The sequence below is a fragment of the Haliotis rufescens genome, unplaced genomic scaffold (assembly GCF_023055435.1).
Source record: "Haliotis rufescens isolate VD_foot unplaced genomic scaffold, xgHalRufe1.0.p SCAF_2, whole genome shotgun sequence".
Taxonomy (NCBI): Eukaryota; Metazoa; Mollusca; class Gastropoda; order Lepetellida; family Haliotidae; genus Haliotis; species Haliotis rufescens.
The window spans coordinates 32,291,249-32,416,431 of NW_025963890.1; the positions used below are offsets into that span (position 1 = coordinate 32,291,249).

The window sequence follows — 125,183 nt, forward strand, 5'->3', positions numbered from 1 at the left end:
TACACACCTCCATCCACCCATACAACCCTCCATCCACCTACACACCTCCATCCACCCACACCCACACCTCCATCCACCCACACACACCTCCATCCACCTACACATCCCTCCATCCACCTACACACCTCCATCCACCCACACAACCCTCCATCCACCTACACACCTCCATCCACCCACACCAACACCTCCATCCACCAACACACACCTCAATCCACCCACACCCACACCTCAATCCACACACACACACCTCCATCCACCTACACACACACCTCCATTCACACACACACACCTCCATCCACCCACACAACCCTCCATCCATCCACACAACCCTCCATCGACCTCCACATCTCCATCCACCTACACCCAAACCTCCATCCACACACACACACCTCCATCCACCCACACACACACCTCCATCCACACACACACACCTCAATCCACCTACACACCTCCATCCACCTACACCCACACAGCCCTCCATCCACCTACACACCTCCATCCACCTACACCCACACAACCCTCCATCCAACTACACACCTCCATCCACCTACACAGCTCCATCCACCCACACCCACACAAACCTCCATCCACCTACACACCTCCATCCACCTACACCCACACAACCCTCCATCCAACTACACACCTCCATCCACCTACACAACCCTCAATCCACCCACACAACCCTCCATCCAACTACACACCTCCATCCACCTACACAACCCTCAATCCACCCACACAACCCTCCATCCACCTACACACCTCCATGAACCTACACCCACACAACCCTCCATCCACCTGCACACCTCCATCCACCTACACACCTCCATCCACCCACACCCACACAAACCTACATCCACCTACACACCTCCATCCACCCACACCCACACAAACCTCCATCCACCTGCACACCTCCATCCACCTACACAGCTCCATCCACCCACACCCACACAAACCTCCATCCACCTACACACCTCCATCCACACACATCCACACAACCCTCCATCCACCTACACAACCCTCCATCCACCCACACCCAAACAACCCTCCATCCACCAGCACCCACACAACCCTCCATCCAACTACACATCCCTCCATCCACCTACACACCTCCATCCACCTACACCCACACAACCCTCCATCCACCTACACAACCCTCCATCCAACTACACACCTCCATCCACCCACACCCACACAACCCTCCATCCACCTACACACCTCCATCCACCTACACCCACACAACCCTCCATCCACCTACACAACCCTCCATCAAACTACACACCTCCATCCACCCACACCCACACAACCCTCCATCCACCTACACACCTCCATGAACCTACACCCACACAACCCTCCATCCACCTGCACACCTCCATCCACCTACACACCTCCATCCACCAACACCCACACAAACCTCCATCCACCTACACACCTCCATCCACCCACACCCACACAAACCTCCATCCACCTGCACACCTCCATCCACCTACACAGCTCCATCCACCTACACCCACACAACCCTCCATCCAACTACACACCTCCATCCACCTACACAACCCTCAATCCACCCACACAACCCTCCATCCACCTACACACCTCGATGAACCTACACCCACACAACCCTCCATCCACCTGCACACCTCCATCCACCTACACAGCTCCAACCACCCACACCCACACAAACCTCCATCCACCTACACACCTCCATCCACACACATCCACACAACCCTCCATCCACCTACACAACCCTCCATCCACCCACACCCAAACAACCCTCCATCCACCAGCACCCACACAACCCTCCATCCAACTACACATCCCTCCATCCACCTACACACCTCCATCCACCTACACCCACACAACCCTCCATCCACCTACACAACCCTTCATCCAACTACACACCTCCATCCACCCACACCCACACAACCCTCCATCCACCTACACACCTCCATCCACCTACACCCACACAACCCTCCATCCACCTACACAACCCTCCATCCAACTACATACCTCCATCCACCCACACCCACACAACCCTCCATCCACCTACACACCTCCATCCACCTACACCCAGACAAACCTCCATGCACCTACACACCTCCATCCACACCACACAACCCTCCATCCACCTTCACACCTCCATCCACACCCACCCAGACAACCCTCCATCCACCTACACACCTCCATCCACCTACACCCAGACAACCCTCCATCCACCTACACATCCCTCCATCCACCTACACACCTCAATCCACCCACACCCACACAACCCTCCATCAACCTACACCCACACAACCCTCCATCCAACTACACATCCCTCCATCCACCTACACACCTCCATCCACCTACACCCACACAACCCTCCATCCACCTACACAACCCTCCATCCACCTAAACACCTCCATCCACCCACACCACACAACCCTCCATCCACCTACACACCTCCATCCACACCCACCCACACAACCCTCCATCCACCTACACACCTCCATCAACCTACACCCAGACAAACCTCCATCCACCTACACACCTCCATCCATCCACACCACCCTCCATCCACCTAAACATCCCTCCATCCACCTACACAGCTCCATCCACCCACACCCACACAACCCTCCATCCACCCCCACAACCCTCCATCCACTTACACATCTCTCCATCCACCTACACAGCTCAATCCACCCACACCCACACAACCCTCCATCCACCTACACATCACTCCATCCACCCACACACCTCGATCCACCTACACCCACACAACCCTCCATCCACTAACACCCACACAACCCTCCATCCACCTACACAACCCTCCATCCACCTACACACCTCCATCCACACACATCCACACAACCTTCCATCCACCTACACAACCCTCCATCCACCCACACCCACACAACCCTCCATCCACCAGCACCCACACAACCCTCCATCCAACCACACCTCAATCCACCTACACAACCCTCCATCCACCTACACACCTCCATCCACCCACACAACCCTCCATCCACCTACACACCTCCATCCACCCATACAACCCTCCATCCACCTACACACCTCCATCCACCCACACCCACACCTCCATCCACCCACACACACCTCCATCCACCTACACATCCCTCCATCCACCTACACACCTCCATCCACCCACACAACCCTCCATCCACCTACACACCTCCATCCACCCACACCAACACCTCCATCCACCAACACACACCTCAATCCACCCACACCCACACCTCAATCCACACACACACACCTCCATCCACCTACACACACACCTCCATTCACACACACACACCTCCATCCACCCACACAACCCTCCATCCATCCACACAACCCTCCATCGACCTCCACATCTCCATCCACCTACACCCAAACCTCCATCCACACACACACACCTCCATCCACCCACACACACACCTCCATCCACACACACACACCTCAATCCACCTACACACCTCCATCCACCTACACCCACACAGCCCTCCATCCACCTACACACCTCCATCCACCTACACCCACACAACCCTCCATCCAACTACACACCTCCATCCACCTACACAGCTCCATCCACCCACACCCACACAAACCTCCATCCACCTACACACCTCCATCCACCTACACCCACACAACCCTCCATCCAACTACACACCTCCATCCACCTACACAACCCTCAATCCACCCACACAACCCTCCATCCAACTACACACCTCCATCCACCTACACAACCCTCAATCCACCCACACAACCCTCCATCCACCTACACACCTCCATGAACCTACACCCACACAACCCTCCATCCACCTGCACACCTCCATCCACCTACACACCTCCATCCACCCACACCCACACAAACCTACATCCACCTACACACCTCCATCCACCCACACCCACACAAACCTCCATCCACCTGCACACCTCCATCCACCTACACAGCTCCATCCACCCACACCCACACAAACCTCCATCCACCTACACACCTCCATCCACACACATCCACACAACCCTCCATCCACCTACACAACCCTCCATCCACCCACACCCAAACAACCCTCCATCCACCAGCACCCACACAACCCTCCATCCAACTACACATCCCTCCATCCACCTACACACCTCCATCCACCTACACCCACACAACCCTCCATCCACCTACACAACCCTCCATCCAACTACACACCTCCATCCACCCACACCCACACAACCCTCCATCCACCTACACACCTCCATCCACCTACACCCACACAACCCTCCATCCACCTACACAACCCTCCATCAAACTACACACCTCCATCCACCCACACCCACACAACCCTCCATCCACCTACACACCTCCATGAACCTACACCCACACAACCCTCCATCCACCTGCACACCTCCATCCACCTACACACCTCCATCCACCAACACCCACACAAACCTCCATCCACCTACACACCTCCATCCACCCACACCCACACAAACCTCCATCCACCTGCACACCTCCATCCACCTACACAGCTCCATCCACCCACACCCACACAAACCTCCATCCACCTACACACCTCCATCCACACACATCCACACAACCCTCCATCCACCTACACAACCCTCCATCCACCCACACCCAAACAACCCTCCATCCGCCAGCACCCACACAACCCTCCATCCAACTACACATCCCTCCATCCACCTACACACCTCCATCCACCTACACCCACACAACCCTCCATCCACCTACACAACCCTCCATCCAACTACACACCTCCATCCACCCACACCCACACAACCCTCCATCCACCTACACACCTCCATCCACCTACACCCACACAACCCTCCATCCACCTACACAACCCTCCATCAAACTACACACCTCCATCCACCCACACCCACACAACCCTCCATCCACCTACACACCTCCATCCACCTACACCCAGACAAACCTCCATGCACCTACACACCTCCATCCACACCACACAACCCTCCATCCACCTACACACCTCCATACACACCCACCCACACAACCCTCCATCCACCTACACACCTCCATCCACACCCACCCACACAACCCTCCATCCACCTACACACCTCCATCCACCTACACCCAGACAACCCTCCATCCACCTACACACCTCAATCCACCCACACCCACACAACCCTCCATCCACCTACACACCTCCATCCACCTACACCCACACAACCCTCCATCCACCTACACAACCCTCCATCAAACTACACACCTCCATCCACCCACACCCACACAACCCTCCATCCATCTACACACCTCCATCCACCTACACCCAGACAAACCTCCATGCACCTACACACCTCCATCCACACCACACAAACCTCCATCCACCTACACACCTCCATCCACACCACACAACCCTCCATCCACCTACACACCTCCATCCACACCCACCCACAAAACACTCCATCCACCTACACACCTCCATCCACCTACACCCAGACAAACCCTCCATCCACCTACACACCTCCATCCACCCACACAACCCTCCATCCACCTACACATCCCTCCATCCACCTACACACCTCCATCCACCTACACAGCTCCATCCACCCACACCCACACAACCCTCCATCCACCTACACAACCCTCGATCCACCTACACACCTCCATCCACACCCACCCACACAACCCTCCATCCACCTACACACCTCCATCCACCTACACCCAGACAAACCTCCATCCACCTACACACCTCCATCCACCCACACAACCCTCCATCCACCTACACATCCCTCCATCCACCTACACAGCTCCATCCACCTACACAGCTCCATCCACCTACACCCACAAAACCCTCCATCCACCTACACACCTCCATCCACCCACACAACCCTCCATCCACCTACACATCCCTCCATCCACCTACACAGCTCCATCCACCTACACACCTCCATCCACCCACACAACCCTCCATCCACCTACACATCCCTCCATCCACCTACACAGCTCCATCCACCTACACACCTCCATCCACCAACACAACCCTCCATCCACCTACACACCTCCATCCACCTACACAGCTCCTTCCACCTACACAGCTCCATCCACCTACACCCACACAACCCTCCATCCACCTACACAGCTCCATCCACCTACACACCTCCATCCACCTACACCCACACAACCCTCCATCCACTTACACATCCCTCCATCCACCTACACAGCTCCATCCACCCACACCCACACAACCCTCCATCCATCCTCACATCCCTCCATCCACCAACACAGCTCAATCCACCCACACCCACACAACCCTCCATCCACCTACACATCCCTCCATCCACCTACACAGCTCCATCCACCCACACCCACACAACCCTCCATCCACCTACACATCCCTCCATCCACCTACACACCTCCATCCACCTACACCCACACAACCCTCCAACCACTAACACCCACACAACCCTCCATCCAACTACACACCTCCATCCACCTACACAACCCTCCATCCACCTACACAACCCTCCATCCACCTACACACCTCCATCCACACACACCCACACAACCCTCCATCCACACACACACCTCCATCCACTTACACCCACACAACCCTCCATCCACCTACACACCTCCATCCACCCACACCCACACACACCTCCATCTACCCACACAACCCTCCATCCACCCACACCGACACAACCCTTAATCCACACACACAACCCTCCATCCACCTACACATCCCTCCATCAACCTACACACCTCCATCCACCTACACATCCCTCCATCAACCTACACACCTCTATCCACCCACGCCCACACAACCCTCCATCCACCTACACATCCCTCCATCCACCTACACACTTCAATCCACCCACACCCACACAACCCTCCATCAACCTACACCCACACAACCCTCCATCCAACTACACATCCCTCCATCCACCTACACACCTCCATCCACCTACACCCACACAACCCTCCATCCACCTACACAACCCTCCATCCAGCTAAACACCTCCATCCACCCACACCACACAACCCTCCATCCACCTACACACCTCCATCCACACCCGCCCACACAACCCTCCATCCACCTACACACCTCCATCCACCTACACCCAGACAAACCTCCATCCACCTACACACCTCCATCCACCCACACAACCCTCCATCCACCTACACATCCCTCCATCCACCTACACAGCTCAATCCACCCACACCCACACAACCCTCCATCCACCTACACATCCCTCCATCCACCTACACACCTCCATCCACCTACACCCACACAACCCTCCATCCACTAACACCCACACAACCCCCCATCCACCTACACACCTCCATCCACCTACACCCACACAACCCTCCATCCACTAACACCCACACAACCCTCCATCCAACTACACACCTCCATCCACCTACACAACCCTCCATCCACCTACACAACCCTCCATCCACCTACACACCTCCATCCACCCACACAACCCTCCATCCACCTACACACCTCCATTCACCCATACAACCCTCCATCCACCTACACACCTCCATCCACCCACACCCACACCTCCATCCACCCACACACACCTCCATCCACCTACACACCTCCATCCACCCACACAACCCTCCATCCATCTACACACCTCCATCCACCCACACCCACACCTCCATCCACCAACACACACCTCAATCCACCCACACCCACACCTCAATCCACACACCCACACCTCCATCCACCTACACACACACCTCCATTCACACACACACACCTCCATCCACCCACACAACCCTCCATCCACCCACACAACCCTCCATCCACCTCCACATCTCCATCCACCCACACCCAAACCTCCGTCCACACACATACACCTCCATCCACCCACACATACACCTCCATCCACACACACACACCTCAATCCACCTACACACCTCCATCCACCCACACACACACACACACGTCCATCTACCCACACAACCCTCCATCCACCCACACCAACACAACCCTCAATCCACACACACAACCCTCCATCCACCTACACATCCCTCCACCAACCTACACACCTCCATCCACCTACACATCCCTCCATCAACCTACACACCTCTATCCACCTACACCCAGACAAACCTCCATGCACCTACACACCTCCATCCACACCACACCACCCTCCATCCACCTACACATCACTCCATCCACACCCACCCACACAACCCTCCATCCACCTACACACCTCCATCCACCTACACCCAGACAACCCTCCATCCACCTACACATCCCTCCATCCACCTACACACCTCAATCCACCCACACCCACACAACCCTCCATCAACCTACACCCACACAACCCTCCATCCAACTACACATCCCTCCATCCACCTACACACCTCCATCCATCTACACCCACACAACCCTCCATCCACCTACACAACCCTCCATCCACCTAAACACCTCCATCCACCCACACCACACAACCCTCCATCCACCTACACACCTCCATCCACACCCACCCACACAACCCTCCATCCACCTACACAACCCTCCATCCACCTACACACCTCCATCCACCTACACACACACCTCCATTCACACAGACAACCCTCCATCCACCCACACAACCCTCCATCCACCTCCATATCTCCATCCACCCACACCCAAACCTCCATCCACACACACACACCTCCATCCATCCACACACACACCTCCATCAACACACACACACCTCAATCCACCTACACACCTCCATCCACCTACACCCACACAGCCCTCCATCCACCTACACACCTCCATCCACGTACACCCACACAACCCTCGATCCAACTACACAGCTCCATCCACCTACACAGCTCCATCCACCCACACCCACACAAACCTCCATCCACCTACACACCTCCATCCACCTACACCCACACAACCCTCCATCCAACTACACACCTCCATCCACCTACACAACCCTCCATCCACCTACACAGCTCCATCCACCCACACCCACACAACCCTCCATCCACCCACACAACCCTCCATCCACCTACAAATCCCTCCATCCACCTACACAGCTCAATCCACCCACACCCACACAACCCACCATCCACCTACACATCCCTCCATCCATCTACACACCTCCATCCACCTACACCCACACAACCCTCCATCCACTAACACCCACACAACCCTCCATCCACCTACACATCCCTCCATCCACCTACACACCTCCATCCACCTACACCCACACAACCCTCCATCCACTAACACCCACACAACCCTCCATCCAACTACACACCTCCATCCACCTACACAACCCTCCATCCACCTACACAACCCTCCATCCACCTACACACCTCCATCCACACACATCCACACAACCCTCCATCCACCTACACAACCCTCCATCCACCCACACCCACAGAACCCTCCATCCACCAGTACCCACACAACCCTCCATCCAACTACACAACCCTCCATCCACCCACTACACACCTCCATCCACCCACACCCACACACACCTCCATCCACGCACACACACCCTTCCATCCACCCACACAAACCTCCATCCACCCACACCCACACAACCCTCCATCCACCTACACACACACCTCCATCCACCCCCACACATCTCCATCCACTCACACACACACCTCAATACACCCACACCCACACACATACACACACCTCCATCCACTCAAACACCTCCATCCACCCATACACCTACATTCACCCATCCACTCACACACCGACACACACACACACACACACACACACACCTCCATCCACACACACACACACACACACACACACACACACACACACACACACACACACACACACACACACACACACACACACACACACACCTCCATCCACTCACACACACACCTCATCTACACACGCCTCCATCCACCCACCCACCCACCCCTCCATCCACTGACACCTCATCCACCCACACACACACACACACACACACACACACACACACACACACACCTCCATCCACTCACACACACACCTCATCTACACACGCCTCCATCCACCCACCCACCCACCCCTCCATCCACTGACACCTCATCCACCCACACACACACATCCATCCACTCACACACACCTCATCAACACACACACACGCACGCACACCACCATCCACCCATGCACCCCTCATCCACAGACACACACAGACACCTCCACCCACTCACATACATCTACACACACACGCACACACACATACACACCTCCATCCAACCACACACACCTCCATCCACCCATACACCTACATTCACCCACACACCCCTCCATCCACCCACACATACCTCCATCCACTCACACACACCTCCATCCACTCACACACCCCTCATCCACACATACACACCACCATCCACACACACACACCTCCATCCATCCATACACATACATTCACCCACACACCCCTCCATCCACTCACAGACACCTCCATCAATTCCAGACATGGGTACAATGTGTGAAGCCCATTTCTGGTGTCCCCCGCCGTGATATTGCTAAAAGCGACGTAAAACCATACTCACTCACTCACTCACTCACACCTCAATCCACTCACACACCCCTCATCCACACACACCCTTCCATCCACACCCACACACCCTTCCATTCACACACACACCTCCATCCACACCTGTACACATCCTTCCTTCCACTTACACATCCCTCATCCACACACACCTCCATCCACCCCCACACATCTCCATCCACTCACACACACACCTCCATACACCCACACCCACACACATACACACACCTCCATCCACTCAAACACCTCCATCCACCCATACACCTACATTCACCCATCCACTCACCCATCCACTCACACACCGACACACACACCGACACACACACACACACACACACACACACACACACACACACACACACACACACACACACACACACACACACACACACACACACACACACACACACACACACACACACACCTCATCTACACACACCCAAACACACGCCTCCATCCACCCACCCACCCACCCCTCCATCCACTGACACCTCATCCACCCACACACACACATCCATCCACTCACACACACCTCATCAACACACACACACGCACGCACACCACCATCCACCCATGCACCCCTCATCCACACACACACACAGACACCTCCACCCACTCACATACATCTACACACACACGCACACACACATACACACCTCCATCCAACCACACACACCTCCATCCACCCATACACCTACATTCACCCACACACCCCTCCATCCACCCACACATACCTCCATCCACTCACACACACCTCCATCCACTCACACACCCCTCATCCACACACACCCTTCCATCCACACACACACACCCTTCCATCCACTCACACACCCCTCATCCACACATACCTCCATCCACACCCACACACCCTTCCATCCACACACACACCTCCATCCACACCCGTACACACCCTTCCATCCACTTACACATCCCTCATCCACACACACCTCCATCCACACCCGTACACACCCTTCCATCCACTCACACACCCCTCATCCACACATACCTCCATCCACACCCACACACCCTTCCATCCACACCACACACCTCCATCCACACCCGTACACACCCTTCCATCCACTTACACATCCCTCATCCACACACACCTCCATCCACCCACACACATCTCCATCCACACACACACACAACCTTCCATCCACTCACACACCCCTCATCCACACATACCTCCATCCACACCCACACACCCTTCCATCCACACACACACCTCCATCCACACCCGTACACACCCTTCCATCCACTTACACATCCCTCATCCACACACACCTCCATCCACCCACACACATCTCCATCCACACACCTCCATTCACCCCCACACGCCTCCATCCACTCACCTCCATCCACCCACACACACCTCCATCCACCCCCACACACCTCCATCCACTCACACACCTCTATCCTCTCTCACACCTCCATCCACTCACACACCTCCATCCACTCACACACCTCCATCCACTCTCACACCTCCATCCACTCACACACCTCCATCCACTCTCACACCTCCATCCACTCTCACACCTCCATCCACACACACACACCTCCATCCACACACAAACACCTCCATCCACACACACACACACACCTCCATTCACCCCCACACACCTCCATCCATCCACACTCACCTCCATCCACTCACACATCCTTCCATCCACTCACACACCTCCATCCACTCACTCACACACACACACACACGCACGCACGGAGGCACGCGTGCATAAAACCCCATGTACTCCGAGTGATCCTGCTACAACATTTAAACATATTAAAGTACTTAAATGACTGACGAAGTCTTAACTTTTCAGATATATCGTCGGATGATAGGTATTCGGACATCATACGTTTTCGGACGGCCATAGTTTTATCGCCGCGACTACTCCAGGGGTTGTTGCACCACACAAACATTGTAAATACTGGAGAGAAAAGATGATGGACAATTACATTGTTCCAAAGGGCGTACCAAAATCTGAATATAAAGTACAAGTTAAAAAGTACGGTGGCCCATAAGGGATATATGGAGTCTGTTTTTCAATATTTTGATGTTTCACTTACTTTTATCGTAACCTTTTGCAAATTAACACAATTTGTCATACAAATATGTGATAAATCATGTATAAAAACAACCGAAAACATGGAAAATGTACTTTCAAGTAGCTATTGAGTCGCTGAAATGTGAAGCGAAAATGTCAAAACTAGAATGGAAATGTCAAAAACCAAAAAGAAAATGTCAAAAACTAAAATGAAAATGTCAAAAACAAAAGCGAAAATGTCAAAAACGAAGTGAAAATACAGAAAACCATTTCCACCGCGGCGATAATATTTCCACTGCGGTGGAAATAGTTTTCTGTGGTTTCATTTTAGTTTTTGACATTTTCGCTTTTGTTTTTGACATTTTCGTTTTGGTTTTTGACATTTTAGTTTCACTTTTTAGCGATTCAATATCTTCTTTACACATGATATATCACATATTTGTAAGACAAATCGTGTTAATTTGCAAAAGGTAACGACAAAAGTAAGTGAAATATCAAAATATGGAAAAACAGACTCCATATATATGTCCCTTATGGGCCACCGTAAAAAAGTGAATTTCATTCTCAGTGCTATTACTTTTACTTAAATTTTAAAATGAGGGAGGGGTCACGAGTTACCAGTCCCTAAGGCCATCTCTCGGCACAAAGCAGTCAATAAACATCACCCACAACTACACGGTGTATTTAGGCCTATATCCATTCTATGGTGGTAAAAGTAAACCGGACATCGCACTAGATGAATAACCGAGGATGTGGACTACTGAACCAAGGATTTCGTCTGCACTAAAATGCCTAGCTGTCATATGAGCACTGGCCTCGTCGCATCACGTGTCAGAGAAGGGATGTTTCAGTTGGTCCGACTAATAGGCCTTATATCATGCTTGTAACGTAACTCCATCATGACGCAAACAAGTATAGGCCCGAGTCGTGCTTATTTTGCTAGGGAATATGCCTAATCCGTTTTGTCCACCCATAGAACAGCGATAAAAACTAACAGTTTTAGTCGACTAGTCCTTACAATGATAACATATAGTAAAACCCTTGAAACAGGCAAATTTCTACTAGTCCTCAGGATAGGCATACAGGACTAATGCCAATTTCTAACGCTGTAGTCCGCCCGGAGAGCGGAAGGTCCAGGGTTCGATCCCGGGCCGCGTCATACAAAAAGACGTTAAAAGATTGTACTTGTTGTTACCCTGTCTGGCGCTCGGCATTAGGGGCTAAAACAAGGACTGGTCGGCTCGGAGTCAGTATACTGTGTCTGAGTGGGGTATTCATGTTAAACTGCGGCATGGTATCTCAGTGAGCTAGCACTATCAATCGGCATCAGTCCGGACTAGTACAAGCAGCCACACACACACATACACGTGCATGCACGTCGCTATATAAGTGCAATAATCTTGGACGCGACGTAAACCCAATTTCACCTCACCTCACATCTAACGCTGTAAAGTGTTATTACGTAAATGGGGGATAATAGGCATATATAAGCTAATTCGGGTAATATCCAATATACTTGTATGACGTAATAAATCCCATATTCAGCTATAATCCTTCGTAATTCCTAACCGGGTTTTTTTCATTAACGGATAATAATAACCAGCTGCGACCAGCATCGGATTTTACATTCTCGTTTGACCTCAATCGTCCTTGACCTCGACACACACCTCCACACGGAATTGTGGGATTGATGTAAAGGTGACTGGATGTTTATGTGGCGTATTGTTATGTGGTCATAGTTGGATGCTGTAAAACAAAATGTGGATTCCTTTTACTGGCTGTGGATAACGCGAGAGTTATTCACAGCCAGACGAAGCTCATACCAACACGCCCCTAGATGACCAGTGATGATTTGGATTAACGACAGTGTAAGTAGGTCACGTTTGTGGTTTGCAAAATATCATATGGGTTTCTGTGAACTTCGAATTTCTTCTCTTGTGTTGTCATATGGACTATGGTTTGTTCACATTCCATTGCTTTTAATTTGAAGTAAATTTAAAAAAACGTTGAAAAACATAATTCCTCAATGACATCATTTCATAACTGAAAGCCCACCTGACAAATTGTGACTGTCGTAGCATAAGTCCAGGTTTAGACTGTCTTTGAACTTATAGGCGCCTAGCCTACTTTCTAGATTGCATTTTCCCCGGGCGCAACTTATGGCTCTAATTAGCTATGGCTTACACTTCATGAGTCTTGCCTGCCACTTTGACCCTTAGGGTCAGGGTAGGCTACACTAACTCTATCCTGCGACGATGAATTTCAAGCACCCCCAATGGTTATTCGGGTTAGGTATCCCCCCTTTCAGATGAAACACCTTCATGACCCTAAGGGGGTCAATCAAACAATCTTTATGATCCATAGGGTTAGCTGTGAATAAGGGTATGGCCAGCTGTTTTAACTGTTTCTATGCAGTTTTCTGACATCAGTTGTTGCACAGTGGAAGGCGACGACGTTCAAGTGTCTACCATTCGTCTTTTCTACTCCACTGGAAATTATACGATTAATGGGGAACTAAACATGATTCTCTTTCTATGACATGTGGGGAACTAAACGTGATTCCCTTTATATATGACATGTGGGGAACTAAACGTGATTCCCTTTATATGACATGTGGGGGACTAAACGTGATTCTCTTTATATGACATGTGGGGAACTAAACGTGATTCTCTTTTTATGAGATGTGGGGAACTAAACATGATTCCCTTTATATGACATGTGGGGGACTAAACGTGATTCCCTTTATATGACATGTGGGGAACTAAACGTGATTCCCTTTATATGACATGTGGGGAACTAAACGTGATTCTCTTTATATGACATGTGGGGAACTTAACGTGATTCCCTTTATATGACATGTGGGGAACTAAACGTGATTCCCTTTATATGACATGTGGGGGACTAAACGTGATTCCCTTTATATGACATGTGGGGAACTAAACGTGATTCTCTTTATATGACGTGTGGGGGACTAAACGTGATTCTCTTTATATGACGTGTGGGGAACTAAACGTGACTCTCTTCTTCATGAAAAATAAAGAAACTATGCAAGGTCCATGACCACGAATGCAGGAATGAATAATTGACTATAGGAGCAAGTACAAACTTTACGTTTCTAAAGGCCACGAATATTGTCCCATCTAGTTTATACCAAGACCACGAATATTGGTCCAACGATAACTAGTTCCTATAAAGACCACGAATATTGGTCAGCGACCGTAAAGTATGTCTTTCTCCAACGAACGAAAAGCCTGCACTGACGATTGCAATGCATCACGTGTCAGCATTCATTTTCTGCACGTGAAACGAATGTCACGATCTGATTTCCGCGAAGCATGTGGCGGAAAAGCCTGCACTGACGATTGCAATGCATCACTTGTCAGCATTCATTTTCTGCAAGTGAAACGAATGTCACGATCTGATTTCCGGGAAGCATTTGGCGTTTGTGCAAAATGTTCATGTTACATGAACCGAAACAATGTTTGTTTTGTTTTTATTATTTTTTCTCCACAACAACAGTAGTTTCATTAAAATATACATGTGCAAAAGTGAGAAATAATTTTAATTTTGTCAAAATGTCATTTCAACCTGTGTAGGATATTAACCCCCTGGATGCCACAGGGACATATATGTCCCTCCTCTACAACCCTCACTTTGAAGTCGAAAGAAATTCAAAATACACCACCCACACAAATACAGTTCACAGTTTTGAAAAAGGTGGGAAATTCCCTGTTCTATGATATCATCCACTGGCATTTTAGGCCAAGCGAAAGTACTGAAAATGACCTCTGAAAATTAGGTACCTCGTAAATATCGCCATTTTTTACACATGACTAAATCACCACTCACAGCCTTATTTACAGCATGTTTTGAGATCTAAATTTCGGATATTTACTCAGAGAAATGAATTCTTAAAAAAGCATATTAGTGATCAGGCGTATCTGTCTTTTATGAAATCACCAATGATCATTCCAAAACGTCTCCGATAACCCTAGAATCGTTTAGAATGTTTTGGAAAATACACAAACACGAACACCGAAGTGAACTTTCCGCCATATTGGATAGTGTTTACAGAATAACATTTCAGGTACACCGGTTATGAGACGCCTGTAACATCACATATATTTCAAACTTATCTGTGATACACACATCCTTGAATTCCTCATACATCTTAGAATCAAATGACCAATGGTTTTTGTCACCAATACAAAGTGGCTGGATGAAATCAAGCAAAATAAGTTAGGTGTGAAAACCAACGCTGTGCTCGAAAAACTGCACTTGTTTGAAATGTAAACAAAGCAAAATACAGTGTAGCATTTTCTCCTATTATGAACTATCCATTGGTCTATTTGTTCAAGATATTGGCTCAACATTTTCAGAATATGCATGGGAAGAGAATCGTAGGAAGAATTAGGGAATTTAAAATAGATACATTGCAATGATTTGATATTTTCAACAGAAATTGTCAAAGTTACCGTCCTGTGTGACGCCATGACTGACGCAAAATCACGCACAACGACAACAGTATTTATCAGAATTTCTGACTATTTCAGTTTGTTTCAATGAGAATTATAACAACAAATAACAATACATAGATTGTCGATGGTTTTTGATTACTTACATGTCACATTTATGTATATACGATCCCTGAATCAACGAAAGTTCCCTCGTAAAATCCCGCGTACTGTTGACAGTGAACACACCATTTTGTAAAAGTCGGTCACCGGTAGTGATGTCATACATCAACATTGTTGTACATATTTAGTAATTTCTTCGAGGTGAAGGTCCTTGAATGAGAGTGCACACAATCATTGTACCATGCTGTTTACAGTTTCAGTTATGATGTAGATTTTGCATATATTTTATACATTTTTTCACACAATTAATTTCACTTTGGATATTTGTCAATGTTCAATGTACATAAGAATTGATAGCTTTTTAGTGTCGAATACGATATTTCTATCCTTTGGACAAGTGTTACAAGATGAAGTGTAAATGTAACTGCAGCACATACATATTTCTTGGGATGTGTAATAGTCAATATTAAAAGTTCATTTAACCAATGTCCATGAATAGCCATTTCATTTTTATTTTATAACTAAAACTGAATATATTACAAAATGGATAATATTTTTCGTTAAAATATATTCACACATTTCTGAAAGAATTGTCTTGGTCTTTGAATTGTTTTTTATGTCGTTTGATACACAGAACAGTGGTATCTAATGATTCGCCAGATGCGTGTTAGTCACGAACAATTTACGAATTATTCCTCTCGTTTTGCATTATATAATCAATGGTTTTTTTCAATATTGTGATCACAGGATATTAAACTGTTTCAACTGTTTACTTTATTTCTCCAGGAATTGTAAAATGTATAAAAATAAAATCTATGCAAGGTACCCCGTTGGTTCAGCCTTATACGATTATCCTGATAATTCTATACCAATAGAGCTTTCTTCGCATCTTTTATTGTATAATTCCGAGACGAGATGAAGAGAAATAATAACATAGTAATGAACAAATATATGTCCAATATTGAATATAATTTTGGTTATTTTGAAATATTCTTTTGGTTATTTCATTACGTACATTGATGCCAAACAGGTACGTGTCTTGTCCAATTAAGATACACGATAAACTATCAAATTGTTTACATATTCAAGACATTATTTACTTGGTTTCTGAAAGCAGTCATTTTATGTTGTGTCGAAAAAGCGTCAAATTCCGTTTTACACATCGAGATTTTCCATACCATAAAGAAAATTAGGGGAGATATATATTAATCAAAATACCAGTGTCGTCTTTCTCCAACGTTATCAAAGACATAAAACCAGCCAGGGTTTATTTTATAACTAAACGTAAACAGTTTCTTTATCAATATTTCTGTTGGAATAGTTTGGTTCCTCGTGAACAAAACACCACGAAAATATATTATCCTTACCCACAGCTAATTCTCACCAAGTGACCTGAGTTACAATAAATTAGTGCTAAGCATAGCGGAGTTATGCCCCCTTGTCTTTGTACGTGTGTAACCTCTCTGTCGCCTTTTGACGCCATAGAGAAAAATCAGTTTTCGTCATTTACGGCGAGCTATTTTTGGCATTGAATGTATGTCATTATACATACGCATATAACTCAATTTGGTATGTAGTTATGTTGTTCTGATATTAGGCAGTATTTTGTTCGCTCACAGTTTACGTAAAGATTCTAAATAAATAAAAACGTCGCACAGTACTTTTATCGGTGTACGATAAAAAGCGGAGAATTTTACTGTTTTTCAACACAGAATAAATTCTCGGACAACACTTAGAAGTGTCTTTTTTTTAAACCGGTTTAATAATTGCAGTTAAATTTACACCGTCCAATAGGAAATTTGATATTCCCCACCTCTGCGTAATTTTATAGCCAGAGATAGATCCAATTCTCGCTCAAACCTTCACTTTTCCGATATCAAGAAAATGTGCGTCAGAAAGAAAACGGCATCCAGAGGGTTAAGTAAACCAATTGCAACTCAAATGTACATTCTTCCTCTGCTGCATTGCACGTGTATTGGTGGCCATTCGGTCAAAAAATACAAAGTTGAAATAAGGGACAAAAGTGTACTAAATGTTACTTATTAAGGTCAACATACAAAATAAACAGATGATGGTTAAAAAATAAGTAGTTGAAGTAAAGGTCAAAAGTATGCAATATAATAGTCAAATGTTACGAAACGAATCAAATTACAAGGATATGAGCACCCCTGGTCAGCAGAAATAGAAGAAGTGCAATAGACAGGCAAAGACACTAATTTATTTACGATGGTTTTATTACAGACAAGAATTACTGTTGTACTTCAATTTACATTTACAAAGTTTCTTTTCTTTTCCAAATTTCTATTATTATCCCGATCACTAAATGACTACTCTGTCTAACGATGTTGCCTATCCTAATCCTAATGCCAAACTGAATTACAATGACATGGTTGTCGACACGTGGCACACATGCATGCTTTTTTCATGCTTTTTAGATCTATTTCCGCGAAGTAAAGCAGTGTGTGCGCGAACTGCTTACACACAGGAACGACCTGTTCGGAAACATGGCATACTCACATCTGTGATGACAATTTCCTTATGTCCATATTTCCCCTCCTTGATAGAACGGAGTCTATCAACACAAAATAGTAACCAACTTTCCAGAATCGAAATAATATCCTCGATCACATCCACAAACGTATCGAAAAGTTCAACAAATAATGCACGGAATACATCCAATGTCACAATATATCCATTTTTATGAAACAGTATTCACATTTTTAGTTCACAGTACACCACCACAATATGTGCATATTACACACTCTTTTGGTCAAGGTTGTGTCACAAAATTGAATATCTCACATTGGATAGTTTCTCATGTTAAATCCATCAATTTCACACATTTTCATCTTTCGAATGTCACAATAGAATCCATAGAATCCTGTATTGTCTTGTTCAGTGACATCTGGTACTTTAGCAGCTAATGCTGTCCGTTTCAAGAGGGCACACATTCGTCACTGGTCTAGTAAGTACAGATTGACCAATCTGTATGTCAACCACTCTGGTGTAACCATCTTTCCCTGGATGAGTCTTGATAACTTTTCCCATGGGCCAATGTCCACGTGGAGTGTTTGGCGATATTACCAAAACGATGTCATTCACGTTGATGTCCGGTTGGTGAGTGAGCCACTTCCTTCTTCGGTTGAGGCTGGGTATCCACTCCTTCATCCATCGGCTCCAGAAGTGTCGTATTAGATCCTGTATCCGTCTCCAGCGTTTCCTTGGGTTAAAGGGTGTTGTATCCACTGATTCTGGAGCAAAAGAACCTCCAACCTGTCCATGGAGGAAGTGGTTCGGTGTCAGGGGTACATCATCCTGAGGATGTGACGTCTGATAGGTGAGTGGACGTGAATTGATCAAGGCTTCTGCTCCAATAAACGCTGTCATGAGCTCTTCATCATTTACGTCACTTTGACCTAATATAGCAGAGATAGCTTTCTTGGCTGCCTTGATCATGGTCTCGAACACACCTCCGAAATGGGGCGCACAGGGAGGATTAAACTTCCACTTGGTACCACGATTCGCTAATGTTCGTTTAACAGCATCATTGTCCAGACATGAGACCAGTTCTTTGAGCTCCTTTTTTGCTGCAACAAAGTTTGTCCCATTATCACACACAATGTCCTCTGGAAGTCCTCTGCGACTGGCCATGCGATAAAAGGCATTAAGAAATGAATTTGTGTCCATTCCATGTGCGATCTCAAGATGCACAGCTCTTGAAGCTAGACACGTGAAGAGGCAAAGATAGCGCTTCTGCCTTGCTTTTCCTCTCGCCTGTACTGTAAAGAAGGGTCCAGCAAAGTCAAGTCCAGCCTGTGTGAAAGCACGTAGAGAAGGTGTTAGTCTCATTTCTGGGAGAGGAGCCATGATCTGGTGCGCCACTTTTGCTTTCTGTTTTCGACATTGTGAACATACCCGCTCGCATTCTCGAATTTCCTCTCTACCAGAGAGGATCCAAAACTTCGCTGAGAGTGCCGCTAATGTCTGATTAGTTCCGGTAACATGCTGTCCTTCCTCATGATAAGATTTCACAATCAATCTTGTGATCCAGTTTCTGCGTGGCAAGATGATTGGAAACCTTGACTCTGGAGATAGATGCTCAGCATAAGCCAATCGTCCATCAGATCTCATCACTCCAGATTCATCCAACTTCGGTTGTAATCCCAAGAGTTTACTGTTGGTTGGCAATGGTTTTCTCTTCTCAAGGCAGGAGTATTCAGCTGGAAATTCTTCTCTCTGCATTTGTGCTATGATTTTGAACTGTGCAGTTTCAATTTCTTCTGCTGTTAGTTCCCCGGAGATCCTTTGATGATTTTGTGCAACACAGTTGTTCAAGAATCTGTATACCCAAGCTTGGATTCTTGCCAGTCTTTTCCAATCTGAGTATCTTGTAGCTTTTAGTCTCCATTCATCACATGATGATTTGTTCACTACCATTGTAATGATCTTGTTTTCTTTCAGAGTTTCATTTTCTAGCTTACATGTCTTTTTACTTTCTATTTCAGATAGTCTTTGGGGCCATTCACCTTCATCTCTAGTCAAGAAAGGGGGTCCTGACCACCAACTTTGATTATCAATCAACTTTGATGCAGCTATTCCTCTGGTCAACATATCTGCTGGATTTTTAGCAGTTGGTACATACCGCCATTGATATGGATTCGTAATCTCTTGAATTTCACTGACTCTGTTTGCAACAAAGGGTTTGAATGTTCGGCTATGGTTCTTTATCCATGACAACACATTTGAACTGTCTGTCCAAAATGTTACAATATCTATTGACACTTCCAATGCCTTTGTTATTGCAACAGATAATCTGAGTCCAGTAACAGCTGCCATTAATTCCATGCGTGGAATGCTAATGGCTTTCAGTGGTGCTACTCGTCCTTTTGCAGCAATTATGACACTCGAGATTTCATCATTCTGGTAAGCATTCACAGCATACACTACAGCACCATATGCATCCTCAGATGCATCTACAAAGCTGTGGAGTGTAGTTTCTTTGACCTCGTGACCACAGCGCAAACATCTTGGTACCTGGATAAGTGCAAGATCTTCCAGTTCCATGAACCACTGACATGCTTTCCTTTTCAGATTATTGTCTAGTTCTTCATCCCAATCTAACCCTGCTGTCCACATTTCTTGCAAAATGATCTTTGCCCTCACAGTAAAGGGTGCAAGAAATCCTAAAGGATCAAATAGCTTTGCTATTTGACGAAGAAAGATTCTTTTAGATATCGTGGAGTTCATTTCAGGTATGTGGGAAGTGAAAGTAAAGACATCTCTTTCAGCTATCCACATGAGACCGAGCGTCTTTGCTGAAGGTAAGTAGCTACTGTTCAACTGAACTTCTGACAATCTGTCTTCAACAGGTATCTGATTGAGTACTTGGTGGGAATTTGAAAGCCACTTTCTAGGGCGCATCCCAGCTCTACTCCAAAGATCTACCAACTGTCTATACAACTCAATAGCTGTATTGTCATCCTCCACAGAGTCCATGCTATCGTCCATATATGTTGCTTTTTGCACAGTTTCTGCTGCTAATGGGAGATCACCCTGATGCTTCTTGGCATTTTCCTGACTTACAAACTGTGCTAAGAAAGGAGATGCATTCACCCCAAATACCACTCGACTAAACTCATACTCTGTGGGTTGCTCATCTCGTTTCATGGACCTCCATAAGAATCTGTGATAGGGCCGATCATCGGGAGAGATTTTGACCTGTAGGTACATCTCGGCAATATCACTCATCAGTGCTACTGGGTTGCGTCTAAATCGTAACAATACATCAAAAAGTTCCCTCTGCAGTTTGGGACCTTGGTGGATAACTTCATTCAAAGAAATACCCTTGTATTTGGCTGAGGCATCAAATACAATTCTCACTTTTGTTGTGAGACGATCCAAACGTACAACCGGGAAATGAGGCAAATACCACTTTCCTGTATTTGTCATTTCTTCAGTAGGTACTTTCCTGATATATCCGTTTGTGTGATACTGTGAAATGACAGTATCATATGCAGCAGCTATAGTCTCATCCTTTTCTAATTTCTTCTCTGTACTCTCAAGACGACTTAGAGCCATCTGATAGTTATCTGATGGTAAGGCATGTACCTCTTTCTTCCATGGTATGCCTATTTGATAGTGACCATCCTCATACGTCAAGGCATCTTTCACCCTGTTGTATACATTCTTGTCTTCAGGGCTTATGTTTTCAGTCTCTTTAGACTGGAATTTCTCAACTTCCCAAAACCTATGCAACAACATATTCAAATCTTGATCATCAGCATTTGAATGAGAGGAGAATGTACTAGAAAAGTGAGTCTGATTATCAGAGCCTGTCCCTGCAATGTTCCCTATACAAGTCCAGCCAAGGGGCGTTAACCGTGCAAGAGGTTCACCTGGATTCCCACGTACCTCTGAGTAGGAATAGTGAAGTTCTGAATTATCCATGCCTATCAGGACATCGACAATAGGAGGGGATGCAATTTTAGAAAAGTCTATATCTTGCAGATGTGTCCATAGTTTGCCATATTTCTGCCAGTCAACAACCTGCAAATCACCTGTAACCTTAGTTGTTGTGAAAGCAGAAATATTAACATCAACCTCACCACCTTTACTTTCCAGTCCAAATTCTACTGGCATTGTTTCAAATGTGGCTTTCTCATCATTCAACACATTCACAGTGACTTGTTTAGTTTTACCTTGCAGTCCTAGCTCTGCAGCAACGTCTGCATTAATATAGGACCTTGTGCTGGCGTCATCTAGCAAAGCATTAACAGTAACTCTGCGATTCCCATGTTTGAGGATTACTGGCACTGTTCTAAGCCCAATGAATGAAGATTTTGAAGCAACGTTCGATGCCATGTTAGTTGCATGTGATCGTTCTGCTTGTTCTTTTGAACTATTGTCTGTATGTTCTATTTTGTTTAATGGAACTGAAGCTTTTTCAACATCAGCAGTTGAATCAACCCTATCCCTATCCACATGTAGCAGCCTGTTATGGTTGCTTCTGCATCCATTCATGCCACATAATCTTGTTCGCCAACAGTGTTTACCACGATGGTTGCTTCCTAAGCAACGAAAGCAAAGATTTAACTCCTTTGCTTTGTTCCATCTGTCCTGCACTTTTAAAGCTGTGAACTTTCTACAATTCCAAACATCATGTGGCTCTTTGCATACTATGCACAAACTCTTTACTCCAGCATAATGCCCACCAGGTTTCTGGTTACTGTCATGCCCAAGGAATGTACGAGGAGTTCTTTTATGTTCAGATTTTAATGACTTATCACAGACACCATGAATGGTTTCAGCTGCAATTGTTTGAAATTCTGCTTCTTGGAGCACCCATTCTCTCAGAGTTTCAACTGACTCTTGTCTTTGTCTATCAAATACCCAACGTTGATACTCTGTAACCATGGCTTCAGTCATCTTTTTTAGCAACTTCATATAAAGAAGACCATTTCCTAATTCTTCTACTCTGTCAGATTCACGGAGGTTAACTACAGCAACATCCAGCATGTCAGCAAATCTATCTAAATCTTTTGCATGACCTGGGCAAATGGGTTTGAAATTGTCTAACTCTTCAAGATGTAAAGCAATCTGGCGCCTCATGCCACCAAACTTCCTCTCTAATCTCTCAAGAGCTACTTGATAAGCAACTGCATTATGCCCCAAATCCCTAATCACTCTAAGAGCTTCACCTGCTAAATACTGCCGCAATTGCAATAGCTTGTATTCTGGTGTTGCTGGTGAGTTATCAATACATGCAATGAATGCTGCCTTCCAGCTCTGATAAGACCTGACATCACCTGCAAACACTGGAATAGAAACTCTCTGCAGCTACTTCCACATGTCATGTCCAATCGCGCTTTTGTCTGGTTTATTCGAAAGAGAACTGGGTTCAACATGTGACCTACCAACCGTGAACATGTCCTTTGGTTGACCTAATTCATGTTCACTTCTTACAAAAGTCTTTATGGACTCATTCTGAGCCTGTTCAACGTCCTTCCCTTTTTCTCCGGGACATTCTTGTTTCTGACTTTTACCGTGTTCTTGTTTCTGGTTGAACAACATTGACATCCCTGTTCGTAAACTTAGTACAGAGCTAGCATCTGATCTACAGTCTAAGTACTGTTGAGCATGTTGCTGTGCACTTTCAGTCTCATCTTCAAGTCTAGTTATTTCAATGCTAAGTTTTTTAGAATTTGCTACATCATTGTTTTTGGAGTATTCTTCAGACAACATCAGCATTACTTCCATTGCTTGTTCTTGGACAATGCACAACTGATCCATCTGATCTCGAACAGACCTTCGAGTTGGGACATCCTTACCTTCTGTCATATTGTAGAGTTTATTTTTCGCCTTCGTAAATGCAGTCTTTGCACTGGCTTTTTGTTTTTTGAGTTTTAACAAAACCTCTTCCACAGCTGGCTTTGACTCATTACTTTTACCAAAGTCCGACATTATAGTTTCAGATTTTAACATAAGCACAGTGTCTGAGGTTGCTTTTTGAGGTTCAGCCATTTTCTTCCTTACACTATTCCTGTTTGGTAGTATGAACCTAAGTCTTATAAACACATTTGTTTCTAACAACTAACTCACCTGTCTCGCACTGGAACTATTCCTGCATCCAAACTAATCTAACTTGCACCAATAACACCATGATCCACTAACAGGCAGTAACCATGAGTAACAACGAATTAACCACGCTCTGCTACCATTTTTGGTCAGCAGAAATAGAAGAAGTGCAATAGACAGGCAAAGACACTAATTTATTTACGATGGTTTTATTACAGACAAGAATTACTGTTGTACTTCAATTTACATTTACAAAGTTTCTTTTCTTTTCCAAATTTCTATTATTATCCCGATCACTAAATGACTACTCTGTCTAACGATGTTGCCTATCCTAATCCTAATGCCAAACTGAATTACAATGACATGGTTGTCGACACGTGGCACACATGCATGCTTTTTTCATGCTTTTTAGATCTATTTCCGCGAAGTAAAGCAGTGTGTGCGCGAACTGCTTACACACAGGAACGACCTGTTCGGAAACATGGCATACTCACATCTGTGATGACAATGTCCTTATGTCCAACCCCCCATCCCCCAGACACAAGGACAGCTGTCACAAGCGTGCAATGTCTGACCCTTTCCCCATGTTGAAGCAGATTGAAAAAAACTTACCTTGTACTAACTTACCTTTTGTTGAAAAAAACAAAACAACATTGCAAACATAAGACATTAATAAAACATATATCCCTGTGTTATGGGTTTCAGAGGCTGAAGAAACATTCATAGTTTTCTTACTAATCACATGAACAACTGTAAAACATCTCATTTACTTGAAAGCTAAAAGACAACTTTATCTTAAAAAGAAGCGGTCATCAGAGTACTTACAATATCTGTGTGACGCCACACCCAATGTTATAGTGCAAATATTCGTGATAGAAAACACATGATGTCCGAAAACCTATGATGTCCGAGGGCTGTCGGGTAGCCTAGTGGTTAAAGCGTTCGCTCGTCACGCCGAAGACCCGGGTTCGATTCCCGACATGGGTACAATGTGTGAAGCCCATTTCTGGTGACCCCCGCCGTGATATTGCTGGAATATTGCTAAAAGCGGCGTAAAACCATACTCACTCACTCACTCACTATGATGTCCGAAAACCTATGATCCAACAATAATAGTATTGTGTCATGAATAATAATAAAGGCATATATGATGCTGAAAGCTCTGATCAAAAACAGGACAATCTGCAATTGTTGTCCTGAACCACGATAATATTTTTTGGAGTATTTCTTTTAAATCTTTAATTACATCTTTATGCGGAAGATGATTTTTCCTAAGACTACTGTTTTAAAAAAACATGATTTTCCATGTTTCCGCAGAGATTTCACATCCATGAAATTAGCTGGGACTGCCAGTAGCCCTTGTTATGTCATCTATTTATTATGAAGTATTTGATGTATCATCAGTAGACATGGTAGAGGACGTAACATGTAAATGAAACATGTCCCTCGTACAACTGACTACCAGGGGTCACTTGTATGCCTGTCAATGGACTACATATTTATTTCTGCATGTAGCACGGATCCATGAAGATCCGAGTTAGGATAGGCCTTTAGCAACCCATGCTTGTCATAAGAAGTCAGTGGGCTTGGGTGGTCAGGCTCGCTGACTTAGTTGATATGTCACATTGTATCCCAACTGCATGGATCGATGATGATGATTGTCAATCATTGTCATTGTCATTATCATTAACAATCACTGGATTGTATGGTCCAGACTTGATTAGACACAGATAGCCTTCAATATAGATGGAATATTGCTGAGTGCAGTGTTAACAACAAAGAAACAAATCATGTAACAAAGAAAAGTGTTATTTATCAAAATAATAAGACAAAATTAGGTGCAGTTATTGATAATTATACCAATTATCGAATCACATTGAAAAAAAATGGAAACATAAAAAAATAAACCTTTAACATGTTCAAACGAGAGAATTGTGAGAAATTAGAGCTTGATTAGCTGATAATGTACAGTGAATTTCTCCTGTACACATATTTTTCAGAATTGTAAATGGATTTAACAACATATGTGTCATTATTCAGGCATATACATGCACACATGATCATGACATCTGCAAATTTTGCACAGGTTTTTAATCTAATGATTTGATCAGCATTGATGTGTCATGAACAAAATTTAAGCTAGCATAGCGCCCTTAATGAGACTCATGCTAGTAACTTGATGCTTCACACAGTGTATGACATTATGTACCTCAAGAATAAAAGCACACGTAACTTTGAAGTGATTAATTTCCATCTTGCACCTATACTTTGGAATATATTTGGATAATTAATATCTAAGAACATTATTTTAAGTGTATACTCACCATGTTTCAACTTCATATCTGGTCCCTCCATGAAAAGATCCAGGTTAGAATTGGTCTTCAGGTGGTCATGGTCACTAACTTGGTTGGTGCTAATCACTGTATCCCAACTGCTTAGATTGATGCTCATGATGTCAATCACTGGAATGTCTGGTCATGGTCTGAAGTGTCGTGTTCATTCATGTTCTCCCAACTTCTAATATAAATGCCTATCAAAAACTTTGGTTAAATAGTTTACAACATGTTTGAACTTTGTACATATTGTAAGTAAGTTGGTGAGGTAGAGGAGCAAGGAGTCTCAGGGGCTATAGCCAAGTAAAATATCATTTTCTGTAACAACTGCTGGCAGTTAGAGCAAGACAAAATTGGTATTTGACATCTCGTAAGATTGCTTGTTAACACTGTAAAACCAATTTTGCCCATTTAGAATGATGTTTAGATCATGTAGATATCTTATATGAATAGGATGTTACTGGGCCATTGCAGCTGAAACTTGGAATGCTTGTTCCTCCTTATTTTCCTGTTTTCCGTTTTCCATTGTTTGTTTAACCATTACAAATAATGACAACAAACAGGCATGTTGTGAGAGTGAATTAAATGGGGATCTGGTTGTCAACGTGTGGCAACAAATATTGTTGCTCATACTATCAATCACTGGAATTCCTAGTGCAGGCTGCCATGATATAGATGCATTTTTTTCTGTTCTGCTTACCAGATGATGTTAAAAGATTACTACTATGTTATTTCAGATACTAGCTGAGCCCTAGATGTTGCCAGCATGGTCCTGGAAGGGGCGCGAGAGTGGTACCATAACTTTGTGAAGAAGGTGGATGAGAGGTCCAGCTCACAAGTCCTCATCCAAGTGGTTGTTTTGAATGCAATGAAGCCTCGTCGCCTGTCTGCACGGGTTATTTTGCAGGCCAGTGTTTACACAGTTATAATCATTGTGCTTGCCTTTATTCTGCTGTACACGTTTCTTCTTACCTATGTGGACAGACATTTGAAGATGACTCAGGCTCAGGCTCATCTGCCACTAGAGATTCCTCAGAAAAATACTCATAACAATCATAGAGTGAAATTTCAGTCCAAATCCTCAGGAAACTATAGACTACATAATATGGAAGAAGGTGGTGGGAATGAAAATACTCTTCATTTCCATACAGGTAGTATCTCTCACAGAAAAGTGTTGTGGAATTCAACAAATTACTACGATGTGTTCAGTACCCGTCCACAGTGTCACAGGAACACATCACTATTGACAATCATCATCACATCATCACCAGATCACTTGGACCAGAGGAGTCAGATTCGCCAGACATGGTGTAATGCATCAGCAACCAGACATCAGAAGGGGGCATGGCAGTGTGTGTTTCTGATCGGCCAGACATCCCTCTCTTACATTGATTCTGCAGTAGAAGAAGAGGCTGACAACTTCCAGGACATTCTCAGGGGAACATATGTAGATTCATATCGCAATTTGACATTGAAGGTACTTCATGGACTGAACTGGGTTAGCCAGTTATGTCCTACACAGTACACACTAAAGACAGATGATGACTGTTTTGTTAACACACTGCAGATGTATAACTTCCTTCTGCATAGTAATACTATCAAAACAAACCTGTATGTAGGCAATGTTTTTCATAAACTCGAAAAGAGGAAGGTGGTACGGAGCCTAAGCAGCAAGTGGTCCGTTGCCAAGTCTGACTATGCTCCAGACCATTATCCCCCTTATGCCAGTGGGACAGGGTATGTGTTCACTCAGGATGTGGTGGACAAAATTGTTGTGGAGAGTCAGTACATCAAAGCCATTCCTAATGAGGATGCTTACATAGGTATTGTGGTTAATTCGTTGGGCGTGAAACCTACATCAAGCTTCCGTTTTACTCTGTTCAGTGAAGGACTGAGATTGTGTAACTACCTGTATGTATTGGTGGTGCACCGTGTGCAGCCAGAGCAGCAGCACATGTTGCATGCTGGCATGATGCAGGCCCCACAGGCATGTCGGGGGGACACCGGGGATCTTCACTCATGGTCATGACATACAATAAAGTGCAAGGGTAAGTACTAACTCCCTGTCCCTGCAACACCATTCTAACAAATATGGCAATCTGAATTCTACATTTATTATTATATATCTGCTCTCTAAGAAATTAGTAACATGATTAGGGCTTTCAACATGTTCAACACAAGTTGCAGTCTTTTCAACCATGTTTTTCAATGTATTGTTTGCAAACACTTTGTCTTGTAAATCTTTTTGTTACTGTGCTCATATGTTCATTGTATACATACTGACAACCTGGTAATGGACATACTGACTACCTGGTAATTGATATACAACCTGGTAATGGGCATACTGACGACCTGGTAATGGACATGCTAACTACCTGGTAATAGACATGCTAACTACCTGGTAATGAATATACTACCTGGTAATGGATAAACTGACTACCTGGTAATGGACATGCTAACTACCTGGTAATGGGCATACTGATGACCTGGTAATGAATATACTACCTGGTAATGGACATACTATCGACCTGGTAATGGGCATACTGACGACCTGGTAATGGACATGCTAATTACCTGGTAATAGACATGCTAACTACCTGGTAATGAAAATACTACCTGGTAATGGACATACTGACTACCTAGAAATGGACATGCTAACTATCGGGTAATGGACATGCTAACTACCTGGTTATTGGCATACTAACTACCTGGTAATGGATATACTACCTGGTAATGGACATACTATCGACCTGGTAATGGGCATACTGACGACCTGGTAATGGACATGCTAATTACCTGGTAATAGACATGCTAACTACCTGGTAATGAAAATACTACCTGGTAATGGACATACTGACTACCTGGTAATGGACATGCTAACTACCTGGTAATGAATATACTACCTGGTAATGGACATACTGACTACCTGGTAATGGACATACTGACTACCTGGTAATGGACATGGTAACTACCTGGTAATGGACATGCTAACTATCAGGTAATGGACATGCTAACTACCTGGTAATGAATATACTACCTGGTAATGGACATACTGACTACCTGGTAATGGACATACTGACTACCTGGTAATGGACATGCTAACTACCTGGTAATGAATATACTACCTGGTAATGGACATACTAACTACCGGGTAATGGACATACTGACTACCTAGTAATGGACATGCTAACTATCGGGTAATGGACATGCTAACTACCTGGTTATTGGCATACTAACTACCTGGTAATGAATATACTACCTGGTAATGGACATACTGACTACCTGGTAATGGACATGCTAACTACCTGGTAAAGAATATACTACCTGGTAATGGACATACTGACGACCTGGTAATGGACATACTGACTACCTGGTAATGGATATACTACCTGGTAATGGACATACTGACTACCTAGTAATGGACATACTGACTACCTGGTAATGGACGTGCTAACTACCTGGTAATGGACATGCTAACTATCAGGTAATGGACATGCTAACTCCCTGGTAATGAATATACTACCTGGTAAAGGACATACTGACTACCTGGTAATGGACATACTGACTACCTAATAATGGACATGCTAACTACCTGGTAATGAATATACTACCTGGTAATGGACATACTAACTACCGGGTAATGGACATACTGACTACCTAGTAATGGACATGCTAACTATCGGGTAATGGACATGCTAACTACCTGGTTATTGGCATACTAACTACCTGGTAATGGATATACTACCTGGTAATGGACATACTATCGACCTGGTAATGGGCATACTGACGACCTGGTAATGGACATTCTGACTTCCTGGTAATGGGCATACTACCTGGTAATGGACATACTGACGACCTAGTAATGGGCATACTACCTGGGAATGGACATACTGACTACCTGGTAATGGGCATACTGACTACGTGGTAATGGGCATACTATTGACCTGGTAATGGATATACTACCTGGTAATGGATAATCTACCTGGTAATGGATATACTACCTGGTAATGGGCATACTAACTACCTGGTCATGGATATACTAACTACCTGGTAATGGATATACTACCTGGTAATGGATATACTAACTACCTGGTAATGGATATACTAACTACCTGGTAATGGATATACTACCTGGTAATGGACATACTGACTACCTAGTAATGGACATGCTAACTACCGGGTAATGGACATGCTAACTACCTGATAATGGATATACTACCTGGTAATGGACATACTAACTCCCTGGAAATGGACATACTATCGACCTGGTTATGGATAACTATCGACCTGGTAATGGATATACTACCTGGTAATGGACATACTAGCTACCTGGAAATGGACATACTATCGACCTGGTAATGGATAACTATCGACCTGGTAATGGATATACTACCTGGTAATGGATATACTACCTGGTAATGGACATACTAACTACCTGGTAATGGATATACTACCTGGTAATGGACATACTGACTACCTGGTAATGGACATACTGACTACCTAGTAATGGACATACTGACTACCTGGTAATGGGCATACTAACTACCTGGTAATGGATATACTACCTGGTAATGGACATTCCGACTACCTGGTAATGGGCATACTACCTGGTAATGGACATGCTAACTACCTGGTAATGGGCATACTACCTGGTAATGGACATTCTGACTACCTGGTAATGGACATACTGACTACCTGGTAATGGATATACTACCTGGTAATGGACATACTATCGACCTGGTAATGGGCATACTGACGACCTGGTAATGGACATACTAACTACCTGGTAATGGACATACTATCGACCTGGTAATGGACATACTATCGACCTGGTAATGGATATACTACCTGGTAATGGATATACTACCTGGTAATGGGCATACTAACTACCTGGTAATGGATATACTACCTGGTAATGGACATACTGACTACCTAGTAATGGACATGGTGACTACCTAGTAATGGACATGGTGACTACCTAGTAATGGACAGACTGACTACCTGGTAATGGGCATACTAACTACCTGGTAATGGATATACTACCTGGTAATGGACATACTATCGACCTAGTAATGAGCATACTGACTACCTTGTAATGGACATACTACCTTATAATGGACATTCTGACTACCTGGTAATGGGCATACTACCTTGTAATGGACATTCTGACTACCTGGTAATGGGCATACTACCTGGTAATGGACATTCTGACTACCTGGTAATGGACATTCTGACTACCTGGTAATGGACATACTGACTACCTGGTAATGGACATTCTGACTACCTGGTACTGGACATTCTGACTACCTGGTAATGGACATACTGACTACCTGGTAATGGACATACTGACTACCTGGTAATGGACATACTGACTACCTGGTAATGGACATTCTGACTACTTGGTAATGGGCATACTACCTGGTAATGGACATACTGACTACCTGGTAATGGACATTCTGACTACCTGTTAATGGACATTTTACCTGGGAATGGACATTCTGTCTACCTGGTAATGGGCATACTACCTGGGAATGGACATTCTGACTACTTGGTAATGGGCATACTATCTGGGAATGGACATTCTGACTACCTGGTAATGGGCATACTACCTGGGAATGGACATTCTGACTACCTGGTAATGGACATTCTACCTGGGAATGGACATTCTGTCTACCTGGTAATGGGCATACTACCTGGGAATGGACATTCTGACTACTTGGTAATGGGCATACTATCTGGGAATGGACATTCTGACTACTTGGTAATGGGCATACTACCTGGGAATGGACATACTGACTACCTGGTAATGGACATGCTGACTACTTGTACATGTAATGGTTTTTGTTTTTGTTCCAGGATATTTTGCAGAAGGAAGAGTGTTTCGCCTTATACCCGGCATGCTGTTGTTAAGTCTGTGTGATGGTGGCAGCAGTTCTAAAACTCAAAGCCAACATTTGTATTTGCATTATATTATTGGTTTTGTTTACCTCCAGTTTCTATCAATTCTTCATAAAGACAGATTTGCCAAGGCTGAAGTAGTGTCTCTGACTAAAGTTGAAGTCCATAAATATCATTTGTTGATACCATTGTTTGTTTTAAGCAATTTAGTTGTTGAACTTAAAGAAACGTCTTTAGAAATATGTTTGTGAAACATTTTCACACTGAATAATGTCTGACATGTTTTGACATCACTATCTAATCACTAATCACTGCTTACAGTATTTATTACATAATGGTAGCAGGGATGATTCTATCATGGAGCCTTGTGCTTTTAGCCCCTAAATTTGAAAAAAGGCCCACATTTTTCAATACAATAAGCATTTCAACATTGTGCTGTATGCATGGTATGGGCATGTGTGGGTGTACCCTTGGAATATTTGAAATGTTCACATAAAAGGCCCATGTCAGAAAATTGTAAGAGTTAACCCTGTGGTAGGGTATACATTTATTTTGTTAGGTATACAAAGTTTTGTTCATATGTAAAACAAGTTTAGATTTGAACATGCAGATGTATAACCTCATTTGTGTATATGGTTGTTGCTCTAGCACAACGCCAATTGCACATATCCCAATGCAAGTGTATATGTTTGAAAATGCAATGTATGAAATGCAGTTTTTGAGTTTTCTTTTAATATTTCCCATATTTGTCTAGTTCTTTGAAACTATTGGATCGATGTTTTTAGTTTGTTAAAAATGATGTTGCGTTTGAAATGTCTGGATGGGATGAAGTGCCATGAGATTTCTCGTGTGAGATATTGCTGCTGCATGTGCTTGTGTGGTACACCGGTCATGAAGGTGGTGCCATGATTAGTGCATTCTACTTACGACATTCCTCATACTGCCTGAAATGTCCTCTGTATTCATACAGCATTTACTTTAGGAAACATTGTTATGTTGGCCAGCCATTGTTTCATACTGAAGATAGTCAAGGGGTGTACAGGAATTATTTCACAGTCTGTGGGCATACAACAGACACATGTTGTGGGAATTTACTAATTATTAGATTTAGTTCTATTGCCAGTGCTAAGCATGATCGTGTTTCAAATTAAGTCTTAACATGTTTAAGGCCAAGTGAACATGATCATGAAAATGAAAATAATTCAGTGAAGGGTTTGAAAAAAGTTCAAATAAATAGAATGTCTAACTGGCAATAATATGTGGCACCGCTTGCTGTGAGTGGCTGTCGCAGACTGGTCCACGATCATCACTCTCTTTTATCCATGCTACTTCACAAGTTACATTCAGAAATTGTGTAACAAAACTTCTTGAAATGAAACATAAAACATTTAAATTAATCTGGCTTGATCAAGTTCCTGAAGGACAAAGATAAATGTCAAATTGATAGTATGAGAATGCTGGTTATTTTGGTTATAATACCTGTAGATTAACAGACAGTGGAGACATGTAGGACAGCAATGTCCAAGTGTTTTGGTCACTTGAAGCGATCTTAGCGCTGCAATAGTGTAACTCCCATTGTTGAATACAGACTTACGAAAGTTGCTTTGTGTAGGTAGTAGGCACAGATAGGTACTTGTGCAGGATAGGTATCGTGTTTCTTCATGTTTGCATACCCCTACTGCTACCTAGCACTTGCTTCTGATGTCCAAACAGTCTTCACTTCTATTTCATTTGGGTTGATACAACATACACATAAGCATGTTAAGTTAACTTTGTGTTTTGATTTTTTAGTAAGTGAAGTTGAGAGTTTAAGCAACATATAGAAAAACTCAAAACAACTTAATGTTATTTCGCTGAAATACGTGTACCCGGTAAATAAGGAATGTTGATTATGAGAAGCAGTTATTGGTGTTTCTGTACTCTACATTATAATTACTGATATGTTTTGGGTGACAATGTCAAATGCTGCAATGGCAAGCAATTACAACCCTTAGAAAGTATATAGACATGTACACACATGGTTTAGTCTTTGGCAGTTCCTCCAGCCTGTTGCTGTAGTGCACGAATTGGCCACAGACATGGTGAATAACACAACTCATTTATTTTATGTGTTTTGAACACTTATGAAGTTGTTCTTTTCGTTAAAGCTGGTTAGTGTTCATGTTTTGTCAACAGATTTGGTGACAAGAAAAATATTGTCACAAAGGTTATTTACAACTTTTATGCTTTTGTGTGTTGCACTCAACATTCATGGACTTCGTGTCATGATTTTTGTGATCAACATTGATCAGTGACATCAGTTACACTCTTAATCACGACTTACTGCAAGAGATTTGTATGCAGTAAAACTTTAGAACATTTGTGTGTTTGGGCAGACTTTTCTCTGTACAGCTGTACAATAGGCATGTGTTTGCTGTGATAGGCGATTGTGGTACAATGGTTGTTAATGGCAGTATAAACATGCAATTATGGTATATGAGAATTAATTGTAAAATCTGTGGTTGTGAGAATTTTGATCGGTGAACATTTCAGATTCTGAAGGTTGTAATTTAGCATATTGGAGTCAAATTTAATCAATAGTTTTGTTGTATTATAGTGAGTGAGTGAGGTTAAACGCAGCTTTTGGCAATATTCCAGCAATATCACGACGGTGGACACCAGAAATGGACTTCACACATTGTACCCATGTCGGGAATTGAACCCGGGTCTTCGGCGTGACGAGCGAACACTTCAACCACTAAACTACCCGACCGCCCTTGTATTATGGAATGGTACTGATCTAAGTTGGACGTGGATGGGTCTTGAAGGTGAATCTCATAGAGTTTGTGTGAGCGTGCATGCGTGTGTGCGTGCGTTGGTGCATGCGTGTGTGCGTGCGTTGGTGCATGCGATGAAGATGAAGATGAATCGCCCAGAGTCTTTTTGTATGAGAAGAAATTATAGCTGAATCTCTTAGAGTTTGTGTGTATAGGTATTGAAGGTGAATCTCGTAGAGTCTGTATGTGTGGATACTGAAGGTAACTATAGTCTGTCTGTATGTGTGGATACTGAAGGTAACTATAGTCTGTCTGTATGTGTGAATACTGAAGGTAACTATAGTCTGTCTGTGTGGGTGGATACTGAAGGTAACTATAGTCTGTCTGTATGTGTGGATACTGAAGGTAACTAGAGTCTGTCTGTATGTGTGGATATTGAAGGTGACTAGAGTCTGTCTGTATGTGTGGATACTGAAAGGTAACTAGAGTCTGTCTGTGTGGGTGGATATTGAAGGTGACTATAATCTGTCTGTGTGGGTGGATATTGAAGGTACGTGTAACTAGAGTCTGTCTGTATGTGTGGATATTGAAGGTGACTAGAGTCTGTCTGTATGTGTGGATACTGAAGGTAACTTTAGTCTGTCTGTGTGGGTGGATACTGAAGGTAACTATAGTCTGTCTGTATGTGTGGATACTGAAGGTGACTAGAGTCTGTCTGTGTGGGTGGATACTGAAGGTAACTATAGTCTGTCTGTATGTGTGGATACTGAAGGTAACTAGAGTCTGTCTGTATGTGTGGATATTGAAGGTAACTAGAGTCTGTTTGTGTGGGTGGATATTGAAGGTAACTAGAGTCTGTTTGTGTGGGTGGATATTGAAGGTAACTAGAGTCTGTTTGTGTGGGTGGATATTGAAGGTAACTAGAGTCTTTCTGTGTGGGTGGATATTGAAGGTAACTAGAGTCTGTTTGTGTGGGTGGATATTGAAGGTAACTAGAGTCTGTCTGTATGTGTGGATATTGAAGGTAACTAGAGTCTGTTTGTGTGGGTGGATATTGAAGGTAACTAGAGTCTGTTTGTGTGGGTGGATATTGAAGGTAACTAGAGTCTGTTTGTGTGGGTGGATATTGAAGGTAACTAGAGTCTTTCTGTGTGGGTGGATATTGAAGGTAACTAGAGTCTGTTTGTGTGGGTGGATATTGAAGGTAACTAGAGTCTGTTTGTGTGTGTGGATATTGAAGGTGACTATAATCTGTCTGTGTGGGTGGATATTGAAGGTGACTATAGTCTGTCTGTGTGGGTGGATATTGAAGGTAACTAGAGTCTTTCTGTGTGGGTGGATATTGAAGGTAACTAGAGTCTGTCTGTGTGGGTGGATATTGAAGGTACGTGTAACTAGAGTCTGTCTGTGTGGGTGGATATTGAAGGTGACTTTAATCTGTCTGTGTGGGTGGATATTGAAGGTACGTGTAACTATAATCTGTCTGTGTGGGTGGATATTGAAGGTGACTATAGTCTGTTTGTGTGGGTGGATATTGAAGGTACGTGTAACTAGAGTCTGTCTGTGTGGGTGGATATTGAAGGTAACTAGAGTCTGTCTGTGTGGGTGGATATTGAAGGTGACTATTATCTGTTTGTGTGGGTGGATATTGAAGGTAACTAGAGTCTGTCTGTGTGGGTGGATATTGAAGGTAACTATAATCTGTCTGTGTGGGTGGATATTGAAGGTACTTGTAACTAGAGTCTGTCTGTGTGGGTGGATATTGAAGGTGACTATAGTCTGTCTGTGTGGGTGGATATTGAAGGTGACTATAATCTGTCTGTGTGGGTGGATATTGAAGGTACCTGTAACTTGAATCTGTCTGTGTGGGTGGATATTGAAGGTGACTATAGTCTGTTTTTGTGGGTGGATATTGAAGGTACGTGTAACTAGAGTCTGTCTGTGTGGGTGGATATTGAAGGTAACTAGAGTCTGTCTGTGTGGTTGGATATTGAAGGTGACTATAATCTGTCTGTGTGGGTGGATATTGAAGGTAACTAGAGTCTGTCTGTGTGGGTGGATATTGAAGGTAACTATAATCTGTCTGTGTGGGTGGATATTGAAGGTACGTGTAACTAGAGTCTGTCTGTGTGGATGGATATTGAAGGTGACTATAGTCTGTCTGTGTGGGTGGATATTGAAGGTGACTATAATCTGTCTTTGTGGGTGGATATTGAAGGTACGTGTAACTAGAGTCTGTCTGTGTGGGTGGATATTGAAGGTGACTATAATCTGTCTGTGTGGGTGGATATTGAAGGTACGTGTAACTAGAGTCTGTCTGTGTGGGTGGATATTGAAGGTGACTATAGTCTGTCTGTGTGGGTGGATATTGAAGGTGACTAAAATCTGTCTGTGTGGGTGGATATTGAAGGTACGTGTAACTATAATCTGTCTGTTTGGGTGGATATTGAAGGTGACTATAGTCTGTTTGTGTGGGTGGATATTGAAGGTACGTGTAACTAGAGTCTGTCTGTGTGGGTGGATATTGAAAGTGACTATAGTCTGTCTGTGTGGGTGGATATTGAAGGTGACTATAATCTGTCTGTGTGGGTGGATATTGAAGGTACGTGTAACTAGAGTCTGTCTGTGTGAGTGGATATTGAAGGTGACTATAGTCTGTTTGTGTGGGTGGATATTGAAGGTACTTGTAACTAGAGTCTGTCTGTGTGGGTGGATATTGAAGGTAACTAGAGTCTGTTTGTGTGGGTGGATATTGAAGGTGACTATAGTCTGTTTGTGTGGTTGGATATTGAAGGTAACTAGAGTCTGTGTGGGTGGATATTGAAGGTGACTATAGTCTGTCTGTGTGGGTGGATATTGAAGGTGACTATAGTCTGTTTGTGTGGGTGGATATTGAAGGTACGTGTAACTAGAGTCTGTCTGTGTGGGTGGATATTGAAGGTGACTATAATCTGTGCTGGTGGATATTGAAGGTGACTATAGTCTGTCTGTGTGGGTGGATATTGAAGGTGACTATAATCTGTTTGTGTGGGTGGATATTGAAGGTAACTAGAGTCTGTCTGTGTGGTTGGATATTGAAGGTAACTATAATCTGTCTGAGTGGGTGGATATTTAAGGTACGTGTAACTATAGTCTGTCTGTGTGGGTGGATATTGAAGGTAACTATAATCTGGCTGTGTGGGTGGATATTGAAGGTACGTGTAACTAGAGTCTGTCTGTGTGGGTGGATATTGAAGGTGACTATAATCTGTCTGTGTGGGTGGATATTGAAGGTACGTGTAACTATAATCTGTCTGTGTGGGTGGATATTGAAGGTGACTATAGTCTGTTTGTGTGTGTGGATATTGAAGGTACGTGTCACTATAATCTGTCTGTGTGGGTGGATATTGAAGGTACGTGTAACTATAGTCTGTTTGTGTGGGTGGGATATTGAAGGTACGTGTAACTAGAGTCTGTCTGTGTGGGTGGATATTGAAAGTGACTATAGTCTGTCTGTGTGGGTTGATATTGAAAGTGACTATAGTCTATCTGTGTGGGTGGATATTGAAGGTGACTATAATCTGTCTGTGTGGGTAGATATTGAAGGTACGTGTAACTAGAGTCTGTCTGTGTGGGTGGATATTGAAGGTGACTATAGTCTGCTTGTGTGGGTGGATATTGAAGGTACATGTAACTAGAGTCTGTCTGTGTGGGTGGATATTGAAAGTGACTATAGTCTGTCTGTGTGGGTGGATATTGAAGGTGACTATAATCTGTCTGTGTGGGTGGATATTGAAGGTACGTGTAACTAGAGTCTGTCTGTGTGGGTGGATATTGAAGGTGACTATAGTCTGTTTGTGTGGGTGGATATTGAAGGTACGTGTAACTAGAGTCTGTCCGTGTGGGTGGATATTGAAGGTAACTAGAGTCTGTTTGTGTGGGTGGATATTGAAGGTGACTATAGTCTGATTGTGTGGGTGGATATTGAAGGTAACTAGAGTCTGTGTGGGTGGATATTGAAGGTGACTATAGTCTGTCTGTGTGGGTGGATATTGAAGGTGACTAAAATCTGTCTGTGTGGGTGGATATTGAAGGTACGTGTAACTATAATCTGTCTGTTTGGGTGGATATTGAAGGTGACTATAGTCTGTTTGTGTGGGTGGATATTGAAGGTACGTGTAACTAGAGTCTGTCTGTGTGGGTGGATATTGAAAGTGACTATAGTCTGTCTGTGTGGGTGGATATTGAAGGTGACTATAATCTGTCTGTGTGGGTGGATATTGAAGGTAAGTGTAACTAGAGTCTGTCTGTGTGAGTGGATATTGAAGGTGACTATAGTCTGTTTGTGTGGGTGGATATTGAAGGTACTTGTAACTAGAGTCTGTCTGTGTGGGTGGATATTGAAGGTAACTAGAGTCTGTTTGTGTGGGTGGATATTGAAGGTGACTATAGTCTGTTTGTGTGGTTGGATATTGAAGGTAACTAGAGTCTGTGTGGGTGGATATTGAAGGTGACTATAGTCTGTCTGTGTGGGTGGATATTGAAGGTGACTATAGTCTGTTTGTGTGGGTGGATATTGAAGGTACGTGTAACTAGAGTCTGTCTGTGTGGGTGGATATTGAAGGTGACTATAATCTGTGTGGGTGGATATTGAAGGTGACTATAGTCTGTCTGTGTGGGTGGATATTGAAGGTGACTATAGTCTGTTTGTGTGGGTGGATATTGAAGGTATGTGTAACTAGAGTCTGTCTGTGTGGGTGGATATTGAAGGTAACTAGAGTCTGTGTGGGTGGATATTGAAGGTGACTATAATCTGTCTGTGTGGGTGGATATTGAAGGTGACTATAGTCTGTTTGTGTGGGTGGATATTGAAGGTATGTGTAACTAGAGTCTGTCTGTGTGGGTGGATATTGAAGGTAACTAGAGTCTGTGTGGGTGGATATTGAAGGTGACTATAGTCTGTCTGTGTGGGTGGATATTGAAGGTGACTATAGTCTGTCTGTGTGGGTGGATATTGAAGGTGACTATAGTCTGTTTGTGTGGGTGGATATTGAAGGTACGTGTAACTAGAGTCTGTCTGTGTGGGTGGATATTGAAGGTGACTATAATCTGTGCTGGTGGATATTGAAGGTGACTATAGTCTGTCTGTGTGGGTGGATATTGAAGGTGACTATAATCTGTTTGTGTGGGTGGATATTGAAGGTAACTAGAGTCTGTCTGTGTGGTTGGATATTGAAGGTAACTATAATCTGTCTGAGTGGGTGGATATTTAAGGTACGTGTAACTATAGTCTGTCTGTGTGGGTGGATATTGAAGGTAACTATAATCTGGCTGTGTGGGTGGATATTGAAGGTACGTGTAACTAGAGTCTGTCTGTGTGGGTGGATATTGAAGGTGACTATAATCTGTCTGTGTGGGTGGATATTGAAGGTACGTGTAACTATAATCTGTCTGTGTGGGTGGATATTGAAGGTGACTATAGTCTGTTTGTGTGTGTGGATATTGAAGGTACGTGTCACTATAATCTGTCTGTGTGGGTGGATATTGAAGGTACGTGTAACTATAGTCTGTTTGTGTGGGTGGGATATTGAAGGTACGTGTAACTAGAGTCTGTCTGTGTGGGTGGATATTGAAAGTGACTATAGTCTGTCTGTGTGGGTTGATATTGAAAGTGACTATAGTCTATCTGTGTGGGTGGATATTGAAGGTGACTATAATCTGTCTGTGTGGGTAGATATTGAAGGTACGTGTAACTAGAGTCTGTCTGTGTGGGTGGATATTGAAGGTGACTATAGTCTGCTTGTGTGGGTGGATATTGAAGGTACATGTAACTAGAGTCTGTCTGTGTGGGTGGATATTGAAAGTGACTATAGTCTGTCTGTGTGGGTGGATATTGAAGGTGACTATAATCTGTCTGTGTGGGTGGATATTGAAGGTACGTGTAACTAGAGTCTGTCTGTGTGGGTGGATATTGAAGGTGACTATAGTCTGTTTGTGTGGGTGGATATTGAAGGTACGTGTAACTAGAGTCTGTCCGTGTGGGTGGATATTGAAGGTAACTAGAGTCTGTTTGTGTGGGTGGATATTGAAGGTGACTATAGTCTGATTGTGTGGGTGGATATTGAAGGTAACTAGAGTCTGTGTGGGTGGATATTGAAGGTGACTATAGTCTGTCTGTGTGGGTGGATATTGAAGGTGACTAAAATCTGTCTGTGTGGGTGGATATTGAAGGTACGTGTAACTATAATCTGTCTGTTTGGGTGGATATTGAAGGTGACTATAGTCTGTTTGTGTGGGTGGATATTGAAGGTACGTGTAACTAGAGTCTGTCTGTGTGGGTGGATATTGAAAGTGACTATAGTCTGTCTGTGTGGGTGGATATTGAAGGTGACTATAATCTGTCTGTGTGGGTGGATATTGAAGGTAAGTGTAACTAGAGTCTGTCTGTGTGAGTGGATATTGAAGGTGACTATAGTCTGTTTGTGTGGGTGGATATTGAAGGTACTTGTAACTAGAGTCTGTCTGTGTGGGTGGATATTGAAGGTAACTAGAGTCTGTTTGTGTGGGTGGATATTGAAGGTGACTATAGTCTGTTTGTGTGGTTGGATATTGAAGGTAACTAGAGTCTGTGTGGGTGGATATTGAAGGTGACTATAGTCTGTCTGTGTGGGTGGATATTGAAGGTGACTATAGTCTGTTTGTGTGGGTGGATATTGAAGGTACGTGTAACTAGAGTCTGTCTGTGTGGGTGGATATTGAAGGTGACTATAATCTGTGTGGGTGGATATTGAAGGTGACTATAGTCTGTCTGTGTGGGTGGATATTGAAGGTGACTATAGTCTGTTTGTGTGGGTGGATATTGAAGGTATGTGTAACTAGAGTCTGTCTGTGTGGGTGGATATTGAAGGTAACTAGAGTCTGTGTGGGTGGATATTGAAGGTGACTATAGTCTGTCTGTGTGGGTGGATATTGAAGGTGACTATAGTCTGTTTGTGTGGGTGGATATTGAAGGTACGTGTAACTATAATCTGTCTGTGTGGGTGGATATTGAAGGTACCTGTAACTAGAGTCTGTCTGTGTGGGTGGATATTGAAGGTGACTATAGTCTGTTTGTGTGGGTGGATATTGAAGGTGACTATAATCTGTCTGTGTGGGTGGATATTGAAGGTACGTGGCACTAGAGTCTGTTTGTGTGGGTGGAAATTAATGGTGAATCAATCTACTAAAGATTGTGTGTTTGGAAATCAATTGTGAATCCCATAGAGCTTGTTTGTGTGTTAAGTTGAATGTTCCTAGATTCAACTGTAATATATTAGAAGTGAATGTTGAAAAGTACTAAAATTGCCAGGTGTTGTTTAGTCCCTGCAATAATACACCCATGTAGTGTTTCCTACCTCTGTTAGCAAAACAGACTAGTACGTTTGTTCTGCCCACCACCACCATGTGCCAAGTCAAGGGCATTCACTTTGTTCCAGTCTTGTCAGTCTTGGATATTGAAGGTACGTGTCACTATAATCTGTCTGTGTGGGTGGATATTGAAGGTACGTGAAACTAGAGTCTGTCTGTGTGGGTGGATATTGAAAGTGACTATAGTCTGTCTGTGTGGGTGGATATTGAAGGTGACTATAATCTGTCTGTGTGGGTGGATATTAAAGGTACGTGTAACTATAATCTGTCTGTGTGGGTGGATATTGAAGGTACGTGTAACTAGAGTCTGTCTGTGTGGGTGGATATTGAAGGTGACTATAGTCTGTCTGTGTGGGTGGATATTGAAGGTAACTATAATCTGTCTGTGTGGGTGGATATTGAAGGTACGTGTAACTAGAGTCTGTCTGTGTGAGTGGATATTGAAGGTGACTATAATCTGGCTGTGTGGGTGGATATTGAAGGTACGTGTAACTAGAGTCTGTCCGTGTGGGTGGATATTGAAGGTAACTAGAGTCTGTTTGTGTGGGTGGATATTGAAGGTGACTATAGTCTGTTTGTGTGGGTGGATATTGAAGGTAACTAGAGTCTGTGTGGGTGGATATTGAAGGTGACTATAGTCTGTCTGTGTGGGTGGATATTGAAGGTGACTAAAATCTGTCTGTGTGGGTGGATATTGAAGGTACGTGTAACTATAATCTGTCTGTTTGGGTGGATATTGAAGGTGACTATAGTCTGTTTGTGTGGGTGGATATTGAAGGTACGTGTAACTAGAGTCTGTCTGTGTGGGTGGATATTGAAAGTGACTATAGTCTGTCTGTGTGGGTGGATATTGAAGGTGCCTATAATCTGTCTGTGTGGGTGGATATTGAAGGTACGTGTAACTAGAGTCTGTCTGTGTGAGTGGATATTGAAGGTGACTATAGTCTGTTTGTGTGGGTGGATATTGAAGGTACTTGTAACTAGAGTCTGTCTGTGTGGGTGGATATTGAAGGTAACTAGAGTCTGTTTGTGTGGGTGGATATTGAAGGTGACTATAGTCTGTTTGTGTGGTTGGATATTGAAGGTAACTAGAGTCTGTGTGGGTGGATATTGAAGGTGACTATAGTCTGTCTGTGTGGGTGGATATTGAAGGTGACTATAGTCTGTTTGTGTGGGTGGATATTGAAGGTACGTGTAACTAGAGTCTGTCTGTGTGGGTGGATATTGAAGGTGACTATAATCTGTGTGGGTGGATATTGAAGGTGACTATAGTCTGTCTGTGTGGGTGGATATTGAAGGTGACTATAGTCTGTTTGTGTGGGTGGATATTGAAGGTACGTGTAACTATAATCTGTCTGTGTGGGTGGATATTGAAGGTGACTATAGTCTGTTTGTGTGGGTGGATATTGAAGGTACGTGTAACTATAATCTGTCTGTGTGGGTGGATATTGAAGGTGACTATAGTCTGTCTGTGTGGGTGGATATTGAAGGTGACTATAGTCTGTTTGTGTGGGTGGATATTGAAGGTACGTGTAACTAGAGTCTGTCTGTGTGGGTGGATATTGAAGGTAACTAGAGTCTGTGTGGGTGGATATTGAAGGTGACTATAGTCTGTCTGTGTGGGTGGATATTGAAGGTGACTATAGTCTGTTTGTGTGGGTGGATATTGAAGGTACGTGTAACTATAATCTGTCTGTGTGGGTGGATATTGAAGGTACCTGTAACTAGAGTCTGTCTGTGTGGGTGGATATTGAAGGTGACTATAATCTGTCTGTGTGGGTGGATATTGAAGGTACGTGGCACTAGAGTCTGTTTGTGTGGGTGGAAATTAATGGTGAATCAATCTACTAAAGATTGTGTGTTTGGAAATCAATTGTGAATCCCATAGAGCTTGTTTGTGTGTTAAGTTGAATGTTCCTAGATTCAACTGTAATATATTAGAAGTGAATGTTGAAAAGTACTAAAATTGCCAGGTGTTGTTTAGTCCCTGCAATAATACACCCATGTAGTGTTTCCTACCTCTGTTAGCAAAACAGACTAGTACGTTTGTTCTGCCCACCACCACCATGTGCCAAGTCAAGGGCATTCATTTTGTTCCAGTCTTGTCAGTCTTGGATATTGAAGGTACGTGTCACTATAATCTGTCTGTGTGGGTGGATATTGAAGGTACGTGTAACTAGAGTCTGTCTGTGTGGGTGGATATTGAAAGTGACTATAGTCTGTCTGTGTGGGTGGATATTGAAGGTGACTATAATCTGTCTGTGTGGGTGGATATTAAAGGTACGTGTAACTATAATCTGTCTGTGTGGGTGGATATTGAAGGTACGTGTAACTAGAGTCTGTCTGTGTGGGTGGATATTGAAGGTGACTATAGTCTGTCTGTGTGGGTGGATATTGAAGGTAACTATAATCTGTCTGTGTGGGTGGATATTGAAGGTACGTGTAACTAGAGTCTGTCTGTGTGAGTGGATATTGAAGGTGACTATAATCTGGCTGTGTGGGTGGATATTGAAGGTACGTGTAACTATAGTCTGTCTGTGTGGGTGGATATTGAAGGTAACTATAATCTGTCTGTGTGGGTGGATATTGAAGGTGACTATAGTCTGTCTGTGTGGGTGGATATTGAAGGTACTGTGGCCCATAAGGGACATGGAGTCTGTTTTTCAATATTTTGATGTTAACTTACTTTTATCTTAACCTTTTGCAAATTAACACAATCTGCCATACAAATATGTGATAAATCATGTATAAAAACATCCGAAAACATAGAAAAAGTACTTTTAAGTAGCTTTTGAGATGCGGTGTAAATATTATCACCGCGGTGTAAATAGTTTTCACCTCGGTGTAAATATTATCACTGCGGTGGAAATAGTTTTCACCGCAGTGTAAGTATTATAACCGCAGTAGGAATATTATCACCGCGGTGGAAATAGTTTTCACCTCGGTGTAAATATTATCACCGCGGTGTAAATATTATCACCATGGTGGAAATAGTTTTCACCTCGGTGTAAATATTGTCACCGCGGTAGGAATATTATTACCGCGGTGGAAATAGTTTTCACCTCGGTGTAAATATTATCACCGCGGTGGAAATAGTTTTCACCTCGGTGGAAATAGTTTTCACCTCGGTGGAAATATTATCACCGCGGTGGAAATAGTTTTCACCTCGGTGTAAATATTATCACCTCAGTGTAAATATTATCACCGCGGTGTAAATATTATCACCGCGGTGGAAATAGTTTTCACCTCGGTGTAAATATTATCACCGCGGTAGGAATATTATTACCGCGGTGGAAATAGTTTTCACCTCGGTGTAAATATTATCACCGCGGTAGGAATATTATTACCGCGGTGGACATAGTTTTCACCTCGGTGTAAATATTATTACCGCAGTGGGAATGTTATCACCGCGGTGTAAATAGTTTTCTGTATTTTCATTTTCGTTTTTGACATTTTCGTTTTGTGTTTTTGACATTTTCATTTTAGTTTTTGACATTTTCGTTTCGTTTTTCAGCGATTCAATATCTTCTTTACACATGATTTATCACATATTTTTGTAGGACAAATCGTGTTAATTTGCAAAAGGTTACGATAAATGTAAGTGAAATATCAAAATATGGAAAAACAGACTCCATGTCCCTTATGGGCCACCGTATGAAGGTGACTATAATCTGTCTGTATGGGTGGATATTGAAGGTACCTGTAACTAGAGTCTGTCTGTGTGGGTGGATATTGAAGGTAACTAGAGTCTGTCTGTGTGGGTGGATATTGAAGGTAACTAGAGTCTGTCTGTGTGGGTGGATATTGAAGGTGACTATAATCTGTTTGTGTGGGTGGATATTGAAGGTAACTAGAGTCTGTCTGTGTGGTTGGATATTGAAGGTAACTATAATCTGTCTGTGTGGGTGGATATTGAAGGTACGTGTAACTATAGTCTGTCTGTGTGGGTGGATATTGAAGGTGACTATAATCTGGCTGTGTGGGTGGATATTGAAGGTACGTGTAACTAGAGTCTGTCTGTGTGGGTGGATATTGAAGGTGACTATAATCTGTCTGTGTGGGTGGATATTGAAGGTACGTGTAACTATAATCTGTCTGTGTGGGTGGATATTGAAGGTATGTGTAACTATAGTCTGTGTGGGTGGGTGGATATTGAACGTACGTGTAACTAGAGTCTGTCTGTGTGGGTGGATATTGAAAGTGACTATAGTCTGTCTGTGTGGGTGGATATTGAAGGTGACTATAATCTGTCTGTGTGGGTGGATATTGAAGGTGACTATAGTCTGTTTGTGTGGGTGGATATTGAAGGTACGTGTAACTATAATCTGTCTGTGTGGGTGGATATTGAAGGTACCTGTAACTATAGTCTGTCTGTGTGGGTGGATATTGAAGGTGACTATAATCTGTCTGTGTGTGTGGATATTGAAGGTACGTGGCACTAGAGTCTGTGAATCAATCTACTAAAGATTGTGTGTTTGGAAATCAATTGTGAATCCCATAGAGCTTGTTTGTGTGTTAAGTTGAATGTTCCTAGATTCAACTGTAATATATTAGAAGTGAATGTTGAAAAGTACTAAAATTGCCAGGTGTTGTTTAGTCCCTGCAATAATACACCCATGTAGTGTTTCCTACCTCTGTTAGCAAAACAGACTAGTACGTTTGTTCTGCCCACCACCACCATGTGCCAAGTCAAGGGCATTCATTTTGTTCCAGTCTTGTCAGTAGTGATGATGGTAGTTTGACTATCTCAGTAAGGAAAAAACTTTAGTTAATTCAATCCCAAAACTAAATATTCCTATTATAATGTGGTTGCCACAAAGGGAGATCATATGTGGGTGTGGCAGCAGGACAGTGGTTTCCGCAGAGGGAGATGTGTCAAGTACGCGGACATATGTTGAGTTTGTTACAGTGTTAACGTGCACAATACAAAGTGTGTTGTTTTTTTCATACTAACCTAACATGTAAGATTGTTGTGAAGACTTTGTGAACATTTTTGTTTGTTTTTTTCCCATTGCTATATTACCGATACATGATAATTGCATTGGTGTGTTATGGAGGCATGGTATTACAACTGAATGCTGCATCAGAACTACCAGTACTGACAATCGGATAGTTGCAAGTGTGTCTACATTTGTAGCCCAGTAACTGAGCACCCAGTCCAGTGTTGTACATTCAAGTGGCCTCTGTGTGAGGGAGGGAGGCAGCCCGGTGACATTACACTTACATTCATTCTTGTACCCCATTGTCTCATCTTCATCTCTCATAAGAAATAACTCTCATGGTGTTTAGGAATTTATGAAATGTTTGTCCATTTTAGTAACCAAGAGGAGTTATATCTCTACACAATGCATACTATTGCTAAGTTTTGCAATGGTAGTGTGTGTAACTGCAATATGTTTTGAGAAACCAGAATACTCAATACTGACAGGTTCATCAGATAACCAATAATAATACGATATATGCCTGCAGTTATTCTAGTTGTCCTCTGTTGTATGGATGTCTGGTGAGTGAGTCTGGTGCAGGTTAACACCTGGTGTCTAGGGTGCCAGGTCAAACGTGGCTTAGCCGGTTTATGGCGGAGTCATCAGTAAAAAGAGGAATATTAGAATTTTGCAATGATTTTATCCAGCCATCGTGCCTTCATGATATTAGCTCATATCAAACATTCCAATCCTGTTCATGGGGATATTTATTTTCCATTTCATAGTATTAAACATGATTTAGTAAATTTATTAATATTAGCCTTTAACATATGTGAGGAATTGTAGTTTAGTTTAAGGTGGTGATATAGCCCAAGTCCGTTACATTCTACTACATGTTGTAAGCCATGTGTCTAGTTACATTTGTCATTTTCAGTATGGAAGACAGCATGCAGTGTTCTCACTCTCCTTGTTTAACAAAGTCACATGCCATGACTGAAAGTTCCTAAGCAGCTATCTTGTATGTTTCCCAGGGTAAATGTGGAAGGTTAGTTTGCTAATTCCCAAGTTCTAATTGGTTTTATTTGAACTGCATTTTTTCTAGTTTCATTGTTTTCCTTTATTCCGGCTAAAAACTTATATATCTGGGATTTTGTATCGAGATTAGATATTTTTTCAGCTACAGCTACAGCTACAGCTACAAGACTATATTTATTTTTATTTAAAACTATGAGCCTGAATATTGTTTCATGAAAAACACTTTGCAACAATGTCATTCTTTTAGCGGGCAATCTTTTCTTTTTTTCAACAGTCTGAAGCAGAATTATTTTTTTTCAAGAATTTTGGGGGACAGTATATTATTTTCGATAAGATCCCAGGCTCCCCAACCCCACCCCAAGAATATCAACTGGTTCGTTCAGTATTTTGCAATGGTATGAATTTTTACCTCTATTCGACCTTTACATGTTTCACCACAGCCTCTTAAAAAGGCATTCTCAGCTCTGTAAACATCTTCTCCTGTGAAACTGTGGGACTGACTACTATTAGGCATGCTTGGTACTTCTAATGATATCATAATTTGATCAAATCATTGTCATTTTGTTGTTAGTACTGTCATAAACATAAATACATAGCACAACATAAAAGAAATATAAGTTTACAAAAAGATATATCAAACAGAAATGGTTTTAGCAACGTTAGGAGAGGTTGTAGTTTCACCATCCTATGCCTTGTGGTAGTAGAGAAAATAGCAAAAGTCCAAGCAGGCCAAAACTGCACAACCAGTTAATCCTGGACTGGTCAGAACAAAACATTCTCTGTGTCGGCCATTGAGGAAAAGGGTAAGGGCACTTTAAAGAGGGGATTCTTTCTTGGGACAGACTACTTAAATGGTGACAATGGAAGAGCTTTGCACTTTAACTGAACATTGGCTTGTAGGTTTCTTTTATGATGACATATTTTGTTCAAATCATTAGTGTTGTAGGTCCTCAGTATTTTAAGCTTAAAATATTTGAATATCAATGCTTACCACTTTTTTATTATATATACTGAATATGTTGACATCTAAAACAATTGACTAGATATCCTGGTGAGGTGCAGTGACTTGGCACTGTTATATTTGTCTGAGAGATCATAATTTGTGGAGCATGATGTATGAAAGGGTTTTTGTTGAGTTGGAATGAGAAGCAGAACTCTGGTACAACACTTGAGGGTTACACTTAACTGTATTATTTGGCTGGATATTGACATGTGACATTGTCTCTTTTAAGAAATAGTCTGGACCCCCAAAATACCTTTGTATTATTGAAATGCTTATGATTGGTTGGTTGGTTGGTTGTTTAATGCCGCACTCAGCAATATTCCAGCTATATGACGACGGTCTGTAAATAATCGAGTCTAGTGATTAATATCATGAGCATCGATCCACTCAATTGGGATCAATGACATGCATCAACCAAGTCAGCAAGCCTGACCACCCGATCCCATTAGTCGCCTTTTACAACAAGCATGTGTTGCTATAGACCTATTCTATCCCGGAATCTTCACGGGTCGAAATGCTTATGAATATCCTTGGCTGTCAAGTGGACACGTACATGACAAATCCCTATACAAGTTCATTATCTTAGTAATTTTGGTCTGATTTCAAACACGAAAATTATCTTATTTGGGCCCTTTATTGAGAAGAAATGTATGTACAAGCATTACTTACCTTTTCCCATTATGACCCTTGCTCAGTCCTTGAATTTATTGATACATGTTTCAGTGTGTGATATCAATTTGTGAATTTGTTTCAGTGGTCAATCGATCTTTAAGATTTGCTAAAACAGGGGTAGACTTAACAAATTTTTGTGTAGCCAGCAGGGCTTGTACCTTTTAAAAGTTACTTACCCTTCGTCAAACAAACTGGCCAATAACTAACTGGTAGAGGCTACAAAGCGGCCAAACCCGAGGTCACGTAGCTACCTAGTGGGGCCCTGAAACTTCCATTTGCCTCCACCCATGGTGATTTATAAGCAAATGTTACACAACATTACAAAATGGCAGCCAGTTGTCATTCTATCGTTTCTTTGAGTTAACCATTAAGCCCTTTGTAATTTTAACTGAAAACGGGTTAATGGGCCAGCAGTTAAATGGACCCCGTAAAAGGATTTTGACACAATTTTGTGTGACCACCATGGCAACTATATGAACTATATATATGTCAGTTATTCATGTGGTATTATTGGCTCACCGGACAGAAGTTCCATCGTATTTACAATAGTGCCAATATTCCAGAAAGATTAAGTGAGCTACAGAGTCTTTGTCCAGATAAGTTTGTCAAAAGCGTTTGTCATGGCAAGGTTATCCATCATCACCATGAGCATGAACAGGTCAAAGTGTTATAATGTCATCAAAGTTAGAGAAGTTGTTTTTTTTAAAGAAAAAGTAATTCAAGACAACTCATGCTTATGGAACTACTTATCCTGAACTTTCAACCCACTTGGCTGTGTCAGGTCATGAGAATGTCAGGGGACAAGGTCACTAGATAAGAGATGCTGACTGAAGTACATTACTGTATAGTCGCACATTCTCAAAAAGCAGTTTCATCACCTAAAGTAGTTTTTAACTTCTCTACCATGGGCTGAGACTTGCATTACTGATTCATAATATTACATTGAATGTTGCAGATTATCACAGTTATTTGTTTTACTCTTATTTGTCAGTTAGTCCTAAATATTTATGTTTAACTGTTAATTACATATCCAAATGAGTTACAGTGCTATGGTGTTATTTTTTTTGTTACACAAGTTGTGGAGCATGATGAACATGTTTCCAGGAAGTAGAACTCTTGTACAATACTCAAGGGTTACACTTCACAGCCAGGTCAAGGAAAAGCCTTTCATTGAAGGTACTTTCAGCAGGAGCTGAAGGGTTTTATATCAAAATAAAGGACTATTACTCATTCTGTTGTTTGTGTTTATCGAATGACAAAAACAAGCATTATAGACAATAGCATACAAAAGTTATCAGTAATTTTACATGAACTCTTACAATTGAGAGATATATCATCACTCTGGAATGCTATGTCTCTGCATTACAGTGGGTAAGCAAGTATGGTTTTACTCTGCTTTTAGCAATGTAAAAGGATTCTCATACCACACTGCCAGAGTGAGGCACCTAATTGCCAGCACACAAAGTCAGCGATCTAACCCCCATCAGCCGCCAAGGCTTGTCAGAGGGGAACACAAAGTACGTGATCTGGACTACCAGTTGTCGGACTTTCTTTTTCGTGTAAGCCTCGGTGGCTGAGTGGGTCAAATCGCTGACTTTGTGTGCTGGCAATTAGGTGCCTCACTCTGGCAGTTTGTGTTTGAATCCTGAATAGGACTCAAACTAAAATCTGTATTTAACTAAGAAAGTGTTCTCCCAAATGTAACATTTCTTATATTTGACCACTTTCTAAAAGGCATTGTGTGTTCTTTAACTGGCTTCCAAAAAGATATCGCTTTGATGAGATCACGCAATATCTCACCAAATATTACCATCAGCTGATGGTTCAAAGGCGTGCATTAGATTGACAAAGAGGGTGAAGGTAAGTATGCAGTCATGTCTTACTCAACTGCAGAGAGCATATAACTTACTTTCCAACAATGCTGGGCACATGTATTTTTTCTCAGCAAAACGGGCTGGACTATTTTTTGTCAGAACAACTTCCCCTTAAGGCTTCAGCATACACTCATATTCATAGGAGATCCCCACACTGCATCACTCAAGATATATTGTTGTCCCAACAGAATAACAAAAAGCAGGATCCAACAAGAACAATTTATTAGCCAGTTCATTCTGTGCAGGAACATAGTGACAAACTGCAATTTTAAACATTCCATTCGTGACCAACTTGTCCCATCCCGGGACAAGCCGAATGTGGACTCGAGCCCCTCTCGAAGGTTTCCATATTGGACACGAGAACTACTTCACACAAAAACGATAGCTCTTATTCTACCTGCACCCTTTTATAGGAAAATTAAAGTAGGTATTACAACAGTGCTCGCTTATTCCTGTTGTACCTGCCTGGTACTAATATATTCTTTTGTACAAAAGTATATTTGGCAAGCAATCCAACTCATTCTTTCTCAGCTGTGTATCTTTTATCAGCAAATTATTATTTTATAAATAAGATATTAAAATTAAATGAAAAAAACTGACTAGACGAAGGTGGTTTAAGTAATTTCCACAAAGAATTTCTCAGACATGTTCAGTTAAGTGTAGCAAATTTGACATTGTCTTTTCAATGCTTGAAATGACATTTCTTCATACTTTATTTCATGACACCCTCTCCTTTCATGGACAGCCTTTAGAAATAGTACACATATTTTATATGAATTAATTACAATAAATTTATGAAGGAATTTCATATCCACCATGTCTAGAGATATTTAGAAGTATTTCTCAACATATACAACAACATAGTGAGACCATGTTAATATGTAAACCCAGCGGAGATTCCCATGTAGCCTATGCTCGTCATATGAGGCCAGGCTCAGCAACTTGATTGGGTACCATCGTACCCCAACCCCATGGATCGTTGCTTACAATACGAATGACTGGTTTGCCTGGTGAAGTTTAGATTATGTATGAGCAGACATCATATAGGTGGAATATTGCTTAGTGTGACATTAAACAACAAGAAACTTCAATATTCAAAACTCATTCAAGTTTAGGTGTTTAGAGAAAAGGAAGAATTACAATCTTACATTTACTTATGTAAAAGTGTGTAAGTGAGTACAAGATATGTGCTGGATATAACAAACGGCTTTGGTAAAGTTGGTATTTAACTAATTAAGTCGTGTGTGAGTATGATACTAGTCTCTTACAGGTTTAATCAACCAGAATATATGTACGGCATGAGAGTCATTCATAACCCATGATTACTTTAAGTTTTCATTAACAATTTCAGATTTCTTTTACGATAGCTTCCTTTCATCGAGTGCTTTCTTGTACAAATTTCTAAATAATTAGTTCAAATCTCATATACCTTTGCATTTATGATTTGTGGTATACAAGCCATGACATAGTTGAGAATATTTAGTTGTGAAGATAATAATTTAAATACTCAGGATTATATTGATCGAAGAACCATATCCTGATGCGTATTCTGATTGGCTTACGACGTTTCTATGCATGGTGGCCTTCGAGAGGGGGGACAAGCTTTGTTGTAGGTTACAGAAACATGCGAGTGGTGATGTATGAAAAACATTCCTGTAACATGTTATACAATGTGTGCAGTGTAAGGGCAACTCCCTCCCAACAGTCAGACACAGTTTGCCCTCAACGTCAACAATGTTGGGGTAATGAACTTCATGGGTTTCTGTGAACACAGTCTAAAATTGTTTATTGGAGTGTTGAATAACCTCTCAAAGAAATATGTTTATGGGAGATATTGTCTTGAATTATATAACACAGATTGTATGGCCTTTACAAATGACAGATCTTGTAATATTGAGAAAGAGAGGCAGGTTTGGGGGCTCACCTGTAAAGTGTACAAAGTGAAAACTATATAATATTGAACACTGATCTGTACAGGCCAGCCAAGACCTAGTATTTGAGACCTGCATGAGGTATGGTAGTTGCATTAATAGGCTACACAAAAAAAGACATAGGCTGCTCATGCAGTAGAGCAACTGAGCTTGGGGGAGTATGTATCAAAGCAATTTCCCTATAAGTGACATGTGACAAATGCTGGGACTACAATTGTCTACTAAGGGACTTCACTGAACACTGATGTGCAGTATGTGCCCACTATTTCACTGTCAGGATCAAGTTAGTGAGTGAGTGAGTGAGTGAGTGAGTGAGTGAGAGAGAGAGAGAGAATGTGCTTGGGTTAATGTCGCTTTAAACAGCATTCAAGATATATAATGTCATGTCAGCTTAATGTAGGAGGAAAGCCCAAAGTGATGCAGGTCTTGGACGTTTACCCCTTAGGTGAAACTCACAATCACAGTTATGACCCTGACAAACCAAGAAACAGAATGGGAGCGAACCTAGATTCCAACCATAATTCGGATCAAGCTTGGGTGTTGGATCATAAACAATCCTGAACCAAATAAGCAAACAGGTAGTTTGCCCTTTGCAACTCTGTTGAAAGTTCAATGTATTTTTCAAATGTAAACTACTAGGGCTGGGACGAGTCCAAATTTACTACCCGGGTACCCATCCCCCTATTACCTGACCCTATCCGGGTACCCACTGTAGGTCTCAAGAGATACAAAATGTCCGATTGGGATTTTTTTTACCACAGCACTTGCAAAACGTATTTAGATAATGTTTTAAACAATCTGATCATACTGAAGTTGACTTAAGTTATATCTTTATTTAACCACATGAAAAGTCAGAAGGAATGGTTGCATAGTCAGAAAGAAATGCGAACATTGGTGATTTGTAGTGTAACCATATAGTTCTAGATAGTTTTTGTCATTAAACTATATATCACATGACTAACCACGGGTCCGAGTAGTCCTGTGGGTACCCGGGTCCTACTCAGTACCCACCCGACCCGGGTACCCGAGTTACCCGTCCCAGCCCTAAAAACTACATAGAATGAGGCATGAGGCAAAAATGTGATTGTGTATAATTGTTGACAGTGCAATGATATAATTGAACTGAGCATAAAGAGGATATGTATCAAGAGGAAAGATTGACATGAGTTGCGTCTTGCTTTCTAGAATGTTACTGGGTTTGTAAAGTCAGAAACCCAAATGGTGAAAATGAAACAAACTCTAGACTAAAGACATGCACTAAACAGCCCTGTTATAAAATACGAGTTCCATTTTACTTTGTTGATAAGTGGAACTAAAAATACAGCAGCCAGTTGATGAAACTTGCTGTCATTGGCCATACCAGTACATCATTACATCAACTGTGATATTATCTGTGAAGGTGAAAGGCATGCTGATCAATACATGGAGCAGTGTATCGTGTAACCTGTGTGCTATACAGTGGGTGTGGAACAAGCAGGTACTGCCACAACATTCCTACAGGGGGCATGCAAGGTTCGCAGAGACTAAAACCAGAAACTGTATATAGTTTTAAAATAATGGATATAACATGATAAGATGGCTAATCATTATAAAATAAATAAGCAATCTCCCTGCACTCATCTGTTGCTGCAACCATGTTCACTGTGATCCTCCCGACACAGAAATACACATCATACTTGTCCTGTCAACACAGCACCACCTTCTTGCCCAAAGTAGTTTTTGTTACTCTCAGGCTTAGGCACTGCGACTCAAAAATTACTACAGCTCACCCTTATTCTGCTTGCACAAAAAAACATTAGCTCAATCAGCAGATGACTTGAACAGGAATCAGTTTGTGACAAAGTTGTTGATTGGACTCCTGTGTAACAGATGAATGTGTACGCACTCTAACAGATGAATGTGTACCCACTGTAACAGATGAATGTGTACCCACTGTAACAGATGAATGTGTACCCACTGTAACAGATGAATGTGTACCCACTGTAACAGATGAATGTGTACCCACTGTAACAGATGAATGTGTACCCACAGGGGCAAAAGGGAAAACCTTCATCACACTCATCACAATTTATTTGCTGTCAAAGAAATCAAATTTGAAATAATGTGAAGGAAAGCCTTAGTTTTAGACCCAAATTTAAAATGAGATGCAAACAGTGGTTGCCACTTTTCCATTGTTTCACATGGGAACCTTAGTGTTGCAGAAAGTAAGTAAAAGCGCACAACATATTTGACAGGGAGAAATTAGAAATACACATAATTGTGCATAAAAAAGAATATTGTAGAAGAGATCAAACATAACAAACTTCAGGATAAAAGATGACAAGGAAGAATTAAAAGATTATTTTCATAAACACTATAAAACAAAAGAGCCTAGCTGTGGAAGATGAAAGGAAAAGCACTCCCAGAGATTATGGTTGAAAGGTTCAGTTATGGAGTGTTATCTCCTAGGATAATCTTGCTAACTTGTTACTGCTGACTCTTAAATATACAGAAAAAGAACATATTGTATTTGACTTCTTTCTTCAAGGAGTAGTATGAAAATGATACTTTCAACTATCCAAGCCCATCTGCTGGTCTAAACCACTTGCAACATTTTGATGTTAGCCTACAATGATCTAAGTCAACAATTACTTTGTGCAAAAGAATAGTAAAATCTTATCCAAGGCCAAACTTTCTAAAATGTTTAAAACCATAGCAGCTATATGTCTGTGTTGTGCAAATGGCCCTGGTCTATTAAACTCATCACACAAGGAAACTTGTATCTCAAACATCTCACAGATCACAAATACATGGCTCAATTTTACATACTAAACTCAGATATACTTTGACAAACTCAATAAATGCTTAGAGTTGATATTAGTTTATCCATGAAGACACACAGTTGATATGCCTCCTCTTTATTGGATGTAATCAATATATCCTGGAAGATTGACACTGACAATTGACTTTAGTTCTGGACCAGATGTAACCAGTGGTCTGTGGTTACCTTTCCTTGGAAATGTTTGCCTATTTCATTGTTTATGAGATTTCTTCTTGAATACCATTCCAAATATTGTCAATGCAAGATGTCTTATGATCCTCCAAAATGCCACACTAAATATTAATATATATACATGTAGTAGTGATGAGCTTCTTCAAGTTAAACCAACATGTGCCAAATCAGATCTGAGGTACAACCCTTGACCCCTGCACCAATAACAGTGTGCTAATGTCCTGGGATTTATCTTTCCCAGTCCTTATTTTGTTGATGTCCAAGGTTCCTAAGAATAATGGAAAATCAACAATAAAAGTCTTTTTCTCTCCATTGATTCCATCATAATTGAAATCACCTTTGCATAGCAAAAACATTAGTTTGCATTTGGAAATTTTTGGTTTAACATTTGGGAAATTTTACTGAAATTTGCAGTAGACCTCAGCCTCTGAGAAAGCCTTATAAATTCCCTAATGCATAATGCTGAATACAATGTCTTTTTCCATCAGTTGTTGCAGGTAGGTCTCCCCTGATTTTCTTCTGAACATTTGTAATCTGTTCTCACAAGCCACATTTTCCTATCTCTATGTCAATGTGTTTCAGACTTGCTTGTCCTTTCTGGACCTGTCAAGACACATAGACCTGTTTCTTGTATAAATGTGCTAAAAGACAAGATCAAGTAAGAGTGGCCATGGAGTGATACATTGTAAACAAGGACAGTAAGAGTGGCCAGGGAGTGATACATTGTAAACAAGGACAGTAAGAGTGACCAGGGAGTGATACATTGTAAACAAGGACAGTAAGAGAGGCCAGGGAGTGATACATTGTAAACAAGGACAGTAAGAGTGGCCAGGGAGTGATACATTGTAAACAAGGACAGTAAGAGTGACCAGGGAGTGATACATTGTAAACAAGGACAGTAAGAGAGGCCAGGGAGTGATACATTGTAAACAAGGACAGTAAGAGAGGCCAGGGAGTGATACATTGTAAACAAGGACAGTAAGAGAGGCCAGGGAGTGATACATTGTAAACAAGGACAGTAAGAGTGGCCAGGGAGTGATACATTGTAAACAAGGACAGTAAGAGTGGCCATGGAGTGATACATTGTAAACAAGGACAGTAAGAGTGGCCAGGGAGTGATACATTGTAAACAAGGACAGTAAGAGTGACCAGGGAGTGATACATTGTAAACAAGGACAGTAAGAGAGGCCAGGGAGTGATACATTGTAAACAAGGACAGTAAGAGTGGCCAGGGAGTGATACATTGTAAACAAGGACAGTAAGAGTGACCAGGGAGTGATACATTGTAAACAAGGACAGTAAGAGAGGCCAGGGAGTGATACATTGTAAACAAGGACAGTAAGAGAGGCCAGGGAGTGATACATTGTAAACAAGGACAGTAAGAGTGGCCATGGAGTGATACATTGTAAACAAGGACAGTAAGAGTAGCCAGGGAGTGATACATTGTAAACAAGGACAGTAAGAGTGGCCAGGGAGTGATACATTGTAAACAAGGACAGTAAGTGTAGCCATGGAGTGATACATTGTAAACAAGGACAGTAAGAGTGACCAGGGAGTGATACATTGTAAACAAGGACAGTAAGAGTAGCCATGGAGTGATACATTGTAAACAAGGACAGTAAGAGTGGCCAGGAAGTGATACATTGTAAACAAGGACAGTAAGAGTGGCCATGGAGTGATACATTGTAAACAAGGACAGTAAGTGTAGCCATGGAGTGATACATTGTAAACAAGGACAGTAAGAGTGGCCAGGGAGTGATACATTGTAAACAAGGACAGTAAGAGTGGCCAGGGAGTGATACATTGTAAACAAGGACAGTAAGAGAGGCCAGGGAGTGATACATTGTAAACAAGGACAGTAAGAGTGGCCATGGAGTGATACATTGTAAACAAGGACAGTAAGAGTAGCCATGGAGTGATACATTGTAAACAAGGACAGTAAGAGTGGCCAGGGAGTGATACATTGTAAACAAGGACAGTAAGTGTAGCCATGGAGTGATACATTGTAAACAAGGACAGTAAGAGTGACCAGGGAGTGATACATTGTAAACAAGGACAGTAAGAGTGACCAGGGAGTGATACATTGTAAACAAGGACAGTAAGAGTGGCCAGGGAGTGATACATTGTAAACAAGGACAGTAAGAGTGGCCATGGAGTGATACATTGTAAACAAGGACAGTAAGTGTAGCCATGGAGTGATACATTGTAAACAAGGACAGTAAGAGTGGCCAGGGAGTGATACATTGTAAACAAGGACAGTAAGAGCTGTCATACACAAATGGAATGAATGGCGATGATAACATGTAAACACCAACAATATACAGTCAATGTTACAGAGGGAACAGATACCATGTAGGTGGAGGACACATCAGTGAACAGCAAGTGTCAGGAATTTGTAGCAGCTTGCACTGTGTCTTCTTCCCCCCATATTTCACTGTCATTATTGCAGATACACCCCTTCCTTTCCACAGAAGGTAACACATGGCGTACAGCATTTTTATCAGCCAGTCCTGAACAATGATCAAACTGAATAGCTAAATCTCAATAGCCACAGGAACAAGATAACAGTTCGGTCTATAAAACATAAAACTTGTTAATTAAATTTGTTAATATTCTATGAAAGACATAATGTAAGTAATCTTCTTAACATGTGTGGAAATGTATATTAATGAACCATAAGTTTTACATTGGCTACTATGTAAATATAAGAAGTGAACTCTGAAATATATCTGTACATAAAATAATACTGGCTATGTGCTATAAATATGTTCATCCATTTGGAATACTTTTAGCAATTTGATTGATGCAATATATAAAGGGAAAAGGGATATAAAAAAATATGCATTATAGATATGAACAGATTAATATCTTCATATGTTAACAGTAAAATGGCTCTAAAATGGCATATCATTCACAAAGAGGTTTATGTTCCTATGTAGAACGAAATCATGCTGTACATCCTACTGTACACCTCGGCTGTACCGAATCTGGGCATCTACATGTGTTCACAGAATCAACTGTCACCCCCTGATGGTGACAGGGTAGTTTCCATGACAGCCCAGGAGGTAAGCTGGAGATGATGAAGACCAGGTGGATGGGGAAACTGAAGCTCCCTGGCACCCAGTGATGACTGGATGCAGGATCATTTCTTTCAACAAAACCATTATATACAAAGCAGTTCCTGGACATCCTCACACACACCAAAAACAACAAAGATGATTTCACCATTCATTCTAAGCACATAACTAAATTTGTATCACCTTCTCCACAGACATACAGTGGACCTGTACATGTTTGAAGTGATCCCCTACATCTTCAGCTGACTGGATGCCAGACAATAACACATACCGATACAGCATCCACACATCCCGATTCTAACAGTAACTGCAAAAGTGGTAGTCTAAAAAACACTTTCTTTCAGATACAGCACGCATTCCAGGTATTTTGATTGATACAGGAGTACTGGAGTGGAGGAGAAATGGACTATGTATTTGAGGGAAGGGAAGCTAATCATTTGTTTCACTGTAGCTGGAGAGGGAACTGGCAGGAGACACAAATTGTTCATCAATAGACATAAAAGATTCACATGAGCTGCGTACACTAGGCGTCGGGCTGAAGTCCCGAGAAGAATGCTGGGGTTGTGGCTTGTTCCCCACAGCTAGTAGGTTGCTTGTTTTTGTATATGAGGACAGAAAAGATGAGTCTAGACTTTGCTGCCTGCCAGACAACATGCGGTGCCTGCGGGCCGCAGTGTTGGATTGCTGACTAGAGTCTGTGTGAGACGACTGGGACTCTATTGCACATTCACTATGGAAAGTGTCAGACTCATCACTACTCTCACTGATGGGATCAGGGCAGTCATTCCACTCATACTGAAGTTTCATGGCCACACTCTCAGATAAAATTGCACTTTTGGATCGTGTTCTTGTGTTGAGTTGAGTGGAGTTCCACTTGGCACTGCCATGAAGGGACTCCATGTGAAGCCTCTCCGCAGCTTTGCGTAGCAGCACTGGAGATGAGGGGAGTGAGTGACAGTTGCGGCCCCACATTGCTCTGGGGCGAGTTGACCCTGGTGTTTGGGGAGTGCAGGGAGGGGTGAAGGGGTACGTGGGAGAAGGCAAGTCATAGGTGGCAGCTGCATCACGGGATGTTCCCAATAATTTGTGTCCATCCTTGTAACGTTTATGGGATGCAAAGGGATTGGACTGTGAAGGTTGGTAGTATGGATCATCTCGACTCATCACTTGACCAATCAGACGTGGTGTAAGATAAGACTCCTCCATGTTTTCAATGTCACTCGAACTGTCATTGGCCTGCAGAATGTTGTCTTCAGATTTTGATCTCTTGCAGCCCTTCTTCCTTTCTGAAAGTTTTGTAAAAGAAATGTATAAGTATGTTCTTCTAATGTTAACACTGGTGATGTTCCAGTTATAAGTGATCTCTGCAGTAGCTTAGGGTGAGTGAGTGGTGAAGCCCATAGCCACGGGTTTGAGACTCATGGGTTTCATTCGCTGTTACTGTGAGCCAAACACACAAGTACTATATGTTTTTACCAGACATTATTTTAATTACCTATGTTGTTAACCATTCATAATATTTTCCATACATTAGGTGAAAGTTTACTGTTTTCCTAGGATGCATAATACTTTCATAGAATAGGACAAAAAAATAAAAACAAAGTTTCTTTTCTCGAAGTACAGACAAAGTGGTGTGCCATATGTTTGTGAATGTCATTTGCTCATAGCCATTAAAGCTGCAACTAGACGTCTTATCACAACACTCTTTCAATAACTGTTCCATTCTTTGCGATCATTATTAACATTAGGAATTAGTGAGCTTCATATAAATACTAAAACAAAGTGCCATGGCACTGTAGCTCACCTGGCTATTAGTAATAAACAGTTTAAAATGTCACCAAAGACAGACACTTTAAATAAATATTCTGTCAGCATTGATATTCAACTATTTTCTGTTAATACTGGGTATGAAAGTATTGACAAATACGTCACAAGTATCAAATTTAAACAATCATTTTTAATCTGCAACAATGAAGGCTATATGTAATATTGTATAACACTGTTGCAATAAAGAACAGTTCAAATTATACATCACAAAGTTTCAACACTTTGATACCTTCTCAGGAGATGTAGTTTTCTTTTGCTGAACATTTTTTTCCAACATTTAATAAAATGATTAACTTTCCATTTTTTATTTTTATTTCATAGAACAAAACCCAAGAATGGTGACAAACTTCAAGATAAAGTACTAAACTATTCCAGTCTGCAATGAGAAATTAAGAAACTAGAATTTCCTCTATTTTTGACCAAAGCACTTTCGTGTAGGAAGTTATCGAATTCCAATGTGAAGTCATATACCAAGCTTAGTGAATAAAACATTAATACTTAAAGAAAACATGTAACCGAACATTCGTGGGCACTTTCTATCTGCTGTCAGCAAAGTCCTAAGGAGCTAGCAATATGGTCACTTTGATGTGCAAAGCCATATTGTCATGCACCTCACTGTCGCAGTTGTAGTAGAACATCTATACAATTATGCAAAACAATACGTAAAGCGCAACGAAAGGCTTGCATTAGGCCCATCTGTTGTTATTTCAGAATAAGTGTGTGTTTGTTTATAAACAAGAGAAAAGTCCTGTCACAAGAAAAGCCTACACTTGTGGTGTGGTCACTGGAGCAAAAATGTCGCCTGCAGAGTAAGTAGAAGCAGAGCCCAGTGAGCTCGGGGGCTATCAGCTACTGTTTACAAACATAATTCAGAACGGTTAACATACTGTCCCTGTAACTGACAACACATATGGTATGTGACATGCAAGTAGTATATGTAACTATCACATCTACAGACAGTTTACATATATATGCACTTCAATAAAAAGGCAAGGTGATGTGGTACACGAAATGTGAAGGTCTTAAGCAACAAGTAAAGTTTGTCAATAAGTATTGTGAATTTTGACAGCAACACAAGTATATGTATCTATTAGGTATATAAGTAAGAGAGGTAACACAAGTTCAAGAAATTGTGAAAGAAACAGGCACCGACAAATTATGTCATCAAACTACATATCACAATACAATGTTCAAAATAAAAGAAATGGAAATTACTGAAATTCATTTTTGGTATTTGTAAGGGTTGGTGCATGGTGTATAAAAAGTTTGTATGGATGATTGGTGGCTGTTTGTAGCCAGGTACTGCTATGATTACATCTCAATTAGGATCAGTAAAAGATAGATACATGTACATGTATTATGATGGCAATGTTTCTATTATGAATATTGGAAAACCATATTTTTTCATAAAGCCTACACATAGTTTAAATACATATTCAAGTTTAATTACCAATTATATGATTTCATCTCAGAAATTAAAAACAATATATTCATATTAGTTTTCAATCTCTATAATGATGATTGTATTAACAGTGTTGTAAACCTCAAATTATTTACATTTTAGCGACTTGCAGTGTCTACATCCAGTTTGCTTTGACAATGAACAGATGATTACAACAGATAAAGCTCATTTTCAATTTTCAATGTCCCAAGTTGTTGCAGTTTACATTGAGCCGAGAACCAGACCGGAAGCGACTGGTTAGACCATCACTTATATCATTTGAAAAGGAGATCTATCGCCCTTTGGGACAAAATGATCACCCATACTGACATATGGTTATATAACTTGACCAATCTGTTACAAGGGACTATCTAAACATCAAATATGACCAAAATCCACTGACACCCAAAGTTACCTTTTTTAAATCAAAACATTGGTGGATAACATGCCATTGTATGAGCTCTACTGAGGAATGAGGCTTTGACCAGATGAGCTTTGATAGCAAAGATGTTTGTTTGAAATTGTTCAAAGACCTAAAACAACTGTTTATATATATTTTAGAGAGCATTGTTGACATATAAACACCTTTCTTTTCTCGTTCCTTTTGACTTAGTAGTTCATTATTTAAGTTCCTCTGAATCTTCTCCATTGATTCCACAATTTCTGGGAAGGAGGGTCGCTTCTTTGCCTCAATCTGGAACAGGGAAGACACATTACAGCAGGATAGATATCTGACATGGCTAGTATCTTGCTGCTTCAAGACCATTAAGCAACCAGGTATTTGTATTTTATGTAAAAATAGTGCCGCAGCACTCCTGAATATGTATGTAGTCAATGTTTCAAACGTCAACTAAGTGAGAACCTTCTCCTGCATGATCTCTAGGGCTTGGTGTCTTGGCGAACTTCCAAATAACGTCAGTGTCATGCTATCTTTGATTGGGCTTTGACTTTTGTCTTGTGGCAGGGTATATTGTTGTAGGTAGTGATTATTGTTCGCAGCAGCACCCGTAAAATGAATAGAACACTTTGGCGTTAGAGTTTAGAGTCTTTGTGTCAACTTAAGGACAGACGACATCATACAAGTTTTACGAGGTGACAATTTCTGGAAGGCTGGCTGACGAGAGGCCTTCTATGACCTGCCTTGCATGTTATCTACATGCCGAGTGCAGACGGGATACCTGTCTGAAAACACTGACTTCCTGTCTGCTTCCAACACGGTTTTCTGGGTTGCAGAATGAGCACATGCCACCTACATTGGGCCTGTTGCTTATTGCTGCTGCCATACATATATTTGACCTGTATTACTTGTATTGCCTCTTGTGATTTGTTAACATAACTGTGTGTGTTTCAATATAATTTGTTAATTATGCATTGATCTTGTGTGGTTCTTTACTGATGTTTAGTTTTGTACATTCACACTTCAATTCAGAATTTCACTTGGTAACACTTTGTTATCAGGGTAGCTAGAGGCATGGAGCTTTCTGTAAATAAGTTGAACTGCATTTGGTATCTGTTTATTCTCAATCTGGAAGTGCTTCTTACTTTGTGATTAGTCAAACTAGTCATAGGAATAACTTAGGGTTCAAAGATGAATATAGATAGATATGGGTAGGGTCAGCTGTCACCTGACTTCAGGCATATGAAATCTCTGGGGAAATGCGGAAAATCGCATTTTTTAACACAGTAGTCATCTTCCTCGTAAAAATATAATCAAAGATTTTAAAAAAAATACTATCGTATTATTATCGTGTTTCCTGACAACCGTCACTGATTGTCCTGTTTTCGATCAGATCTTTCAGCATCATGTACATGCCTTTACTATTAATCATGACAATACTATTTTCGTCGGATCATAGGTTTTCGGACATTATACGTTTTCTATCACAAATACTTGCACTACAACGTGGGGTGTGGCGTCACACAGAACTTGTCAATACTCGTGTTTAAAAGATAAAGTCTTTTATCCTATCAGTGAGCCTGTGAAGATCCGGGGTAGAATAGGTCTTCAGCAACCCATGCTTGCCGTAAAAGGTGACTATGCTTGTCGTAAGAGTTGACTAACGGGATCGGGTGGTCAGGCTTGCTGACTTGGTTGATGCATGTCATTGATCCCAATTGAGTGGATCGATGCTCATGATGTCAATCACTGGATTGTCTGGTCCAGACTCGATTATTTACAGACTGCCATCATCTAGCTGGAATATTGCTGAGTGTGGCGTTAAACAACAAACAAACAAACAAATCCTATAAGTGAATGAGATCTTTTACAGTTGTTCATGTGATTAGCAAGAAAACTATGAATATTTCTTCAGCCTCTGAAAACCCATAACACAGGGATATATGTTTTATCAATGTCTTATGTTTGCAATGTTGTTTTGTTTTTTTCAACAAAAGGTAAGTTAATACAAGGTAATTTTTTTTCAATCTGCTTCAACATGGGGAAAGGGTCAGACATTGCACGCTTGTGACAGTTGTCCTTGTGTCTGGGGGATGTGAGGTGAAGTTTATGGCAGTACTGCTCCCAGACCCTGTGGGTAGCCTTGTGCACGGAAGCTATGCCCGATTTTTAAAAAGTACTGATTTTACTTTGAAGTTTTACTGCATCCGCCATTTTCGTTTATTGACTTGACTTTTGCGATTGACTTATTAAATTTCTTGGTGTGAATGTTGTCCAAACTGCATGAAATTGCTTAAAATGCAATCAAATGTTTAATTTTTTTTAGAGTTTCCCTATTTTGGGGGCAAAACCTGCTCATATCCCTGTGACTTAGTAAAGTCAAACGTTTCATGTTTCTGTTGGGAAAGTTTTGGGGCTTCAGGAAAAGGTTGGGATGGGGTCAGTTCTGTTTTGTCCCCATGAAGAACCTGGTTAGAATTGCTCTTCACCAACCCATTGCTAAACATAATCGGATGGTCAGGATCGGATTGGTTGATGCAGTTCATCATATCCCAATTTCGTAGAATGAAGCTCATGATCAGTGGATAGTCTGATGCCGATTTAAAGTGCTAGCTCACTGAGATACCATGCCGCAGTTTAACATGAATATCCCACTCAGACACAGTATACTGACTACGAGCCAGCCAGTCCTTGTTTTAGCCCCTTAATTCCGAGCGCCAGACAGGGTAACAACAAGTACCATCTTTTAACGTTTTTGGTATCACATGGCCGGGGATCGAACCCCGGACCTTCTGCTCTACCACTAGACCACAGAGGCGGTCAACAAACAAACAAACAAAGACTTCAGTTTTGAATGTAATAGAAACAGCTTTCCCGTAGTGACCTTCTTTCCTCTCCGAATTTGATAAAATGCATTTTACCAGAGTAGAACACAGCTGTAAGCTACAGAACACAAAACAACAGTAAACTACAGGAGAACACAACTGTAAACTACAGAACACAACTGTAAACTACGGAACACAACTGTAAACTACAGAACACAACAGTAAACTACAGGAGAATTCAACAGTAAACTACAGGAGGACACAACTGTTAAATACAGGACACAACTGTCAACTACATGAGGACACAACTGTTAACTACAGGAGGACACAACTGTTAAATACAGGAGGACACAACTGTTAACTACAGGAGGACACAACTGTTAACTACATGAGGACACAACTGTTAACTACAGGAGGACACAACTGTTAACTACAGGAGGACACAACTGTAAACTACAGGAGGACACAACTGTTAACTAAGGAGGACACAACTGTTAAGTACAGGAGGACACAACTGTTAACTACAGGAGGACACAACTGTTAACTACAGAAGGACACAACTGTTAAGTACAGGAGGACACAACTGTTTACTACAGGAGGACACAACTGTTTACTACAGGAAGACACAACATGTTAACTACAGGAGGACACAACTGTTAACTACAGGAGGACACAACTGTTAACTACAGGAGGACACAACTGTTAACTACAGGAGGACACAACTGTTAAGTACAGGAGGACACAACTGTTAAATACAGAAGGACACAACTGTTAACTACAGAAGGACACAACTGTAAACTACAGGAGGACACAACTGTTAACTACAGGAGGACACAACTGTTAACTACAGGAGGACACAACTGTTAAGTACAGGAGGACACAACTGTTAAGTACAGGAGGACACAACTGTTAAATACAGAAGGACACAACTGTTAACTACAGAAGGACACAACTGTTAAGTACAGGGGGACACAACTGTTAACTACAGGACACAACTGTAAACTACAGGAGGACACAACTGTTAACTACAGAAGGATACAACTGTAAACTACAGGAGGACACAACTGTAAACTACCTGAGGACACAACTGTAAACTACAGGAGAACACAACTGTTAACTACAAGAGGACACAACTGTAAACTACAGGAGGACACAACTGTTAAGTACAGGAGGACACAACTGTTAACTACCTGAGGACACAACTGTTAACTACAGGAGGACACAACTGTTAACTACAGGAGGACACAACTGTTAACTACAGGAGGACACAACTGTTAACTACAGGAGGACACAACTGTTAACTACAGGAGGACACAACTGTAAACTACAGGAGAACACTACTGTAAGCTACAGGAGAACACAACTGTTAACTACAGGAGGACACAACTGTAAACTACGGGATAATTCAACAGTAAACTACAGGACGGGAGGACTACCTGGCAGCACTTGAAGGCAAACTGTAGGAAGTCCAGAGGGCAGTAGACAACCTTCTCACTGAATGCAACATAGTCCACTCCAAAGTTCTGGAAAGAAAACAATTTCAATTTGTGATTAATTTGTTTCTTTTCCTATTGTTAGTACATGTTTTCTAGCTGGCATCTAGCTCAAGATCAATGATTATTAAAACATGTGCAAGATGTGATGTTAAGTTCTTCATCATGTGGGACAGTGAGCACATGCAGGGTTCGTACTACTTGTCTTAAAGGGGAATAACTCTGCATACCTTAGTGCGTGGAAGGTTGTCCGGATCAGAGTCTATACGTGCAGTAATCTCACACAGGATAATACCATAAGAAAATACATCAGCCTGAAATTAGAACATAACATAGCATATTGTTGTATTCCTCATAAATTCATTATCACTACTATAACTATAGATATACATGTATATATATATGCATACAATACAAGAAACTCAAACACTGCAAACAATGACAAACAGCATCACCTTTACTTTGAGTGATCATGAATCTTAACCAAACAGATTTTACACATCCATAAAACTTGAAGTATATCTGAATATATCACCCATCATCATTCCATCATAGTGAGTGAGTGAGTGAGTATGGTTTTACGCCGCTTTTAGCAATATTCCAGCAATATCACGGTGGGGGACACCAGAAATGGGCTTCACACATTGTACCCATGTCGGGAATCGAACCCGGGTCTTCGGCGTGACGAGCGAACGCTTTAAACACTAGGCTACCCGACAGCCCCTCATTCCATCATAACATGCATATCTGTGAAAACATGTTACAAAGCATTTTACCCTTTCATTGTAATAGAGACCATTAAGAGCCTCAGGCGCCATCCAAAAAGGGGAACCCACCACCGGTAGTCGTTGGTTATCATTCCTGAAAGAACACACACTATATGTCAGTTTTAAAAGACACAAAAATGCTAATCCCTCCCTCACCATACATTTTGATCTGTTTAACACATGATCTAGCACACCTCTGTGTCTCCTACAGTACATCAACGCGTCTGTCTCACACTTCATGTCACACCCCTGTCTGTGTCTCCTACAGTAAATCAACGTGTCTGTCTCACACTTCATGTCACACCCCTGTCTGTGTCTCCTACTGTACATCAACGTGTCTGTCTCACACTTCATGTCACACCCCTATCTGTTTCTCCTACTGTACATCAATGCGTCTGTCTCACACTTCATGTCACACCCCTGTCTGTGCCTCCTACAGTACATCAATGCGTCTGTCTCACACTTCATGTCACACCCCTCTCTGTGTCTCCTACAGTACATCAATGCGTCTGTCTCACACTTCATGTCACACCCCTGTCTGTGTCTCCTACTGGCCATCAACGTGTCTGTCTCACACTTCATGTCACACCCCTGTCTGTCTCCTACTGTACATCAACGTGTCTGTCTCACACTTCATGTCACACCCCTGTCTGTGTCTCCTACAGTACATCAACGTGTCTGTCTCACACTACATGTCACACCCCTGTCTGTGTCTCCTACTGTACATCAACGCGTCTGTCTCACACTTCATGTCACACCCCTGTCTGTGCCTCCTACAGTACATCAACGTGTCTGTCTCACACTTCATGTCACAACCCTGTGTGTGCCTCCTACTGTACATCAACGCGTCTGTCTCACACTTCATGTCACACCCCTCTCTGTGCCTCCTACTGTGCATCAACGTGTCTGTCTCACACTTCATGTCACACCCCTGTGTGTGCCTCCTACAGTACATCAATGCGTCTGTCTCACACTTCATGTCACACCCCTCTCTGTGTCTCCTACAGTACATCAATGCGTCTGTCTCACACTTCATGTCACACCCCTGTCTGTGTCTCCTACTGGCCATCAACGTGTCTGTCTCACACTTCATGTCACACCCCTGTCTGTCTCCTACTGTACATCAACGTGTCTGTCTCACACTTCATGTCACACCCCTGTCTGTGTCTCCTACAGTACATCAACGTGTCTGTCTCACACTACATGTCACACCCCTGTCTGTGTCTCCTACTGTACATCAACTCGTCTGTCTCACACTTCATGTCACACCCCTGTCTGTGCCTCCTACAGTAAATCAACGTGTCTGTCTCACACTTCATGTCACACCCGTGTGTGCCTCCTACTGTACATCAACGTGTCTGTCTCACACTTCATGTCTCACCCCTGTCTGTGTCTCCTACTGTACATCAACGTGTCTGTCTTACACTTCATGTCACACCCCTGTCTGTGTCTCCTTCAGTACATCAACGCGTCTGTCTCACACTTCATGTCACACCCCTGTCTGTGTCTCCTACAGAACATCAACATGTCTGTCTCACACTTCATGTCACACCCCTGTCTGTGTCTCCTACAGTACATCAACGCGTCTGTCTCACACTTCATGTCACACCCCTGTCTGTGTCTCCTACAGTCAATCAACGTGTCTGTCTCACACTTCATGTCACACCCCTGTCTGTGTTTCCTTCTGTACATCAACGTGTCTGTCTCACACTTCATGTCACACCCCTATCTGTTTCTCCTACTGTACATCAATGCGTCTGTCTCACACTTCATGTCACACCCCTGTCTGTGCCTCCTACAGTACATCAATGCGTCTGTCTCACACTTCATGTCACACCCCTCTCTGTGTCTCCTACAGTACATCAATGCGTCTGTCTCACACTTCATGTCACACCCCTGTCTGTGTCTCCTACTGGCCATCAACGTGTCTGTCTCACACTTCATGTCACACCCCTGTCTGTCTCCTACTGTACATCAACGTGTCTGTCTCACACTTCATGTCACACCCCTGTCTGTGTCTCCTACAGTACATCAACGTGTCTGTCTCACACTTCATGTCACACCCCTGTCTGTGTCTCCTACTGTACATCAACGCGTCTGTCTCACACTTCATGTCACACCCCTGTCTGTGCCTCCTACAGTACATCAACGTGTCTGTCTCACACTTCATGTCACACCCCTGTGTGTGCCTCCTACAGTACATCAACTCGTCTGTCTCACACTTCATGTCACACCCTTGTGTCTCACACTTCATGTCACACCCTTGTGTGTGCTTCATTGTATGTCACACCCCTGTCCTGTCTCACACTTCATGTCACACCCCTGTGCGTCTCACATTGTATGTCACACTCCTGTGTGTCTCACACTTTTTATGTCACACCCGTGTGTGTCTCACACTGTATGTCACACCTGTGTCTCACACTGTGTCACACCCGTGTGTCTCACACTGTATGTCACACCCCTGTCTGTGTTTCACACGGTATGTCACACACGTCTGTCTCACACTGTATGTCACACCCCTGGCCGTGTTTCACACTGTATGTCACACACGTCTGTCTCACACTGTATGTCACACCCCTGTCTGTGTTTCACACTGTATGTCACATGTCACACACGTCTGTCTCACACTGTATGTCACACCCCTGTCTGTGTTTCACACTGTATGTCACACACACGTCTGTCTCACACTGTATGTCACACCCCTGTCTGTGTCTCAGTGTATGTCATAACAAATTACTAGGGTTCGTCAGATTAAGAAAACATGTATACTCTCAAAATGGTAGTTCACACATTAACTGAACTAATTTTCTTTCACTTTTCAACAGTAAAATATATTAAACTAACTTGTATGAACAAAACTTAAATTCATAAATTACACACAAATTGATTTTTAAGATCATAAGTTTTACAAGAATTTGATGTAAAATTGAGAAGTACCACTTTCCTTTGATTATGAAGTGATTAGTGCCAACTGTAAAAGGGACAGGACTCTCAGATCATTTTGAGTTTGTAAACAAAAGACAACTGATCTGGCCATCAGTGTGATCAAAACGTTGATGCAAGTGCACCTGAGGCATGGATCTCTCTACTTCAGTGACAAATATGCAGTCTTAATTCTGCTGCTTGTTACTAAATATATTTACATGGCCTTCATCCTGGTTGTACGACAGGGTGGTAGACATGCTCTCAGGTGAGACTAAGACAACATTTGATTACCTTTTTAACTCCATCAAATGATAATATTGTATTCCTTGATATAATGTTCCAAGAATTACACAAACACAATCTGACAAAAAAGATAATTGAACAGTGTTGATATTTTACAGAAACAAGTGATGACTCAAAATATCAAGGAATTGTGGTATCCCAAAAGACATTCATATAGAAAACTTGATACATCTGAGTCTTGATATGGTAATGCACATGCTCATGTTGTAGGGGTCATTGGCATTTTTAAAACATAAACTCACTACTGTAGCATCTGTACAGACAGGTAAAGGTCTGCCAAGGTTGGCACCAATGACTTCGAGAGAAAATGTTACAATTTTCATGTACACTTTCCCTTTAATCGGGTGGTCAGGCTCACTGACCTGGTTAATGCATATCATCGCATCTCAATTAAGTAGATCAATGCTCATGGTGGCAATCACTGAATTATCTGGTTTAGACTTGATTATTTACAGACCGCCATCATATAGCTGGAATATTGCTGAGTGAGGCATTAAACAACAAACAAACAAATAAACCATGCAAGGCAAGGAAGGTCTACCTACAGTGGGTCTGGGATCTTGATGGATAAACCAAAGTCAGCAATCAGCGCTGTGTAGCGGCCATTATCATGTTTCCGCAACAGGACATTCTGTGTCAAGAAAATACAGATTTCTTTCAAAACAACATCCCAGTTGAATGCTGCAACTTAAAGCTAGTGGTCAACAGCTAACCAAGGAAAATTGTCCTCAGGCAAGCAAATACCTTATTTCCACATCAGTATTACTGTACAGTAACATATATGAATCCTGGATTCATTTAATAATCTAAGCATACAGTTTCAATAAATTAACAATTCTATTCACTTACTATAAGAAGGCCTCGATTTCAAACAACCTCCAAACACTATCTTTATCTTATTTCCTGAATATTCTCTGAAGTACGACCTTGATAGTTTATCAAATCAAAATGTTAACTCTTGCTCAAATGGTATTCTTTTCTAGGCAAGATATACTAAACAATCAGATAAGCTTGGCTAGGCTATTGACCAAAAGGTGAGCAGTTGGGTAAACGATACAACTGCCCATGCTTTGGGGGTCAGGTGAAGTTACCTTGGAGGTGAGATCCCTGTGGAAGAAGCCCCGTGAGTGGAGATAGTCGACACCTCGTGCCATGTCCAGCGCCAGGCTGATCCGCTGAGTCCACGGCAGCTCCTCCTCCCACTTCGCCAACAGCTGCTCCAAGTTCCCACCATTGATGAACTGAAACGTTGATAACACTCATCACTGCTCATACTGTACATATCCTGTAGGAAAACAAACAACATCGATCCAAAAAGCCTCATTTTTCAACATAATACAATTCAATGATACAATGTGATCTCCATGGTAGTGACAAACACAGGAAAATGCATTTGGGAAATATTTCCTTAGGAACGGATTTAAATGGTGGCGAATACACAAGATTCAATGAGAAACAATCCAAAATACGTCTAGGCATTAAGAGGAATATAGAGCCGAAAATGTGGGCCAATCTTGAAAATCTGAACAGGTGTCTACAATGTGTACCAGTCTATACGACCCTTTGATTATTGTGGTATAGATAACCCCTTTTACATTGCAACAAACACAATAAATATTGTCCTATCTGATATGACAGAACATACAGATTGCCAGTTTAGGGTATCCATCCATCGATGCCCCACATGTCTCGTGCCACTGTATGAAATGACAGTCTCTGCATCATGAGTGAATACAGTTTGCAGTTCCCGTTCATGGTGGGAATATCACCATAAATATCAACACAGTTGAAGGGACTACACCTCCTTCGCAACTACAGGCATATAGCTTTCATTGAGTCAGACAGCAGTCAAGAATTTCACGACTTTCACGCTGTTGACATTCACCAGTTGAGTTTCCCTCGCTATGACGGTCGTGTGACCTATTGGCATCGGAAGCAGCTGTGTTGTAGACTGTTCCAGTACTGAATGAAACTGTGATTGTTGATCATCACATGTTTATAATTTTTCCTTGAGATTCACAATAATCAAAATGTGTTCAAGGCGTTGGCACAATATGATAATAGTACACTGTAGTGAGACAGGAAGGAATGCGACCATGACTTTTCCTAACTCTTGCAGTATATTACCGGTAATACATGGTTTGCAAAGAAAATTCAGTTAGTAAAAACATGAAAAATACATCTTAAACTTTGATTATTTTAAGAATGATATTATGATAATATGATACAGATATCATAAAGATATTATTTTTCTGGAACCAAGTCAATTACATCTGATGATCCAGTTCAACGTACCAACATGGTAGCTACATGGCTTGACTCAATCAGCATTTCCTTACATGTCTTTAGGTAAGCAAATAGTTAGAAGCATTCCCTTGTATTATTGTGTGTGATGCAATGCACCCAGCCCTGCCAGTTATAGTAAAGAAGACTGCTGCTGAGACCACACACACCACGCTCGCTATGACCTGCATCCAGGATATTTAGTTCTGCTGAAGGTGTTTGTTAAACATCATTATATGTCTGCCATTCCATGGCATTAACAGTCATATGCGGGACAAACATGGGCTGGTAAGTTTATTGAATAGCCATTGGTCTCCAACAATAAAATCTGAAAAGAAGACACTGCAGCCTCCATATATGGGCCTTGTATGGGCCATACATCTGTTAGTAAAAACAGCAAATTCACATAAATCACCCAGAAGAGGCCGCACTCTTCCTGTGGTTCGTCTTGAACCAGACAGCTGATCACGAGATCATTTACAGAACAGTCTGTCTGGGTACAGTATGAGCCGAGTGTGAGCCGAGAGTCCATCTGCGTCGAGTATCATGATCAGCTGTCTGGGTACAGTGTGAGCCGAGAGTCCATCTGCGTCGAGTATCATGATCAGCTGTCTGGGTACAGTGTGAGCCGAGTGTGAGCCGAGAGTCCATCTGCGTCGAGTATCATGATCAGCTGTCTGGGTACAGTGTGAGCCGAGTGTGATCTGAGAGTCCGTCTGCATCAGGGGTCATCATGATCAGCTGTCTGAGTACAGAGTGAGCCGAGTGTCTGTCTGCATCAGGGGTCATCATGATCAGCTGTCTGGGTACAGAGTGATCCGAGTGGCTGTCTGCATCAGGGGTCATCATGATCAGCTGTCTGGGTACAGAGTGAGCTGAGAGTCTGTCTGCATCAGGGGTCAGCATGATCAGCTGTCTGGGTACAGAGTGAGCTGAGTGTCTGTCTGCATCAGGGGTCACCATAATCAGCTGTCATATACAGAGTGAGCTGAGAGTCTGTCTGCATCAGGGGTTATCATGATCAGCTGTCTGGGTAAAGAGTGAGCTAAGTGTCTGTCTGCATCAGGGGTTATCATGATCAGCTGTCTGGGTACAGAGTGAGCTGAGAGTCTGTCTGCATCAGGGGTCATCATGATCAGCTGTCTTGGTACAGAGTGAGCCGAGTGTCTGTCTGCATCAGGGGTCATCATGATCAGCTGTCTGGGTACAGAGTGAGCTGAGAGTCTGTCTGCATCAGGGGTCAGCATGATCAGCTGTCTGGGTACAGAGTGAGCCGAGTGTCTGTCTGCATCAGAGGTCATCATGATCAGCTGTCTGGGTACAGAGTGAGCTGAGAGTCTGTCTGCATCAGGGGTCATCATGATCAGCTGTCTGGGTACAGAGTGAGCCGAGTGTCTGTCTGCATCAGGGGTCATCATGATCAGCTGTCTGGGTACAGAGTGAGCGGAGAGTCTGTCTGCATCAGGGGTCATCATGATCAGCTGTCTGGGTACAGAGTGAGCCGAGTGTCTGTCTGCATCAGGGGTCATCATGATCAGCTGTCTGGGTACAGAGTGAGCCGAGCGTCTGTCTGCATCAGGGTTATCATGATCTGCTGTCTGGGTACAGAGTGAGCTAAGTGTCTGTCTGCATCAGAGGTCATCATGATCAGCTGTCTGGGTACAGAGTGAGCTGAGTGTCTGTCTGCATCAGGGGTCATCATGATCAGCTGTCTGGGTACAGAGTGAGTCGAGTGTCTGTCTGCATCAGGGGTCATCATGATCAGCTGTCTGGGTACAGAGTGAGCTGAGAGTCTGTCTGCATCAGGGGTTATCATGATCAGCTGTCTGGGTACAGAGTGAGCTGAGAGTCTGTCTGCATCAGGGGTCATCATGATCAGCTGTCTTGGTACAGAGTGAACCGAGTGTCTGTCTGCATCAGGGGTCATCATGATCAGCTGTCTAGGTACAGAGTGAGTCGAGTGTCCGTCTGCATCAGAGGTCATCATGATCTGCTGTCTGGGTACAGAGTGAGCCGAGTGTCTGTCTGCATCAGGTGTTATCATGATCTGCTGTCTGGGTATTGAGTGAGCTGATAGTCTGTCTGCATCAGGGGTCATCATGATCAGCTGTCTGGGTACAGAGTGAGCTAAGTGTCTGTCTGCATCAGGGGTCATCATGATCAGCTGTCTGGGTACAGAGTGAGCCGAGCGTCTGGCTGCATCAGGGTTATCATGATCTGCTGTCTGGGTACAGAGTGAGCCGAGAGTCTGTCTGCATCAGGGGTCATCATGATCAGCTGTCTGGGTACAGAGTGAGCCGAGCATCTGTCTGCATCAGGGGTCATCATGATCAGCTGTCTGGGTACAGAGTGAGCCGAGTGTCCGTCTGCATCAGAGGTCATCATGATCTGCTGTCTGGGTACAGAGTGAGCTGAGTGTCTGTCTGCATCAGGGGTTATCATGATCAGCTGTCTGGGTACAGAGTGAGCTAAGTGTCTGTCTGCATCAGGGGTTATCATGATCAGCTGTCTGGGTACAGAGTGAGCTGAGAGTCTGTCTGCATCAGGGGTCATCATGATCAGCTGTCTGGGTACAGAGTGAGCTAAGTGTCTGTCTGCATCAGGGGTCATCATGATCAGCTGTCTGGGTACAGAGTGAGCTGAGAGTCTGTCTGCATCAGGGGTCATCATGATCAGCTGTCTGGGTACAGAGTGAGCTGAGAGTCTGTCTGCATCAGGGGTCATCATGATCAGCTGTCTGGGTACAGAGTGAGCTAAGTGTCTGTCTGCATCAGGGGTCATCATGATCAGCTGTCTGGGTACAGAGTGAGCTGAGAGTCTGTCTGCATCAGGGGTCATCATGATCAACAGTCAGGGTACAGAGTGAGCTGAGTCAAGTTAAGCAAGCTGTGTCCTGTGTACAACTCGATGTGGTGTTGGACCTAGCACAGTCAAGTGAGCACTTCCTGCGGTCTGTCTGCTGTCTCACCCATCATGTGCAGTGGGAAGTCAACAACTTACATACAGGAACAAGCACTCTCTATATAAACAACCCATATAGTGTATCATATACACTACACATAAATCTTCCATGATGAGAAAAAGGGAAGTTGTTCTCCTGAATGAAAATACTTACAACACACAAGCATGAAATACTCACATGCCTGCAAATGATTGTTCTACTGAACATTGCTGAGTGTAAGACTTGCCACCTGTGTAATACTACAATGATACATAGTTTCATGAAAATACATTGGTATAGGGGTGATTCTGAATACAAAAAACATCTATGCTCAATATATTGTTTTGAGATATCTCAACTAAAATATCCATCTGCAACTGAGACTAAGTAAAAATGGTTTCCAAATGAAATAGGATGTTTTCAATTCATTAGTAGCAAAAGATACCACTAGTTCAATATGTGAGGAGATTCCTGAAGACATTCTGCATGATACTACAGAAATCTTATCCCCTAAATGAGATGAAGTAATAATTATTTTAATGGAAATAGAAAAAAACATAAAAGTATTTTTGTTTTCTGTTGACCACTTGATTGCAAAGTGTGGAAATACAAATGGTTTACAAGTTATGCCCTGGAAATGAAGACTTTATTGACTTGAACATAAGCCAAATTCGTTGCCTTGGAAGGATAATTTTTCATAAAATTCAAAAATTCCGGAATAGCAAGAGGCACCAGTTCAGTACATGCCTTATGTATGTATACATGAGTTTCATGAAAGAATAATTGTGGCCCACCAAATGTCAATTAGGGGGTAGTCAGAGATATTGTAGAGATGTGTTAATGGCACTTTCTGTAATGTATTGGATCTAAACTTGAAGCCAATTCCTCAGTCATGATCAAATCTACATGTACTATAGCTCTACACTGAAACTACAGGATGTCTATATCCATTCTGTCATGACAAATTAAATGTGAACTCTTTGGCGTAGGTGAAGAGAATGAGAATGAAGTGATGTTAGCAATTAGTGAATCCATAATAATCCCTCAGAACAACGTAAGTCACGGTATATACTCAAACAACATACTTTCTCATACAGATGTGAGGAGGCATTGAATGTGTGCAGCACAGCTACAGCATAACCAAACCTCAAGTGGGCACCCCTAAAGGAAAACCCCTTGTTCTAAACAACACAAATTGTATCAATGATTATATCACAATACCCGTTGTGATGCAACAGATGTGGTGTCAGTCAGAGATTTCAAGTTCTCTCTTGTGTCTGAAAAATGTTATACACTCCCCAAATCTATTTACCACATACTTTTAGTTTACATACATTTGGTAACCTACACTTGTTCACATCACTATTTGAACAATAATCAAGATTATTAACTTGTCATGACAAAATTTCAGTTTATTGTTGACATCAGTTTGTGGAAATGCTACCTCCTCTACATCTTAGAGTATTACTTGTTAACATCAATTACAATCTTAGAACTATTAGGCTCTGTACCTCATCAGACTGCTATAAGAATGTTTGCAAAATATTTTTACATTTGAGTAAACAAGACGTAACACTATCAGTAAACATGCCAAGTTGGCATAGCTACTTTTACAAGGAATGAGGAAGGACCTAGTATATCGGAGGCAGAAAAATGAAGTACATTAACAAAGCAATACCAATCAATTCACCAGTTACTTCACACATAATGATAGGGATTGCCTTGGCACTAAAGCAAATATCAAGATTTTCTTCTATATCTGGTCAAATAAAGAGTCCTAGATGACAGTCAGGTTCAGTCTTACATGCACATGTCTGCTGACGTATCAACCAACACCTGTTTGTCTCAAGCTGGTTTTTGTGAGGCCCACATCAAGGTAAGGCTTAATATTCCATGACCTTCATCCCCATCAGATTACGTAGGTGAGCAATGTATACCTCATTGTCCAGAAGTTGTCCTTCTAGTCCTAACTCCTGGCCCAGCTTCCACTCCCATCAATATCCAGCCTCATTTCCAGACATACATTATTAAAGACATTTTCATTTTGTCTCTTCCCAGAACTGAGGAATGAAGGATGATAGAGGCAGAGAAATTATGAATATATTCCTAAACGTATACAGTTCTAACAATGCTGAATTAGTAGTAGAACATCTGTGATAAAGACAGCAGTTAACTGATGGGCGGTGGAATGCTGTAAATATATTTACTTTGCTGTTGAGGTTATTCCTCTGGCTGGCATTCTGTGTAGGTGTGAGGAGGAGGAGAAGGCAGGTACAGCTGCTGATACAAGCACTGGGAACACCTGACTTGCTTCCTCATCGCACACTACAACCCCTACTACCAACTGGGTCAGCATGACCACGTGGCTCTACTCATGGATTAGCCTCCACATTCTGTAGCAAGTGGTGCACAGTCAGGTATATTTAGAAAGCTAACAATCAACATCAGTGACAAAATGTTTCTGTGCACTCAGAGAATGATCTCATAATGATTTTTGTTTTATGAACATGTAATTTATGACAGACAAAATGACAGATTGATAATATTTTCTCAATTGTATGACCTTGTTGTACTGAAGTGTAGTTAGTAGTCTATCAAATATTAGCTTGTCAGCCATTTTATGATGGGAGGAGGTGCCTATACCAATTACAGCTTTCAAAAGTAGTATGTCAGCCACAACAGAGACAAAATATATACATTTTAAGACACCCCTTGCATGAGATACTTCAGTAACCCTGGAAGCCCAGTCTGCAAGAGGTCCAGGTATATATTGTACTATTTACACAAGAGGTTCACAATATGTGTAGATAGATGATATTACACAGAGGGGACACCCACTCAGCTGTTTCAATTCAAGACAAAGCATATGGACTGCTTTCATATCATTTTTTAACATTTCCATATCCTTTATTATATACTTCAGTGTGAAAGACTGAGGTTTCTGAAGTTGAGAAAAGTGATATTTTCATTGCAGAGAACATAACACTTGATATTTCACTGGAATGAACATAACACTTGACGGAACTATTGTCATACAAGAGTTACATCCCCTTAAATTGTCCCCTAAAAGAGTGAAGCCCGTACACAGATGGTTGATGTCCTTTTTACGTTAGTTCCACATTGACAAAGCAAAATAATGACGGATAGTCATCAATGGAGTTAATGTCACTTCTTGAGAGAGAGAGAGAGAGAGAGAGAGAGAGAGAGAGAGAGAGAGAGAGAGAGAGAGAGAGAGGAGGAGGTTTTATCTCCTTGATCCCCCTCACTCTATGTGAGAAACATGATATTTCACTCAAAACATGAAATATCCTCTATTTATTCCAGTCTTGAAGTGACAGATGACATCAAATAACTGGAGAAACATAGAAACATAACACAACATCACAATAGAATCCCTTTCTGCACTGTAATAAATGTATGTACATTGAAGGTATGTTGTAAAGAGACCATGTGCTCTTCAGGGTTCAAGATAATTTTTCAGTATCAGGAGTACGTACTCCTCTTTTTTTTTCAATATAGGAGTACTGGCAAAACTAAAGAGTACACTCAGAGTACTGAATGCAATTTAATGGATTAATCTTGTATTTCATTTTAGATATGCACCACAGCATTGTCGATCTCGTTTAAATAAGTCAATAAACAATGAATAATACATTCTTTCGTTAACATGTATGTCTGTTGTATTATGCGCACCCCACCCTAAGGTATTCAGTATCTTTTTTTTGAGACGCCCAACCCTAACACTGTATTCGTGCGTGCGTGATTCCCGTGCACCCTTTCGAGTTGAGTTGATTGGTTCAACTGTGTCATATGGCCCTGTGACGCATGGGTAGCATTATGCAGATGGCTGTTTCAATGAATGCTCGTTCCACCTGTGACGAACAGGTCTGGTTGTTGATGAAATATAGTGATAGCTAAATAGACAGATTTTTCATTCATGCACCGATTGTCTTTAAATGTAATATCCAGTTATGTATGACTGTTTAATAATCTCATACCAACTTTGACTGGAGTAGGTCCGATAGTTTTTCAGATATTGTAGTAAACGTCGATACCTTAAATTACCTTCCAGACTATAGGTGCAGCTGATCGCTATTACCGGATAGTTTTTTATGTATGGAACAATATAACCAGTCACCGTCAAGGCTCCTGCGCTTGTACCGACATGATTTCGCCGAAATTAATGTAAACAATATTGAAATAAAATTTGAATAAAAATAAAATGGGTTACAAACATAAGTCCAAATAAACAATGAACACTTTTTGTAACCAGACAGTGTTATTACCTGATTAATTTGCGTATTTCAGTACCGATTTCTTGTCATGGTATTTCCGGTGTTATGTGCTCACAGTAATATCTTTGCTTTGGGGATGTGTATAATGCGCACCCCCTTTACACAACAGTGTTTTCTGGAAAACATGCACACTATACTCAATAAAATATGCTGCTTGAAATCAAGGATATATTTTTTTTAAATATATCCATACATGAATGTTAGACCGTACATGTATTCTGCGATGCGTATCTGATACGTTTTCTAAATTATCCCCCACCGTATCGTGCATATTTTCATCCGCACATACGTCTTATCTGGAGCCCTGCTACTTTCTACTGTTACTTTTTCTGTCCCATGTGTTTTCTTAATATTTTGCGAAAGGACTTAGATTCTACAGATTGAAAAAACACAACACCTAAAAACGTAGCATGATCACACAAAGCCCTTTGGGCTGAAGCATCACAAGAAATGAGCCTTTTTGCTTTCATTAATATTGGTTAAGAGATGCAGATTCTGTTTATTTAACTATTGATTCAAATGCTATACTCCACAATCCTATTACAGAGAACACTGGTGACTAAAGTACATTGCGTGGTTCCTACCTCAGTCAGTGCATGCAGCTGGCCTTCATGAACACACACACCCAGAAACCTGCAACACAACATACAAACTACAAGTTTAAATGGCAGAATTGTTTTGTATGTCGGAAATACCAAGCAATCGATGATGACAAATTCTGACAAGTCTTTGGTTGAATACAAGGACTGATTTATGACGAAGAGGTTAACAGTGACAAAGCAAAGACATTACTGCTGGCATGTAACAGAAGAAAAAGCATATCAACAAGATCTGTACCGAAGTATGCTAGCTAGTCATGCTAATACACAATCTGGTTATTTTACTAAAGAATCATTCAATATTGTTACATCAGTGAACTGTTGTGATATAGAGTGTTGAATGACATGCAGATCACACCAACTATTTACAGTAACCATGATGAAGTTACTTACAGATACCATGAAACGAACCTCCATTGTCTGAGAATGAATAAATATATATCTAGTACAGGAGTACCTTTAGAATACAGTACTGCAACTTCTTGTTAGGACGATCTCTGTCATAGGTCACATGTCTCAAAGACAAGCAATCAGTTTTTGTGAGAATCCGTTGGACGTGAACTCGCGACCTTGGATTGTTAGCCCGACAGCTAACCGACTGAGCTACGTCCACACGGTGAAACAAAGTGCAAATTTACCTAGTCATGCCCACAATGTTATAGAACTGGACAAAAAGGGTCGAATAGGTGACGGACACTTACAAAGGTTACGGGTAGGCATGGTGTCTCTTGACTTTAGTCTACGGACACTTACGAATGATCCCAATGCCATTTGGCACACTCGTCCCATTCCGTAATCTACAAGATACCGTGTGTCGAGGAATGATCCGATATGAAAACAGCTCCAGGTGTCAGACGTCAGACATCAAACTCGGGAGTATGCATGGATGACATGGTATATAATAATATGTCGTGTGGATTTTGTGACAGAAAGGTGTGGTAGGGAACACTGTAAGATGATGTGGATAAGAGTAAGGAACGAGGGAAGCATGAGCATGGCTAGTGACGACACAACGGTGAGTTCACTTTTGAATCAGTACTGAAAAAATGTAACCAGTGAAAGTGTCTTGTGTGAATGTTCCAGGACAGTTTCCAGTAACCAAACTATTCGACACAAAACCATTTTATCCTTTTTATTTGACGTTTTTGTGTGAAGAATATTAGGAGCCACTATAGAATCTATAATAGCCAATAAACAGGTACCTGACCCTAATGATCGTAAAGGGGTGATTGATCGTAAAGGGGATCCAAGGGCTAAGGATAGAGTTCGGATAATCTCATAGCCTCTAAACTGGTACCTGACCCTAATGATCGTAAAGGGGTGATTGATCGTAAAGGGGATCCAAGGGCTAAGGATAGAGTTCGGATTATCTCATAGCCTCTAAACGGGTACCTCACCCTAATGATCGTAAAGGGGTGATTGATCGTAAAGGGGATCCAAGGGCGAAGGATAGAGTTCGGGTAATCTCATAGCCTCTAAAGGGGTACCTCACCCTAATGATCGGAAAGGGGTGATTGATCGTAAAGGGGAACCAAGGGCTAAGGATAGAGTTCGGGGTAACCTACCCTAACACTGGTGACAATTGGATGTGTTCAGGGCCAATATAATATCCTTAATAAACTGCATTCTTGTGCGTAATAATGAAAATTAATGAACCGAAACAATAACATATGTATATTAGTTCTCATTTAAAACAATTTAGCCACTTGAATTACCAGAAAAACGAAAAAAAAAATGTATAAAAATAAAGTGCTTTGGTAAACTAGTGCTTGCTATAAATGCGCCACCGCAGGCTACTTTTAGTAAACAAATATTCAAAACTCTCAACACCACTGGGCGTATTCAATGACGTTGCGTGTAGAGACAAGTATTTGTCACAGAGTGACGAAATATCCCCCGCCATATACACCATAGTACCAAATATGAAGACAATCCAGCGATTAGTTCTTGAGATATTGTGGCAACACCGTTTTCCAACTCCAAAAACAGATTTGCCTGCTGTGACCTTGAAAATGGGGTCAAGGTCACCAAATCTGACAGGTGTATGCGGTGTCTGTATATACACTATAGTTCCAAATATGAAGACAATCCAGCGATTAGTTCTTGAGATATCGCGGCAACACCGTTTTCTAACTCCAAAAGCAGATTTGCCTGCTGTGACCTTGAAAATGGGGTCAAGGTCACCAAAACCGACTGGTGTCTGCGGTGTCTGTATATACACCATAGTTCCAAATATGAAGACAATCGAGAGGTTTAGTTCTTGAGATATCGCGGCAACACCGTTTTCCAACTCCAAAAGCAGATTTGCCTGCTGTGACCTTGAAAATGGGATCAAGGTCACCAAAACCGACTGGTGTCTGCGGAGTCTGTATATACACTATAGTTCCAAATATGAAGACAATCCAGTGTTTAGTTCTTGAGATATCGCGGCAACACCGTTTTCCAACTCCAAAAGCAGATTTGCCTGCTGTGACCTTGAAAATGGGATCAAGGTCACCAAAACCGACTGGTGTCTGCGGAGTCTGTATATACACTATAGTTCCAAATATGAAGACAATCCAGTGTTTAGTTCTTGAGATATCGCGGCAACACCGTTTTCCAACTCCAAAAGCAGATTTGCCTGCTGTGACCTTGAAAATGGGGTCAAGGTCACCAAAACCGACTGGTGTCTGCGGTGTCTGCGGTGTCTGTATATACACTATAGTTCCAAATATGAAGACAATCCAGTGTTTAGTTCTTGAGATATCGCGGCAACACCGTTTTCCAACTCTAAAAGCAGATTTGTCTGCTGTGACCTTGAAAATGGGATCAAGGTCACCAAAACCGACTGGTGTCTGCGGAGTCTGTATATACACCATAGTTCCAAATATGAAGACAATCCAGTGTTTAGTTCTTGAGATATCGCGGCAACACCGTTTTCCAACTCTAAAAGCAGATTTGTCTGCTGTGACCTTGAAAATGGGATCAAGGTCACCAAAACCGACTGGTGTCTGCGGAGTCTGTATATACACCATAGTTCCAAATATGAAGACAATCCAGTGTTTAGTTCTTGAGATATCGCGGCAACACCGTTTTCCAACTCTAAAAGCAGATTTGTCTGCTGTGACCTTGAAAATGGGATCAAGGTCACCAAAACCGACTGGTGTCTGCGGAGTCTGTATATACACCATAGTTCCAAATATGAAGACAATCCAGTGTTTAGTTCTTGAGATATCGCGGCAACACCGTTTTCCAACTCTAAAAGCAGATTTGTCTGCTGTGACCTTGAAAATGGGATCAAGGTCACCAAAACCGACTGGTGTCTGCGGAGTCTGTATATACACCATAGTTCCAAATATGAAGACAATCCAGTGTTTAGTTCTTGAGATATCGCGGCAACAAACAGGTGGGACGTACGGACGGACGTACGGACAGTCGTGAATACTATATCCCCCGCTTCGCGCTTTCGCGCGGCGGGGGATAATGATAGATCACTGGGAGGAGCTTATGCACACTCGATGACAATCTCATTAAAATCAGATCTTAGTTTTCGCTACAGCTAACAAAAGATCTGAGGACATCCCATTACGGGTCACATCAGAACGATCTTTCGCAAACATTGACCGACCAATGAAATGACTGACATGAAATAGACATTAGCCAATCAGAAGGCAGCTATCTCGAGCTTTACGGCACTAGTTTCAAACTGGCAACGACGCTTATTTTGACATATTCTCGATTAAAAAATTTAAAACTGACCAAAACAACATTCTGGAATGGCTCATAGATGGCCTTGAATGTATGGATATAATCATAAAACCTGTAACTGTCGTTCGGAATAGCCCGTGTTAAATATTTCGAGGTTGCATGATTAGAAAACACATTCCGACTGTCACTTTCAGGATCTGGTAAGCGACGCTCTGATTGGTTGGATGAAAGGTCATGCTGACGTGACCTGTAATGGGATGTCCTCAAATCTTTGTTTAGCGGTAGCGAGAACTAAGATCTGATTTTAATGAGATTGACTCGATGACCCCTGACATCACAGGGCATTGTGACTTGCAAAAAAATACAACAAATTACTTCATAGGGTATTGTCACATGTTTGAAAAGTTTGTGGTAGGCCCTAGTACATGTCTTTAGCTTGCACTATCACTATGTAAATCACCTAATGAATATGGCACAGGAACTGTTAACAATATGTCACCCATGTAAATTCCCAATTTGATAATTTAAGGCAATCTACCTGCTCCCTCAGGCAGGAGTTTACAGCAAACATCACCCCAGTAAAAACATCAACATTTCAGAGAAATACATTTATTTATGAGGCCTCCAGAGTCTGGAATTGCCTGCCAAATTTCTTGCAATGAGTCCGATCATATATTGATTTCAGAAGGCTTCTTCGGACTGTAAAGACCTCTATTTGTACTTACAATAATTGATCTGCCTGTGATTTCACTTCTTTAAAGAGCATTTTACAGTAAATATGTTTTTTTATTATCATGTATTCTTATTGCTTGTTTTCTTTTCAATCTGTCATTATCATACCTCCATGTCAGAATGATGAGATCTGATAAAATACTGCATAACCTGCCCTGGAGGGTGATTAATTTCTCAGAGGGGGAATAAATCTCTTATACCCCGCCATGAGCACTACAGGCTGCAGTTGCATTCAGGGGTTTGCAAATACATTGCGCGACGCCCATGCCAAGTAAGGTTTAGATGTCAGCTGAGTAATATACGTTTTCTATGGACATGTAGAGCACACAAAATGAACTGGGTCAAGTTTCACGAGAATGTAATCATGTGATCATGTTACGATATTTCATTGGGTAATATTTTGCTAGTGTCCCAGACTGGCAATATAATTTGCATACAGTTACACCAATGGGATTAATACACTTCGATGTCAGGCAGGTCAACAATGAGAACCTGGCTTGTTTCATTGATAAATCGCAGTATCACTCCCATATATGGCACATGCTTCTTGGAGTGAGTGAGTGAGTTGGGTTTAACGCCGCTTTTAACAGTATTCCAGTCATATCACGGCGTGTCAGCTAAATGTGGGAGGAAAGCCCGAAGTGATGCAGGTCTCAGACGTTTACCACTTCGGTGAAACCCACGAGCACAGGTATGGTGCTGACAAACCTAGAAACATAATTGGGGCAAACCGGGATTCAAACCCACAATCATAGGTTTCTGGAGTGCCCAAGGGACGCAACTCTGCACAGCGAATCGCGGCGCCTTAGACCACTGGGCCACCCGTGCCCCCACATGCTTCTTGGAAATGGAATGACGGACAGTTGACTACATTTCTTTGAATTTCGAGGTAGGCCTAGTGCATACTTTTTTAAGCTTTGTTAGGCCTAGCTTTGATGAATTATTTTATTGGAGTGCACCAGTCACCGTCGAGGTTCACACACTCACGATTGTGGAAACATCAGCTGAGGGGAAAAACATTGTGTCACTTGAGTTTATTAAATATGTAAGTAAATTTTGGGAGCCATGCGTTACCGTGCACTGTAACCGAGTTAGCGCTATATTGAGGGACGCAATAGCGAGGGAACGTGAAAGTTCAAGTGGCATAGCACATGCTAACTTCCGCTCAATCGAACAGCTGTTTTCTATCAATTATGAATTTGTTTGAATTATTTTACAATGTCATATTAAAACATGTCAATAAGAATGTTCATTGTAGCAGGATCACAAGAGGTACATTGGGATATATGTGTCCCTAAAAAACCTAACGCGGGACGCATTAAACTCCATGTTCCCCTTGTGATCCTGCTACAACTTATAGTATACTGACTCTGAGCTGACCAGTTCTTGTTTTAATAACCCCTTAATGCTGAGCACACCAGGCAAGATAACAAAAAGTATTATCTTTTAGTGTGTGTGTGGTGTGTGTGTGTGTGTGTGTGTGTGTGTGTGAGAGAGAGAGAGAGAGAGAAAGCCAGCATGAATAAAATAGTAGAAGGGTGCGAGATGGCATTTCACTCCTGTAGATCATACATAGTAGTGTTGTCACAATTCACCAATACATTGGTGCATTGAAAATATTCTCAGATATGCGATGCACACCTACACATATGAATTCATATTTTAATCCTGTATTGTTTCACACACAGACACTTAAAATAGCAATGGAATGACTTTGTAGGCAAAATGGGCTATACAGATAGCTGTGCTTTTATATCCTTCAACGGAGAAAGATGTGATGAGTTACCCATTAAACAAGGTGTTGGGCAAGGTCGAGTTATGTCAGCATGGTTCTTTCTTGTTTTCATAAATGACCTTATATGTGAACAAGTATTTGTCACAAAGTGACGAAATGTCCCCCGCCTGTATATACACCATAGTACCAAATATGAAGACAATCCAGCAATTAGTTCTTGAGATATTGCGGCAACACCGTTTTCCAACTCCAAAAGCAGATTTGCCTGCTGTGACCTTGAAAATGGGGTCAAGGTCACCAAAACCGACTGGTGTATGCGGTGTCTGTATATACACTATAGTTCCAAATATGAAGACAATCCAGCGATTAGTTCTTGAGATATCTCAGCAACACTATTTTCTAACTCCAAAAGAAGATTTGCCTGCTGTGACCTTGAAAATGAGGTCAAGGTCACCAAAACCGACTGGTGTCTGCGGAGTCTGTATATGCACCATAGTTCCAAATATGAAAACAATCCAGCAATTAGTTCTTGAGATATCGCTGCAACACTGTTTTCCAACTCCAAAAGCAGATTTGCCTGCTGTGACCTTGAAAATGGGGTCAAGGTCACCAAAACCAACTGGTGTCTGCAGAGTCTGTATATACACCGTAGTTCCAAATATGAAGACAATCCAGTGTTTAGTTCTTGAGATATCGCGGCAACAAACAGGTGGGACGTACGGACAGACATACGGATGTACAGACGTTATTATGCCAACAAATGGAGACTCACCTATAATGCCTCCAAGAGTAATTCACTTGTATTCTGCAAAACACGCCAGCGTCATAATAAAGTAACCTACAAGTTTGGCGATGCAATAATTGACACTTCCGACTAAACAGTAATTTATCCTGTAAAGAAAGAATCATGACATGTTGCTCAAAAGCAAGAAAATGTGTTAATTCACTACGATCACTCGGCCTCAACGATTCCGACCTCCACCCAGTTGCATGTGTCAATATATGGAAAAGAATGATTTTATCTACAAGCTATTATGGATGTGAATTGTTACCAGCCTTATACGGTAAAGAACTTGAAATGATTGAATGTACACAACGTTCCTTTGCCTGTCATATACAAGGATTTGGTAAAAGACATCCAACTGATTCGTCTATTTCTAACTTGGGAATGTGGTCAATGAATGGCTACATTGATAAATGTAGACTACAATTATTAGGAAGGCTCTGCAAGAACGATTGTAACTCAATAACAAAAGACCTATCTTGTGCTCACATTGCTATCAACGCTATTGTCAATATTAGCTGTCCAGTAAGCATATGCAACATCCTTCTATACACTGTAAAAAATACCATTTGGATAACTATATAAAGGGATATACTGATAGCGGTTCATTCCCAACTAAATCGGCTTGGCGAGCTCTTGTAATCAGACGTCTATCAGAGAATGAACAGTACATCTGGAGAGAGAGACTTTCTTTCACGATACCATAAAATTCATAAACGTTTACAAATGCATGTTCTTTATAATGTAATGTATCTCTATCCACATCTAAGACAACCCCTGCAACTTTGTATTAAAATCGGATCAAGAGCAAAAGTGTCGAAAGAATGTAACCATTGTAATAGACATTGCTATGACTATAATTGCCATATTATTTTACACTGTGAAATGTTTATGCCTGACAGAAAAAATTTCTTCTCATGCCTGATTGATAAACTTGATGTAGATGTATACGTGAAAATAGATGTGCTTGAAGATGATGATATGCTTTCATTCTTTCTTGGTGCAGATGTCCATGACTTGACTAACGAACTTGATTACGATACTTGGCAAAGCATCATAATGTCTTTCTGCCACTTCATATGGAATTTAAAGAAACACCTTATGTATATCTACTAGACACCTTACTGCTCTCAAAATGTACATTGTAAATTATTTATTCATAGCAGTGTAAAACATGATTTCATTGTATATAGTCAAGTAATTTCATTGATGTATTGTAAATAATGTATTTGCCCATGTAAAATCTTCGGATTCAACTCTGGAGGAAATAAAGAAACTCATTCATTCATTCATTCTTTGTAGGCAAAATGGGTCCTACCTACATTTTAATAAACAATTTTATCATTATTAATTTATGCTATATCTACATTGTACAAAGTTTTAACACTAAAAAAGTCTGTTCTTCTATGCACCCTGCATTGTTAAAATGAAAAGATTCCATGTAAACTTTACTAGGTGGATATTGAGATCATTAGGAGACGGCAGAACAGCATGTTTAATGTTCATGACATTACTGTTACGGGTCCAAATGCAAGGCAGGTGTCAAGCAACAATGTTACAGGTATGCCCACTGTGAGCAGCCATAACAGTTTTGCATCGCCGCACAGAGAATCTATGAAATGGGCATGGAAGGTTTGTGGAATCGCTTGCCATATTCTCTGCAACTCTGCTGCCAATTCACAAACGTTATCTGGTAGATTTGGTTCATGCCGTAGACGTCGCTCCATTTTAATCCCACACATGCTCAATAGGGGAGACATCTGGGGAATTTGCAGGCCAAGCCAGTACTTGAACATTATGCTGTTGAAGAAGAGCCATAGCAACCTTAGCCGTCCTAAGGACGGGCATTATCCTGTTTGAACGTCAAACCTGGGCAGTGACGTTGAAGAAACAGAAGGGCCACTGGTCTGAGAATCTGATCTCTGTAGCCCACACATGTCAGATTGCCCTGAACAACAACTACAAGGGTTTTTTGACGCACACTTATCCCACCCCAAATCATCACGGAACCACCCCCAAAGCGATCCCTCTCCATGACACAGGCTTGAGCATAATGCTTCCCAAGATGTCTGTCGATACCCTGACCTCCCTCGCAATTTAAATGTTAAATCTGTTTTGTTCAGGATAGGTCATATGGCAGGACGATGCGGCTGTATCCCATCATGATGTAAGTGGTTCCTGACTGTGTTGGGGTGGATACGCCAAATTCCTGGAATGGCCTGAGCAGTGGTCACTGCAGTCTGGAACCTGTTCTGTAGATGGATCACCTGTATCCATCTGTCCTGTCTTGGTTGTGATGTGTGGACGTCCTGCACGTGGGCAACTTCATTATTGTTCTGATAACGTCTCAACAGTGCTTAAATGATGTTTTGGTGGCAATGGAAATGTGCAGCCACCATGACGTTGAACAATTAAACGTCAAACAAATACTGTAAATCTTGAAATTAACGCGAGCGTGAATTAAATGCAAAAAATGCGTGTGGTCTTTCCTCGCATTATTAAACATCGCATTTATATCAACAATAAGACATTTTGGATAGCAAAAATACCAACTTAGACATATGCTGAAAACAAACAACTATGTATTCCACATCACTATTTATTGAGCAGCACTTGTTACAAGTACAAGCGTCATCACTGATCACACCTGCAAGTCCAGACAGACGCCACCCAACACGATTCTTTAAGCTGAAGTACTCTACCCAGCGCTAATAAGCGGTGCTATGTGGTGTGTGATTGGATTAATGTAAGGTTGGATTAAGGTGAGGTTTCTCCTGTAAACCTGACAGAGGACATTTTGTTTAGATAGAAATCCACTGATGCTTGAGAGGAGGGGGTGTCGCATTCATATTGAGTCGCATTTTTGGCTAGGGGCCAGCGGTCGCATTCTTTTGGAGACGCATTAATTTTCACGTTTTACAGTAAGCTTCCCACAACGACTGCAGTTTTTGACATTCATGTGCTTCACGTAGTGTATTGAGGTGACATGCACAAACATGTTGCACCTGGCCATGCCGAAACCAATGACGTAAAAAAACACAGCACACACAATTCATTTTACTAATTACTGTGTTTTTCATCTGTATTTGTGTTTCTCTTTGTGGCTAGTATGAAAAACTTCATGCACAACTGCCACAAATTAAGATATAGTGGTAGCTGTTCAGTAATACCCGACACCCACTGTACCTGTGGCTTATAAGTGACTTATCTGTGTACATTGGTTGGTGAGAAAGGCTTACTGATGTACATTGGATGGAGAGAAAGGCTTACTGATGTACATTGGTTGGAGAGAAAGGCTGAGTGATGTACATTGGTTGGAGAGAGAGACTTATCTGTGTACATTGGTTGGAGAGAAAGGCTTACTGATGTACATTGGTTGGTGAGAGAGACTTATCTGTGTACATTGGTTGGAGAGAAAGGCTTACTGATGTACATTGGTTGGTGAGAGAGACTTATCTCTGTACATTGGTTGGAGAGAAAGACTTCATGATGTACATTGGTTGGTGAGAGAGACTTATCTGTGTACATTGGTTGGTGAGAAAGGCTTACTGATGTACATTGGTTGGAGAGAAAGGTTTACTGATGTACATTGGTTGGAGAGAAAGGCTGAGTGATGTACATTGGTTGGAGAGAAAGGCTTACTGATGTACATTGGTTGGTGAGAGACACTTATCTGTGTACATTGGTTGGAGAGAAAGGCTTACTGATGTACATTGGTTGGTGAGAGAGACTTATCTGTGTACATTGGTTGGAGAGAAAGACTTACTGATGTACATTGGTTCGTGAGAGACACTTATCTGTGTACATTGGTTGGAGAGAAAGGCTTACTGATGTACATTGGTTGGTGAGAGAGACTTATCTGTGTACATTGGTTGGAGAGAAAGACTTACTGATGTACACTGGTTGGTGAGAGAGACTTATCTGTGTACATTGGTTGGTGAGAAAGGCTTACTGATGTACAGTAAACTACGGTTATAACGAACTCAAAGGGACTACTAATTTTAGTTCGTTATAACCGTAGTTCGTTATAAGTACATATACAGCTTGACTACAGCAAGTAGTCGGGACCAAAAAGTAAGTTCGATATAAGCGTGTTCGTTATAACTGTAGTTTACTGTACATTGGTTGGTGAGAAAGGCTGAGTGATGTACATTGGTTGGAGAGAAAAGCTTACTGATGTACATTGGTTGGTGAGAGAAAGGCTGAGTGATGTACATTGGTTGGAGAGAAAGGCTTACTGATGTACATTGGTTGGAGAGAAAGGCTTACTGATGTACATTGGTTGGAGAGAAAGGCTTACTGATGTACATTGGTTGGTAAGAAAGGCTTACTGATGGACATTGGTTGGGGAGAAAGGCTTACTGATGTACATTGGTTGGTGAGAGAGACTTACCTGTGAACATTGGTTGGTGAGAAAGGCTTACTGATGCACATAAGTTGGAGAGAAAGGCTTACTGATGGACATTGGTTGGTGAGAAAGGCTTACTGATGTACATTGGTTGGTGAGAGAGACTAATCTGTGTACATTAGTTGGAGAGAAAGACTTACTGATGTACATTGGTTGGTGAGAGAGACTTATCTGTGAACATTGGTTGTTGAGAAAGGCTTACTGATGCACATTGGTTGGAGAGAAAGGCTGAGTGATGTACATTGGTTGGAGAGAAAGGCTTACTGATGTACATTGGTTGGAGAGAAAGGCTGAGTGATGTACATTGGTTGGAGAGAAAGGCTTACTGATGCACACTGGTTGGTGAGAAAGGCTGAGTGATGTACATTGGTTGGAGAGAAAGGCTTACTGATGTACATTGGTTGGGGAGAGAAAGGCTGAGTGATGTACATTGGTTGGAGAGAAAGGCTGAGTGATGGACATTGGTTGGAGAGAAAGGCTTACTGATGGACTTTGGCTGGAGAGAAAGGCTGAGTGATGGACATTGGTTGGGGAGAAAGGCTTACTGATGTACATTGGTTGGTGAGAAAGGCTGAGTGATGTACATTGGTTGGAGAGAAAGGCTTACTGATGTACATTGGTTGGTGAGAGAAAGGCTGAGTGTCGACATTGGTTGGAGAGAAAGGCTTACTGATGTACATTGGGTGGAGAGAAAGGCTTACTGATGTACATTGGTTGGAGAGAAAGGCTGAGTGATGGACATTGGTTCGAGAGAAAGGCTTACTGATGGACTTTGGTTGGAGAGAAAGGCTGAGTGATGGACATTGGTTGGGGAGAAAGGCTTACTGTTGTATATGGTTGGTGAGAGAGACTTATCTGTGAACATTGGTTGGGGAGAAAGGCTTACTGATGGACTTTGGTTGGTGAGAAAGGCTTACTGATGTACATTGGTTGGAGAGAAAGGCTGAGTGATGTACATTGGTTGGAGAGAAAGGCTGAGTGATGTACATTGGTTGGGGAGAAAGGCTTACTGATGGACATTGGTTGGTGAGAAAGGCTTACTGATGTACATTGGTTGGAGAGAAAGGCTTACTGATGTACATTGGTTGGTGAGAGAGACTTATCTGTGTACATTGGTTGGAGAGAAAGGCTTACTGATGCGCATTGGTTGGAGAGAAAGGCTTACTGATGCGCATTGGTTGGAGAGAAAGGCTTACTGATGTACATTGGTTGGAGAGAAAGACTTACTGATGTACATTGGTTGGTGAGAAAGGCTTACTGATGTACATTGGTTGGAGAGAAAGGCTGAGTGATGTACATTGGTTGGGGAGAAAGGCTTACTGATGGACATTGGTTGGTGAGAAAGGCTTACTGATGTACATTGGTTGGAGATAAAGGCTTACTGATGTACATTGGTTGGAGAGAAAGACTTACTGATGTACATTGGTTGGAGAGAAAGGCTTACTGATGTACATTGGTTGGTAAGAAAGACTTACTGATGTACACTGGTTGGAGAGAAAGGCTTACTGATGTACATTGGTTGGTGAGAGAGACTTATCTGTGAACATTGGTTGATGAGAAAGGCTTACTGATGCACATTAGTTGGAGAGAAAGGCTAACTGATGGACATTGGTTGGTGAGAAAGGCTTACTGATGTACATTGGTTGGAGAGAAAGGCTTACTGATGTACATTGGTTAGTGAGAAAAGCTTACTGATGTACATTGATTGGTGAGAAAGGCTTACTGATGCACATTGGTTGGTGAGAGAGACTTACTGATGTACATTGGTTAGTGAGAGAGACTTATCTGTGTACATTGGTTTGGGAGAAAGGCTGAGTGATGTACATTGGTTGGAGAGAAAGGCTTACTGATGCACATTGGTTGGGGAGAAAGGCTGAGTGATGGACATTGGTTGGAGAGAAAGGCTTACTGATGTACATTGGTTGGAGAGAAAGGCTGAGTGATGCACATTGGTTGGAGAGAAAGGCTTACTGATGTACATTGGTTGGAGAGAAAGGCTTACTGATGTACATTGGTTGGTGAGAGAGGCTTACTGATGTACATTGGTTGGTGAGAAAGGCTGAGTGATGCACATTGGTTTGTGAGAGAGACTTATCTGTGTACATTGGTTGGAGAGAAAGGCTTACTGATGTACATTGGTTGGTGAGAGAGGCTTACTGATGTACATTGGTTGGTGAGAAAGGCATACTGATGCACATTGGTTGGGGAGAAAGGCTGAGTGATGTACATTGGTTGGAGAGAAAGGCTTACTGATGCACATTGGTTGGGGAGAAAGGCTGAGTGATGGACATTGGTTGGAGAGAAAGGCTTACTGATGTACATTGGTTGGAGAGAAAGGCTGAGTGATGCACATTGGTTGGAGAGAAAGGCTTACTGATGCACATTGGTTTGTGAGAGAGACTTATCTGTGTACATTGGTTGGAGAGAAAGGCTTACTGATGTACATTGGTTGGAGAGAAAGGCTTACTGATGTACATTGGTTGGTGAGAGAGACTTATCTGTGTACATTGGTTGGACAGAAAGGCTTACTGATGTACATTGGTTGGAGAGAAAGGCTTGGAAGGACTGGGGGTTGAGTGTGGCTTACCTGAGTATGTTACGATGAGCGAGACGGTTCATCAGCTGGACCTCTCGCAGGACGTTGGCCCGATTGCTCTCTTGCTTGTTCATCTTGAGGACCATCACCTGGCCTGTCATGCGATGGGTCACCTGATAAACAAAACAAACACGTACTGTACAAGAAAATCTGACATCTATATCTTCAATGGACAAGTCTACTGTTGAGATCTCCTAGTCTGGAGATTAATGAACACATTTTTCTCCAACATGCATACTGCAGTAAGTAAGTAAGGATAAGAATTTATGGATGAACAACTTCTTTATTACCATTAAGAACGACGTTTCGGTGTAGGTTCTAACACCGTTATCAAGTAATATCACTTGCTTTATAACGGTGTTAGAACCTACACCGCAAACACAAGCTGCCCTAAATTTCAAGCCTACAACACAAAAGTCAGGGTTGCTATTATACTATTTAAATTTTGAAAAATTATTTGATTTTTTATGTTATACATTTTCTGTGCCATGTTTATTTACAAAATATCACTAGCTTTTCATGTATCTAATCTAACAAATGATAGTATTCTTTACAATTATTGTTCAATTGTAGTAAATTCACATATTTGTCATGTCAAGTCTGCATAAAACATGTATAGTTGTCTTGAAGAAAGTATATGAAAATATGCAAAAATAGAGAAAACTCATAAATGAGCTTCATAAAAATTGCATGTCACCAAAGAAAACACAAAGATATAAAAAGCATGCTTTGGGATGACTGCTCTCGATATTTAAGGCCAATGTAGCACAGAAGATGAACCTTGGACTGGTCATCTGAGAGATACCCAAAGTTGAGGCTGTCTACCTCATGGTTATTGCTGACTGACAATTAGCATACCACTGACAGTATGGGCTCAGTACAGACCATCTTAACTGACACATTCCACATGAGAAAGATGGCCGCAAGATGGGTACCCAGAACAGTGACAACAGATCAGAATTTGATGCGTCTGAAGATATAAAGGGACCTAATGAATACTGACAATTTTTTACTCAAAGTTTAATAGTGAAAACATTTTGGCTCACCCCAACCAAAGCAGTAAGCATGCTAAGGGGATAATCATGATATAGTATCTGCATTGAAGTTAGACTACCAATGGGCAATACTATGCCACAGAGCAATGTCAGTTACTGCTTCTGGATTATGTTTCAGGACAATGATTCCTAATGTGTCCTGCTTCAAAGATGCAGTGCTTAATGATCCATGTGTACCCCGTCCTGCACTACTTCAAAGATTCATGTATATCCCATCACACTGCTTCAAAAATTCAGGTGTATCCAGTCTCCCACAGTGCTTTAATGATTCCTATGTATTCAAGTGTTTGAAAGGCATTTAGAAGTGATACATGTAAGGAAGAGAATTTTGTGGATGTCAACCTTTTTTATTATGAAGAACACTACATTTCGGAGTATATACATACTCCTTCATCAGGTGAACAAAATGCTATGCGGCAGAAAACATATATATGTACCTGGAAGAACAAAAGTAATAAGAGTAAAAGTAATAAGTCTTTCAGTGCTTCAAAGATTCATGTGTATCCAGTCCCACAGTGCTACAATGATTCATATGCATATAAGGTCCCACACTCAGGTGATTTGAGGTGTACAGAGTCCTGCAGTGGTTCAATGATTAGTCTGTAACCAGTCATGCACTGCTTAAAGTGTATAAGGTCTCACACTCATTCAATGATTTAGGTGTACCGAGTCCTGCAGTGCTTCAATGATTCATGTGTATCCAGTCCTGCGCTGCTACTATGATCTATCTATATCCAGTCCCCCACAGTGCTTCAATGATTCATGTGTATCAAGTCCTGCGCTGCTTCAATGATTCATGTGTATCCAGTCCCCCCAGTGCTTTAATGATTCATTTGTATCCAGTCCCAATAGTGCTTTAATGATTCATGTGTATCCAGTCCCCAAAAGTGCTTCAATGTTTCATGTGTATCTAGTCCCCATAGTGCTTCACATGTGTATCTAGTCCCCCATAGTGCTTTAATGATTCATGTGTATCTAGTCCCCCACAGTTCTTCAATGATTCATGTGTATCCAGTCCCCCACAGTTCTTCAATGATTCATGTGTATCTAGTCCCAAATAGTGCTTCAATGATTCATGTGTATCTAGTCCCAAAAAGTGCTTCAATGATTCACTTGTATGTAGTCCCCATAGTGCTTCAATGATTCATGTGTATCCAGTCCCCCCACAGTTCTTCAATGATTCATGTGTATCCAGTCCCCCACAGTTCTTCAATGATTCATGTGTATCCAGTCCCCCATAGTGCTTCAATAAATCATGTGTATCCAGTCCCCACAGTGCTTTAATAATTCATGTGTATCTAGTCCCCCACAGTTCTTCAATGATTCATGTGTATCTAGTCCCCCACAGTTCTTCAATGATTCATGTGTATCTAGTCTCCCATAGTGCTTCAATGATTCATGTGTATCTAGTCCCCATAGTGCTTTAATGATTCATGTGTATCCAGTCCCCCATAGTGCTTCAATGTTTCATGTGTATCCAGTCCCCCACAGTTCTTCAATGATTCATGTGTATCCAGTCCTGCTCTGACATGTGATATTCCTTATCCCGATCACCCCAATAGTAGACTTCTGCTAGGCTAATCTTTCTGGAAACAGTGAGGGAGGTCTTGTAACATCATAGCAACACATTGAACCCCATGTCCCCAGGTGGAAGCAGGACTAGTGAACAACTCCTGGTAGCCCAGTCCCCCAGCTTCAAGCAAGACATGTGCACAACTCCTGGTAGACCAGTCCCCCAGCTTAAAGCAGGACATGTGCACAACTCCAGGTAGACCAGTCCCCCAGCTTGAAGCAGGACATGTGCACAACTCCTGGTAGCCCAGTCCCCCAGCTTGAAGCAGGACATGTGAACAACTCCAGGTAGACCAGTCCCCCAGCTTGAAGCAGGACATGTGCACAACTCCTGGTAGCCCAGTCCCCCAGCTTGAAGCAGGACATGTGCACAACTCCAGGTAGCCCGGTTCCCCAGCTTGAAGCAGGACATGTGCACAACTCCAGGTAGCCCAGTCCCCCAGCTTCAAGCAGGACATGTGCACACCTCCAGGTAGAACGGTCACCCAGCTTCAAGCAGGACATGTGCACAACTCCAGGTAGCCCAGTCCCCCAGCCTCAAGCAGGACATGTGCACAATTTCAGGTAGCCAAGTCCTCCAGTTTGAAGCAGGTATAGGGCACAATTTCATGTAGCCCAGTCCCCCAGCTTCAAGCAGGACATGTGAACAATTTCAGGTAGCCCAGTCCCCGAGATTGAAGCAGGACTAGTGCACAACTCCAGGTAGCCAAGTCCCCCAGCTTGAAGCAGGACTAGTGCACAACTCCAGGTAGCCCAGTCCCCCAGCTTCAAGCAGGACATGTGCACAACTCCAGGTTTACCAGTCCCCCAGCTTCAAGCAGGACATGTGCACAACTCTACGTAGCCCAGTCCCCGAAGCTTCAAGCAGGACATGTGAACAATTTCAGGTAGCCCAGTCCCTGAGATTGAAGCAGGACTAGTGCACAACTCCAGGTAGCCAAGTCCCCCAGCTTGAAGCAGGACTAGTGCACAACTCCAGGTAGCCCAGTCCCCCAGCTTCAAGCAGGACATGTGCACAACTCCGGGTAGACCAGTCCCCCAGCTTCAAGCAGAACATGTGCACAACTCCAGGTAGCCAAGTCCCCCAGTTTGAAGCAGGACATGTGCCCAACTCCAGGTAGCCCAGTCCCCAAGCTTGAAGCAGGACTAGTGCACAACTCCAGGTAGCCCGGTTCCCCAGCTTGAAGCAGGACTGGTGCACCACTCCAGGTAGCCCAGTCCCCCAGCTTGAAGCAGGACGTGCACAACTCCAGGTAGCCCTGTTCCCTAGCTTGAAGCAGGACTAGTGCACAACTCCAGGTAGCCCAGTCCCCCAGCTTCAAGCAGCACTCGTGCACAACTCCAGGTAGCCCAGTCCCCCAGCTTCAAGCAGGACATGTGCACACCTCCAGGTAGACCAGTCCCCCAGCTTGAAGCAGGACATGTGCACAACTCCAGGTAGCCAAGTCCCCCAGTTTGAAGCAGGGCTAGGGCACAATTTCAGGTAGCCAGGTCCCCCAGCTTGAAGCAGGACATGTGCACAACTCCTGGTAGCCCAGTCCCCCAGTTGAAGCAGGACATGTGCACAACTCCAGGTAGACCAGTCCCCCAGCTTCAAGCAGGACGTGTGCACAATTTCAGGTAGACAAGTCCCCCAGCTTGAAGCAGGACTAGGGCACAATTTCATGTAGCCCAGTCCCCCAGCTTGAAGCAGGACATGTGCACAACTCCAGGTAGCCCAGTCCCCCAGCTTCAAGCAGGACATGTGCACACCTCCAGGTTTACCAGTCCCCCAGCTTCAAGCAGGACATGTGCACAACTCTACGTAGCCCAGTCCCCGAAGCTTCAAGCAGGACATGTGTACAATTTCAGGTAGCCCAGTCCCCCAGTTTGAAGCAGGACTAGTGCACAACTCCAGGTAGCCCAGTCCCCCAGCTTCAAGCAGGACTAGTGCACAATTTCAGGTAGACAAGTCCCCCAGCTTCAAGCAGGACATGTGCACAACTCTAGGTAGCCAAGTCCCCCAGCTTCAAGCAGGACATGTGCACAACTCTAGGTAGCCCAGTCCCCCAGCTTCAAGCAGGACATGTGAACAACTCTAGGTAGCCAAGTCCCCCAGCTTCAAGCAGGACTAGTGCACAACTTTAGGTAGCCCAGTCTCCCTGCTTGATGCAGGACATGTGCACAACTCCAGGTAGCCCAGTCCCCCAGCTTGAAGCAGGACATGTGCACAACTCCAGGTAGCCAAGTCCCCCAGTTTGAAGCAGGACATGTGCACAATTTCAGGTAGCCCAGTCCCCCAGCTTCAAGCAGGACTAGTGCACAACTCCAGGTAGACCAGTCCCCCAGCTTCAAGCAGGACTAGTGCACAACTCCAGGTAGACCAGTCCCCCAGCTTCAAGCAGGACTAGTGCAAAATTTCAGGTAGACAAGTCACCCAGCTTCAAGCAGGACATGTGAACAACTCTAGGTAGCCCAGTCCCCCAGCTTCAAGCAGGACATGTGCACAACTCTAGGTAGCCCAGTCCCCCAGCTTCAAGCAGGACATGTGCACAACTCTAGGTAGCCAAGTCCCCCAGCTTCAAGCAGGACATGTGAACAACTCTAGGTAGCCCAGTCCCCCAGCTTCAAGCAGGACATGTGAACAACTCTAGGTAGCCCAGTCCCCCAGCTTCAAGCAGGACATGTGAACAACTCTAGGTAGCCCAGTCCCCCAGCTTCAAGCAGGACTAGTGCACAACTTTAGGTAGCCCAGTCCCCCAGATTGAAGCAGGACTAGTGCACAATTTCAGGTAGCCCAGTCCCCCAGATTGAAGCAGGACTAGTGCACAACTCCAGGTAGCCCTGTCCCCTAGCTTGAAGCAGGACTAGTGCACAACTCCAGGTAGCCCAGTCCCCCAGCTTCAAGCAGGACATGTGCACAACTCCAGGTCGCCCAGTCCCCCAGCTTCAAGCAGGACTAGTGCACAATTTCAGGTAGCCCAGTCCCCCAGCTTGAAGCAGGACTAGTGCACACCTCCAGGTAGACCAGTCCCCCAGCTTCAAGCAGGACATGTGCACAACTCCAGGTAGCCCAGTCCCCCAGCTTCAAGCAGGACATGTGCACAACTCCAGGTCGCCCAGTCCCCCAGCTTCAAGCAGGACTAGTGCACAATTTCAGGTAGCCCAGTCCCCCAGCTTGAAGCAGGACTAGTGCACAATTTCAGGTAGCCCAGTCCCCAGGCTTGAAGCAGGACTAGTGCACAATTTCAGGTAGCCCAGTCCCCCAGCTTCAAGCAGGACATGTGCACAACTCCAGGTAGCCAAGTCCCCCAGTTTGAAGCAGAACATGTGCACAATTTCAGGTAGACAAGTCCCCCAGCTTCAAGCAGGACATGTGCACAACTCTAGGTAGCCCAGTCCCCCAGCTTCAAGCAGGATATGTGAACAACTCTAGGTAGCCCAGTCCCCCAGCTTGAAGCAGGACTAGTGCACAACTCCAGGTAGCCCAGTCCCCCTGCTTGAAGCAGGACATGTGCACAATTTCAGGTAGCCCAGTCCCCCAGATTGAAGCAGGACTAGTGCACAACTCCAGGTAGCCCTGTCCCCTAGCTTGAAGCAGGACTAGTGCACAACTCTAGGTAGACCAGTCCCCCAGCTTCAAGCAGGACATGTGCTGAACTCCAGGTAGCCCAGTCCCCCAGCTTCAAGCAGGACATGTGCACAACTCCAGGTAGCCAAGTCCCCCAGTTTGAAGCAGGACTAGTGCACAATTTCAGGTAGCCCAGTCTCCCAGCTTGAAGCAGGACTAGTGTACAACTCTAGGTAGCCCAGTCCCCCTGCTTGAAGCAGAACATGTGCACAATTTCAGGTAGCCCAGTCCCAAAGTTTGAAGCAGGACTAGTGCACAATTTCAGGTCGCCCAGTCCCCCAGCTTGAAGCAGGACTAGTGCACAATTTCAGGTAGCCCAGTCCCCCAGCTTGAAGCAGGACTAGTGCACAATTTCAGTTAGCCAAGACCTGTAGCTTGAAGCACGACCCCACATCCCTTAATCCTGTTGACCCTCTACACGCATTCATGAGTAACCAACGTTTGGCAACACGCTCAAAGGAAGACGATATCCTTTAGTTTAAATTTGACAAACATGGAATCCCCTGTATCATTATGGGACAAAAGAACTGTGTAATTGAGTCATTTGTCAATGTTTGCTTGCTCTACCTGTTCCAATGGAGAATGAAAACTGCATTGTGTCTGTTTGTTAAAGTACACAGCTTGGCCTGACAGTGCCACCTACTTGCCCACCCCACAAACACGACTGCCCCCCAGGTAACACACATAACATGGACACATAATTCCTCCACATGCTAGGCAAGCATAAGCCATACAGGTTTGTATTTGGGGCCCAAATTCTGAAAGAAACAACAAATCATGCGTGTTTTCTAGTAACAAAGATAATGTTCCTATAACTATGCATATCATGCGAAGAAAACTTTCATGACACTTATTGAACATGTTGGAACTTTGTTCATCAACTTTCAACACAGCTTTCAGCATATATATACTACTCAAAAGAAGTTAAGGATCACCCGATTCTTTCATATTGGTAATGTTAATCTGTCATGGCATGAGAGATTAACTATTGTAATATGAAAGAATCAGGTGATCCTTAACTTCTTTTGAGTAGTATATATGAATGATGTCAGGAGAAACAATCCCAACGACCAAGTGAGAATCTAGTCAATGCCAACATGAACAATGATATCGTGTTTGTAACGCTGTGGTGTGTGTGAGCTTGTGTGGTGTTCACACAATATTGACATTCACTCCAATCACATCTCCCAACATCTCCATACAATCATCCCACTTGTCACAGACATGACACAAAAAATAAAAGCAAGGGATTTTGGTTTCAGCTACTTTATGAATAGGACTCCTTAGTTATATATCCAAACTCTTTGTTTACTGATGAATTAACATGTCAATATGGAAGTGAAGCAACTAAAGGTTTCAATGTGCCTGAGTATAGAGTAGTTTCTCACTTTCTCACTTGATTCCTACAAACAAAAACAGAAGTGCAATAGATTATTTGGATACAATAGTGAGATGTAGACAGTAAAAAGGTGGCGATGAGTGTACACAGCTACACTGTCTATGTGACACAGGGCAGTTAGGCACAGAGGTGTACACAGCCTAACTATCTATGTGAGACATTGAGGTGTACATTGTAACACTGTCTATGTGAGACCTTTGAGGTGTACATTGTAAAACTATGCGAGACCTTTGAGGTGTACACAGCAACACTATCTATGTGAGACATTTGAGGTGTACACAGCAACACTATCTATGCGAGACATTTGAGGTGTACATTGTAAAACTATGTGAGACCTTTGAAGTGCACACAGCAACACTATCTATGTGGGACATTTTAAGGTGTACACAGCAACACTATCTATGTGAGACATTTGAGGTGTACACAGCAACACTATCTACGTGAGACCTTTGAGGTGTACACAGCAACTCTATGCGAGACCTTTGAGGTGTACACAGCAACACAATCCAGTGTTGATAATTTTGATAAATATGGACCTGAAATGGTGAACTTTAGGCCATTCTGAGCATGAATAAGTGTGTGGTTAAAATCTTTAAGTGTCAGTAAATGTTAGTCTAGTAAAACATCTTTGCAACTACATGTTATACACCATTTGAAAGGTCTAATCCTACTGTTTATACATATGTTCATCAAATATTTAAATAAAGCATTTACAACTTAAGTAAGTTGTAAATAAAAATAAATGTAAGCTTACACATTCAAACGACCAGATTGAGGACCAAGGAAGGGAAAATTTGACGATTTTTGTCAAATATAAACAAACATAAAATCCACTTACATATTTCATTTTTATTTTCATTGTTTACCTCATCGGAAAAGTATTTTATAAATAATTGTAAATAGTATCTATCATCACCAATTTCTTGATACCAGCGGCTGTCAGTAACATGAAGAAATACGTCCGTTTTCGAAGCTTCGTATTAGAAAGTTTATTTTTTCATCTACTAACCTCGCCCAGTCTTTTCGTAGCTGTAACGTGCTTTCTTGCCGATATCTGCTACGAGGGTGGTGATTGGTCAAACTAGAGTACATGACCTAAGGCTGTCAATCAAATTACAGCATTGGCACATGTGTAATGAAAGATTTTGACAAAAGTTTTTTTTATATTCTGAACGTTTCAAGCAGGAAATTTGCGATCTATATTAAAAACATGGAACTTCGTGTATGTATCGTGCTAGGTTAGGAGCTGTGACAAAGCTTTTTCAGGCATATTGGAGCCAAGAAATCGAGGCGACGAAAGCCGAGATGTCATTTGATTTACACTACACGCGATAGCATGAAAAGATTGAAATAATAACTTAGCTGTAAGTTTGACAACTTTTAGATATATTTTGGTTGATTTTATGTATTACTTTGTATACTAGGTTTAAAAAATTCATTGGAACGTCTTTATTTTGCTCTTTGACATGTTCGATGTGGACCCGTTGTCGAAGTGTGTGTCCGAGAATTTTGTTTTCAATAACATCGCGGGAAATAGGGAATCATTTAATCTATTGATAAAAAATGATAAAGTGAAATGGAATACGTATTTCAGACATTGTGAAATGTGATAGATTTAATAAATGAATGATATGACAGGTAGGTTAAAAAAATTATATAGATCTACCCTTTATTTTGATGTGACTACGACTTGGCCGGTCTACCAGCCTGCGGTGTCTGGGGACTCGAGGCTTCTTGGCCAGTGTACTGGCCTACAGTGTTGAAAGAGTATATTGGCTCTTCAAGCAAACTTTCTTGAAACCTATTTTTTCTTTCGACAAAGTTTCGGCAATGCCATTTCGACCTTAGTCCTTGACATTGACAAAATACTGTTAACAAGGTCTGCGATTGGCTTAGGTTTCTATTTCCGTTTTGTAAACCTATCAGCGATGACATTACGGACACGACATGGAAGAGAAACGTCATCAGATACCTCTCAGTTTCCTGCGTTCACACCGAAATCTGGCTAGCACCGGAACCCAGTGAAAATTGGATACACATTATCACATTGGTTTTGGGAGCGAGAGAAACACGAAACAAAACAATAAGTTATGCGTGAAGTGAACTTTTCTCAAAATGAAAAAACGCATAAGGGGACGTGTGGAGGTTCGTTTTTTGGTACTATTTTTTCAGTGCGCATTTTTGTATATGGGACGCTGTAAACGCAAACACTGCTATCTATGTGAGACATTTGAGGTGTACACAGCAACACAATCTATGTGAGACCTTAGAGGTGCACACAGCTACACTATGCGAGACCTTTGAGGTGTACACAGCAACACTATCTATGTGAGACCTTAGAGGTGTACACAGCTACACTATGCGAGACCTTTGAGGTGTACACAGCAACACTATCTATGTGAGATATTTAAGGTGTACACAGCAACACTATCTACGTGAGATATTTAAGGTGTACACAGCAACACTATCTACGTGAGACCTTTGAGGTGTACACAGCAACACTATGCGAGACCTTTGAGGTGTACACAGCAACACTAACTTTGTTAGACATTTGAGGTGTACACAGCAACACTATTTACGTGAGACATTTGAGGTGTACACAGCAACACTATCTACGTGAGACCTTTGAGGTGTACACAGCAACACTATCTATGTGAGACGTTTGAGGTGTACACAGCACATGCTGCCCTGGCATAAGAGTGTTACATGTAGTTTGCCCCACATGCTGCCCCGATGTCAGAGAGTTACATGTAGTTTGCCCCACATGTTGCCCTGATGTCAGAGTGTAACATGTAGTTTGCCCCACATGCTGCCCTGATGTTACAGGTAGTTTGCCCCACATGCTGCCCTGATGTCAGAGTGTTACATGTAGTTTGCCCCACATGCTGCCCTGATGTCAGGGTGTTACATGTAGTTTGCCCCACATGCTGCCCTGATGTCAGGGTGTTACATGTAGTTTGCCCCACATGTTGCCCTGGCATAAGAGTGTTACATGTAGTTTGCCCCACATGCTGCCCTGATGTCAGGGTGTTACAGGTAGTTTGCCCCACATGCTGCCCTGACATAAGAGTGTTACAGGTAGTTTGCCCCACATGTTGCCCTGATGTCAGAGTGTTACATGTAGTTTGCCCCACATGTTGCCCTGGCAAAAGAGAGTTACATGTAGTTTGCCCCACATGTTGCCCTGATGTCAGAGTGTAACATGTAGTTTGCCCCACATGCTGCCCTGATGTGACAGGTAGTTTGCCCCACATGCTGCCCTGGCATAAGAGTGTTACATGTAGTTTTCCCTACATGTTGCCCTAACGTCACTGTTAGAGGTAGTTTGCCCCACATGTTGCCCTGATGTCAGAGTGTTACATGTAGTTTGCCCCACATGCTGCCCTGATGTCAGAGTGTTACAGGTAGTTTGCCCCACATGTTGCCCTGACATAAGAGTGTTACAGGTAGTTTGCCCCACATTATTCCCCGATGTCAGGATGTTACAGGTAGTTTGCCCCACATGCTGCCCTGACATAAGAGTGTTACAGGTAGTTTGCCCCACATGCTGCCCTGATGTCAGAGTGTTACATGTAGTTTGCCCCACATGCTGCCCTGATGTCAGGGTGTTGCAGGTAGTTTGCTCTACAGGTCCTGGCAATATACAATGAATACATGATGTGACACCAGGGTGAATTATAATGAAGTAACAATCAATCTCAAGTCAGGCATATCATGGACAGCCTAACAGCTTGTCAGCATCTCAATTCCTTCCATGTTCTTGTTTGCAGTAGTGTTAGCAGAAATGTGTTTACATCAAATATAGTGCACTAGTTAGCTGCTATGAATATGACCTTGTCCTACTTACAATGGAGTCGTTGTAGAAGACAGGAGGGGCAGAAGGGAGGCCACAGTAGACAACATGGGTAGAAGACAGTTGACAGCAGGTGGGGAAGAAGGAAGGTCACAGTAGACAACATGGGTAGAAGACAGTTGACAGCAGGTGGGGAAGAAGGAAGGCCACAGTAGACAACATGGGTAGAAGACAGTCTACAGCAGGTGGGGAAGAAGGAAGGCCACAGAAGACAACATGGGTAGAAGACAGTCTACAGTAGGTGGGGAAGAAGGAAGGCCACAGTAGACAACATGGGTAGAAGACAGTCTACAGCAGGTGGGGAAGAAGGAAGGCCACAGTAGACAACATGGGGAGAAGACAGTCTCCAGGAGGTGGGGAAGAAGGAAGGCCACAGTAGACAACATGGGTAGAAGACAGTTGACAGCAGGTGGGGAAGAAGGAAGGCCACAGTAGACAACATGGGGAGAAGACAGTCTACAGCAGGTGGGGAAGAAGGAAGGCCACAGTAGACAACATGGGTAGAAGACAGTCTACAGCAGGTGGGGGCAGAAGGAAGGCCACAGAAGACAACATGGGTGAAGACAGTCTCCAGGAGGTGGGGAAGAAGGAAGGCCACAGTAGACAACATGGGTAGAAGACAGTTGAAAGCAGGTGGGGAAGAAGGAAGGCCACAGTAGACAACATGGGTAGAAGACAGTCTCCAGGAGGTGGGGAAGAAGGAAGGCCACAGTAGACAACATGGGTAGAAGACAGTTGACAGCAGGTGGGGAAGAAGGAAGGCCACAGTAGACAACATGGGTAGAAAACAGTTGACAGCAGGTGGGGAAGAAGGAAGGTCACAGTAGACAACATGGGTAGAAGACAGTTGACAGCAGGTGGGGAAGAAGGAAGGCCACAGTAGACAACATGGGTAGAAGACAGTTGACAGCAGGTGGGGAAGAAGGAAGGCCACAGTAGACAACATGGGGAGAAGACAGTCTACAGCAGGTGGGGAAGAAGGAAGGCCACAGTAGACAACATGGGTAGAAAACAGTTGACAGCAGGTGGGGAAGAAGGAAGGTCACAGTAGACAACATGGGTAGAAGACAGTTGACAGCAGGTGGGGAAGAAGGAAGGCCACAGTAGACAACATGGGTAGAAGACAGTTGACAGCAGGTGGGGAAGAAGGAAGGCCACAGTAGACAACATGGGGAGAAGACAGTCTACAGTAGGTGGGGAAGAAGAAAGGCCACAGTAGACAACATGGGGAGAAGACAGTCTACAGCAGGTGGGGAAGAAGGAAGGCCACAGTAGACAACATGGGTAGAAGACAGTCTACAGTAGGTGGGGAAGAAGGAAGGCCACAGTAGACAACATGGGTAGAAGACAGTCTCCAACAGGTGGGGGCAGAAGGAAGGCCACAGAAGACAACATGGGTAGAAGACAGTCTACAGCAGGTGGGGAAGAAGGAAGGCCACAGTAGACAACATGGGTAGAAGACAGTCTACAGTAGGTGGGGGCAGAAGGAAGGCCACAGAAGACAACATGGGTAGAAGACAGTCTCCAGGAGGTGGGGAAGAAGGAAGGCCACAGTAGACAACATGGGTAGAAGACAGTCTACAGCAGGTGGGGAAGAAGGAAGGCCACAGTAGACAACGTGGGTAGAAGACAGTCTCCAGGAGGTGGGGAAGAAGGAAGGCCACAGTAGACAACATGGGTAGAAGACAGTCTCCAGCAGGTGGGGGCAGAAGGAAGGCCACAGTAGACAACATGGGTAGAAGACAGTCTACAGTAGGTGGGGAAGAAGGAAGGCCACAGTAGACAACATGGGTAGAAGACAGTCTTCAGGAGGTGGGGGCAGAAGGAAGGCCACAGTAGACAACATGGGTAGAAGACAGTCTACAGTAGGTGGGGGCAGAAGGAAGGCCACAGAAAACAACATGGGTAGAAGACAGTCTCCAGGAGGTGGGGAAGAAGGAAGGCCACAGTAGACAACATGGGTAGAAGACAGTCTACAGCAGGTGGGGAAGAAGGAAGGCCACAGTAGACAACGTGGGTAGAAGACAGTCTCCAGGAGGTGGGGAAGAAGGAAGGCCACAGTAGACAACATGGGTAGAAGACAGTCTCCAGGAGGTGGGGGCAGAAGGAAGGTCACAGTAGACAACATGGGTAGAAGACAGTCTCCAGGAGGTGGGGAAGAAGGAAGGCCACAGTAGACAACATGGGTAGAAGACAGTCTACAGCAGGTGGGGAAGAAGGAAGGCCACAGTAGACAACGTGGGTAGAAGACAGTCTCCAGGAGGTGGGGAAGAAGGAAGGCCACAGTAGACAACATGGGTAGAAGACAGTCTACAGTAGGTGGGGAAGAAGGAAGGCCACAGTAGACAACATGGGTAGAAGACAGTCTCCAGCAGGTGGGGGCAGAAGGAAGGCCACAGAAGACAACATGGGTAGAAGACAGTCTCCAGGAGGTGGGGAAGAAGGAAGGCCACAGTAGACAACATGGGTAGAAGACAGTCTCCAGGAGGTGGGGGCAGAAGGAAGGCCACAGAAGACAACATGGGTAGAAGACAGTCTCCAGGAGGTGGGGAAGAAGGAAGGCCACAGTAGACAACATGGGTAGAAGACAGTCTACAGCAGGTGGGGGCAGAAGGAAGGCCACAGTAGACAACATGGGTAGAAGGCAATCTACAGCAGGCCACAGTAGACAACATGGGTAGAAGGCAGTCTACAGTAGGTGGGGCAGTAGGAAGGCCACAGTTGACAACATGGGTAGAAGAGAGTCTACAGCAGGTGGGGAAGAAGGGAGGCCACAGTAGACAACATGGATGGAAGACAGTCTATAGCAGGTTTTGGTCGATTGCAGGATTTGCAAAACATGTGCACCGCCAACTCATTGTCAGCAGATATTTTCCAAATCTTTTCACGTTTTTAATCAAGGTGCTCACGTGATTTGATGCATTTCGTGATGTAAGACATGTTTTATCACAATATAGATCAGATTATCGATCAGATCGTCCGGACTTGGCGCCACCATTTTGTGTGAAGTAAACGCAAGTGATATGAGGGTTGGAATCTGATTGGTCCATAGGAGAGGCTCAGAAGGGACATAACTGGTAATAGCCACTGGTGGCGCTACGATCGAGCCCAGTAATTCCAGCCTAGTTCAGCGAGGGTAGAAACTGGACTAAAGTCAGTTAACTCTCTTGCCTCGGTAAGATGCATAAGCAAGGGGTACTAGCAAGAGGCACAAGCCCTCAAATCACACTTGAGACTTGATGACTTGAGACTGCAATCATATATTAACATTAAATTCTCCAGAATGGTACAGTTGATCAAACATGTCATACCCGCATGCATCCACTTACTTGTAGGTAGGAAGGCATTGTTTCTACAACTACAAGAGGTACCTGAGACTCCACAGCCTAGGTACATAATTGCTCAGGCTGTAAAACTATAATGGTATTCCTGGTACCCCAACTAACCATTAACTTCACTTGCCACTCTGAAATATTTCTCATTTCTGTAACCATCATCAAACCCTGTCATGGTAATACATGTTATTCTTTAAAGATTTATCTCTCTACCAACCAAAATCTGTTAATGGTTAAGAAAGCTTTCTGGTTTGTATAAAGCGTGTTTAACTTGACGAAATAGATGTGTATTTACATAATCTAGCTGATTTAATCTTACTGCCTAAATTAAAATGAAGGGGATCGTTATATTCTGTTGAGATCAGCACTAACCATCATGTTAACTACTGCATTCAATACGCACTTGACTGATGAGGCATATCAACTGCATACACTGAAATCATCATCTGTTGTGTTAAAAGTTTGGCATAAAAGTATAATTAATAGTACTTAAAACGTTCAAGAATCTTTACCACATATTCATTAAATATCATAAATATACTGATGGAGATGAATACGGGAACACTTAGTCTCAGACACAGTAAAATGATATACTTTCATGGGTTCCTAGCCTTGTCTACCAAATATGCATCTCAACATATGATTCTGACATGTTGAATTTGTATGCGCACTCAAATGTACTGAGAGGAGAGATTAATTTCCATTATTTTTCATTCTTCCCTAATTCATTTCCATCATTATATAATATAACATATTGTGGCTCTTTTGCAGTCATCTATAGGCCACCTGATGTAAGGTTACATTTTTTGTTTGTTATTCAATGCTCTATCTGTAACTTCTAGTTCATGTTTCTTGGCTGCATTGCTACGTTTTGGTCATGAATTGATTACAACTATGCTGTAAAACGATATGGACCACCTATATATACCAGCGTTTTACCTTCACCTGCAAAGTAGGGGTCCAGGGTACCCCAAATACTCATTTCAAGGGTCCAAACACGTCACAGGAAATACGAGGTCCTGTAAACAGTGGTAAAGTACTGAAATGGTGCGGTGTACTGCACTGTACAATGCTGTAAGATTTAATTACTATGTTTAATATACAGGAACTTTAAAATTTCACATCAAGAATTTGGTATGATGAATAGCATTGTGCTTTACTTGGGATGCTATGCTTTTTTTTATCGTACTGGACGAACATTTCTGCATCATGTACAACTTTGTATACACAACTGTTAGGAGTTGCACAGGGAACACAACAACACCTGAACACCTGAGATGTTACCTGAAACATATGCTTATTTTCTCAGGGTCTTAAAACATAGTGAATTATCAACCACCATGTAGACTTCAACTAATCCTGAAGTACAGAATTCCCCACCATGAGGTCCACCAAGAGCCCATGAACTATTCTGTGTTATCTCCGTTGACACATTCATATGTTAAGACGGAGCTAAGATATGCTGAAAATCTTTGTGTTCTTAATCAGTGAGATGGGTCACCAAGAAGGTACCACAATTCCATGTGCACAGTTGTGTACCTTGATTCCTTAATCATGGTTCATACCCTGGTGATGCCCGTGATTGGTTTCTTGTTTTACGCTGCACTCAGCAATATTCCAGCTATATGACGGTGGTCTGTAAATAATCAAATCTGGACCAGACAATCCAGTGATTGATAGCATGAGCATCATTCCAAACAATTGTGATCTATGACATGCTTCAACCAAGTCAGTGAACCTGACCACCCGATCCTATGGGTCGCCTCGCACAACAAACAGTTACCTTTTACGGCAAGCATGGGTTGCTGAAGACATATTCTACCCCGTAACAACAAAGGCAAGATTGAACTGAGAATAATTTGATTGTGTGTTATATAATGAGACACTAAAATTGAAGCTATATGACAGTGGCTATAAAGCTTATCATGATCCTTGCAGCACTTGATGATGACCATATCTAATTAACATAGCCTTGTTCAACTATCCCATTGGTCAGTAACAGTGTCCAAAGCATGAAACAGAAGACCTGATAGCAACATTGTCAAGAATATTGAAGATGGAATCATCACTGCCAGGCCTTGCTTGTACATATGTTAGTTCTTTGATGTGACAGGCTTCCACATCACACAACTGGAACACATCAATGACAGTGCTACTGACATGTCCAAGTTGTTGCAAAACTTGATGTGTTATTACAACCCCTCAAAGGTATCTGTATTTCAGCACAGTGTAACAATATGTCATATGAACACAATGAGTAACATAGACCTTCCACTTCCCCTATACTCAGTCAGAGTGACAAGTTTAGCATAACGCTTCCTTGTTGAGTAGGAATATACTAAATAATATCAGTCACTAACTGTTGCCAGCATTGTTAACAGGATCTGTGGGCTGCTCTATGACAAATGTACAGTGTTAGTTTATTGTCGATCACCTAGCATGATAGCGTAATGATACAAAGGGTAGGCAGCATGACATGTACCACAAAAATACAGATACAAAAATAACCTACATACAGAAGTTTATACCTTCTTGTAAATAGATTTTTTAGTATCCAATTCAAAAGCTGTGTGCATCCTTGATTATCCAGTGTATTCTATCTCCATTGTTCAAATTTATAGGGGTGGCCCTTGAGGTTTGTTCCCATACAATTCAAATCTAGGGACCCCCTATTTCCTTACTTTTAACATGGATCCTGTGACTTTAAAGGGGCACTGATCTAACGCAATTCCCCGGGACTGGTTGTTGCCTTTGTTATTGTTTTTTCCCAGTGAGTACCCGGATGTATAGCAGAAATCTAGACTAGTTCGCGACCTCTGCTGCGCCATTCGTAAGCGCATTAGTCACTTGTATGGGTAGTAATAAGGGCGTATGGTCACATTGATCAACAAAATGAAATACAGTTTTTGAGATGATAAGGAAATGTAGGTATCTTTATGGGTAGCATCGGTAATGGTGACTAAGTTTTGATAAAACACTTGCTTGGTAATTTTGCGATTTTCGTTTACACTATTTTGACTTGCAATACAAAGAAAATATTTCAAGTGAGCATTGCTTTTATATAGTGTGTATATTTTTTTACTGTCAAAATGTGTAACATTTTCAAATTTATTAAACGCCTAAATATTCAGTTATTTTACAAAGTGACTGAAAAACATTTCCATCTGTATTATTATGATAACGAATTCCAAAAATTTTGATGTTTAATGTCATCACCAAGAAACTGAAAATGTTACGTTGAAAAGTACATTTCTATGTTGTTTGGCTTCTAATCCTACATAATAATCAGTTGTGATGTTTGTAGGCCCTTTTGATCGTCTTAATCAATCTGGACAGATTTTTTAGTCAAAATGACTGAAATATTTACACATTTTATAAATTGCCTGAGAGAATCACATTTTACAAATTGAAGGTAATATATACATGCTTACAAAGGAAAAGGACTGTGAAAACAACGTCTATCGCGCATTGAAGAATTTCCCAACCAAGACGTAGAGGAACAAGGACGAATCGGTTCAATGCTACAGCAAATGAAGGAAAACAAAATGCAAATACCATAATTACAACCTACCAAATTTATGTGTATAAATTTTAGGCAGCTTCCTTGTTTGAGGAATGTATCCATGAATATCCACACAAAGGAACAATATCCCACTCGTCTGCAGCTGTACAAAGAAACTTATTCGATGTCACGTGTCTCTGTAACAATCACATATTTTAAAAGCTATATATCGTTTTGGGATATTTTAACCAGTGTTCGTTTCTCAACTGATCACTTGGATTGTTTCAGGTGTTTCACATAGGTGTCAAGTCTCAAGGGTCAGCTGAGAAAGCCCACGTGACAACTATTTTCATAACGTCCACAGTTCCTAAAAAATCCATTGAGTGATAGATAACAATGATCAATCAATCAACGTATAATCAGTTAACCCTTTGAACAAAGTATGTTGTTTTTACATCGGCACTTCACGCCATGATATGAGTGTATTCCCTTTGTTTTAGTAAACCTAGACATGTAAACACTCACTTTTGACATATCCACTGTGCAAGATAACAGTGATTAATCAATCAACGTATTTTCTGTTAATCCTTTGATGACTAGGAACGATCCATTGATTTACACAAAAAAAGGAAATCAACTGTTCATTCACCTCTTGCTGGTCTGCCACGTGCATATTACATAACACACATTTCACCTCACTTCAAACCTGGATTTAGATTGAATAATTACCCCAGACACAATAAATGCCAAATGGAAACCTTTGTCAGGTAATCTAAGTGGTTCTACCACTAATTGTACCTGTAATAAATTCATTAACTGAGCATCAAGTGAATGACGACAAATACACAAGTGTAGGGTTATACGAGAAAACGTGGATGACAACAAGGGAGTAGATATCGTATTATCGACGCAATCCGAAATCCGAAAATGCATTCACTGCATGGATACCTTTTTTAGTATTAAACTATGACCATCTGGGGTATTTCCAAATGACGACATCCGATGAGCTCCGCCGTTCTTTTTGTCTGTTTGTTTAGGTTGAAGAAATTAATTAACATGCGCCCTTTGTCGAAATCTTTATAGATCACGGTTAACCAATCAGTGTTTATGCAAAAATGCGTAAAACAAATATTGCCTCCAGCCTCCAAGTTTATTTAGCTGTCCTTGCAGACGGTAGCCCAGTCTCTGGTCACGCTCAGTTGCGTTGCGTATCATCCGGGTACTCACAGGGAAAAAACAATAACAAAGGCAACAACCAGTCCAGGGAATTCCGTTAGATCAGTGCCCCTTTAATGCACCTTCATCTACTCAGCTGTTTCATGTGAAAAAGATGTGTACAAAATGGGTTGTCATGTGTAATTTGAGAGTTGATAAAGAATATTTCCTGTTTCTTCTAGAACTAGAAGTTGGTTAAGGTGTGCTTACACTGTTACAGGTGCTGGGTGCTGAATATGGTGACACATTTTTGACACATGTAAAATGGACCACTTTTGGTCAAAACAGACTATCTGAAGCAAGACAAAGACCACACCTTAAGTCATATGCAAAGTGTGTATGCAGTAGATTTAAAATAGAACTTCATTTGTCAGTTAGAGCTAGGCGCATAACGGATTACAAAATTGTTCGTCAAGAAACCATCTCAATATGTGAAGCCTCCACCAGTTTGCCTGTCTATTGAAGACTGCAGGTGACAGTGATTGTAGAAGTGGGGAGACAAAGACATTAACAGTGTAATGAACAGTGAATATAAGTATTAGATATAGAATGATAGGTGAGGAGTGAGCCGATTTACGCAAACAGAAAACAGCTCCGGGCATCAGATGTTCAAGTCATGAGTACGCATGAAATGATGAAGGACAGTGTATTCAATAATTCATTGGCTGGTTTTGTGACAGAAAGGTACAAGTTTACAACCCCCTTAAACCTGCATTAAAGACCTACATTGATTTATTGCAAAAGATGTCCCACGGTAGACAGAATGGGATACACAACTGTATCACCGTTCTTATCCCAGATTAGCAACAAGTACATTCTGTGGAGATCATGTAGTTAGATACATATACTCACCGACAAAAGAAACATGAATAGCATACATGTTGGTTAATCTATGAAGAGTTACTCATATTCAAGAGGCATTAGATTGGTTCGATGCACAAACAAACATACTGTTATGTTGGGGTTATAGCGAAAACGGCACCTCAGCAAAACGTTACTGGGCGAAAACGGCACCGATTGGCGAAAACGGCTACTATTGCCTGGCGAAAACGGCACATTGTTATTTTTTTTACCTTGGTCAAATATGTGCTATTGACCTTATATGGTAACTTGCAAACACCAATAATTGTGAGATGCTAAAACAAGTTTACATTAGAAATTAGCCTCTACTTCAACTATAATCCAACTTAGCTTATACGCAACACAACTTATTGTGAAATCATGAGATGCTTTGAAGAAAAATAATAGAAATTAAACTAACGTCGTCTCTTACAAACACAAATAATTGTGAAATTGTGAAATAAAACAAGTAAGAAATTAGACCCCTACTCCAATTTACTCGCAGACTGATTGGGAGGCGCAATTAACTTAATGTGAAAACAATATACGCTTTGAAGTTTTAAGTACCTTTACTCAATTTAAACTGAAACTGTATTTAAGAGGCCTAACATGGTGCTGTCAGATCACAATTATTCACAATGGCCTTTCGATGTGTTGCATGAGAGAAGAATGTCAGAAAACAACAACATGCTGTGATAACTGTGACCATGTAAATAAACCATATGTATTACTACAAAAATGTTCTTATCATTATTAAAAATAGAGGTGCCGTTTTCGCCCGACACATAGTAGCCGTTTTCGCCAAATGCGGTGCCGTTTTCGCCAGAGAAATCGGTGCCGTTTTAGCCTGCACCCGTTATGTTGTGTGAACCAACGCTCAAAAACTCATCACATTAGACGTCATAGATACATGACACAAGATGGGGTTACAGCAAAAACAGCACCTCAGCAAAACGGCACATTGCCTAAAGCGAAAAAGGCTACTATTGCCTGGCGGAAATGGCACCTTGTTTTTTTAACCTGAGTACTGAAACTCACATGGTCACTTGCAAACACAAAATAATTGTGAAATGTTAATCGCCTTAAAACATTATATTAGAAATTAGCCTCCATTCTGATTTGGAGGCGCAACAAAACTTATTCTGAAAACATCAGATTCTTTGAAGCTTTAAAAGTACCTTTACCATGCTAACTGAAATTAACTCAATGTCAAGCTGAAACTGTATTTAAGAGGCCTAACAGGGTGCTGTCACAATTATTCACAATGTCCTGAAATGCCATGAAACATTGAAGACGGAGGATTTACTACATACCGTTCTTATGTTATTAAAAATAGACGTGCCATTTTCACCCGACAATTAGTAGCTGTTTTCGTCGAAGAAATCAGTGCTGTTTTAGAATGCACCCCCAAAATTGCACCATTTGCAGTGGCAGGATAACCGTGTCAAGTTTGGAAAACATGTGAATATCATGATTAGAATAAAGACACTCCGTAGAAACACTTGACTGATCGTTAGTTTTTGTCATCAAGTGGTACACATTGTAAACATCTCTTCTAAATGTACATACTTCTCTTTCTTTTGGCAGTGTGTATACATATATATATATACATATATACATATATACATTTTGAGTACATATTTGTTTCCCTCTCAAAAGAATAGTGCCATTAACTAGATCTAGTGACAATTAGCTATTAAACATCTCAACATGAAAAAAAAGAATAACCAAGGATTCTATAAACAGCTGAAATGTGTTGCATTAGTGTTGTTAAGACTGATTATGGAAATAGTTGGTGTAAAAATCTACCTCAATGTTGTGACTACTTACTTTGTATACATCGGAGAAAAATCCAAATCCCAGTTTTTCCGACACAAAGTCATCAAGTCGAGTCAAGGCCGAGACTGCATGTTTCAGGGCCTGACATGTGGATTGAGGGCTTCTCTTTTCAGGGGAATTTTCTCTCGATTTTGCAACACTTTGTTCGAATGCCTTCGGCTCGAAATTGAGAGAATTTCTGTGTGAGGCACTGACAACACAGGTCCGACTCCGACGTAGAACTTGCCTCTTGGTACTCGGTGGTCTTTTACTCTCACTGGCCATATCCAAATGCAACAGCACAAGCTATCAAGTATTAACGTCCATTGTGTATTTATCTATCAAAGAGTAACATTTCGTTGGATCTGTGGTGACTATGGCATGTTGCCAACCGGTTCTGAATCCCTGGGCCTCCTCAGTGTAGGCGTGAGAATGCCTCCAACCGAAGCCTGTGTGAGGAAGGCAACATCTTAGCCCTGTGATTACATAGTGGCGCCCAATCAAATTTTAAAAAAAACCCTGGTGTTTCAGTAGGATATGTCCAAATGGTCTATCAGTAAACAAAAAAAACATAAAACTTAGCCTGTCATCTTCAAGAAACATGACAGGTGCCCTTCTCTGTCCTCGGTATGACTGCAATGAATATCAACAAATCGGACGCAGTGCAACATGGGATATTTTGCCAGAATGCTACTATCCTTCCAACTATCTTTCTTACAAGAAAATGGTGATCCACAGCATCAAACTGTAGCCGCATCTGCACTTCAGTATACTTACGATCCTGAAAAGTGTTCCAAACATAGTAAAAGAATCGAAATAGTCTTTTCATTTTGGAATACACTGTACTTTTCAGTAGGTTAATAACCCTCGCAGTGCCTCGCAGTGCCTAAAACCCTAAATGCATAAATAAATCTAAAAAATAAAACATATGGTGAATATCGAAGACACCAGTTTAGCACTTGTCTGAATTTCTCTCTCTGTAAGCACAAAAGTAGGTCAACCGCGAGGGAAACAAACATTTACAGTCTAACATCACATCATGTACATGACTACAATATTATAATATATTCACACTGTTATGACACACTTTAAAACAATAAAATGTCAACATGAAACATAATATATATCCATAGGTAATGATTCTACCACAAATGTGTTGCTGTAGATAGATATATAACGTAAAATGTTGTTTGTTTCAGGAAACTTTAGTACCCGGTATTTCTCCAATAGCCAATTCCTTTATATTGGGTATAAAGAAATTATTACTCTCGCATGCGTGTCCTAATGATTCAGTACGAAACTCCTGTTTCACATGGTCGAATAAATAATCTCTATATACTGAAAGGTAAAATTGAAAAGCGATACAATTTATCATTGGCCCAACAATGTAGCCTGTCAAATAGTCCACAATACCTTAGATATATTGTTTATAAAGAAAGGCGCACCCGACTATGTACTTAGTTAAGGTTTTATAATGATTACTACAAAGTATATAAACAAAGCGTGAAGGTGCGGTGCCGTTGTCGCCTGGTAAAAAGGTGCAGTTTTCACAAGATCAGGGTACCTTTTCCGCCTATTTGGTGCCGTTTTCGCTTGGTAGGGATTTGACGCAGCGTCGGGCAAGCTATAACCCAAACGGACCATCTTCAATACTTCATCATATTACATTAGAAAAATGAAGTAATTTTTCAAATTTAATCAAAGAAATTATACGGTTAACAAAGTCGAAATGTGGGATTGTGCTTCTTGAAACGAACCGCTTCTAAGAAACACATGACCCATTACTGTGTCAAATCTAGTCCGGTATAGTTATTCTACTTTCAGAATTGACTGTATGTGCTCTCTGGTAATTCACAATTGACATTAAAAGAAACGCTCATCTTCAATATAACAGCTATATATAACCGCTTGCATGAAAGGCCCGACATATTTTCTTTCTCATATTACATACATCAAAACATATCTTCCTTTTTCTTATCTAATTTATACCTCAAAGTGGTATAACCGTATCGTGTTTCAAATTGGTTAACTAATGCATGCGAAGAAATGTCAAACATAGATACTAGACGATCCGTACACATGCAGATGCGCACCCACTGAAAATGGCTAGCCCGTACCTCACATGCCCGTCCGATCTGTCCGACATTCGACATTTTGCGCATTTTCAATTCAGTAAACCCCATATATAATTATTCATTATACAATTCAAACATTCAATTCACATTTCACTAGATATCAGACTATCAGTACTCACGGAGATTCGTACCCACCGAAAATGGCTAAGACGTACTTAAAATTCTCGTCAGATTCGTACCTGTTTTGGAGCATTCGTACTTTATTTTGCAGACTCGTACCCAAATTTGGAGGAGCCGTACCCATTTATTTTTTGAAGTAATGATGTCCGAAACAGGATTGTATTAACCGTTACAGACCTTAAACAAGACAATGAAAATATATGTTTCTAATCATTTATTCAGCACTTTATTCTCATATATTCTTTAATTGGAATATATTAATAGCACAACATTCATTCATTTTACATTTCAAACTGAATGTTTCAAACATAGGGGGCTTTTTTCATTTTTAGGGGCTGAGATTTTTTTTCTTCTCACGAGAGCTGAGATTCATTTTACAGCACGTTTCAAATTCAACCTATGGAAATAATGTTAAAATTTAATCACTGTTCTCTAAAACATAATAACTGAGCATATGTAGGTGATTTTGAAACAGAACAATGAAAATAGCAGTATAATAAAGCATGTTTATAAAATAAAGAATAAAAGACCATTTTTTACACCATGTGTAGCAAAAACAAACTTACTTGACATGTTTGTACGCATCTACTGGAGGATCGTAATTTTCAATTACTGAGATTGTGGATGATGGACATTAGTAGCATAAGTTTCGTTGTAAACTGACGAAAAAAAAGAAACGTTACCAAACTGAAAGTTGGACACCGCAAGTAGTAATTCAAAATGGTTGACAATCAATCGCCCAAACACAACCACAACAGTTTTTGAGTAATGCACAGTAATTTATCAATAACTTGAGTTTGAAGTGAAACTTATGCAGCACTTGCAGCATGCCAGCCAACAAAGATATGTATTTAAGGAACGATGTACAGGTCATTCACATCCAAACCGTTGGACAGTGACAAATAACATGCTAAGATTAAAGGTACTGTAAGAACAAGCTATTGGTATGGTACATCAAGAAGCAACGCATGACCACTTTCAATGAGATTTGGCTGAAGCGAATGACAGTCACCAGGCTGAAGGTGCGTTATAGGCGCACCTGATTGACGGAAGACAGACGATACTTCATCATGGACATCGTTGGTGAGGCGGTGGCATTTCTCCAATCACAAAGATCAGTGGTTGCCTCAGAAATAGGTCAGAATTAGGACACACTCACTTACATCATCACAAAACAGAAACAGGTGACCCCAGACCCATAAGACTCCCTTTTTATAGGTAAAACGCACCCATTAGGAAAGAATGTTCCAGACAGGTGCAAAAAATGTTTGAAGCGTGCTTGAAGGTGAGCAGTTCTTAGACGGTTTCGAACAGTTTGCGCGCTCAGTGTACCCCTAAACAGATCATTTCTGGTTGATGAAGCCGTCAAAAATCGGTTACGGAGGTGACGTAAGACAATCTGACGATCCACTGCATGTGACGTCACACGTGGTCGACCTGGCCGAGGGCAGGGTAGGTACCCATTTGCTGTAGACGCGTCTGTAAATCATAAACAGTCCGTCGACTACAACCCATCGTCCTTGCCATTTCAGCTACGGACGTTCCCGTCTGCAACATGCCGATGGCACGTTCACGTTGCACATTTGAAAGGCATGGCATGACAAATGGCCGCAAAGACTTTTGTTTTCTTGTGTTTTTCTTTTTTTGTTAATGACTGCTAACAAGTATGGCTTAAAACACGGTATTATGGCCACGTGACCAGTTGCACGTCAATAACCACTTTTGCCACTATAGTGCTGTGCACATGATTTTGATCGATTCACCTGCACAAAAACGGACGCTATCTGAAGACAATACTTGGCCATTACTGTTTAAATACACAATAAGGGCCCACAATGATAACTGGTCAAAATGTAAAACATTTAGGATTGTGAAGTTTTTAATTTGGTTCAGTATATAAATAAGTGTTACAGGCATACTGTCTCTCATGGTCATGTCTCTCTGTCAAAGATTATGGCTCTGCGAAATATTCTGTATTGATGAGGATGGCCATATTATGGTCGAGACTTTTTTTTGAGGCTGAGTTGTTTTTTGTCAATCTGATGAAGGCTGTTGGCTAAAAAAGACCCGGGCAAACCGCTAGAAATCAAATGGTATCTCTCTTCGCTGGTCTTTCGACCAGAATGTTAAACACCCATTCCCTCAATAATATGCTAGTAACATTAGGATTAAATGAATTGAGTTAACTTAATTGGCCATCATGGCATATTGTTGATTTAGTACTCATGTGCTGTCACATGAAACACAAAACAATATCTAAATTGAAAAGAGGTGTTAATCAGGTGTTAATATGTTGCGGTAGAGCAGATACTTTTCAGAAGCGACTGCATGAAATTACTTATATATATATATATATATTCATTGGATTCGCGTTTTTGAGTACGAGTCGTCCAGTTCATTAGGTACCAGTGGATATCGGGTGTCCAACATTTGAATGCGACACCGCCAAAACCAAAAACGTTTGGGTATCCCGTAGGTATACCGATTGTCCAGTTCCCATTTCACTCACTATGTTGATTGCATAATCTTATCCAATCTTAGACTAAAAACTGACATTCAGTAATGTGTCCCACAGAAACAGTACACACACCGGCTTCGGTAGTTCCTGTAGTTGATGGGGGAGGTGAAGTTGAAATGCCTTACAAGTGAAATCCAGTTCGATTTCCTCTTTAACAAGTTTGCGATATGTAGAACGATGCATATGCCTTTAAAAAGTAAATTATTTTTTCATTTTAAAACTATTTTAATAAACTGCAAAATTTATTGTATAAAAAATAAAATGTAAACAAAGAGCTTCGGTAGCTCCTGTAGTTGATGGGGGAGGTGAAGTTGAAATGCCTTACAAGTGAAATCCAGTTCGATTTCCTCTTTAACAAGTTTGCGATATGTAGAACGATGCATATGCCTTTCAAAGGTAAATTATTTTTTCATTTTTAAAACCATTTTAATAATCTGCAAAATTTATTGTATAAAAAATATAATGTAAACAAAGATATAGCGAATAATGTTAAAAATCAAATAAATTCCATTGTGTACGAATGTGCATTTTTGAGTGCGAGTCATTCAGTTGACTAGGTACGGGTGGGTAGGGGTTATACAACCTTTTAGTACGAGTCAGCCAAAACATACAATTTGAGGAT

The 125,183-nt window shown here is 42.2% G+C and overlaps 2 protein-coding genes across 3 annotated transcripts; one reads left to right on the forward strand and one right to left on the reverse strand.

The window, feature by feature from the left end:
• The first annotated feature begins 14,202 nt into the window (after nt 1-14,202).
• LOC124125518 (beta-1,3-galactosyltransferase 1-like) lies at nt 14,203-37,164 on the forward strand. Of its 2 annotated transcripts, XR_007222227.1 has the most exons (4): nt 14,203-14,389; nt 28,743-30,053; nt 33,862-36,920; nt 37,138-37,164. XR_007222227.1 is itself a non-coding variant. In XM_046488845.2 (3 exons), the coding sequence occupies exon 2, from the start codon at nt 28,772-28,774 to the stop codon at nt 30,032-30,034; it is 1,263 nt and encodes a 420-aa protein (XP_046344801.1). In that variant the 5' UTR covers nt 14,203-14,389; nt 28,743-28,771; the 3' UTR covers nt 30,035-30,053; nt 33,862-37,161. The 2 variants fall into 2 exon arrangements, 1 of the variants encoding a protein (XP_046344801.1); XM_046488845.2 differs by having other exon boundaries at nt 33,862-37,161.
• A 24,042-nt stretch (nt 37,165-61,206) lies between these two features.
• On the reverse strand, nt 61,207-120,466 carry LOC124125523 (dual specificity testis-specific protein kinase 2-like). Its single transcript, XM_046488850.2, has 10 exons — nt 119,801-120,466; nt 97,581-97,702; nt 83,633-83,681; nt 74,621-74,770; nt 74,075-74,160; nt 70,311-70,395; nt 69,765-69,848; nt 69,478-69,564; nt 65,405-65,513; nt 61,207-62,837 (listed from the first exon to the last, which is right to left on the reverse strand). The coding sequence occupies exons 1-10, from the start codon at nt 120,071-120,073 to the stop codon at nt 61,981-61,983; spliced, it is 1,902 nt and encodes a 633-aa protein (XP_046344806.1). The 5' UTR covers nt 120,074-120,466; the 3' UTR covers nt 61,207-61,980.
• Nucleotides 120,467-125,183: the final 4,717 nt, after the last annotated feature.

Excerpts from the sequence above, each read along its gene's own strand:
- LOC124125518 (XM_046488845.2), top strand. The coding sequence starts at position 28,772 with ATGGTCCTGGAAGGGGCGCGAGAGTGGTACCATAACTTTGTGAAGAAG.
- LOC124125523 (XM_046488850.2), bottom strand. The coding sequence starts at position 120,073 with ATGGCCAGTGAGAGTAAAAGACCACCGAGTACCAAGAGGCAAGTTCTA. Across the intron at positions 83,682-97,580 it reads GCTCATCGTAACATACTCAG|GTTTCTGGGTGTGTGTGTTC; the intron begins GTAAGCCACACT and ends GTTGTGTTGCAG. Across the intron at positions 70,396-74,074 it reads ATCAAGATCCCAGACCCACT|GAATGATAACCAACGACTAC; the intron begins GTAGGTAGACCT and ends GTGTTCTTTCAG.